Source organism: Trichoplusia ni, chromosome 5 (assembly GCF_003590095.1).
Source record: "Trichoplusia ni isolate ovarian cell line Hi5 chromosome 5, tn1, whole genome shotgun sequence".
Taxonomy (NCBI): domain Eukaryota; kingdom Metazoa; phylum Arthropoda; class Insecta; order Lepidoptera; family Noctuidae; genus Trichoplusia; species Trichoplusia ni.
In genome coordinates this window covers 11,879,823-12,012,371 of record NC_039482.1, presented here as the reverse complement: position 1 = coordinate 12,012,371, position 132,549 = coordinate 11,879,823, and the positions used below count along the sequence as shown (strand labels likewise).

At 35.1% G+C, this 132,549-nt stretch overlaps 6 protein-coding genes, 1 long non-coding RNA gene and 2 pseudogenes across 8 annotated transcripts; 3 read left to right on the top strand and 6 right to left on the bottom strand.

Moving 5' to 3' along the window:
• Positions 1-785: 785 nt before the first annotated feature.
• LOC113493979 (lipase 1-like) lies at positions 786-2,062 on the bottom strand. The gene has a single exon (XM_026872056.1). The coding sequence runs from the start codon at positions 2,060-2,062 to the stop codon at positions 854-856; it is 1,209 nt and encodes a 402-aa protein (XP_026727857.1). The 3' UTR covers positions 786-853.
• Positions 2,063-13,263: 11,201 nt separating this feature from the next.
• LOC113494517 lies at positions 13,264-24,747 on the top strand (annotated as a pseudogene).
• A 43-nt stretch (positions 24,748-24,790) lies between these two features.
• On the bottom strand, positions 24,791-42,257 carry LOC113494518. Its single transcript, XR_003400656.1, has 3 exons — positions 41,243-42,257; positions 31,253-31,257; positions 24,791-24,801 (listed from the first exon to the last, which is right to left on the bottom strand). It is a non-coding gene; the product is annotated as an uncharacterized LOC113494518 (long non-coding RNA).
• Positions 42,258-63,372: 21,115 nt separating this feature from the next.
• Positions 63,373-66,154, top strand: LOC113494516 (transcription initiation factor TFIID subunit 8-like). The gene is made up of 6 exons (XM_026872896.1): positions 63,373-63,603; positions 63,931-64,029; positions 64,421-64,608; positions 64,849-64,999; positions 65,514-65,648; positions 65,964-66,154. Exons 1-6 carry the CDS (start codon positions 63,456-63,458, stop codon positions 66,080-66,082), a joined length of 840 nt encoding a protein of 279 aa, XP_026728697.1. The 5' UTR covers positions 63,373-63,455; the 3' UTR covers positions 66,083-66,154.
• A 977-nt stretch (positions 66,155-67,131) lies between these two features.
• LOC113494515 (histone-lysine N-methyltransferase setd3) lies at positions 67,132-93,616 on the top strand. The gene is made up of 9 exons (XM_026872895.1): positions 67,132-67,606; positions 67,785-68,006; positions 68,208-68,296; positions 68,427-68,566; positions 86,695-86,803; positions 89,345-89,472; positions 90,561-90,760; positions 92,542-92,725; positions 93,003-93,616. The coding sequence occupies exons 1-9, from the start codon at positions 67,303-67,305 to the stop codon at positions 93,109-93,111; spliced, it is 1,485 nt and encodes a 494-aa protein (XP_026728696.1). The 5' UTR covers positions 67,132-67,302; the 3' UTR covers positions 93,112-93,616.
• LOC113494513 lies at positions 68,588-83,073 on the bottom strand. Its single transcript, XM_026872894.1, has 5 exons — positions 81,372-83,073; positions 72,512-73,276; positions 70,403-71,621; positions 69,705-70,268; positions 68,588-69,626 (listed from the first exon to the last, which is right to left on the bottom strand). Exons 1-5 carry the CDS (start codon positions 81,522-81,524, stop codon positions 69,109-69,111), a joined length of 3,219 nt encoding a protein of 1,072 aa, XP_026728695.1. The 5' UTR covers positions 81,525-83,073; the 3' UTR covers positions 68,588-69,108.
• Positions 93,617-94,958: 1,342 nt separating the features above from the next.
• Positions 94,959-117,543, bottom strand: LOC113494512. Of its 2 annotated transcripts, none has more exons than XM_026872892.1 (13): positions 117,172-117,543; positions 111,106-111,139; positions 110,295-110,444; positions 110,031-110,078; positions 104,240-104,381; positions 103,270-103,353; positions 101,031-101,164; positions 99,555-99,691; positions 98,645-98,799; positions 97,850-97,928; positions 96,956-97,118; positions 96,349-96,526; positions 94,959-96,000 (listed from the first exon to the last, which is right to left on the bottom strand). In XM_026872892.1, exons 1-13 carry the CDS (start codon positions 117,186-117,188, stop codon positions 95,822-95,824), a joined length of 1,500 nt encoding a protein of 499 aa, XP_026728693.1. In that variant the 5' UTR covers positions 117,189-117,543; the 3' UTR covers positions 94,959-95,821. The 2 variants fall into 2 exon arrangements, with proteins under 2 accessions (XP_026728693.1, XP_026728694.1); XM_026872893.1 differs by having other exon boundaries at positions 99,555-99,688.
• Positions 117,544-117,621: 78 nt separating this feature from the next.
• Positions 117,622-122,729, bottom strand: LOC113493978 (the record flags this gene model as incomplete). Its single annotated transcript, XM_026872055.1, has 4 exons — positions 117,622-117,970; positions 118,589-118,746; positions 121,962-122,057; positions 122,673-122,729. Coding segments are annotated over 4 exons (411 nt in total), but the record flags the coding sequence as incomplete, so codon positions are not given.
• Positions 122,730-128,948: 6,219 nt separating this feature from the next.
• LOC113493969 overlaps positions 128,949-132,549 on the bottom strand; it is a 5,217-nt pseudogene continuing 1,616 nt past the window's right edge.

Here is a 132,549-nt window from a genome sequence, read left to right as displayed (position 1 = left end):
ACTTAATGCGCTTATTATATTTTTAATTTAATAGTCTTTAGGTACTTATTATATTTGTTCCATTTAAGCTCATATTGAATAAATGAATCATCAAGTTTCATTTTAAATATGAATGAATCGATCATCAAAACTATTTTCAATTTAAATTGAACAGAAATTTAAAATCACTGTTTCTAGTTTCAATGAAAAAAGACAGCTATTATTAATACACTAAAGTCGGTATTCCTAATTTATTAACACAATCATGTGATTGATCACGCTAAAATGATATATCTATGTATAAATTAAATTCAAACGAAACCTTAACCCTCGTCACTTTCAATGTCTTCGATAACTATTAATAATACTATAATAACACAACCAACTTCCGCCTACATTTAAATAATTCCCATTTTTCAAATTACCTCAGCTAAGTACGTTCATAATAATATTTTTTCTACTTCCTTCCTTAAGATATTTTGTGTTTCCTAGTATATCTTGAAGCACAGTTTAAAAATTATGCTTAACAACAATGATTTCCCATGACCTGCGATCAAGTCAGATAGCGAAGAAAATAAATTAACTCTATTTTATTATCATGATTAAAAACATTCTTGAGGCGAATGCATATTTAATTAGATACATAACTTTTTTAAATAATTATCGAGATTGCCCGACTAGTTTCGGACCCAACCGGAGTCCTCAATCATGGTCAAATCATGGGTTCAAAACTACTGGAAAAATAAATATTGTAACTACTTTGATTACAATTGAGAAAAAAGAAACAATAATATTATTACCTATAAATGCACGTGAATAAATTAATGATTCAAAATAAACTTACCTAGTTCAAGAGACCGGGTTCAACTTATATTTAAACATATTTATTAAAGTAGTCTAATATCTTTGGATGTACCAGGTCAGGCGCTGTGATCCCCCATACGTGATTATGATGACTCCAGTAAGGTTTTGGCACAACAAAGTTCTCTACTAAATTAGGCAGCCTTGCTGCTAAAATATCCACATCCTTTACCGTAGATAGAGAATCACTTTGAGCACTAATTAAAACTACTGGTGAGGTTACCAGAGACACGTTGTATTCTGGAGGTTTCCTGGTACCATACCGTTCAATATTCATTTCTGTTCCTTCATCGTATCTCTGGAATCGTCCAGTTATAATCAGCTGAGCGAAATGCGCGAGATTCTTGACAGATGAGCCTCTTACCACATGAGACAAGGCCACAGGCACCGTTTCAATAGAAATTGTTCTTGGCATGTACCCCGTAGCAAAGGAAAGTCCGAACTCACAGAACTCTGGGGAATACCTACACATGAACTCCAAAACAAAATGTATGAGCCGATCTCCAGCAAATATCTCTCTTATACCAGCCCCATCCAAAAAGGCTTTAATAGCAACGTATTGTTTCGCTATGAGCACTAGAGGATGGTTTAGATTTTTCATCCATGCTACCGGACCCAACTGGACAGCTAGCCGAACTTTGTCATTATACTCAGGCTTTAGAGAACACATCACGAAGTATAATGTAGATCCTTGAGAATGTCCAACGAAAAACAGCTTAGATTTGCCAGTGGAGCGGAGAATGTAGTCGATTGAAGCGGGAAGATCGAAGTAGCCATGTTCGTCAAACGTGAAGTTCCAGAACTCTGGATCTTTGTCCGGATCAAGGCTAACATGTTTCCGGGAGTAGTCGTTGCCTCTGCCATTGACTGCCCATACGTCGAAGCAGTTACTTGCCAAAACGTAGCCGAGTCCAATGCGTGTACCCGCCGCTATCCACAAGTCTGCAGCATCAATAAATCCATGCATCAACAACACTGGGTAAGGTTTAACTGTTCCACTGCACTTTGGTAATATTCTGAATATTTTCAAAATGTATCCATCTTCGGTTGTCACTGTGTGTGTCTCTGTGGGATACCCGTACTTGTCGGTTAGTTCTGTAAAGTTTAGGTATGTATCCTCATTGAACCCCAGGGCCTTCTTGAGCGCTCGCAGCTGAGGTATGGAATACGACACGAGTTTAGTCGGCCGAATCGCCGGCCTTGATGTGTCGATGTCAAGCATGCATTGTGTTAGTATCAAAAAATATAACAAACATGTAACTGAACATTTTTCCATTTTGGTTCCGGTATCACGAAATGTTTAACAACGTATGTTTTCATTGTTAACCGGTATCCAGTTTTATAACATTCGATTGACCTTACAGGAAGGTCTCAAAGATTACTACGAAGCCTTATAAAAACTATGTACTCGTATCGTGATGTTTTTATAAAAATAAATTATAATATACTTAAAAATTATTCTATAGAATTAACCTTTCAAATTAAACACTTATAAAAGATTATTCAGTACTTGTCAACAAAAATGGGAATGAGAAGGTCGCTTTGGATCCTGCTGTTCATTCATCAGTTGATTGATACCCTTAAGCATGCCTACACTCTTTGCGGAAAAATATATGTGAGAACTCCACAAAACACAATGCGGTGAGTGACCAATTACTTGATTTTTGACAAGAGTATGCATGATGTGAGCTTCGGGACACTTTAAAGGTAATTTTATAGATGCATACGGAATCCACTTCCTCGAAGATCAGTGGCGTAGCCTTCAAATAAATTTTGGAATTAAAAATAGCTACTTAAAAAATTAAATTTGCTAATAAGCTACCAATGAATGAGAGAACAGTGTTCAACAAGCCTATGTGTACTTGCATCATTAGATGCAAAGTACTTGTCATTGAATGTTAATTACAGTGTAAACTGATTGCTTGTGATACTCACAATAATTATGATACAAATAATTACTGTGAGGACAATACAGAGTGAGGTAAAAATGCATTTGTCTTTATTTCGCGTAATGTACTTTCTCACAAAGGTATCGAAGAGTACGTTTTACTTTAAATATAATTAACAATATACTTTCTTTTACTTTCAGATGAAGCGAGATTGCATCAGGTTAAACAAGCCGAGCCTGTCAGTTTTCCTCAATACTCAACAAGATACAAGTAGGAACGCATTTCCAACGGGAGCAGTCAAATATTCTGATATTTGACTGCGGCCCCGGTACATAAAGGGCAAAAGAAGGAACATGGGTGGGTTTTTAGTCACAAAACACAAGTCAAGTCAAGTCAATTGTCATACTCCCTTCCTCTCGACCCAAAGCCACTGTCATTTTCTCAGTTAGTGTCGTTTGCAAGTTTCCGCTGTACGAACCCTAGTGGGGCTATTTAAGCGAAATCATTTATGAACGAAAGAGCTTCTTAAACACTACCTTGTAGTTAATGCACTGCAAATTATGTTCATATATGTAGATATAGGCCATTCGTCCAAGGTGAATTGGTCCGCAAATCATACCCGCTTCCGACAAGAAATTGTAATTCAGGAGGTCAATTAAGCGCGATCCGATAGGCAGTTGTTTGCTTGGGTCTTACGTCATAAGTGGTTCTGATTATACCTAAGCCCAAGACCATGAGTTCTTTTCCTCTAGTGCTTTTGGTTTCTATTAACACCTATCTTTTAAAGTCAAAGTCGCACTGCAGTATTGGTTTAAATGTTCTACTGTATGGATATGCGGACGTTTTGGACCTAGCAATCACGATAGTCTTATTTTATGCTCTTCTTGATTGGACAAATCGTAAAATTTCTTATTAAAAGAAGTAGCTTCGTAACCCAATAGGTCTAAGTCCTGAAAAAGTTACAAATTGCTTGCGATTTGGCGGCAAAAGTTGTGTTGTGCTAGAAAAGAAGACTCAAGGTTTTAAAATTTTCCGTCTTCATTTACCTCCCAAGTTTGGGAGTTCCTTTGGTTGTATGTGACTACATTTTGAATAGACTGTTTCGCCTCAGTTCACATAAAAACGTGGAACAATACAAAAAGTCGGTAACACGTACTTAGATACGATCTCCATATTAGATACAATTGTTATTAAATTACAAGTGCAAAAAAGATGCTCTCGTGGCTTATTGATAGTTGATACGATAAAGCCAGCAAAATAAATAAAATAAAAGAATATTTAAAAATTGGTCGATATCTTTTAATTTTAAGCTTTTTAAAGAAGAAGATTCATTGGTCATACAGATTTAAAAAACCTGTTCTTTATTGCAGTACTGAATAATCCACACGCAAATGACTTCCTAGTTTCTCCCAGAAGCTCCCTCTTCTGCCTCTTAAGCCAACAATCTAGTATGGAATGATCGATGTCATCCCTCATGGTCTTCTCAGCCTTCCTTTTGCCAGGTTCAGGAACCCACTCGTTGACAATTTTCACCCACCTCATATATGCAGTAATCTCAAACCAGCTCAGCACTACATTTGTTAGTCTATCTAAACTCCTACATATTCAATATTGTTATTACCGATCGATAGCCAAAGAGTAACCCTACAAAGACACTTGTAGGTCAACCTCGCTGCCTTAAGTGATTATATAATACATATTATGTATAATACGAGAATTCCTCACATCAAACCAGTCCGCCAGTGTGACAAACTTGTAAGTCGACTGTTAGTATGGTTTGGTATTGGCGATCGGAGTTGATGGCCCGGCTGACCTCCATCCAAGCAGGGCTGTCATGACCACCTGTAATTTTCCGTCGAAAATTTGAATTATGACTTTGGAAATGTGTCATCTTTGAAAATAATATTGGTTGTAATTTTCCTATTAAAATTAATTAAGGCACAAATCGTATTAGTTTTTCTTGTTCTATTCATGCGCGCGTTTGATATACATACCTACACCCGGGTGAGAGGTGAGGTGGTAAGGGGGTTTATGAACAAAAATTTTCTGATCACATATCAGAAAATATGTTATATGCTAGTTGCTTAAAATTTGAATAAAATAATCTCAAAAGAAAAACATTTAATAAAGGCGTCTTCTATTCCTGTCCCGTGACACTAATCTCAGAACATCATTATTATTTAATTCCAAGAATCAATAGCCTAAATTTATACATTTCAAACTTTATTGTTATTATTAAACTTGTGTAGGAGGATAACTGGGTCTATCAACAATATTATAGCTAAGTATCTATCGATTCCTGTCCATTCTGGTTGTATCGACTTTCTCTTACGGCCAACCCTTTTCCCTATTAGCAGACTAGCAGTAATGTCGATTGAAGTTTACGCTTAAACTTATCCATGCATTTTGCGTTTAGAGGGCCATTCTACCACCATGTACCACGATTCAAAGTGATTTTACTGTAGGTTTGGAAAAGAGATGTCGCTCTACACCGTGTAGTGCTGTCTCGCTCCGACAACTAGAAAATTGTACTATGTGAAAGATGGTGGTAGGTCTTCTGTTCCGTGTATTGAAGTCCAGTCGTTTGTTGAGAAAGGTCAAGGTTATGGATAGTGGAGCGTTTGGCTTTCTATCGTAATGGGACTGGTTTCGAAGTTGACAACAGTACTACGAAAATTTGTTTTGTATTGTATTGAATAAATTCGTTTTACTTTCAGGATTTTATAAAAACAGTGTTAGTGTGATGAGGTTCATTTTATATAAACACTATGTTTACTCTAGAAGTGGAGTCTAATTTCTCTTAAGTTTGAAAATTATGACAAATAAAATGTTCTTTCATATCTTTATATTTAAAATAAAGTCTAACCTTTCATAGCATGAAAAGTCGAATAATTAAAAAAAGCAAAGAAAAAATCATCCTGTATTCAAGAGGAACCTTGTTGCGTAACGTTTCATGTTGAAGTGCAAGCAAAGGACACAATTATTAAATAGGTATATAAAGGGTCTTCCGTACTCTGAGACACTTTAGTTATTGTCTGTCCCTTTTCCTGTTATAACTAGATTGCGAACTTTGTGTAGTCAAAGGCTTGATCGTAAATTCTTACATATTTATTTAAAAGTAAAGATGATCCCATTGACACTTAAAAAGCTCTCTTCTACTTTTTCCCATTTGAAAACGGGGCTATGCTATTAAATAGATTAATTATCTATGCTAAAGTTTGACTCTTGACCTGTACCCGTTTTAATTCTTTACATAAATGATCGAAAGGTATTTTTTTTAAATTAACAGCCCTCTTTTAGCATTTTATTCACGCTATGACAGTGTTCAAACCTCCATTGCGGGTTTTGCACAGTTCAAAAAATAATTATTCCAATTAAAAAAAAATAAGGCTATTTTTGTACGATTAAAAGAATAATAAATCCAATTTCAAAAACAAGCAAGTTCTACTTAAAACAATTGAATATTAAGAAACTATTTAAACACAACCACATAATAATTATACGCAATGATATAAGAGTTATGCGTTTATCGTGTTAATGAATTTCAATGGCCGTGATGTGAACTCTAGCATAGCCACGGTAAGGAAAAGGCTGCTTTACTGCCGTGGGAAGACGACGCTTTTGATTGTGTTGTATTGCCAAATGTGATCCTTAGAGCAAAAATATTAGCTTTTCTTTTAATTTAGAGGGGTCTTAATTAAGAGGGATTTTAAGACACGTTAAGAGCGAGTCGGAGGCTGTGTGGTTTCTGACACTGAGGCATCTGTACAAATAGGCACAGGCAAATAATTAACTAAAAGGGTAAACAAACAAAGTGATGAATGTGCCAACTGTTGTAGCATTTCTTATTATATATAGGTTTCAGAAATAGGTACATATTCATAGGTATCATGAAATACAGGTTAGTGGGAAGTGGTCAGATTAATACCTTGTAGCCAATCAAAAGTGCTTTGAGATATATTGAAAAATGCCTCACGCCTAGGACACTATATATTATTAGGTATATTCAACTGTTCTTTTTTTAGCTTCAGTATCCGTACACGAATTAGTCCTTATTCTGTAGTGATATTTTACGTTGAGAAGTCGAAAGACATCCTTGTCGTATTTATATTAAGTGTGAAAATCAATCTATTACCGTTATTGCGGAAATACTTAGAAAGACAGGATGTCTGTCCTAGGTTAACAAGACTGTTAGATATGATAACTCTATATTACTTATTTAATACTGCGTTCAGTTATGTGTCTCTTATCCAAGTTCAGTGTTTATTTAAAGAAAAAAAATAATCTTTAGTATAGAGTGTATAGTGTATAAGGGCTATATGGTCAATTTTATTTGTTTTTAAACTAAGAAATTGTCCGGTCTATTGGTTAGTGACAATTACTGCAATATCGAAAGACGTGGGTTTGGTGTGTCCCAGAACAAATGTTTGTGCTATAAGCACGATCATTTGTTCTGCTTCTGGGTGTACGTTGTCTATATATTATGTATGTATTTAGAAATATATGAGTATGTTTATCAGTAGTCTAGTACTCATACAATTTTTCCTTAGTTTGAGACTAGATGGCGTTGTACGAAGTTGTGAGTATTAGACAACTGATAAACATAAGTACTTAAGTTTACAACCAGTTCAACACTTCACAGAATAAAACATTATGTCATTGCAATTCTTCTATCGTTTTCTCTTTTATGAGGTAAACAACGTCCTAAGTGTTAGCTACTTGTTGATACACATTGAGCAATGACTTAGACCTAGTGGGTTACGTACTTATATAACGTAATATTGGATTTAGAGTTCGCAATACATCATGACGCATGTGTTTGTGTAGGCTTAGATTTGTATGCACCCACGGTTTTGTAAAAGGCTTAATTGTGACAAATGGTGTTTTGATAGTCTTTTCTTGGGTTTTATGGAACTGCTTTGGAGGTTGTTGTGGTTTTTATTTATGTTTATAGCAGGAAATTACATGGCTATCGATCGAACAAGTTTTGAGTAGACACAGAGTGTTTGACTAGACTTATATAGTACAGTTGAAAAAGAAAATGAGTAAAGAGATAAAACAATAAAGAGTCTCTTCTTACTGCCCCAGTTATAGAGAAAGCTATCCCAGTTCAAACAAAAATCAAAACGAGCAGATAAACGCAGGTGAAACCGCGTACTTAACTTGTTTTGCAAAAAAAAAGATGTATTATATATTTAGCAAAGATCTTTCACCTTCGATTAAAAACATCCTTTAATTTGAACGTACAATAAAACGATTTTCTCATAACGAAATCGGAGTAGGCGGCTTTTTTCATAATATTTGTAAAAGGAAACCTGAAAGGGAGCATAACAAAAGATTCTTAAATAAATAAAACCGACAGGTTAACAATTCGGCATTATTTGTATTGAATCGTTTTTTTCCCAAGAATGTAGAAATATTTCCAGTTGCCAGTCAAAACTAGGACTTGACGACAAAAGCAGAACTGAGATCAGAATTAAATTAAAATTAAAGTAACTAATATTAAACATCTTAAGACTGAGCATATTATTTAATTCAACTTCACAGAATAAAACATTATGTTGTAAAGGCAAATAAAAATAGTATAGGTAATGATTACAAAACGTCAAATAATGAAGAACATTTTTGCTTAGTCAGTGCTGAAATCTTACACATAACGTCATTTAACTCAAGTGACCCTCAAAGTAAAATGCTAAGAGTACCAATATGTGTATATATGTATATAATATGTACTTCCACCTGTGTTTGCTTTCCTTATTCAAAATATATCTTCATCCAAAACATTGACTTAAAGTAAGGATAAAAAAAAACTGACATTAAAACCCGTGGGTCAGTAACCGTTGAGTATGAACCGACGACCTTTTGAAGCTCATCTCCAAATGCCAAACGATTGAGTAATTACAGAGCCGCTAGCCGTGTCAGACGAACTCGTAATAGTTTGTGTTACTTTTCTACTAACACACTTTGATATACACTGATGAGTAAATATGAGTGTAAGTTAATATGTTACAAACAAACACAGCATTGGATGTTGTTTGGTTATCGTAGGTCGTGATGCGTAGGAGCTTACATAGACTATTACGTATGTTGTAGTTGGGTTAAATATGCTTGTATATAATTGAATTTGTATATCTGTATCTACTACACTATTGTACATATTACATGCTTAATTATGTGTATATATTGTTACAAAGAACCGAAGACTGAAAAGAAGACATTCTTCAATTTCTTTATAATGTTTTTTTTTGCTATTATTGGGTGTGTTTCCTCTGTCACGGAGCTGAGCGGAGCAAACTGCCAAATACATTAATTAACCATTTTATTCACCTCATAAGTGGAAAAATAAATTATGGAGGTTATCGGAGGAAGTCCGACATATCCCCGTGCCCTCGACGTGGGTTGAAGTCATTAGTGTTTCACGCCATTTATGTAGCTCTTTAAAGTTCTCCAATTTTCCTAGTATGAGATAATATTATAGTTCAACTTTGCTACGCTTAATAGCGCGTCAGTGAAAACTCACCATTTTAAATTGACCATTTTATTTTAACGTGCTTATTAACTTTTTAAGCATATGGTCATAAGTACACTAATTTAACTTAGTTGCTTACCTTATGATGGTAATTAAAACCAATAATATCATTTTAATCAAGGCTTCTTTAAAGTTACTTCACCTAATCAAAGTTAATGAAGTATTTAAATGAAATGTTTCCACATTGAGCAATTGAGTTGCTTCTAAGTAACTTAATTCAGGATATTACGTTTACGATAATTATATTTTTATGACATTTATGAAACGTTTTTTTTTCTACGTTTAGTGTGTAAAGTCATGTCCAAATATTGAAAGCTAATTCTAACAAAAATTATCGTCGAATACTTTTTTTTTCGAATTTTAATTATCATTATATAGATCTTTACTTGGTTATTAATTTTAACTTCAGTAACCATGATTGAAAGTTTGCGTAAGAGTTATTAATGAGGTAAGATGTTACAGCACAAGTATTTTGAAAATTCATGGTTTATATGGAAACCAAGTAAAAGTTTGTGAATTGACATAATTTTAAGAAGACGATTATCAAAGGTAATATAGACGCACAAGCACACAAGTTACTGGATTAAAACATAAGATAGTTATATTTTTACCCCGATTTTATGTTCCTGTAGAATCATATTCGATTCAAACGAGCAGAACCGCTGACAAAAGCTAGTTCAACACCAAGTTAAAAGGAAGTGCGTCGCGACTCAGCACAATTTCGTGCGCGTGCAGACTTCATGAATATTAAGTATGAGTACCGTTTTATTCCAACTTATTGGGATCGGCCTGAGTTATTGCCATCGACTATGGCTTCTCGGGAAAGGCGACGTATGCAAATGTTTGACGACTTCAAGTATATTCATTTGACATTATCAATGTCGTAAATACGTTTTATTACTTTCATATAGTCTATTGTGTTATGTAAGAGAATAGATAGTTTTTATTATGTATTTTCTTTGATCATCATCGGCCTAGCATTTTCCCAACTATGTTGGGGTCGGCTACCAGTCCAACCGGTTTCAGCTGAGTACCTGTGTTTTACAAGGAGCGACTGCCTATCTGACCTCCTCAACCCAGTTACCTGGGCAACACGACACCCGTTGGTTAGACTGTATTTTCTTTGATATGTTATTTATATTAAGTTTTTAGGTTGAATTTAAAGAGGTTTTAAGGAATGTCTGGAAAATATTTTTATCGTATGTTATATATAATTGTCTTACAAACAAATGAACCAATGGGATCCTATTATAAATATGTTATCAATTGACGAGTAAATAGTTTATAGATACTTAAATCAAACATTTTCTTTTGAAGTTTGGTTACAAAGTCCGGAGATAGAAAAAAATGAGTGAAAAGTCTTTAAAAGGCTGGCTTGAAAATAATGGAATTGCCCCAATCTATTGTTATCACGATTCTCAAAATTCCTTAGTTTTCCATCACGAGAGCTGTATAATTTAAAGGTGATTGCAAGTTTAGGCGTTTATTTCGTCGTCGCCGGCGCTACCTTCCGCATACTGCACATAGCGTCGCATGCGCAATGAGGCAAACATCGCGGTGACAGCGCCACAGACTAAGTTGGCGACTGCAGTTGTATTAAAGAATTGATATAAATAAATAATGTTAGAGTGATTTATAATTAGAATTGGGTGTGGATTTGCAGTGACTGGAGTTATTTCAGAAACACACACAGAACAGATTTTGTATATTTTTGCTTTTATTTATATAATAATGCATTCAACAGAATACCTAAAACTATTCATTTTACTTCTGTGTCATTCGTTCAAGTATGAAATATTTTACAGCATCGATGATTCATCTTGAGACGGATTTGAAAAGATGGATGTTGACGAGAAAATTGTTCTAGGTCGAAAATTATTTCGAAATTATTCTGGAAAAAAAACTATTTTATTACACTATAGTTTTTTTTCGGGATTTTGAAGTATATTGTTTCGCAACAATTGCGAATTAAAATCAATGAACATTTAAAAACTACGAAAGTCCCAGTTATTTATGAACATAAACACACAAGTCATATTTTCACAAACCTACCTACTGCCACCTCTGTACCAACATACTCATTGCCTGCGTACCATGAAACCAGCAGGCCTTCGGGTCGGGCGTGGACGGTCGTCGACTCACTGTACTCGTACTATCCTTGTCCCGAATATGAGACGCGAGTTGTATGAACTTATCAATCATACATCAATATGAATGTATGGATGAGGTGCTAAATAGAGAAGTAATTATTTATAAGGATTTACTAACGTTTATCGGGATGTCCCGGCTGGTTTTGGACCCTACTTGGAGCCTTTAATCATGAGCTGACGTGCAGCGAGCACGCAAGTCAAATTGCCAAAACGTTAAAATGTAAAAAGTCATGAATCCAATTTACGAAAGTTACTTTCATAGTCACATAGTGATGCATGTATGAAATATTAAAATGTGCAAAAAGGCTTTAATTAGTCCTACGATAGAATAAAAAAAATATTTCATATAATATGTAGGTTTGTATTGAGATTTTTATGATTCAAATAGAAAAGATCTGTATAAAACTGTACACTTTAAGCGTTCATTTAACAGACAAAAAAACAAGTAGGTAACGAGGAGAATAATTTAAAAGTCTCTAGTTTAATTTACTAAATGATTACATCATAATATATCAAAAAATATAAGAGCACTAAATACTATTATGCAATAGCTGCAATTATATAATTAATTGCACTTTAAACTGAAAAAGAATGCCTGAACACAAATTAAAAAAATAATATGAAATAAGTTCTTAATACACGAACTTCAACGGATTTATTTCTTAAACACTGGCCGAAAAGTATTATCTCTCAATGTGTTTCACGCTAGATGCATTGTATCAAAGTTCAAATGAATAATAAATAAAGTTTAAACTATAGTTTATATTACACTAGCTATGCCCCATGGTTTTACCCCAGTGAATACGTAAAGGTCCCATTTATCCTACATGTCCTAGAGGTGCCTCTGTATTATTACATCATACAAATCACTGTCGTAACAAAAGTCAGGATTAATTAATATGGGGGTTCTTTCTTAAAAACCTTCTCTTGACCATAGAACAAAAAAGAATTACCGAATTCGGTCCAGCCGTTCACGTGTGATGCCGTGACCAAGGGAAATAGGGATTAATTTTATATATACCTACATAGATTACCTTTTATGAATGCCGTTTTCAAGGTTTCATTTAAATCGATTCAATTAATCGATTCATCTCGTAAAATACTTTCGTTGATCGGCACTTGGCAGGTTATTAGTGAATTGTTGATTACTGTTTTATTTATTACTCGAACGAATTTAAAATTACTTCGCCTTTGTGAATTGGATAGCCGTTTAATTTACTTGATATTTATATGATGTACGTCTTGCTGATGGTGGTCTTAAATAAATTGATTAATTTTACTTTTAATTTAACCAGCTGCGTGTGTATTTAATTATCTTGAATAGTACTGTCCGTCAAATGTTTTGCGTGTTAGGCAGCAAAAGTGTGAATTGAATTTACCAAATGAATAAAACACTCTGAACTTTTAGCTTCGTATTAACTAAAAAGATTTGGCAACATGATTACAGAAATACATAATCGTGTCCTAACACAGAATTAATTTAAAAATAAAACGGACAAGCGATTACCCAACCCATATCAAGATGAATGTAATTCAATTGTAAAAGTTTTAATGTAGGGATGTATAATCTTCTATAAACATTTCCGAGATTTATTGTCGATCATTAATGTTCATTAGAGAGTTTAAATTACTAACTCGCGAGTCATTTCGGCACTGTGAAAACGTGAAAACAAATGCTACTAAGTTTAATGAATTTTCTCAACACCATGAGCGTGGTGAGTGGCGAGGCGCGCGGCCGCGGGGGTGGCTCGCACCCCGCGCCGGCGGGCGCGCGCGGGGCCTGCGCGGGCGCCGGCGTCGCTTTTCACCGTCGCTGCGTCGCGTACGCATACCCGATATAAAAGCCTCAACCGCCCATTCACCCGCTCGCAGTGTGTGCTTGAACGTTACAGTGTCCACTTCACTCGTGCAAGGACTTACAGTTTAATCATGAATTCACGGTGTTTAATAGTGCTAGCAGCCGCCCTCGGCGTGGGTACGTAACATTTGAAATATTTAGGGTGCGCCACGACCTGATCGACGGATACCTGTGTCCAGTGACGGCAGAACAATCTAGACGTGTGGCGAGCCTGCTTTCATGTATCGATAAAAATGTAATTGGCGTTTCAACGCGAAAGCAGTTGTAGTGTTATCGATACAGTTTCCACACTGAGCGTTGCACTGCGCGCGCGCAAGTGTTGGGAGCAGATAGATAGCGGCCGGCGCGAGCGCTGTGGTGTAACATGGCCCAGTGACACTTGGACTGATCATATCACCATCTTCTATATTAAAAAAATCTCACTTCTGGTATCTGGTTTCAGACATACCCAAGTTCAGTTAAAAAAACCACTTGTCCTAGTCTTAAAAATCTAAGTGACAACGAAATATTGCACCAGTATGTCATTATTACATCTCTGTAACAATGGCGCCTATATTACATGGATGTAATGTATCACATAAAGCTAAACAGCTGTGTGAACTAGGTCTTATTGCGTTGTCGATCAACCCCATTCCTACTAGCACTCTTATTTTTTACATGTCAATGACCTCATAACGTCATACAGAAAGCTAGAACAGTTTACTATGAACTAGAGTTGTGATTCGTTATCGATATGAAAACATGCAGCTATCGACTGCACTGAAGTGTGAAAGCGGTTTCTCGAGTTTTCTTAATAATTGTTTATTATGTCAAAACGCCAGTTCTCGGAATGTTATTTGAAACATTAAATGCAGTCGACAATGTTATTGAAAGTTTCGGTTCGAGCTTCGGTTGTTAAGCTTTCACTTTGTCTTCGATAAATAGGGTCCAGCGGGCAGGCGACAGTTTGATGGCAGACATGCAAAATCCCATAAATCTTACATAATCACGAAGAAATTCAGTGACCTTAGAGAAATGTCGTAATCCTTTTAACTGTTTATTTATTCTATACATGGTGTTGTGATGCAATCAGAAATGTCTGATTAGCATTTTTCGCAACGAACGCACCCACCGATGTCAATATATTATGACACAGATATTGTTGAGTTACTCGAACAGTTATTGTATTGCCACCAATAGTTCCCACGTGCTACTACATAATTATTGAAAGCTGTATAAGTTTACATAACTGGGGAATTCCGATGTCTTATTTATTTGCTTGATTTGTAGTTTTTTGGGTGCCTTAAACGTAATATTTTACAGCTGTCATGAGATGATGTCACTATAACATCATTATCGGCTGCTTCCAAAACATTTGAATTCGTCATTATCTTCTCACTCACTAATTTTAGAGTACTCATCAGTTTGCATGCTCGAATGCCCTTTACCAATATAAGAATGTCAATATGTCACCCATTCCTTATAACGAGCCTTCATTACGCATGCAATTATTGTTATTTAATAAAATATTCCGCCAATTACCGGTCACAAGCGTATCTGAACATCCTTCATTTTATGGACTTCCTTATAAACTTCTATAGCACTCACTTCCGCTCAAGGAAGTTGAACGTAATGACATTATCATTTCGCTGCCATTTTTAGAATGACCATTATCTTTCAAACTGACTTAGTTACAGCAATTTATATGAAGAACATTTCGAATAATGATCTCTAATTGTCTTCTACAATTTTATCCGAGACTTGAGTTCTAGAATGAACTTTATACTTCATTTAAATTCATCATTGACTGCGCGCACTTTCGCATTCCTATTCACATGGCTTGACCTTCGATTAATGACAAGAGATCGTGTGTGTCATTGTTGTTCCCACAGAGGACGATGTCTCAACGAATGTTTATAGAAAACTATTCGTTCGTTCGTTCAGTTTCCACCGGTCCGAGCTTCCTTTAGGACCGGCTCTTATTAATATAAAACTCGTGTTCAACCGCAGGATGTTCAGTTTTCACTCGGAGTTTATGAGTCGCTCGGAATTCACTATTGTTAGGATTTCTAACACGTACCCAGTTCTCACGATCAATTGCGCAAGCCCCGATATTTACTGTTGCTTTTTCTTTAATAGAACAATCTTGAATCTATGCATGATTTCTTACATTCAAACATAAAAAGTTTCGAACGCATTAAACTCTTTGGAATGGATTGTTTTTATTTTTAATTGATATGGTCCATGGCTAAATAATTCCAATAGACATTAGCAACATTTAAATGGCCGTTACCTTAACACTGGTTGCTCGAAGTGCCTTTAATGATACTTAGCCACGCTAGCAAATATTCATAGTGTTATTATTGCGAGCGTGAAGGTATTTGATTATCGAGACATGCGGTGCGTGCGCGAATTTCACGAGAGCAATGAAAACATGGAGAAAATGTATCAGTTGCTTGAGCGCGCATACAAGTATATAGATACAAACAATTTATGTAAACGGTGAACGCGCGATATGAACCAAGATTTATATCTGGTTTATAGCCCTAATAAAATTATGACAGTATTAAAAATGATTGTGTGTTTCGCAATGTCACAATATCGTAACTTGTACTTCGTAATTCGCTGTTGTTAACCCAGCATACTTAATCAAATTTTAAGCTAAAATAATGATTTAATAGTGAATTTACATTTATTTGACACCAATAATTAAACGTTACTTTTTGTGAGAAAATGAAGCTACTGTAGTTTTCACTCTTCAATCGTTTAATTACTAGTATTAAATCGATTGATTACAAAATTGACCGTCAATTTGAGCGTGCATCGCGTGTCAAGTAAAATATTCAAATTGTAGATATAATTGGACAAATCGGTTACTCTCTCTGATACAATGCAATAATTAGGGTGTAATTGAGTAATACATTACGTTGCGTTGTCTTTGCATATTAAATTACTCAACGGCAATAATGTAGAAAATGTAGAGCATTTGAATACACATGTCAATTTTTAACATGTATTTACAAAACAGAAGTTCTAGAACTTGAATGATTGTCAGATATGGATCAAAGAGGTTTCATTAAATTATATTACTATTGATGTCTTAGTAGCCAATAGGTGACCAAAACTATATCTTTAAAAAGGTTTTATTCTTAAGTTCTCATTACTTTTACACGTTACTTTGAAAGATAAATCGAAAGGTCACAAAAGTCAAAGTTAATTGAGAGGTCGTCTCACCGGAAATCTGAGAGATAATTAACAGGTTTATTTAACAATGCGCCGGAAATTGTGATCGTAGACAAAAATACGACGTCGACAATGATATCTCACGGCTAGACGATTAATTGGACAATGCCTTGCATCCTGTGTTCTCAAACTAACAATGTGATGCTGGTAACAAAACAAAAAATACTAATTAATAGCATGGGTAGTTAAATATGAATTACTGATATGCAACCTTCTTTTGACAAGCTGCACTTAAAATCATTTCTTTATTTGAATTGGCTGAATACAACAATCTGGCTGTATATAAATCTGCTTAATATTTTCGTCTTCTCAATTCCAAACACAAAACATTTTAAAGCTAGCAACAGCCATCTTAAATTAAAAAATATTTTTTATCGTTCCATTTTTGATAAATCATACCAGCCTGTCAATACCCAACTGCTGGCCATCTTTCTATATAGAAAAGAGTATGAATACTTCGTTTTATTAATTTTTTGTTTTTTGAATGAAGAACTAAAGTCAATAGTGCTAAGTGCAGTTCAATATATAAGTATACGTTAGCTAGTGTAGCAACGAGACGGTGATTGTCTGTCCTTCGAACGGATATAAATAACCTCTCGTTGGCCCTACGTATTGTGTTGTTGTTTTCTTTTTAAATCCATCGACAGGCATGAATGTTTTGTGACCGTTTTTGGTAAGACTTCCAAAATTGTAAAGTTCTACGGGTGACTTAAAAAATCGTATTCTTTATAATATTTGTGTTCAAGTCTTCAGCTTCACGTGATATTTTCTGTTAGAGAGGATTTTGCATTTGACATTATCGTATTAGAACATAAAGTTTAAAGCCGTGAACATGCGCAATAACTTCAGTTATGCCTTCATTTACAAATCATTAAATTCCTACCACTTAGTTAGCTTACTGTACATAATTTTGCAAGTGACACTATAGTGTTGCTTTAATAACTATACCCTTTAGATGCGCAAGAGTGGATGGGAATAGAATTAGTGGTTACGTAACGATTGCGCGACGACACCTGCGCACGCGCAGCCTCTTAGCTATGATGTGAATTTGTATTACTCATTAATTGGTTAAAGGCAACTAGATATATTTTGTAACCTGCCAGTATGTCTAACAGTTTAATTTAAAAGATATTGCGAGCGCAAATACCTGCTACCCGAAAGTCAGTGAAAGGAAAATTTTAATTGTTTTCTAAGAATGTAAAAATGAATTTGTAGATTAAATAGAAATTTATTTCACGCCCAAAACAATAAAAAGACTTGTATAATACTTTTAACAGCAGCCGTAAAGCATTAAATAAACAATAATTTAATTATGACTGCTCATAATTACTTTAAGATGTGAATTTTAAAAATATTATCTCTATTATCTCATGCACAATTGCAGTTGGAACCAAAATGCTCCCATTAGAGCTATTATAGTCGTAGGCGTGGTGTCGAGCTTACGAACTTTCACCATCCGACAATGGCCATTATCTAATCTCGTATTGCGTCAGATTAGGCCACTCATACTTATGTTGGTAATCATTACTTTAAAGCACTTCACATCTATTGTAACAGTGACACACGTGACAAACATTAGCGGCCAACATTGGCTGCAAACATTTGTAGTTTTATAGCTATTGTATTCTGTTGAGGTAGGCTATAAAATATTCTTTATAGACTTCAAAGTTCGCGACAAGTCGGCGAAGCGACAGATTATTTGTGCGCAATGTGTGGTCTTACCTTTAGAGCTGTACGTGACTCTGTACGTCTTTACTTTATCTAGGACATAGTATAGGTTAATGCTCCTATCGATGGCGTGTTCGAGTACTACGGCAACTCGATTACTTGAGTGTAGAGTATCGATAGATAGTCAATTCTTCAAGAGAACGTCAGCCAGTTAATTAAGTTACAGAATAAAAGGATATTATTATTCAACCAATCTATTTATAGAAAACCTCATTAAGAAATGCAAAAATATTTAAAGTTAATGCACATTCATCGGCCCCCATGTTAAAGGTCAGTCGTGAGAGAGATTACTCAACACCGGCGCAGGCACATCGTCTTAACGAAATCGAAAGTTCCGCCCACTGGCGTCGGTAGGTCAATTTTTAAGGCTTTCACTACATTACTTAATGTATTACAACCTTTATCATAATGTTTATGTAATACTCTGTATTATACAATAGACGCAATTAGCAGCTATTAATATCTCGTTTCTTGTTTGTAAATTCTATGTTTGTGTCTGGGTATTGTTTATACCACAATGAATGGTTCGTATACATCGTAAATTGACTACGGGAAGGTTGTCTGTTCATTGTCTGCAGTACATGGTCACACTTATTTCTTCGCCCAAAAATTTCGTCTGAAAGTTGTCTGACTTAATAATTTATCAGTACATTTTATAAATGGTAAAAATGACTGATTACCGAACAAGCGACTAGTTATATAATACGTTATGACGATGGGTGTTGGACAGATCGATAATTATGTCATGCGTATGCGAGGGATTCGGTGTCACCCGGGCATTGCGCAACCTGCCCGGTCCACTGCACACGTGGCCCGCTTCAACCGGTGACATTAATACGTCATCCAAGAATTGTAATCTTGTACACAGTCTATTCAACCGTAAAAAATCGAACGTAAAATGTTCTAGAGCAAATAATCATGGCTAATTATTTTGCGCAGCCACTTTGTACACGACCCATACCACTTAGTTCTACCACAATAATGCCACTAATGTTTGACATGTGTAATCAGAACCTCATTTACACAGCACCCACTTACATAGTCCACAAACTTAATGAGCGATTAAAGCCGAACTCATCTGCCAATTACAAGCTGTAATTGGCGTAAAACAAGCAAACAGCGGCCTGAAGAGCGGTGATCCGAATTTTCAATTATATCGAAACTGCTCTACATTTGTGCCACATTGCTTATTAGCCTGGCCGCCGCGGAATGTTAGGCACGCGACTGTGGTTCACCTCGATGCCAACGTTTGATTTTAATAAGAAAAGTTGTTTGCACTGAACAGTATGCAGATGAGTATAACCTACAGCTTTTTAGTACAAACAGTCGATCTCAAGGTTACGATTACTAAACTCAATGATCAGATCATAAAATCAGATCATCGCGCAATATAAGATTCTTTTACAAATAAAACTATTGCCAATCGATATGAAAAGGTAACTTTTGTAACATCGATGTTTATCGATAACGACTTGATTGCTCCTTATTATCGATAATAGGGAACTAAAGTGTAGAAACCTAGCAAGTCACTAGAGCAGTAACGAAGAAATTGTACGTGTATTGTGATTATGAAAAGTAATAATTGGTTTTTATCACGGCGCCTACTGCAAGAATACAGTACCTATTGATAGCTAACGATCTTGAAATCCTATCATTCTTCATGATTTTGATCTAGTCTAGACATTATTTGTCTTAAGTTAGCTCCGTACGGCTACGGTAACATTTTTTAAATGGAAATTATTTACTTGTCTCAGAAGATTTATTTGGCACAAACACTTGTCGAAAGCCCGAGAGAGCGAATTATTGCAAAACTTCACGGATGAGGGTTTTCTTCTCGCAAATGTCAACCGGTGCAGGTGACACATGTTGTGTCATAATGTGACATAACATTCGTACTGGGAAGCGGCGCGTACGCAAACAACGTGTTAACTTCGTAAATATGTATAACATGTAGGTACCAATGTTTCAAAAAAAATACTCCTGAACAATCAACGCTAAAATCGAATTATGTAAAGGAGCATAAAACTAGGTTCATATATTTACAACAATTAGCTACTTGAACTGTGTTTCCGCGTCCCAAAAACGGTATGTTGTGTAATTCGCTCGAAATAGTTTTATTTGCTAACTGTTGCCACACGTACTTACAAATACCTCATATATGAAATTAAACAAAGAACACGTGTTCATAGAACAATTAACAGTTGAATCGAGCTTTGGTAGTACAGTAGTAAGTTGGTGCGGTTGCCTCATTAGGGCCTATTGCGTTCCTCGGAGAAAGAGCGGCCCTGCCCGAGACCGGTGTATTGCGACACTTCGCGCACCATAATCGTTATTTAGCAAACCCCCTGGCGGTGCGTTTTGTAATAGAAAATTTAAATTCAAGCATTGTGATGCGTCGTTACTTCACAATTGTTGCCAATATTGGCATTATGTCAAACGTTATACATATTTGATTTTGAAACAGTCCATGTTGTTACGAGATTAGGTATTCCTATCTGCTCCAACAATCGAGACTTGGCTATCTGGCCAAAGCTTTTTACAATATCATAATATTTGTTATTCATTTATTTCCTTATAGTCTGGACTTCATAATTTTCTAACTTTATGTTTTGTTTGCAGCGGTCGGACAGGAGTCCTTCAAATGTCCCGATGACTTCGGCTTCTACCCCCACCATGTCTCTTGTGACAAGTACTGGAAGTGTGACAACGGTGTCGCTGAACTCAAGACTTGCGGCAACGGTCTCGCCTTCGATGCCACCGGACTCCAAATACCTGACTGAGAACTGCGACTACCTCCACAACGTTGAGTGCGGCGAGAGGACACAGCTTGGTAAGATCTTAAGAAAAATCCTCGAACATTCAGTAATGATATTCAAACAAAGATTCAATAATAAACCAAAGGATTTAATACCTTTCTTGTCACGAGTTGGCATCAACCAGCTTCATGCATATGAAATGAAATCGAACGCATAGTAACATTCGTTCTCAGTCGAGCCAAGAGTCAAGGCCAAATCTTTAACATAATCATGCGTCATGTCATATAAGGATAATATTATTCGGCATACCTACTTCAACCAGGATGTCGTAAAGGTCACTAGGCCAATTCACACCATACAGACGTACACACATCACCAAACGATAAACTTCTATTTTATGTAAATATTTGTATTTATATCCTGCACAGCCTTGAACTAGAACCACTTCGCAAATTAAATTTAATATCGCCAATTCGAGAAGGCAGATTTTTTGTCGATGTTTTTGATGGCTTTTTTATGGAGATGAAGATTGAAATCTTTTTGCTGTTAGGTGATTGATTGCCAATTATACTTAAAATAGTGTGACATTTCGGGGAAACCTGAATGGTTTTTCGGTTTTATTGGTAGCGGTTTTATGGTTTAGAACATTTATGTTGTGACTGTTTATTTATCTTAGAAGTAATAGGTTATTCGTTTATGTTGAGTGACCGTATCTTCGCTGTATGTTCAAATTTCATGCGTTTCTGGGTCTGGTAAAAATCATCATCTATTTGTTCAACAGAGCCTCCAATCTCCACCCCTCACTGCCAGCGGCTGTACGGTATCTTCGCCGACGAAGCCAAGTGCGACGTCTTCTGGAACTGCTGGAACGGAGAAGCCTCCCGCTACCAGTGCAGCCCCGGACTTGCTTACGACAGGGAATCCCGCGTGTGCATGTGGGCTGACCAGGTCCCCGAGTGCAGAAACGAGGGTACGTAACACAACTAAAACTTGAAGTAATCTCACCTAAATTACACCCTGTTTTATTAAACCTGCCACCTGTTTTGTGGTTTGTCAGTGACAGATACAAACCACAGCCCTTCGAACCTTGAAATTGTAATTCAAGCTCAAGCATACAGTGTTATTGTAATGCTATATCTGATCTAAATTATTCATGCAATCTGATCAGTTTGATCTATTTAATTAACAATGACATGCGACTACTCACACACATACAGTTTCAGTGCACACGCTGTTTCAGTGATCTCCTTCGACTTGCCACTTGCTATCTGCTGCTGCATTTCGGTTTCGCCTTCCACCCCTTTGCTCACGTAACCTTGTTTGGTGTTTCCCAGAAGTAGCGAACGGTTTCTCTTGCCCCGCCCCCGGTGAGGTGTCTAACGCTGGATCCTTCAGCCGTCACGCCCATCCCGAGGACTGCCGTAAATACTACATCTGTCTGGAGGGAGTCGCCCGCGAGTACGGATGCCCCATCGGTACCGTGTTCAAGATCGGTGATGCCGACGGCACCGGCAACTGCGAGGACCCCGAAGATGTTCCCGGATGGTGAGTCACCGTACCAATTTTTGTGTATATATTTTACACGTTCACACATAAAGAACATGCGCATTCGATTATGCTGATAAGTCAATACTCATGATTCAAGTCACGCAGGGATCTCGATTTAGTAACGGCACGATCAAATGCGGATGTTCCATTCACACCGTTCAAGTAAAGCAATTACGACAGCAGCTTGAACGCACTATAGGACTCTTCAATTCACTGGTTGAATACTGGTTCTGTGGTGTTTACCAGCGTCTTGTGTGGTACATTAACATCTGGTACCTACCCTAATAATGCGACACCAAGAAACTTGATCATGAAATCATGGGCATAATAACTAATAATGGGCTCTTAAATTAATATGGTATAACGAAGTTCTTGGTGTCTCAAACCTAAGACCCTGTAACCACTTCCACGAAACCAATGTCGTCCTTGTGACTAACAATTCTTCTTGCACATAAATAATGAAACATAATCAACACAGATCGATTGCACCTCGTGTTGTTTTAGCTTTATATTACACACGATTCACTATTGGACAGATCGTGGCGTAGGTAGACATAGGTGGCCTGTAGTAGGCTCGCCCACTGGAATACTCGCCGCAGTTATGCGGTCCGGAGCCTTGCACGCTTGAAATTTAGGGCACATTCAAATTAGCATGACTGAGAGCAAAATAGTTAGCTCACAGGCGTGTCATACACAGACGACCGTGGTCAATGCCGACCGGTGCATAACGGAGTGTGTATGGTAATGACCGTTGTTAACAGACATATCGTATCGAGCGTAACTGTTCGAACGAGACACAAAGGTTGAATTATCAATGCCTTTCATAAACGAGGAAATGTTTCAAAGAATGCCGGTGACTGGCGCAGACATGCAATTGTGAAATATTTAAGAGATTTTTATATACCTACTCTTAGCTCTGAAGTTGGTACTAATCAATATGAAAGTATCTGTCTTAAGTTGACGCGTTTCAACTATCGTGATGTTTAAAAAAATCAGATAACCTGACAGTTCTTATTGAAACAATAACAGAACTTTCGAAATGTTAAAATCCGGTTCATGGTCTAAGTACTGTAAACAATTGCAAGCAAAATTTATACTGAGATGCGCCTGCGCCGGTCACGAAGTTAAACGCCAGTGAAGGTCACAGACTGGCTATATAGTTTATAGTTTTTGCGAGTGCTCCGGATCACATAATAACAAGAAAAACAACGTTAGATAACGCCAGTTGGAAAAGCGAGCGGATATCATTCTTGTCGCCGTTTCAAGGCAGTTCACTCTTAGCGCCGACTGTGTACAAGTTAACATTACACAATCCTTGCGGCCAGTTGCCACTCGTAGTAAAAGTTGCTAGAAATTTAGATAGCCATTTAAGTTTAACTCACTCAGCGTCGTTAGGCATAAGACATAGAGTTAAGGATAGCTCGGAGACGAGGCCGGTTGTAAGGTTCGCGTCCATTTTCAGCGAGGACTACTACGGTGATCTGGATCTGAAGACGATCCGCAAGAGCGAGCTGTTGGCCGGCCTCCAGCAAGACGGCCAGACCCGCGCCACCCAGCCCAAGCAGCTCAAACCCCGCCCCCAAAAGGAGAACTAATTACAAATCCCCACCCCTTAACCTTTTAATACTCACATAGTTTACTATAAACCTAATCTTCGCGCACTACGAGCAACCTCCACGTGACAGTTCTGGCTGAATAATAACACCCAAGCTTCGTTAAAAAAAGTTGCCCTTGGTGTGCGGAGATCGTGTTGCAGGTTCAAAATATTCGATTGTTTAGTGAGTGAGCTACAGTTGATATGTATCACTTCTAGTTGCCAAATACTTTTCGTTGTAGCTTCTTCGAACAGTTTCATTGAGGCACGTTAGGAAATTACGTTAGTGAACCATACAGCGATAAATATATTTATTTTTTTTACAATATATCTAAGTATTTATAGTCCTTTCAACGTTATTATATCGAAACCAGTTATCCCAGTCTGTATAAAGTTTTGTAAGTACTAACAACTCGCGCGCTCAGGCGGTTGTTTTGCATTTATGACAACGTAGTTCTGTTTTATCCCGTCAGGGCATCGATGTAACAATGTATCCGTTTAAATACCATGACCTTGTAAATATATTATTGTACTGAATTATTTCGCTGCGACTGAGTGTTGTTGTTTGATAGAAACTGTAATACTTAAGTTTTATTTTTAGTGATAAAATAAACAAAAATTTATAAAAATTAACTCCTGTTGTATTAATTACCTTTATGTTTAGTGATGCACTGTAGCACTGTTCTCCTAACATTCTATTTCCTGATCACACTGTTTTCTATTTCAATGCATTCACTTTTTAATAATATTAATATTTTCTTGGTTCTTTTAGTCATTTACTTCTGTCTAATACATATTTTATTACTGACTGTAACAGCCCACCGTCACCCTTGGGATTCCAGGTACGTTCATTATCTTTAAATATTCAAATCAATGCATATGGTGTGCCCTTCTGTAAGTAAAACTTTATGTGTACAACTATACAATAAAATATAAAATTAAACAATATTTCTTGAGTGATGATATAATAGAAGAAATAATTATTGCTTTATATTTCTGAGAATTAAGAAATGATTACGTAAAGTTTTTTATTATTTCATTTTAATTTTAATAGCGCTTACATTTTACAATAGCATAACCTAGATTTTGTGAATGTCGCAAAAGATTTGTTTCACTATTTTCAAAAATTCAAAATTGTTTTCAAGATAAATTCTATTACAAATTGTGACAACATTTTGACGAGAACTTTCAGTTCGTTTGTTAATAATGCAATGAGTTCTTGTATCTTTATTCAATCTTGAAGGAAATAATGATTTAGGTGTTCGTATAAAAACCAATAACTACAGTTGATTCATGTGATCGTCATCTTACAGCGAAGATTACTACGGCGACGTCGACCTCAAAGCGTTGAAGAAGTTGGGATTCTGAATGTCAAGGAGCGACTCCAAGGACAGACTGAAGCTAAACCCGTTCCACTTGTTGTAATAACTCTTCAGAACTATATGATAATGTTAGGGTATGTGCTGCATCACGCGGCGTCATCGCATCGACTGTAAACCAACCAATGGTGGCTCACAGCCGATGCTGTACGAATAATTTCGACCAATCCCTGAAGAGCAAGATGAAGACCTTTCTGTCTGTCATCGTTTAAGTGTTTCTAGTGATTCATAATAGGTTTTGTCTGAAGAGACGCTCGAGTTCTAAGCCATGGACTTTTACGATTCGATTACTTAAATTCTTCGGTCAGTTTTATCTAAAACAATTGTTGCCAAATTTGGAAATCTTCGAAAACCTTGACACAGCACCACACAGTGTGAAGTGTGGCGGTGCTCTGTCGAAATATATGTTTTTCTTAGTCATAAAACTTACGTAAGTTAAGGATAGCGAACGTTTATATATTAATATTAATTTTGTAAATAAATAATATTTTTATACAATTTTTTTCTTTTTATTTAATTACGACACCACATCGACGAAGGGTATAAAACAAACAAAATACTAGATGGAGTTTATTTAGTCATTTCAATAAATTAAAATGCAATTTGTAGATATTGTACTTAATTAAGATATTAATAATACTGGGCGGAACACTCACAACTGAACTAGATTTACGGCCAATTAAATCACTAGTTCACTGATATAAAGTAAATATCGAAACAGATTATTATTACTACATTCTACAGCCAAGCTACAAGTGTACCAAGTCCACGCCCTATTCTGCCTAACTTTAGTAAAGTACGAATAGTTTACACTACATTACTGGGTTAGTTAGCGAGTGGAGGTAGCAGAAGCGTTGCGACGCAGCATTATACATTGAGCTTTGCGATGGTGCGTTGCAGCTGACGGATGGCGTCCTGACGAGACATCGCTACGTGTGTTGAGGTCCAACCTGAAAAACAAAAGAGAAGTGTTACAGAAAGCAAGATAACTTAAACCTTAGGCTTTGGATGAATATTGTATTTGCGAAAAGAAAACTAAGTTGTCTTCGTGACAAGAATTCCTAAAATATAGAAAAGCCTGTTTTTCATTTATCATATCGTCAAAAAGTTAGGAAAATTAAAACCACTTAAAGTCTTCAAAAATATGGCAGTAGGGACTAGTAACGACACTTGCTAGTGAAAAGCGTACTGGTTAGTGACGTCACTCGATATTTTATCACACTGTCCATTCCAACGTTGATAGCTGGTTACTAGCTGCGAAGTTGTTTTACTTCAAGAGCTCTTTATAAAAATGTGAACCTTTGTAATAATATGACAATGGCTTTTGTAATAATAATAAATTAAATTCAATGATTCCAAACATTCTCACACTTATGATTACTCAACGCACTGATTTGTAACCGTAATCAGGTCGAAAAAATAATTAAACCTCAATAAGTATCTCATAAAATATACAGACATTGACAGCACCTAGATATTTCATAAATTTCCCAACGACATTACACGATATTACATTCGAAATACTATTTCAACGTAAGCATAAAAATTGTTAATAATATTTAGTATTATTTTATTATTGTTAATATATAGATTTATTCTGCTTTTCTAAACTCTGACGAACTGACTCTGATATAATATGGTCACCCAGCCATCGACCGACCGTATCAAGCGTAGCTTAACCTGTTATAGATCTACCTATGTAGTTGTAGCTTACCTCCTGAATATATTATAATTATTTATGTCATGACATAAAAATGTGATGCAAAAGTATACAGAGTTTTATAATTGTATAAGCCTGCAATAATATTATTTTGGTACTCCTAACAAATGTTCTAATACTGGGACACAACAAGCTAGCTATATCACAAGATGATAGATAAGATCGATTAATATTAAATATTAAAAATGAATACTTACTCTGAGTATTAACAATAGAATTTTCCGAGAAAATAGTCTTAAGATCACCGTCCTCGTAAACAGGTAAAGGTCTGGTGGATATTTTTTATTATATTTTTTATTTTATTTTATTTTATTTGGGGAGCTTACGGCTATATTTACACATTAGATCAACAACATAATACTAGCATATGCCAATTAACAAGCTTCCACAGATGGTAAGAAAACATTATAGGTGTTGTAAAAATTATACAGGTCACACGAAAAATTACTTACTTATAAAATTATAACAGTATTTTGGGTTCCTTAGATAATAGTCTAGTGACATAGTGGGGTTTACTACAAAACAGGTCTATAGTAGGGTTGCTTTGGTTTAACTTATTAAATATGTGTATAGCTCTTGGAAAGTAACTATTTTTTCTGTAATTGGTGTGGCAGAATGGGGTATGGAGTAAATTATGAGAGCGCAATCTCCTAGAAGGTGTGTTCAAATATAAGTTACTGAGGAAGATCAGAACAATCAAGACCATTTTGAGCGATTTTCAGAAGGAAACGGATATCAGCTATTTGTCTACGAAGATGAAGAGGCAAAAGATGGAGTCTAGTGCATTGTTGGTCGTAATCTAAATATTGTAATTTAAATTTAAAGCTTAGATATCTTAAAAATCTTTTTTGGATTCGTTCAATAATATTGTTATATATATAGTAACCTGGGTTCCAGACTTGACTAGCATACTCAAGGTGGCTACGCACATAAGCACAGTAAATTACTTTAAGTGACTTCATATTTTTGAATGGCGAAGAGGCACGAAGGATGAAACCAAGCCGTTTTGTGTGCTTTATCAACAATGTGATTAACATGGTGATCAAATAGAAGTTTACTGTCGACTAGAACACCAAGATCTCTGACGACATTTACACGCTCAAGACATGCACCTTTCAATGTGTATCTAGAAAGGAAATTATGTCGCTTTCTCGTGAAGCTAGTGACGCTGCATTTAGTGACATTAAGATCCAGTTTTGTTTAGATTGCAGTAAGCCATCTAACCGATTTAAATCTTCTTGAAGACATAAAACATCAGATACCTTATTAACCTCTCGAAAAATTTTCATGTCATCTGCATACAAAAGGAAGTGAGAGTTCAAAAGCACGAGCCAATGTCGTTCATGAATAAAACAAAGAGAAGAGGTCCTAGTAAAGAACCTTGGGGGTACCCCGGAAGTAATGCTTAACCCAATCAGATGTACATCCGTTCATAGCAACGGCCTGTGTCCTGGCTGTAACATAGGAAACAAACCATCTGTAAAGATCACCATGTATACCCAAGGCAGATAGTTTTCTAAGTAGTATATTATGATCTAATCTATCAAATGCCTTACTGTAATCTGTGTACACAGCGTCAATTAGATTGCCTCTGTCCATATTAACAGTTATATAATCCAAGAAAGTCACTAAATTAGTTGATGTTGATCTGGCTCTAACAAAACCATGCTGCTGAGGAATTATTATATTTTTGAAGGATGCATACATTTGATCAAAGACTAGACGCTCAAAAATTTTAGCCAAAAGACAGAGTTTTGAAATAGGCCTATAGTTGGTAACTTCATTTTCTTGCCCCTTTTTTATGGACTGGTGTTATCAAGGCTGATTTCCATAACTTAGGCATCACTCCATCATTCAAGGAACGCCTAAAAAGTATGGTAACCGGATGTGAAAGCTCGCGAGCACATTTAGCCAAAAAAAATGCCGGAAGAGTATCCGGACCAGCAGATTTATTAAGGTCAAGGGCTGAAAGCAATTTGGATACCCGATCCTTACTTACCTCAATGTTAGATAAATCACAAGGAGTATCGAGTATCTTAACAGAGTGAGAACTCGGTGAGAATGTATCAGTAGCAGGTAGGAAAGTAGAACTAAAATAAGCAGAAAAGAGTTGAGTGGTACCGCCACACGAATTGCTAGTACGAGATAAATAGGTCATAGTCGACGGGTAACAGCTACTACCTCGCTTCTTCTTGATGTAAGACCAAAAAAGTTTGGGATTTTTGGAGATCGAGTCTTCAACACTTATAATGTATTCCTTGTAACATTTATTTTCAGCTTTTTTAACCCTATCGCGGAGTAACCGGAAACTATAGTCATCAGATATGTTACCATACGTTTTATATTTCTTTAAAAATTTAAATTTTTCTTTAATTATTTTGACAAGATAAGGCTTATACCAGGGAGGATATCTGTGACTAGGCGTAATACGTGTTGGTACAAATGTGTCCCTTAGTTTGAGTATAAGTTCATAAAAAATCGAGACTGCTTCCTCCATCGACTTAGTGTTTGATAATATTGACCAATCGGTAGTAGATAGGTGGTTGCAGATTAGCTCATAGTCAGCATGACGATACATGAATATTTTACGTCTAGGTATTTCCAATGAGTCTAATTCAATAAAAGTGGGCTTGATAATAAGAGATTTATGATATGCATCTTCAGGCACCAGCGGATCGGGGCATATCGACACCGACACAGTATTACTACATAAAACCAAATCCAAGATACCACCTGAATGATTAGTGTGGTTATTGTATTGCTTTAAGTTACAGTCATAGATGGTATCAACCAGATTATTAGCAGGTAGGCCAATAACATTTATCGGTTGCAGACCTATATCAGAAGGAATCCAGAAGATACTGCTCATATTAAAATCTCCGAATACCAAAAATTCATCATGTTTAAAATTTTCAGTCGCGTATTGAAGTTTGGTTAAAAAGTTAGTCAACTGTATAGAAAAACTATTACCCATGTTTTGATTGCATAAGTATATGGTACAAATATGAAGTTTAATCGGTTTTTTACTACGCGTATTACGTAATGTTAAAGTGATCCAGATATCTTCAGCTGAAGAATTCCAACTAAAGTTTGGAGTGCATGCAAAATTACGGTGTACTGCAATTAAAACCCCACCTCCCCTGGTCTGTTGGGTCATCGCGTAATCTCTGTCGCGACGGAATACTAGGTACTTGTCATTAAAAAGTTCACTATCCGATATATCACTCAACAACCAAGTTTCTGTCAGCGAAATAATATCATAATTGGACATACATAAGTTCCGATAAAAGTCATTGGTCTTAGTCCTGAGTCCTCTGCAATTCTGATAGTAGATACTAGCCATTGGTGTAAAATAAGTTACTGTATCTAAAGTAGGTATGTAAGTATAAAAGGTTGACGGTAAAAGACATAAGTGTAGTCAAACCATAGCAAAACCCCACAAACACATAAATATTGAAAACTTTACAAATAAGTCCAGCCAAAAATTGCATAATTCTTAGAAAATAAAGTATAGTACTAGAATATTTATTAAGATTAACAAGCATATCACATACGCAAATCGAAGTAAGCAATATGACTATCTTAATAATGACGGGTAACCGAAGAAAAAAGGTGTAAACAATAATATAATTTTGTAGTAAACAACAAGTAGCGAGCTCGCCGCAAACAAAAGCATTCCATTGATGAGTACAAAGGATCACTAATGAGCTGTAAGTGATTCTCAAAGTTTTATGATAACAGTCGTGAATATTACAATAGGTAAATAGTAATGACGAACTGTATGCGAAAATTACATTATTTTGCCTAAGTCTAAATCGGTTTTTATTATGAAAGATTTTGTTTGAGTATTTTTGCGAACAAATATTTTGCAGTTTTTTACCCATACATATTCGTAGTCATGTTCTTTCGCCAGGTTTTTTGCCTTGGTGAGAAGAATTTTATTTTGTACCGTTAAATGATCATTGATATAGATGCGCCCCTTATCTTCAAAGCCTATATCAGCCGAGCAAAGAGTTTTGAAGGATTTTGCAGCTGCAACGAAATCTTCTTTGACGTAACGATTCAGAAAGGATACGATTATAGGTTTCGTCCGGTTATCGCGCGCAGGAACTCTAGCAATGAAATTGATATTTTGTTTCACTATGGGATACATTATTTTGGATCCAATTTTAGAGACAATTTCAATCAAGTTTTCGCGATCTTTCATAGGAACACCTTTGATTTCAATGTTGTTTAATCGCGTCCATTGATTCTTTTCATTCAGGTCTTCTTCCAAAGTAGTAACTCGATTCTTCATTAACACAGCATCCTCTTGGGCCTTCTCCACTTTGAGTAATCTTTGGTCAACGACTTGAAATTTCTCAGAAAAGGAAACTAGCGTGGTCTTAATGTCAACTATTTCCTTTTTAATATCTTGGACACCAATGGTTAAGTCTTGAATCGGGGCAATAGTAAGTTTGATATTTTGTAGTTCTTGCATTATCAACTCAAGTGACACAGGCTTCGGTGATTTGCATCCAGGACATTTCCAGTTAGCCTGGCGCTCAGCACCCAACCGGCGATATCCACTCTCAGTGACACCCGAACAGGCATAGTCGTAATATTTTTTACAGCCACTACACAAGACGGCGTTACTTTCGGACACTTCGTCGTTGCATCTACCGCAACTAACCATTTTTAGCAGTAGCTATAAACAGGAAGTGTGACGGAGCAATTAACTTGAGAAACGCTGTTTCTTAGCAGAGCGAGACACGGGATACGTGTGACCGATAAGCGACGCAAACGCGAACTGATGTGCTGGAAATTATGGAAAAAATCCTTGCCCAAAGGGTTGCGAATAACAGCCGATAAAAGAATAATATCTAACACTATATTGCCAATTTTATCCCAAAAAAAATACGGAATAATTAGCTTTTTCTTTAAGGTGTGCATTTCTCCTAAATACCTAAGTCGCGCACTTGACTACCAGGTCAACATAAACACAGACAATTATATCTTGAAAATCAAATCGCTCATATGTAATAACATGTAATGTATCCTAACAAATGAGGTCGACTTCGTGATTGGCCACACCTGTGCGAGAGGTTGAGGACAGCAGTCAACTTTTTATGAATATTACCAATTTATGACTGCTAGTTCAATCCTTTGGTTTTACTTGCGTTCTTTTCATACTTATAAGGTTTTATTGTAATCAAATAGGGTTTTGTTGATTTTTGTGGCATGCATAAATGTTTTCAGCATCACATTGAAATCCTTCTATAGTCAAATGACAGACGCCAGTTGAATGAAGATGCCTATTGAATGAACATTATTTGGACGGATAGACAGACAAATACTTTGTATTACTATAAGATCAGTCATAAAGTACTCTTCAATTACGATGTTTCCGACCTCACACGATTAGAGGCACGCACTTCAAGTTAAAGTGTTAAATCTGAAATATTTTTACACGTCCATGATTGATGTTCGTAGTACCTGTCATTTTATACTAATGATCGTTTATTATAATGGATTTAAACGGTTTGACGTCCATGCGTGAAGATGAGCCTTCTAATAGATGGTTTTAGTTTTTATTTGAAGAAGATTCTTTTTGAAATGACTACGCTTGTCATGGGTCTATCATTCATAAAAGCGAAAAGGATTTTTTTGAACAAGATTTCTTTTAGAGAGTTGTTTCAGTCAATTATGAATAAAAAGATTACTTTACTTCGGTAAATCGTTAGGTATTTGCTAATCTAGTCTAATAAGTAAATCATCAGAATCATATTTGCCTATGATCCGGTCTGGATACCCAAGCAATGAAACAAAACGTCTTTTCAAATCGTATCTCTATCAGGCAAGGTTAACAGGTTCAAACGGTTTCCTCCGACTCGAGTTTAGTTGGAAAACGACGCCGTTATCACTGTCAGAGCCTGGTGGCCAACGAACGCCGACAAATTGTTATTGAGCTGAACCCCGATACGCGATACCGCGACCCTACGGTCAACAGAAGGAGCTTTCTTATCGTCCCAAATGTATCTACCTAATTACCTACTCGTAAACTTTCCAATTAAAAGCTGTTTGACGGTTAAAGTCAACACGAAGCCTAATGGACGCGACCCGATGGAAACAATGGACGCTTTGACGTTGCCTCCACTGACCTACATTCTGCAACGCATAATACACCTACTATTAGTTCACGACATAAAAAGTATCTTATGTTTCGTATACCAGGTTGAACTGGTAAATAACCTCCTCCCTCGTTAATATTATCAAGCAATAAAAACATTTCTGATAACACTTGCAGTAAAAACAACTCTGTTCACGTAATGAAAGAATACAGAATTAACCATAAACACCTCTCTCAGCTCCAGGTGTATGTCATACATTATATTATACGGTACGATATAAGTCTATAATATTCACCTCATTACTGACATTCTTGAAGAGGCTGTACAAATTTGTCGCGGCGACGTCGTCGGCTCGTTTGATGTGCGGACGGCGCGATAATTACAGAATTAATGGCCTGATACAGAGAAGCAGTTTTTATCGCAATTAAGAGTGCGCTATCGATCGACCCAGTTGCGCTCCACGGCACTGCACTAATTCACGAGTTCCCGGCCTTGAAGTGTTCAAGTGTTCTTTGAGGTTTACTCGTGTTTGCTTTTGGCGAATAGCTAAAGTAGAGTTGACGTGTTAAAAAATATATTTAACATGTTCATTTATTTTGAATGATGTTTTTTCTACATAACACAGAATCGCCAGTAGTATCATAACAGGAGCCAACACATTGTGTTTATAACCGACATTAATCACTCTAATTGGACCTTCAGTTCGCCCTAATTTTTATTTACGTTGCAAATATCCACTTAGCAAATAGAGCTTCGTTTTTCATTAGAAACAGTTGGATATAACTGTGGCGAAAATGGAACGCCTAAACAGCACGCAAGGTTAATATGTTGCATTATATTAGAGGCGTCAATAAGAGGCTGACATTCCTAGCGCGACCTGTAACCTGATTACATTGTGCACAGTCTCGGGTCGTGACAGACACTCCTTTCTTTATCTAAGCGGACTCTTTGATGCCGAGATTTTTAATGAAAAAATCTGCTTCTGTTTTAATAACAGTATTAGTTATATAAGATACAAATAAAATGTCTCTACATTTACTGAAATGTAGAGATTAGAGACAATTTGCTACGAACCTTGTTGCTGAGTTCGATCCGATCAATAAATTGAAAAAGATTTCCATACACGCTTAGATGTTCGCTCGATCGAATTAACATAAAATGCAAATAACTTGGATGAGCGAGTCAAATTAACAAATTGAAGAGATTATTATACTATCGGAGAAAACACGTTCGACTGATCACCGCGGAGTTATTACGCATCAGTAGCGGAATTAAAGTGGTATTGTTTGTTTGTGCCAGTCCCATCTGCCGGCGGACCGGAATCTTTCCACGGTAGTAATGTCCGAAATAAACACCAGTTGTAAACTTAAATAATGTTTAAAGTAAGATGGGAACGTGTTTATTTACTACAGGGTAACCAAAAGTTTATTTAAGGGCCTTTTTTAGTTTAGATTTATATGTGACGAAAAATTATATAACTCGGTTTTGTCCTACGACATGTTCACATTATATTTATTAATAAAACTGATATTCATAAGTGTTCACGCCCTCCTGTTATGTAGAGAAAATCATCCCCTTTATCTGTCATAATACCAGTCATCGAGTCGCCTTACGTTCCATATAGTATACATAAATCATGATAAAACTCCTCATTACTATCCCGATAACATCGATTAAACCTTATTATTTTCGAATCTGTTTTTCAATATCTCGGCAAAACATGTAACGCAATATTAAGTACTTAAGTAGGTACACGAAGGCCTTACTCGTACCGTGAATTTATTGGTTGTATTTTAATCACTTAATCATAATTAAGCCCTCCTTGATTATTTTATCTTGGAAAATTTGCACTTGCAAAATGGCCGTCCGACCCGTCTACGCCTGACCCGTTTGTGAGATGTCAAATATTGGCTTCGAACAAACAATCTTATCCGTGAGTCCGTTTACTTGGCTCTACATGTAGGGAAACGTGTGACCATTGGCTAGATGTATACTGTTGCACGTAGACACTGTTGAAATAAGTGTAATGTTTACTGAATAATAAAGATAATGTTGATCGTTTCAGGTACATTTTCTTTTCTTAATAATATTTTAAGAAGCTGAACTTTACTCACCAATAAACTCATTACTTCCAACATTGTTACATTTTTTTCAGAAATTATTCCAATCTGTGCAATACACGATTATCAGGTGTTATTATGTAGGTATTGAGGTATTATCGTAGGGTCAAGGAACACAATTAACTTAAAAAAAACGTTGCGTAACGTATCAAATATAGTAATCTATAAATAACAATCCTTTTAATAATAGACTTCCATAAAAAGTTGAACTGTAGGCAGCCCTTCAAACAGTTTATGTTAATGAAACGGGTTTATTAATCAATTATTTGTATAACTTGACGTTTTCAATGAGCTATCAATAGATTAAATCTATTCGTATATAAATAAATGAAAGATTTAACTAATTTCTTGACTATTTTCTTCGTTCTAAAGCCTTTTTTAAGATTTATAAAGCCACAAAGACGGTCTCTTGGTCTTCTTCTGGCCTGGTCATCTTCTCTACTTTCAAAAAGGAATCTGAAATTAATGCCGCGTGCAAATTATTGAAGCTGCTGTCATTTTGTATAACCTTGCTCAACAAATGACGGCCAAGCAAGCATGGCTACTTTTCTTATTGCGCATAGCATTGTTTCAAGATATTTATGTTCTTCCAATAATAACGAACTTCTAAAGTTTTGTTCCACTTGGTATCGGCAAGTTTCTTGCGTCTAGATTTTGAACGGTCTATAAGTTTTATTATATTTTGCCAGCACCGTTGCAACGTTGATTTTAAGAAACAGTGGAGCTGGCACCTAAGTAATTGTGCCAACTAACCAAAACCTTATAAAAAAAGTATGTGTCAGACATCGTTGAAATAAATTTGGGCTTATACACTAGTTATCTAAATTAAAAAAAAAAACTTCCTAACCACAACAACATCAACATTTATTATGATTGTCTACTCATTATTTCATGATTACTATTATGTATAGACGCTTCCATCAAGATTTTGACGTTGTTGATGTATTAATATGCGTGGGTGCGGACGATCGTCCTTCGTTGCCCACTTCAAGTGATCGACGTCCACTCGAAAATTACCGAATACACAAAACAAAAACAAACAGACTCTTGTCAAGTCTTAATGCGAGTGTCGCAACGATGCGCGGTGTTCCTCCCAAACACCGGAGTTGAATTGACCTTCTGCCAAGGTCGCTACTCACTAAGAAACATCGAAATGAAACACCAAAAGCGTTAATTTATTATTTCTGTAAACGCATGACTTCCGCCCTTTTGTAATGTACATTGTAGGAAGTGATTAAGTACTGTTTCAATTTTTAAAATAACAAATGTTTGAACATGTAATTCTCACGATCTAACTCTAGTGTGAAGGCAAAAACTTTGTAAGCAAAAGGAACATTTTGAGACTACTGGCGTTGAGATTCAGATTTTCTGGTACATTCTACTCATTAGAGATTTTGAGCGAACGCGTTGCAGCTCACGTAGTGCACGAAGTCATAATGTATAATAATTTTAGAAAAATGGAACGTTATCTCGTCTAATTTGTTTACGTATTTTCCAATCAGCAGCAGTTAAATGTAAAGGTTCATTATACATGGTGCGAGTGGCACACGTGCATGTGTGCGCCTTTGAATGTTCAAGTGTTAAAACAAACGTACTAATTAACATCCATTCAGATGTGTGGAGGCCAAGTTGATTCTAGTGTGCTGCTTGAACGTTCTTATCACGGATGTGTGCACTCTTAGCGTTAAGTGCAATATGGTATTCAAGTCACCGTATTGTCGCTTAGAAATAAGTTATAACATCAAATATTCTATTTCGAGACGTTGTTTTGTTATCCTTTGTTACCAAACTGTGTCACAGCATTCTTGTTTTGGGTTATGTTTGTCCGGCTTTCATTAACTTGTCTGTTGCATTGTATATTGGAGTTTGAGATAATAAAGATCTAGTGACCTCTATTGCGACGGGGGCCGCTGTTGAAACGATTATTTTCGATGTACGGATGCTATAAAAAATCATAGGCGGTGTGGGCGGAGGACCATTCATGAGTGACCAGTTTTGTAATAGTACTTAAGCGCCTATATCATGTGTTTATATTATAGCTGCGTTAAAAAGAGATAATGATTACATCGTATTGTTTCAGTGTCTCAAATTATTACATAATGTCTTTGGCGGGTGATATTGTTACACGTTTTTATACAGCAGGAACTGCAACAGAGTACTAATTTCGGATGTTATCTCACTGAAATATATCTATTAATATTATGTTTACCGTTATTATCAAATATTATAGAACATGGTAATGAAAACAAAATCTCGAAGTGCATGATATGAGGTGTCGTAATATTTTAAGACTGGTTTTATAATCGTGATGAGCAGTGAGAAGCAGGCTTAGTCTGGACGCTCTTATCTTCACACTCCTCATATATTTGTTATCTTGAGGACTCTCAACATAATCTTACAACGCGTACAAACGCTTTTATCCTGTAACGAACGGTCGCCGATAACTCCTCTGGCACACATTGCCGTTGTAATTATTAAACAAAACGTCATTATACCCTTATCAGAATATAATTTGATCGTTCCATGCTTCATCATCTGTATAAGGAGAATAGTTAATTCGTGATTTTAATACGTCGATAGATCGTCTTAACATCGAATAGTATTTATCGGCAGCCATATTGGGATGAGCCCAAATTATAAACCTCCTACAGTTAATATCCAATCGTTTTTATTTTTTTATGAGATTTAAACATTGAAATGAATTTCGTGTAAATGCTTTGTAAACGTTATTTCCAGAATAAGCGTTCGATATACGTTTTATTGCATTCATTCATGCGCGTAGCAACCTTCAATGTCAAAAATGTTGTTAAAAGGTTTGTAAGGTTCGCGAATACATAAAATTCTCAAGTTATTGTTTAAAATATAGTGTTTCATTAAAATAACTGGTTGTATAAACTTAACGTAATGAGGTTTTGCTTATGTTCATCTATTATTCATTGCGTTTATTTGTTTTTGATGGCGATGCAATTAAAGCTGGGTGGTTATAGCCGACTTAATATAAACTTAATAATCAGTAAATGCATACTTAATTGTTACATAACAAACTTCAACGACTCATAGGTCCTCAAAACATAACCTTTAGGAACCTACAGAGTATCAAGAAAAAAATAGATCAGGAAAATAAATCGTCAAAAAAAATATAGAGTTAATAGAAATTATAACGCGTTTCGGGCAGCCTATTCTGGCAGAGTAGTTAGTCCATTTATCAAACACCAATGCACGTACTCACTTATATAATTCATCAGTTGGAAATTCGTTAATTCCCTCATTGTTCTGAACGGTATTGTTGTGCGGCAGCCGGCGCCAGTGAGTACGCGACGCAACTTGATATTACTTAGCTTTACTTTACATAACGATCGATAGTAAATACGTTTTGGTATTGTTTACAGAATAAGGACATTTGTTGGAGATATAGTGTGTGATATTTGCTGGTTTTGACTTTAAAGACTATCTTGTGTGGCTAAGGAAACTGAATCTGTAAGTACTTAGATGTTTGGTTAATTTCTTTATTTCGTCATGATATTTGTTTTTTTTTTCACTATATCCTGCGAAAAAGTCTGTTTCAATATTTTATAATAATAAATTGACCTTCCTTGTAATTAAAACTAAATTATTTGGTCTGGTAGAGCAACGGCTTAGAATAAAATTATTTTTTATTAAGCACTGTATCGTTTATTGAATCGCGTATTGTTAGTTTAATTATGAATCTGCTACTTTTAAACACATAAGGTTTAAGGATGTGCTTTGCTTTTCCTGGTTGGTATTAGAATTGCCTTTTACTAATACAATGAATATTGTATTACCTAAATGACGTATATTATAATGAACATTTAACTTATGAAAAACCATTTTTTATAGTTCCAAAAAATTTGGAATATGGATCTTACTCTTCTTTAAACCGTACGGAAGATAAAATTTTCATGTCATGTTGTGTTCGATTTGATAGAGAAAACATACAGTCCCAGAATTCTTATATTAACTGAAAATATAGCGATAAAAAAACTTTCTTAATTGCAGAATATTGTTAACTAATAAATTATTATTAAGGTATTAATAATAAGGAACCGATTTCATATCAAACGTATTTCCAAACTAAATTGCCGACGGGCGACGGCAAACACATATTTACATTGTTTGTTTTAAATTTCAGCCGCGTTAGTTTTTATTAATGTAAGTTATAAAATTAAGATAAAATCCTCAAATCTATAATGAATCTTGTTATTATTTGAATTTGATTTGCCCTGCATTGTTGTTCAGAATGGTAGAGTCCACAGCAGACTCTACCATAATTTGAGTAAAAGAATTATAATATAATCCAACACCTCCTAATGAACACCGTTTGGATTTTTACCATTACTTGACTCGATAGACTATAACCTGCCACTTCTTCTATATTATTATATTCTGAAGTAGATTATTATATTCTGAAGTAGAAGCCTAATATAAAAATGCCATCTACGTACTGAGGAGAAGATGAGCAAGCGAATCCATGATATGAAATATATTTTCAGAAGACTGTGTGACTCCATAAGGAAGGCCTACAATCTAGATGAAATAGATTTTTGCCACTTATGTGTAATATTTTCTTAAGAAATATTTTTTCTTGGAAATAAACAGTTTTTTTCTATAAATTATTGAATACAGATGGTTGGTATTGACCGTATGTTAACTCAATCATAGGTGTTAGTGGGTTTTTAACTATACGGAAGCCATAAAGCGACAATAATCTAATCTCCAAATCATTACGTAAGGATAACATCATATTGATAACTTGCAAAAGAGCCGGTCAACGGTTTTCATGTGACAATGAATCGGCGGTTTTTTTCCTTTCCCTGAAATTAATATGTAAAAAAGAACTGAAAGACAAACTTTTCCAAATTGATTCGGGAAAATGAACGGAAACATTAGCCATATGCTAATATTTTTTTCTTTCCATGCATGATTTTGTTTCACTAAAATCGAGTTTTCATAGCGCTCTAATGACTCAAATTCCCATAATTAGTATCGATAATTAATTTCTTTTCGTAGTTATATGAAAACCTCTGCTTAGACAAAACACGCCATTCACCCTGCATTTTGCAGTTAATACTGATATCAATGTTTAACCATGTGTTCACCAATTTGTTCGGAATGCGACAATTCACTATCTAGTTAGTCTTCATATTTATCTGTCGTTATCAACTGGAGTGGTCAAATGCATTTAACACGAATGTAAACGTTTTGGCGAACTGACTAGAGATTCTCTTCATAGCGGACGAGCCGCCAATTTGATTACGAGGGGCTTGTAACTACTGAAACGAGTACTAATGCTGAAAACTTTCATGTTCGAATATATCAGCATCTGCCTGTAGATATTTTATTATTTAACAAAATTAAATGTATAATAATTTTATAACACAATAAACTCATGCAAGTCATCTGAAGAAAAATGTAGAGTCTTCCAGGAAGAAGCAATTGACGTATATTTCGTACCTGATATAAAGATTTGGTGATAAAGTTTTATAAGTGTGATTATATATTTACATAATAAATAATATATACAACATGTTTCTGGTATAAACACTAACTTGAATACACATTAAAGATAAATTATATGAAAGATTAGCGGCATCGTGCTAAGAAACATGTTCGTGGAGTACCACGACGGTGTTAATTAGAAAAGGATAGCTTTAAGTACTTGGCAGACATAAAACGATGATTATATTGAAGAAGAAAATGCGGTATATTAGCATCCGTTTCATGTACCACTTAGATGTAAAGCGAAGCGAAAAAGCCAAGGTCACGGGTTTTCGGGCCTACCTCAGCACGTGCCAGGCACTGTATGGCGGTCCAACAAGTCCTGGTGCGTGGTCCTGGCGAGCACGTCCTCTGGGCCCAGGACTCGCAGTGAGAACAACTTGCAGCACAGCCTGAGTTTCACTGAGATCAGGATGAGAGCCGCGAGTCGTATCGCGTCTGCACCGCCCGGCACTTCCACAACACGCCGACCGATCAAAACATAGCTCTCACGAACCTTTTCGACACACAGACTCGATTTGCAAAATTTATTCATCGCATCCGCCGAAAACACGAATAATTTTTATGAGCTGCACCAAAAGTACGCTCGGAACTGAGTTTTAACACAAATCCCGAATGTTTTCTTTACGTGTGACATATATTAGCACCAGTTAACTGTGAGGAAAACACCATAAACGATAAAGCAGCTCGAGAGCCGCCGGAAAACTCGATTTCGCACGATACACAGTGTCGAATGCGTGCGCTCGCCGGCCACACCACCGCGCTGTAAACAGAGAGCGCGCCTCAACAACACACGCACACATCGATGCCGCACGTATCGCTCGCACACATGCGCCGTAGCTACAGCGCGCGCATTCTGGCTTGCGACCGAAATAGATATCGCGTCAACTTCGACCAATCAGGAGCCAGCTCTATCACGCCACAACGACTTCTGATCGGTTGAGGCTCCATTGATAGATTGGCCACCACAAGGCATTTTAATTCGCGATTAACTGAAAGTTTTTGATAAAACTTTACTGATATTAAATCTTGACATCAGAGAATATCAGCGAAATCTTAGTGATGTGAATATTCTTTTGGGAAGATCTTCAAATATAGATAGTAGATAGTAATAATCACCTGCTGAAGCACTCCACGCAATAAAATTTGGCGCGAATTTCAATCAAAATTATCGTTGACGAACTTCTTGTTTTGTATTATGAAAATATTAGCTCATAGTATATTTTAGAAAGAGTAGGTATTTGGGTGTAGATATAGACGTAACGTAGCCCTACATTAAAAACAAATATTTTGTATTCTCATGATAAGTTAAATATTTCAGCAATAAATGTGTTGAAATGTAATTATTTCATGAGTATTTAGTTCTTTCATAAATAATAAAATAAAAACGAACGATTCGTTGTAGGTACAAATGATTTGAATTCAAGTTTGGCATTCTTCATGCAATACACACGGAGTAACAGAGTTTTGCTTGTATATTGAAATCAGGGGTCAGGATCACCCGTCATTACTGATCGCATGTAAGATAAAATAATCTCTATGGCGCGCGCATAGAGTTCTTATTTAATAAGCAGGACTGCTTAAAAAACTTATGTAATTGTGTAGCTAATAGATTATTATGACGATTGTGTATGTGTGCGTGTGCGCAACTTTAAAACGTTGAAGGACTTAAGTGTTTAGGTTCCGTGAGCTTTTGAAACTAGTTTAGTCATTGTAATTTGTTTGAACAAAATTATTGAAGTGCTTTTTTCATTAAACGCAACAAAATATGCTGTTAAAAGATGTTAACGGGGTTATGTTTTGTAAATGTAGAGTTAGGATTTCGAGGTTTTGTAGTTAAATTTCGTAATTCATAGTAATACCTGAAAATGCTAGATGATAAATGGCATATTTCTCATTATAATGCAATACTTTACTTAAATAAAATAAATCACCAATTCATAAGAGTATTGGGAACCCAATTAGAATCTAGTAGGCATCGAGACCATACATTTGAGTTATTAAAAGAATAGATTTTCTTAATTCTGTTAAGATTGTACTTTAGTTTGCCGTTACTTCTGAAAATTGTTAAAATGTAGAGTCGAAACAACTTTACAATACAAAAAAGAATTCTTGAAATTATTGTAATAATTAATAGTAAAAAAAATCTGATGGCTTTAGATCCCATTTGGCGCTTTGGGGTATATTATTCATATTGTTTATTTTTTAAGCCTACTGTGAATTAAAGGTGTAAACACCTGTAGTACTACAGGAGTCTGTCTGCACGTCGTGATTAGAACCCAAATATCTAAGTTATAAATGTATGAGGGAATCCTAAAAAAGTTACCGCTTTAAAGGGTTTCTAAATAGATATGTGTTCCTGATAAAGTGATTAAATTAATTATTCTCTGGATCATCAATATAATAAAAAAAATGGACATGACAATTAGAGTAAAGTACAATAATGAACTAGCAGAGATTCGAGGTATCACCTGCCTGCAAGATAAATAAATATAATATCTATAATTTTAAATTAAAGGTAAGAAATGACTTACTACTAAGACTTCCTTAGGATTTAATTCAACTAATGAAATAATATTATGTTCCTAATAAATTTGCTATTATTTAATTTATTTTTAGACATTTTAAATACTAAAATAAAATTACTTTTGAATATTCAGCACTTTCAATAAGATAGAGGATAAAAGGTTTTTACAGAAAGACGAAAATTTAAGAAAACCAGCGTGATGATCATGACGCCTTCGCGACATGTCACCAATATGTTTGTTTCTTAGAATTTAAAACAATACCAACAAAATTTTATGAACACTAAGGAAAAGCTCAATGGACAGACAGACCTCCTGATTCATAATATTAGTATGGATAAGGCTTAGGAAATTCTCCTAGATAGTTTGGAATAAGTACAAAGAGATATGTAATCTATACCTATATCATTTTATCAATCTCATATATAGTGGCTTATTATAATCGGGAATCTATATACCTACCTATCCTCCTAATCTCGTGAAATCGTTCAACGTGATAATCGACCAATCAAATTATAGCTCCGCTTTTTAGTATTTAAATGTTTTTGTTGAAAATCGTCACAATTGATAAAAACAAATACGCAGTTTAATAATTATATCGTTTTTAAATAGGACACGCATGGAATGAGACGTAACAGATTCGTAGTTAGTAATTTCCTTTACATTTTAGGTAGGTGAGGCTTCGGTCTACAATTTCGTTACCTCCTTTTTTTGTCCTGGTAAAAATTCCTGCACGCTTCTCGAATTTAGATGCATTGGTAAAATGTAGAGGTTTTCCGGACGTGTTTTTCGAGATCTTTTTCTTCAAGTCGAAGGTAGACGCTATTTAAGCTCAAAAACGTGGCCTGGTCTACCGACCATTTTGCACTATGGCCAAAACCACCAAGAGTTCGCTTGTTGTTGAAGGTATGCGAACAAAAGGAACGGCTTTATCAGAACCTAGTTTATTAATGTCTTAACGTACAAATTTTACTGAAGATTATGCTCAAGAATTTGACCTGCAATCATACGAAAAATACTGATTCAAACACTTTAATTTTGATATTACCTACAAACTAAATTAGTATAATGTTTATTATATATCTATATTATTCTTAAGTTCCGTAATGGGTTAACAGCATATCATTATCTTCAATACAGTAACTGGCAAACAAGTTTTTTGAAGTAATTGTGATGCAATGCTTAACCAATGATATCAATATTAGTGCTAAAATTACTATTTTTTACATTCATCTGTCGTTTACAGATGTAATTATTTGGTGCTTGAGGCAACTCCCTGTTTTACTTCTGATTAAATTACCTTGTGAAACTGGCTTTCAGTTTATGAAGTTTTTGTAGCAAGGCTGCAAGGTATCAAAAGAGCTTTTAGCGGTAAAAAATAAATACAAACTAGTCAGAAGCCAGAGAGTATGAAAACCAAGGCTCTTCATACTCCGCCTGGGTGACTGGGTCGTAAAGGTCAGGATGTCCACTGCTCAATGTAAAACACTGATAAATAGCTACATCCGGTTAGACTCAAAACTACCAGACATTAGTTGGAAAAAGACTAAGCAGATGATGAATCATGGACTCAGAAATAAATCTTGACTGAGCTTTTTTGTTTAAAAACTGCCTTAAGAAAAAATATCATAAATTGAAACTTGGACAGCCCAATGAATTAAGGCTATATAAAAGTTTACTTGAGACCAAAATTATTAGAACTTGAAAAGAGTTTGTCATTCGAAATTATGGAATCTCAGACGATATTAATTGGAGGAACCAAAGAACGAACGTGGCTGAAAGTAAAACTATTAACAAATAAGGTACTATTTTTGTGGGCGCGGCAGGTATTCGTCTAATTCTATTATACGTACCAGTGCATTAATCAAACGAACCTTATGAATAATACGGATATAACAAATACCTATATCCGAAGGTCTAAGTACCTACACAATTAAACTAATAAAATACTTACCTCTTTGCCTTCACATGTAATTGCTTCTGAGAACTATGGATCAGTAATTATTACTATTCTCATGATGATGTTTTCCTGTTTAATAAATACTTTGTTTTAGGTAATTTCTGACCGAATAGGTCAAAAGGTTTTCGGCAGAAATATTAAAAACGAATGTCAATTCCAAGTCGCCTTTGCCTTTGCCTTTGCCAGAAAATTGAAATACCAATGAAATAACCATCTATCAGTCGCTGCCTTACCACAGAGACATCAAATAGCGAGAACCCTCAAGTAGTTTTTATTAGCTTTAAATGTCGTCCTTTCTTTATTTTTCTTAATTTCCTTCTTTATCCCCAATGACATTTTTTCAAAAAGCAGCCACTATCATAGAGTTTTTCTAAATTTTATGTATCCATGTTAAACTATTATGCATAGCCTAATGCAAGCTGATTCATTCAGCTTGTTTGATCTTGTCTAACCTTCATTCTAGTGTAGTGCTTTAGTTAGCAAACTTTTTGTGTCCAACGACGGAAGTGTCACATCTCGTCTTAAGATAACGTCTCGAAATAATCTGCATAAGGTTTTAAACTGGTATTTTGTAAAGGATGTGTTTATATTACAATTAACGATGATTTTAGCTGAGATTAACTTATTTTTTATCAACTTAATATAGCTTCTGTTTACAAATTACATCCTGTAGACTTAAGTCCAGTAATTTAAAGGTTACATAAAATTGGTCAAGTATTTAGAGAACAGAAACGTTTTTGAACTTATAATGTAGAGCCCGAGTTGTAAAATTTGTAGGTAGAGTCAGCTATCAGTCTTCTTATGTAGAACACCTTGCTGAACCTAGTATATTAACAGCACAAAATAACTTCTGAAAATAAATAGTGGAAGATCATTATAGAGCTCTAGAGAATCTTTGCATGAAACTTTCAGGAAATAAAATCATTCTTGCTCACAGAAAGCTTTTTGACTCACCTAAAGAATATATAACTACCAACGTATTACATTTCATTTATTTTCCTATTTATTGATTTAGTATTTCATTCGGTAGAGCCCCCATTGTATTCCACTGTTTGTTCGTTTTAAGTTTTTTTTATCCTTTTCCTAACACAACACAACATATTTACCTTAGAACTCCAACAACACAGTTAACATTTTTGTGTCGGTAATTGAAGCTTACTAAAAGGTATTATTACGTCGGCACCAGGGAAGTGAGGAGGCCCGCACTTGACATATTGACGGGACAAAGAGATGGCGCATGCTTGCCCATAATTTATCTACCGCAACGAGACATGACAATAGTGTTGCTATTCCGTTTGAAACATATGTGAGACACGTGGGTGGACTGATATTCAATTGTTTGTTTGATGTGCGGGCTAGATTCACCTTAATTATGTAATCGAAGGCTTCAATAAATAAATACCTTCTTCGTATTCCAACTTGGTGCTGACTTTAACCTTAAAATTATTATTATTTTTTGCATAAGAGCATCTATGCTATCATATATGTCGATTAAATCCATTTTGAGCAGGGCTTTAAGAAAAGTTACAACAAAAATTTTATACGATTTCCGCCGATGACGCGACGTCACTTAATGTGAGTATGTTTTTCTATCGAAGAGGCAATTAAAAATGCACTCAATAAGAAACCAAAAAATCACTTCATAGGCCAAAAATACGACGCAGCTACGTCACTTTACAATGAATGGAATAATTTCGCCGTCTCATTCTGTTGCCAACCCTTTATCTATGAAATAAAACGTAACAAAGCAAGATATACTAGTTATCTCTACTTATTCGTTCGTTACTTCGTTATTCTGAACAGGTGCTATCTTCGTACCGATTGCAGTTTAATCTACTAATATTAGAAATATCAAATGATGTCATATATTATTAAATCATAAATGATAAAGAACAATTATTTTTGTAGAGTCATTCTTCAATACTTGTCATACCATAGCCTTAAAAATGAATGGGTTTTTCTATATGTACATGGCTTATCTCTGTTTAATCTTTTGCAAGTTTTTATTTTCCTTCTTGTTTGGAGAAGTAGTCTGAAAGTAGAGCCAACTTCTTTGTTGTCAACTCTTTGACTACTTAAATGTTGTTTATACCTATGGACCTTATACCTACTGTTATATGTTGAAGGCAAACAATTGAAGTTTGTATTAATAGCATTTTTTCTTGTTCAATTTCAAATTGTCAATTCATGAAGGTTCGCTCTAACGGTTCGAAATTCGAGATTGGATTCATTAGTATCTTCTTCAAGGCGGAATAATTTAATGAATACTAGGATTACTTGTAAATACAATACTGTTTATAATTAATCATTTCAGGTCTTTCCAGACGATAAGGAAGTATTAAACATAATATTTGTTCAAGCTTATAATTTTATATAAAATATGTGTCAGCTGAGGTAAATAGGTTAGCGACTAAATTGTTTGTCTTAAATGAGAAGCAATTGGATAAACTGACCTTGCATCTTACGTAAACATCACAATTTTCCCTAAAGGAATGTTTGGCTACTCCGTTTTGGTAGACGTATCGTCGTTTTTGTGCTGCCAATTTCATTAAGCCAACCATATGATTAAAAATATTAATTCTTTTTTTTCAGTCAGTCAGCCATTAACTTACTAAACTTATATTTAAACTATTGTACTGTTTAAAAATAAAAACTACATAATATAAAATTACCAACCAAAAAGCAAAATATTTATTACTAGAAGCTGACCCCCTTTTAGAAAAAGGCTTTCCTATTAGAAAAAGGCTAGGATGATAATTTAAATATTATAAAATATTTTTATATTATCCTATCATTGTAGATGTAAAATTATTATGAATTTAATCTTACATTCGCCTGTAATATAGGTAAAATTCCGGAGTAACCTACTTAAATTTGTTTTTATAAGTAAGTAATTTGGTAGTATGCTTAATACTACCAATTACTTTCCTCACATAAATTACAACATTTTCAACTATTTTGGAATAAAATAAATACCCACACGTAATGTTCACACTATTCCATCGCACCGCTCCGCGTCGTCGTCTCCACAAAGAATCACATCACTCGTGCCCCATAGTTCACATGTCACTATTAAAATTGATGTCCTTTGTTCTGTAGTTGTAAATCTGGCGCAGACAGAGGGTTGACTATCGTTAATAACACTCGAGAATTTCTCACTGGAACCACACGTGCTGCACCATTGATAATGGGGAGACATTAAGATTATTTGGTGTTTGAAAATATTAATGAGTAGCTGCCATCTTGGAGTTACGATGGCAACAAAACTATGAGAGTTACAAATGATTTTTATAATGAAGTTTTCAGAGACTTGTGATGTTCTATTTGTTTCACAACGAGACGGATTGTGTTATTGGAGTTATGTCGTTTCGGTTTTGTTATCGGCTCTTCTTATGAATATGAAATGTATGTTCACATTTCTTGTATTTCGTTTTAAACATCAAAATTCAGCCCAAACAGCTCGATGTGACTGTTGGAACTAATCTAAATATAGTAGATGGCATTATCAAATCACTTCCATACATAGTGTACCTACCGAATTTTGTACGTAAAAGAGACAAAGCAACCAGTGGCTTACGTAATACAGCCGTCACCTGTAATTTCCTCGTCGGCAACATTATCAATGATCTAGAAAGGAAACAGGTGTCTAACGAAATATTTTTTGATACTAATACTTTATAAGACTTCGATTCACCTGCCAGCAAACATCTGCTAATGCTAAACTTTCAAAACGAATGTAGGACGAAGAACAAAAAAAAGGAAACCTTTTGGTATTATTAGATTTTTAATATATCAAATTTTGAATATGGAATATCCAATAGAAGTATATATTTATAAAAAAATCTAGTGAACACGTGACGGTAACATATCAATCAATCTAACACTATACAATTTTCGAGCAAATTATTGACAGCCCCAGGTTAACCAAACAATGGATAGACAACACCTACAGTTTGATAAAAAACACGACGTGTAACTGATATGAAAATCGGATGTTTTCAATATTTGTCCAATAAGACAAGACTTGTAAGCTTATTATATCATACCTATTTTTAAACATTGAACTTTTCTTCGAACAAGTGAAAATGGGCAATATCGATGCCGCTTGTATCGCTTTGCGTCAAAATTCAGTCAAATTATGAATATCTCATCCATGCATGGGAATTAAAATCTTTTTCATAGTAATCATAGTTGATTCTCAACAACACCAGCTGATCAAAACTTTTCACGAATTAAAAATAAGTAATCGTCAAGGTATTTATGAACAAGAAATTCAACACTGTTTAGTAACTAAAGTTACCAAGATTTCAATATTCGATAAATCAAGAAAATATTGATATGCCTAAGCGAATAACTAATTATAACATTGCTCTCACCGACCATACAGCTTAATCAACCTAACACATAATTATAAATAAAAACTTGTTTTGACAAACAAATCTTTTTCACATCTTCCCAGCCTTGCAAGGTGTTAATTCTTTACGTCTATTTACCAAGGCCTGTTGTCTATTTGATTAATGGTAGATCTAGCTGTAATAATATATTTGGTAATCGGAAACGAATTAATGGTATTGATTTAAAATTAACATTGCGACATTAGGGCCGACATTGGCCTTTTGCGGTTTTTACTATACTCTACGTAATTTTGTAACCATTCAAGTTTGGATTCCACATACCCTCAAAGAACGTAGAAAATCATCAGGGTCTCTACATCGTAAATAATATTACTTTAGTTGCGGAAAAGTGATCGCGCGCTACCCTGCCTAGAACGGTAGCGCGCGCTCACTATTGCCTGAAAGTAAGAAAACCGCATTGTATTACCTGAAGGTGGTAGAGCCTCTAGTATATTTATAAGACGCCAGAGGAAGGACATCGTCACCGTGGTCGTCCGCGGTGAAGGTGGGGTGATCATCTAGTCTAATACGTGGGGCACACAAGGCCAGAAATCGCAAAAGATAGAGAGGTCTAAAAAAAGGGGGAGGCCTCTACCCAGTGCCCAAAATAAATTAATTATGAAATACGAAACTTATCACAATAGTGTATCCGAAATGTCGCACGCAGTAGATACAAATTTAAATATTTTTTTCTTTTGCGTCGTACTGACCTTAAATTCGACTATCTAAGTAATTTTTGTTATTATTACGGTTTATATTTACATATCTGGCGGATTCAATAATGCATAATTATTTATATATTCGTTAGCCAACGTATGTTTATACAAAAAACATAATATTTCACATTCAACCACACTTCAAACTGTAACAATCACTCAGCATCTTAAAAATAGATACGCGTACAAGGTTTAGGGCACAGGATAATTGCTTTGTTTTCAGAACAATCTTGGTTGGTCCTCAGGACAAAAATTCAATGTTAGCTCGTATAATACTACCGTTACTAATAGACGGCAGAAGAATTAATACATTTAAGCACTGTAGTTATATTAAGTACTTTAACAACTGCAAAAGTAATTAACACTTGTTAAAGTTCGCTGTAGTGATTAAGTGGACATTTCCACGAGTACTTAAGGTTTGAAAATTAAACACTGAAACCTCAATCTTTGAAAACAAGGCTCATTTACTCGTTGGAAAAAACCGACCCCAGGAAGTTCGTAATTGAAAGTTGCTTAACAAAGTAACACTACTAACACCCTAAGTTATAGATACTTAAAACCGGTTTAAGATATGAAGCCGAGAGATATAAAAATATTTTCATGAGCTTACATGTGTTATTCCAAACGGCTATCTTTTGCAATCATTTGATTTAAATTATCCGATAACATAATTTCGTAATGACAATTTTTTTACATTCGAATCACATGTCTAAAGTCCGTTTATGCTAAATCATTCTGATTTTATTCCATCAAGGCTTTCTGGACACATCATAGTTCTTATCACTTAAGTAACGTCGTCCTCGCTACACATCTAAGTTGAAATCTAGATAGCCTTATCTAAAGCATGATAACTAAGTACCTAAGCCCTCCAGACTTTTGAATATGTTTATCTTCGTTATAAGTAAATTAAGGTAGGTATATTCGTATTAGATGATTTAATTGAAATTCGAATTAATTAAATCCTTTGTGATACTTGTATGTTGACCTATTTAAAAGTGGTTACTCTTGTAACAACATAATAACAAGAAAAATGTCATGAAAGACAAATTTTCAGCTAGAGTCGAGCCCAAAAGACATGTTGTAATGGTTGTAAGTTTTTCAAAAGTCCTAGTTTCCATTGTCATTATTTAATGAACTTAAATAAAAGTAGCTACTCCAGTGGTTAATAGGGTTAGGGTTCAGATTGTTTCACATGAAAGACATTTATAAATGCAAAAAGAGGTTGCCGTGTTATGTTCAAATATATACTCTCAGGATAATACATAATATAATTGTTTTTGTGTTTATTACCACAATCGTAGTAATACGAATAAATTAAAAAAAATTATACACACATTGTGAACTGCAAATAAATTATTTAGTACGTACATTACCCATCATTGCAGACTAGTAGGTACACAGAACTGTCTCCATACATCATAAACATGCCATAAACTTGGAACCTAATATAACCAGCAAATCAATTAGTTTCGGTACTAAAATACTTCATAGTCCATTATTATAATTAAATCTATGCACTTAGACCATAATAAAGCTGAGATAACTACATAATTGTAAACATGTAGAGTTGTAGAGCCTTGGTTTTCTCGCTTTATTTACTGATCAAAGCGGCCGCCCCTGAAGAACTTCGTGATATATGTAAGTAAATACTAAGTGGTATTAATGGAATAATTATGGATTGTCTGTCTGTCTGTTTGGCTTTAGTTTGTCTGGATCTTCACAAAGCCATGGATACCGTAACAAGGCTACACATCAAAACGTGTGTTAATAGGTCCCTTTTTAAATGTTGTTGCCTGGTCAATGAATTTTTAAAGTATTTTAATGAGGAGGAATTATAGATATAATATTTTATTGGTACTCCATTGCCGATTCTTTACCGGTAAATAATTCTTTTAGGTATTAAAATAATGAGATGATATAAGTATCCAATCACGGAGATCACTTTCGTATTACTTACTAGAACGAATATATTCATAAATAATATAGAGTGAATCTTACAGTATTAAAACTTGTTGCATGTTCTAGAAAACATTTGAATACAAGCAGACAATGTAGCAAGTGCCTAGTTCACTAGAATGTAGGTTTAAAAAATAAATGATGCTTCTTACAACTTAGAAACGATTTATTGATATAAGTACATTAATCACGGAATCTTGTATGTTGTTAGATTTCTATAGTTGTTTTTCTCAAGGAGGTTTTGCTCCTTTTACGTAAATTATAATTACTGAGGTTATTACTAGGACGTGCATAAAATATCCTTCTGTAGTATATTCACGTTTGCAGACTTTATTATACCTTTATTCGTTTTTTTATTCATAATACATTCTTCATCAGATTGTCTTTTAATGATTGAACTATCACATAAAACAAACAACACCATCAGTCTTTTTTTAATCCGATCACTAATAATTGTTCAATTTAAAATTAAAAGCTTGGCAATTTATAAATACACGATAAAAAGTTTGAAATAAAATAGCTGTTTATATATAATCATTTGCTTTTAGCCTTACGCGGAAGTTTGCAATACTAATTGCTACGAACAAAAATACAAATTTATAAATCGAGTTCTACGAAAACACTTATCTCTACTTTGAACAACTCGAGTGATCAATAAATGATTTGTACGAGTAAGGAACTTGGCTTTTACTTTCAGTTGACCTGACCTTGTAAATAATTTTTCAATATGTTAGGCCTTGGCATTTATAAACCAATGAAAATATACATTAGGCTCATAGTAGGTACTACTAAACAGGCTTAAAGTGTTTACTGTTTATAGTAATCATAAGTAATTCAATAAGCAGTTTACAAATTACGAAACGATAATAAAATCATGGATAAATGTTAAAGGGCTACGTGTGCAATAAGATGCGAGCTACGGCTAAGTGCGTCGAAGCAATTTAGTTTTTTATTGTTGCGTAAATTGTGAAGATCGATAATATATTTGATTACCAATTGATTCAACATATAATTTTCTTGGATTAGGTATGTTTGTATCTACCATACAGAATTATAAAAATATTGTTATATATTAGCTTAAGATTGTAGATATCAATAATAACGATATGTGATATGGTATATTTTGTGTGCTTAGTCTTCATGGACGAGTCTCTGCCATCTTTACATCTAATATTGATTGGAAAAAACCTTTTGGTTGAACTAACACTCTGGCACTATACAAGCGTGATCTTAACTAAGACGCTTTAAACCGGATCTATGTAGATATATTAATTTGGTAGCAAAGAAAAAGATAAATGACTTAACTAATCATTTTAAACGTCAACCAAAGTGTTCTCTAGAAACTAATTTAATTAATTACGTTGTTAAGAACTTGTTCAAAGGCGTAGTGTTTGATAAAACCTATTTGATGATCCTACAACTGACATTAGTTAACTTCCTAACTTTGTCACTCGGTTCATTTCGTTCGGTTCATTACTTTATGATTAGTTTGCGAGTATCTATAAAACTCATTTTTATATCCTTTTTAATTTTGCCAGTAGCAATATGATAGTACCTGGAGTATAGCATTTTGCTACGCGACTTTCTTCATGACGTTATTGTACAATCCCCTGTAGGATTACAGATCATTATACACCAATCGCTCACTCTGAGCTGACTGCGCACGTTTGACTCACGACCCCGCCGTTGCGTTAGCTCATGATTAGCGACAGTTTGAGCTGAAACTAGTCGGACGATCCCAACAATACTTAAGTAAACCGTTCTTTAAAAATTATGAATCCGATTCACGAATCTTATTATAATATAAAGCACCTGTGTGCACGATTGTGCAGTTGTTCCAAATATAAGTTGATTGATTCTGCGAATAATATGTGAATAGTGGCCAACACTATCGCTGCTTAGGTCACATTATCTTTTATCTTACATGAATACGTAACACTCTATTCGCGAATAGTGTTTCGATTATTAGGATAAAAGGGATCGTGAGGTTTTGTTGTTTGTTATTTTATTTAACCTCACTTGTCTTATCGTGGTAATATGTTGTTGAGGTTTCAAAAAGAGCATATCACAACCAGCACTGGCCAGCAAGACTATTTACTTAATCAAACACAGGTCCCCTGTAAATTATAATATACTACGCAAAAAACATTTTGTGTCATATAAGACATCATAAATACTGATTTACAACTGACGAAATATCAACGGAATTTAAAACTCGGATAATTGACATAGGTCATTTTTTTGGAATAATTAAGAAAATTGACCTCTATACCTAATAAAGATGATATCATGAATACTGCCAATCATTTGATAGATTACTTATAATAAAATCTGCAGAGTACATAAACACGAGAATATAATGAAGTAATATTTATTAATAGATCCTTAAGAGATCAACAATTTAACATGTGAAACATAATTTAATATGGTAATATTGTACAACGTGGTTGACTAATGTACTAGAGTATTATTTTTATGGTGACTGAGTAAGCTGATTACTTTAGTCTGGTTACGCAATAACTAATGCATCGGCAATGTAAAAGAAGACTTCTTTACGTAAAACTGTTGCAATTGTGGAAGACAGACGGTGCTCTCATGAAGAGTGCTGTCTCGTTTGTACAACAGCAGAAGTCGTAAAGGTAGCAAAATACCTTCTGGAACAGGAGAACTATCGACAGGCTTTTGTTTTACATCTTCATAGCCATCCATATTGCCCACTTGTAGACCCTATAAAATCTATAAATAAATTGAAATACAATTTCTACAATGTCTATTTTTTGCCTTCCGTATGGTCGTGTACAGTGAAAGCTTGTCAAAGTTGTTATTCGTACGTGACAAAAGTAAGGCTCACGGAATCTTGCGATAAAAACGTTGAAGTTTTAGAATCCTCGTATTTAAAGGGAAAAGTGGGTTGCTAGACACTTTTGGCATGGTGTTCAGATGGTTATCGCACGTCGGAGAAATAGTCCTATCACCAAATTTGATTATAAATGTTGCCACTATCTTGAAGGTAGCTTCTGCCCGGTGAACTTGAAATCTAATATATAGATAATTAAAAAAAAAATATCCTTTGAAGTTTCCTCTTCTTCGAAATAGTTTCGACAAGCTCAAATTATTTTATTCAGAGACCTGCAGAAAATTATCTCAACCAACATTGATTTGAACATTGACATGCATTACCATATGATAGGTTTTGTATGCGAGCAACCAACATTAACATTTAAAGGAGGCAAATATGTATGAACAAGGATAACATCACGTAGCCAACATAAAACTGCACAAACATAATATCATTGAAAGCTAAAATTAGTTTAACACTACTCCAGTTCGTGGACGACGCATTATCCCCTAGAATTGCGTCGGTTGACAATATTAAGCCGGCATAGTATGAATGCAGTTCAACTTTACAATTGCCTATAATACCGTCGTGGACGTCAGAGCAGGCTAACAAAATGATTGTTTACAACATTGCGGTCAGTAGTGAGTTGGATATAGTCACGTGATGACTAAGGACCCAACCCACGGACAAAAGGACCTGGCTCAGAACAGGTCGTGACCATGACTCAATCCTTCGATGATGTAATTCATCGTAATTGATTCGATGATTCGTATGTTTAGTGCTTGGAAATTATTCTAACACTTATCGATAGTTTATGACTCCTCGTGAGTAGATGTGTCGACATATTTCAAGTCACACGGGCATTTTAATATTTTGGTCTTATTAGTTCTGCCGATGTGTAACCCAAATCATCTTTACGATGTTTATCGATTATATTATATCGCCTAGGCAAAATATATATACATATTTTGCTCATATGTTTGATACATTACCAAGTCAATCATAAAATTACCTATCCCTATCCAAAAATTTTCATACTTCCACCGTCTTCTACAATATATGGATTTCGACAATGTGAACTGCAGAAATGTCAATGTCTAACATTCGCGTAAACCTAAGAAACCACTGTGCAGTCTTATGTAGCCGGTTGTGTAATGTGTAACTCATATGTGAGTTTGATTGTCCATGAGATTCGCCACATACTATGCTGACAAGGTTAGATTTTATCACAAACTTGATGTAACTTCGGTTCTCCTAGTCACAGAACTAGGTCAAGACGTGCCAATTACGTCCTTCACTTTCTTCTTTCTGCACTTATAAAAGAAAATTGCACTGCCCTAAAGTAATTGTACTTACGCTTCTTTAATCTTCATAAGTTCAGCTTGCCTAGCTCTAAGATATAAATTTAGATATCTGATAAATCGACTCACCTGAAACCCGAGACCAGTCGTTACGAAGACTAGACGGGATTGGTACAAATGATTGCTACACCAATTACTTAGATTGCTACAGCTTTGACTCACATGTATGACAGTGTGACTACTGCGCATAAACGGAAAATTCTCGATATCGACAAACAATAAATTGTTCGGACATCACTTATCGCTAACCGCAGTTATCACGTCAGATGTAATGAGTTCGTCACTAGTGACATCACAACTGTTACCGAATGGAGATGACATGGAAAGTGAGTTATATTAAATACGTGCAGCGTTTTTGCGTAAGCTCGGTCGGCAGAATCTCTATGACGCGCTACACGGAATATTGTTAGAAATGTATGCTAATTGTTTTTATCACCAAATGAAAAATAGCTTTTATATAATACTTTGTTTTTCCTATCATAAAATTAAAACACGTCAAAATGGCATTAGCTATTGAGGTCAGTTGAAAATATGAAGCGGCATAAAACACCATTAAAATTCACAATAAACACACAATGTCATACATTATTATGCGGTACATACATCATGTGTTTACTCTAGCGTATAAGTAGAATTTATTATTGCTTGGTAAACTTGAAAACCATAATTGAATAGATGAGAAGAATCCTATTTTAGAACATCTGTAACTAATTTAATATGTGAATATAAACTTGCATTGCGTCCTTTATCGCCAAGTGATTGCTACAAATTATAGGTCCGATACGAAATGACTTCAGCGGACAGTTTGTCTTTGATCTTAGTTAAAATTATCAAATAAATACACCCTATAATTTAGTACATTTTATTGACGTCTGTAAACTCAGTTATATGGTCAACTGTTAAGTAATTTTATAGATGGTGCCTAATAAATAATTATACGATATTATTTGTTGAAGTATTTATAAATGCGAGGCTAATAGCTACGTATTCATAAAAGCTATGCGGCTATAAAGCGCATCTTAATCATACTAAACAGAACTATCGATTTATATTGTCATAATTAATAGCTTAAACATAATGTTCAATTAATAAATGAGTTATTGCTTCCTTGCTTGTACCACGCATATGCAAAGCTAAACATAATGATGTGGCCATCTTGTTAAGAAGACGCAATATTATACTTTAAGAAGTTCCGTATTATGTCGTATTAATATGCAAGGGTCATTCGCAAAATGCCAAGGCACGCTAATTAAGTGTCGGTTTTCAAATATGGAAGCAAAATGCCGCCAATGCACTGACTTATTTTAGGCACTCGTAATAATTATAAATTGATTTTGGTCCTTTTTGAATTCGATAAAAGAACATAATGGATTTATTTTATATTCGTTCATAATTATTTCGAATGGGTACCTAAATATTTGCAACTGCAGAGTTAAGTTTCAAGGAAAATACTTTTAGTTCTTTTCGCATCCGTGTTTGCTTAGGTACTACTTACTACTACTACCTGCTGCACGAGTGTGTATAGGCATCAATAAACATTTTTGTAACAGTTTTCTCTAGCCATTTGTATAATCCACTTGCCTACTTCTTCCAATCCAGGAAACCCGTATTCAGGCAACTTGATCAATATTTAACATGCTAGCCGTCTGACATCATTGCTAAATATACTTATGTTGGTTTCTTAAGCATGTCTAAAGCAGCGCCCCGAGCAATCTAGTCACTCTACAAAATTCAATTTGCTTAGATAATGTGGACATGATAAGGTGCACATTAAGCTTAATTGAAAATCAGGATAGCTATTATAAATTAAATAGTTGGAGCCGTTACTGCGTTAAACGGTACGCACCGAGCTTTGCATAAAGTTCACGCTCCGCTAATGTATTCCACGATCGCTGAGCTCATAGCCTTTATTAGAATTCTCAATCAACATAAATGTTTCGAGCGTATTATACACATTAGACCACAGCGAGAAACTTTCGAACAGTACCTAGGGCCAGCGCTGACTTCGTAATGAAAGGTGTGTCGCTCAGGAATTCCACTTCAAACCACAATTATATTACGCGTCAATCTATGCAAATTGTATATTACGCGTAAAATATGAATTGAATATTAAGTTTTAACCGCTTTTAGTGTTAAGATAACTAGCGGTATTATTATAAGAGACAGGAATTCTACTATCGTTGTCTATTTTGTGCCTTTTCAAGAGATACAGAAAACGATTTAAGAAGTATTGTACGTATACTGAATGTCAAGCAGCTTTCTGAATGGCTGATATCACGTTCAAGTTTCGTGTCTATATGTAACAGCAACTCCAGAGTTACAATCTTTGGCAGGACACCTAGTGCAAACCAGTGACACTTGTTTTAAAGTATAGATGTTAGTACCAGATTTTCAAACGCCTATGCACATTTAGGTGTGGCCAACCGGGTTTAGATCGAAATGGGTGTTGGTGTCTGACGAAGTGACCGTAAAAACGCTGTCGTAGCCTGATATTCGTATTCTTTATAAATTTAAAGAAAATAAACTTGTCAAGAGTGCTGTTCCGTTATACTAGGATTGGCTACAGCTGAGCCCCTTATGTTGCAAAGATTATTGCCAATAATGCAGTTTATTAAGCTTATTGTGTATGGATTCAACCAATAGTTACAGTCACTTTAAAGCGATTTTATAGATACTGGCTGGCTGCGTTTAGAACAAAAAGTTTGTTTCAAGACAGATTGCCTTCCACCACGTAAAGTAAGGCTGATTTACTGTTGCATTTGTTAGAGTGGTATAACCCACTAGTCGGCGTAGACAAAGGTCTCTCCTGGACACCTTTTTTAATTACGATTCTAGCATAATGGTACGTTTGTGTGTCGCGGGCGGTTTCAGTCACCTGCACATGGACACAGATTCAGGACAAGCATTCGTGGATCACATAAAAGCTTGACCTACGCGGGGATCGCGACACGTCGCGTTTAGTAGGTTGGGCGTAGTGACCACAAACACTCGACTACCTATGCAGAGGTGGTGAAAAGCCCTCCAGTTATACCTGTTAGGTAAAAAATACCTTTTTCTTCAGAACAGTAAAATTTGCCCAAAAAAGAGTGTCTGAAGTAGTACTAATATACAAAACAGTGCCCAATATGTACACATTTTTTTACGTTCAAATTACTTTACATACCATTATAATAATAATCCCTGTAGATGATCTCAAGTTCGTGTTTCTTATTTTTTTGCTCGCTAACAAGGATATACGGCGTGACTAATAAGTTCATATTTTTAAAATTCTTTTTAAGTTTTTAAACCTATATTTTTTTGTGGGAGACACCATAGAAAATGTGTGCATGTGCATGTTTGCAGTTTAAGTTTGGACAGTTTCCAAGACAATTAAAAACTCATTCACTTAATTTGTGAAACTGAAGATCTATCTCTACCTACCCCCTAAATAATGCATGACGTCATTCTTTCATCTGCTCTACCACTTCGCAGTGTTGTGTTAAGGCGTCTGACGCTTTGTTTAGGATATTGGGGAATAGGCCCAAACTTTAAAACTAGTGTCCTCTTAATAGACACCACAGGATACGTCATTGATAGATCTTCAGTAACCTACGCAAAGAAATACTTAAGTATGTCTTACTCAACTCAATAAAATAAGATAACACAGTAAGAAATAATTGAATCAAATTGAACAAGAAATTGAATTAAATTGATTGTGTGAATTAATTGTTCAGTGTTTTCTATGGGTATAATAAGAGACGTTTTTATCGTATTCAGTGCGTAGGCCTTACTTGTGTTCGTGACATTTACTATGTTAATTATTGCAATTACGAGTACATTTATAATACTTAATACTATGCTTCCAGGTATTCAGAAGCTATTTTAGCTTCTTATGTTGACAATTGATCTTTTAGATCATGATTGAATAGATTTAAATAACTTTGTATCGTTCTGAGAATTATTTGTAGGTCATTAATAATTCTATTGTATTTATCTTATAATATTTTATAGCATATAAACTATTGTCGGACAGTGTAAGAGGGAGGCACATCTCTCCACATCCAACAAAATTGTATTTACAAAATTGAAAATATGAGTGGGATATATTATAGTCTACGTGTAGATATAGGTATTTGGAACAAACTTGTAGTTAGCACTAGTTGTTTCACTTTACCTCAAATAAGTTACTAAGCAGTACTAAATAAATATACTATACGTACTTACAGCGAAGCCCCTAAAAAATTTTAACATTGCATTGAAGTGAACTTTGCCTCATACAATATGGATAATACCTAAGACAGAAACTTCTAAAAAGTATTTTCAAGGAGTTCGAGGTGCCTCGAAATCAATACTGCGCTTGTTCTTTTAAACCATGACGGGGTGACAAGACCTAGACCTATTTGGGCACAGTGGAGTTTTGGTGTGATGATTTGCTATGAACGCACCGACCAAATTCAGGAGATATTGCAAGGCAGTATCTGTGAAGCGGGTAGTGTCAGTAAAGATTAACACTACCTGCTTACTCTCCTGATGATTGATTGATTTTGAGTTTGACCGGTAACCAAATTCATATCACTGACAAATTCAATAAAAAATACACCATGAGATCCCTACTTCATGAGCTGTTAATCGCCTCTGGATTTTTTCTGGTTTCTTTATCATTGTGCATAATTGATTTAAAACAGATCCTAACACGGATGCTAAGTAATATTTTTTATAGTAATTTTAGCGCACAGTCTGCAAATAATAATCACTACAACATACATTAAACATTCAAAGGCCAATCTCATTGTCTAGCAGATCGCGAGATATCCACACATCTCATAAACATGACTATGATTGATTGCTAGACAAGTTATCCCGCGTTTATTGAGCGAACAATAGGTAGAATAGCGAAGAGTTTGTACAGTAGCTTAAACAAGACATGTCGTCCTTTATGTGGCGCAACTAAAAGTATTAGAAAGTTTAGGATTTTTGGGCAAACTTGTGTTTCCGGACCCGAGATAATATTATTGCAGGAAAAGAAATATGCTGACAGACAAGGACGACCCAGTAAAAGTTCTACCTACTTATTTACCTACCCACGAAACAAAAAAAAAACTTTTAACACGAATGTTATGCAGATATGAAATTTACCCGGACATCTAGTTAAAATAATCATGACTTTTATTCATCATAATTATATCATAAATTTGTGGCAACCATACTGCCTAAGTCAACCTACTTAGGCAGTATGGTTGCCTCAAGCAGGCTTATTCTATGTGATCCTTTCCTGAAACCGTTTTTAAATCAGTAGGTATGTGACCACAAGCGGGTGCCAGTAAGTATTACTGAGAATTTTCAAACGAGACTGACAGCTTGAGCTATGAATTTAATAATTTACTGCAAGTATGCCACATTCTGCATCGCAATTAATGTAGAGAACAATTCTTTCTCTGGCCCAAAATCTGGGGCGGTTTCAAATAACTTTTCGGGGAACTGACCGCTTCGGTGCCAAGTGCTCGCTGCACCACTGTCATTGCCAGGCAGAGTTTAGTTATCAATGCCTAATGGGCCGTGACAATTCATAAAAAAATATTTGAAATGCCTACAAAATTAATTGGCGGCAATAAATCAAGAAAAAATGAGAAGGGTTTTAATAATAGGAAGATAACTAATTTATTATTAGGTATTCTAGTAGGTCAATGATTATTCTGAAAGATGTTTTTCCATGAAACTTGTTTTTGATTTGTGCCAAGACTTGCTCTTGTAAAATATCGGCTATCAAAATCTACAGATGATACAATCGTTTAGCGTGTAGGAATGTTTAAAGAATAGTAGTTACTTACAGTAAATTGTTGTAAGTATCAGTTATCAAAATTAGATGAAATGTCATGCCTAGCGTTTACTATTGCATGACGCAAAGATGTTTCTGATTAGGTGACAAATATCTGGAGATCGTACAATTTTGATATCTACAAAGACAAATATCATATCCGTATTGTGCAAAATGCCAAGTGCTTCAACGCCAATTATAATTACCTTAACGCCCTTTACAATGCGACAAATATTATTTGAAACGTCTGCTTTTTTTATTAAGTTTTGCATTGTTTACTAATATGTACAGTGGTATGCTAAAGTTAGTGAGTTAAGTTAACTGCGAGACGTTTTGCGTGATCAATTTCCTCGTAGGATAAATATATAGACGATAGGCATTGTGTATTTTCCAAATGTTTGAGATAAAGTCAATCGTTCGCATTAGTGACAAAAACTATTTTTTTAAGCAAATAAAACAAGTATGTATAAGTGAAGAATTGCTTTACTTAAGGCTCTTTAAATGTCGGAAAAAGCATTAATCGGCATCTCACTTTTTATCTTTTAATGCAGCAATAAGTAATTTTCTTCGGTTATGTAGTAGTAGTACCTACTTATTTACTTTGTATTAAAATAGACTATTCCACAAAAGTCGCATTATGAAAATTGTTATGCTATGTTGATCTACGCTTTAGGAATTGTAACTGACACACGGCGTTTGCTTTAAATTATTATTTCTCAATTTTTTGTTCTTTACAATAATATATGAACCTAAAATTCAAAAAAGTCATCACGCTGACAAAATAAAAGATGGTTCTATCTGTGATTTACTCCCGTAAAGTCTATAGCTGTTTGTCTATCGTGTTTATGTCAAATATCAAAAGTGATACTGTCATTAGTGTCATTCTATCAAAGCTTGAGACTATCGTTGTGTTTGTTGATTATATTTCAAATTCTTCAAAATTTATAATTATGACGGAAACTACAGAAAAAGTAGAGAATTGTTCGGAAGCAAGAAGACGAATACTCAACATTGCTGTGTCCACAGTGCTACTAGAAACAGGATTTGATGCTGCTGACAAAATGTCTTTAGAAACTCTCACAGAAATCATGCAATGCTGTAAGTAAATAATTAATGATTGTCTTTGAACCTGAATTAAAGCATACATGAAACACTAAAGATTACTTCAAGAGTCTCATGTTAAGTTTAAAGTGAACTTAGTGGCTCATTATTTCATAAAATTTACTACGCGTTCACATTGTATATCATCGTCAAAATAAGTTAAAGCACTCTGTACTCTTATGTGAAATGAAAACAATTATTAAGGCGTACTGACAGAGTGACCCTCTAACCAGACAAATTTAATAATCACTTTATTAAACAAATACTTACAACACAAATTATACTTAGGAATTTATTAGTAATCTTACTGTTATATTATTTCAGTTCTATCAGAAGTTGGTAACTCTGCTAAAGGCTACTGTGAGTTATCAGGAAGAGTTGAACCGGTTCTTGGAGATGTGGTCATGGCTCTCATCAATATGGGTATGTATTAAACTCATTGTTGTATCCAAAATGCTACAACTAAGTTACAGACGCAACTCAAACCTGCGACTCCTAGTTTAGTGTAGAAATTACTTACTAATTAAAAGGCTATCTAGGTAATTTTAACACTGATAGAAAAAAAATATATATATATAAGTATTTTGTATTAAATTGCAACCTGCTTTGTAGCTCTTTCTGTCAGGATCAGGTATCTTCCCTTAAAGTTATTATTGAAAAGATTACTGAAAAAAAACAGATCAAATAAAGAACCATAATTGGCTGCACTAAGGCACTAAGCCACTACCAGCAGTCATTAGACAATTTTTACCTTCAAATGTGTTTTGTATATGCATACAATACCCCTCTAATATCAAACTAAACTAAATTACAGGTATAGGTCTGCAAGGCTTGGAACAATATGCTGTCAGACCAAATAGACATGTGATTCAACCACTGCAGCAGGCTCCAGCCCCTCGCACACCAGCTATGCTTTCAGCAGGGTCTAAGGCTAAACCGGCCCCACATATACCATTTCACCTGCCACCGCTACCTGATCCACATGCATATATAAGAACACCTGTAAGTTGTTGCCTTCTTATTAACTCATTGGCATATAAATATTGTCAGCCCAGAAATAACTGACGGGCTATGATTGCACAAACACAACATCCAGTAAAGAGGAACAGTGGAATTTCCCTTTTTCAATTCTTTTAAATCTTAAGTGGAAAAACTCGAACTATGCGCCATTCACTCACCAAAGCTAGCATCTGAATTTAATGTGCATCAAGAAATATTTAAGTGTCCTATCTTTTATTTCAGACCCACAAGCAGCCAGTAACTGAGTATGAAGCTATTAGAGAAAAGGCTGCTTCACAGAAGAGAGATATTGAAAGAGCCTTAACAAAATTCTTGGCGAAAACTAGTGAAACACATAATCTCTTCAACACAGATGATAATCAAGTGTTTCCATGTAAGCTTGGAATAATTCTATTTCTTCTTTTCTTCCACTTCTATTTCTCAAAATCTATCATAAAGGCCACTGCATAAGTGACGGGTAAATACTTCGGACGGGACGTGAACGGGACGGGCACGTGATTGCCTCGTTGAAAACGGGAACGGGATAGGTACTTGGATTGGATCAAGACGTCACTACTTATCTCTTTGGCACGAACGGAGCGACTGTGCATACGTAGCGAAATCACGGACGGGACTGGGACGTGTTAAACATCGTCGCCGACGATATTTTTCCCGTCCACGTCCAAAACCTTTTTCGTCAATCTGTATCTAGCCACAAGCTGTCTCTTGTTAGATTGATAAAGAGGGGTTTTTGCGTTTTGTATTTAATAACAATTTAAAGATGCAATTACTATCTAAATACAGCTGTTCTTACTTAAAAATTAATGGCCTCAAATTATTATTGCTCAAAAAAAACATGATTGATCATACAATTTAAACAATAGTTCATTATTTTATTAAATTTTCAGTAATAGCCTGCAAACCTACATTCCCTGCATATCTGCCGTGCCTGCTACCGACTGACCAAGTATTTGATTTTGATGAACTAGAATATCACTTTCAAGTTGCAAATAGAACTGAAGATATGCCAGCAGACAAAAAAGGTAAGTTTTAAATTATCCTAAAATGGAGATCAACACAAAAAACTATTAAATCCTGTTTTACTCATATAGGTAGATTGGCTGTTAGTCTTTTGGTCAACCAGTTATAATTATTTCAATAGATAGCAGAAAAATCTCATCAGAAACCACTAATACTACGAAAAACCCAGTAGGTAGAACATTAAAATCAAACATCCCAAATCCAAGTATATAACGGTGATGTGAAATAAATGCATAATTACTATTCTAGATGCAGAATTTTTCTACTTTTCCCTCAATAAGATGATAATGTGTGTGATTATTGATTTTTCCTCGCAGATCAATCGGACAATGAAGGCGATAATGGTGGCGACAATGACAACCCAAATAGTTCACAAATGGATAATCAGGATACGAGTATGGCATCTAGTCCCGACAGAAGTAAATCTGGTGGATAAAATAATAATTTTGCAGAGAGTGAATATTATAAGACTACTGAAAACAATAATAATATTTAATTATTTAAGTAACGGTTGTTTCATTACTCTTTTTACATCCCCACTATTGCCGTCACTGCAAACCATGAATGGAACCTTTATTCTTCTAGGTGAAAATGTTAACAAACCTACAAAACACAACATCGATTTTTTGTGTTGTATACTATGGTTGAATCGCATGCCATAAAATTAGTCTGCAAATCTGAAAGGTTTTTTAGCTTGTTAGTGTTTTATTAAGCGATAAGTAGTAGTTAGGTCAGACAACATTTATGAAAATAAAATAGCTATTCCAGCTTTTCCATTTTATAAAACGTATAAAGTAAACACGACAATCAACACAAAAGTGTGTAATAATCTATTTCTTCTCAATTTCTAATCAAATTCCTTGATATTATTTTCTACCGTTTCTATCGTCATGCTTGAAATATAAGGTTTTCGTTCTTCCGCCTATGGAACGCACTTATAAAGGCCGGTACACACAATGACAGGTCATAGTCAGAAACATTGTCTAAAAAGTTTCAAATTGGATACTTAATAAATCAAATAAATATTATTATAATAAATCATTTTGGTTCATTCAAAGTTTTATTATGTTGAAATAACTTAAAAGCTCCTTTTTTCATTTTCAATAAGGTTCATAAGTAAAAACTATAATATATGTAAAACTATGAGTAGGACAGCATTAGAAAAATGTACCTACTTTTGGTCAAACTTTATTTCACTAAATTGAAATGTATTTCTTCAAGAATTACCTCACTAATTTTATAAAAACAATTTAGTGAAGACAGTGTCATTCATGATTAGATGCAATATTTTACTAAAGGTATAATGCTAATTAATGCACATTGTAATTATCAAGGTTGCTTTTAATTGTTATTCTTTGTATTATTAGCATGACAAACTTGACAAAGTAATAGCTAATCAAAAAGTTTTTAATTAACTAGTACTTAAGATTTTGCGTTGTTACCCTACCTTTACCACTTCGAGTTTCAACCTATTTATTGTGAGATGGTTTTGTGAACGTGTATAAATGACTTAATGTCACATCTTTCACTTTGAAAGGAAAACATTTCAAAATTTGTTGACCTATTTTTAGCTATATATTATTCCCACGTTTTAGATTAAGTTACGTTTACATTTTTAGTTACAAATACTTTGGAAGTACTTCTGTATAAGCCAAGATGGGCCGCAAATCGCAATCAAAGCAAAGTTCTAAGAAGAACTCAGGAAAGGAAAATAACAAGTTTATACAGCAAAGAAGAAAAGAACTGACTATTCTTGTGGATAAGGTGTTGAGATTGACGAGTATATTCCAGGCTTCAAATTATGTGTTGAAAAGCTGGGAGCATCAGTTAGAAATCAATGCTTTGATAAAGGAAATCACGAATCTAGAATGCCCACAGCATAAGAGTGCCCAGCACAATAGGCAGGCGAATATAGACAAATATATCAAGTGGTTAAGTGAGAATGGAGCTCAATTTGATGGTAAGGTCTTATACAAATAGTTTTCTTATCAGTGACACTTTAAAACAAATAATTAGGTGTATTCTAAACCTTCCATCCTCACACTATATTATTATGAAGCTGACATTCATATCTTTATAGTAATAATAATAAGATTTATTATAGTAAGGATGTAACAACAATAAGTCTATCCTTACAGGTGTGGAGATTTCTGAATTTGAGGGCTATGAACTTGGTCTGAAGGCAAAAAAAGATTTTAAAGAAGGTTCCTTAATTCTGACAATTCCATCAAAAGTAATGTTAACAGAGAAGAGTGCTAAGGAATCGGAGCTGGCAACATTCATTAGTGTTGACCCGCTGCTTCAGAACATGCCAAATATAACTTTAGCCTTATTCCTGTTGCTTGAAAAAAATAATCCAGGTAAGAACTTATGTGATACTCATATAAACATACTGTTTATCTAATATTGTAAGAATTGTCAAAAAAGCATTATGTCCTCAAAAGTTTGACTAAATCTTGTTATGAACCAGTAGAAATAATAATGTAACGACCAAGTTATTATAAATAAAGAAAGAAGTTAATCAATATTGTATTGCATTTGATATTGTTCTATGTTCACAGAATCATTTTGGAAGCCGTATATTGATATACTGCCGGAGAAATATTCTACAATATTGTATTTCACTTTGGAAGAGCTTGCTGAACTAAAGGTATAAGAAATAAAGCAAACTGGCTCAAACTAGCTTTTGTTTCTGACTTTATATAATTTTGATGAAAATCAAATTAGCCAAATCATAGAAAAAAAAATTAAGCAAGCAAATATTTTGTTTATGTTAACAGCCATCACCAGTGTTTGAGTCCGCACTAAAACTGTACAGAAGTATTGCAAGACAATACGCCTACTTCTATAACAAAATCCACACCATGGATTTACCAGTTCTCAAGAAACTACAGGATATATTCACTTTTGACAACTACAGGTAAGATAAATAAAAATAAAATTACAATTCTTATTTTATTTTAAAGACAACACTATAAAAATAAGAAACACAAAAATGTCTTTGATATGTCACATTGCACTTATAGAATAATACTGAAAACCAATAAATTATCATAGGCCGAATGAAAGTAATACTGCAGTCTAGACCAATGTTTATTATACATCAGTGTAACAGTTCACTCTTAGATGTAAAGAGAGTAAGATGAAACAGTTTCTCTAACATAGCATGAACCTCACAAACTTAGCTATTGTTAGAAATATAGGTATGCGTTTGTGCTTTAAATTAATATTGATCTATTTTATAAAAATCTTAATCAATATCAGGTCACTAGTTTAAATTACAAGGTGATATTCACAATAGCTTCATAAAAAATGACAGACATTTCCAGACTATCTGCTCTTAAATGTCATGCATTTTTATCATTGTAGAAAACACCCATTTAACTATCTTAAAATTTCATAATTAATCTAAATTTACCAATTTCCTCTGTCAATCAGTCTAACTTAAAACTTAAGAGCCTCTTATTGGAATGGTTTTCTTAAAGTATCCCACATGTAATCTGGTGAATCTTTACCATTTTGTGAGTCTAATGTATTCAATGTATAAATATTCGATGTTTGCAACATTGGACTAATACTGCGTGTACTACTGTTATTCTTGTGACCTTTTCTATTCTCAAAAACAGGTGTCGGAATCCGTTCGTCACCGAAACTGCGTTTTTTTCTAATCACTGATCTTTGTTGTTTCCATTTAAATGCTGCATACGTTAGTAAAAATAATATCATAGCTAAACCTGCGATACTTGCTGTTGCCACTGTCACAGATCTAGTTTGGCTGGGTATTTTATCTAGAATACCTGATCCATGTGGCGATGACTCTTTGTTTTCGTAAGCATTAACTTCTACTTTCTCATCCGAACCGGAAGCTATGTTGCTGTCTATATCTTTAAGGTGCTGAAGATCTTCCAATACTATTAAGCCATCGCCATCAATGTCTTCGTCTAACCGAATTTTCTTGAACGGTTTTATTGGCGAGAGTTCTGAAATGCCAAAAAATACAATTATTGTGCATTGCGATGGATTTTATACAATTCAATATACATAAATCTCATTTATACCTTCTGAATCATTGTTATGATTTCTTCCCATTAAAGAAAATATTTCATTCCAGCTGACGACATCATCTTGACTTTCACTCAATACTCGACTCTCCCTCACTGTTTCAGTTTCGTTATTATTTGTAGCAATAACAACATCTACAGGCGTTGTTGTAACCTTTACTTCGGCGTCTGGGTTGTTGTGTATGGTTTTATTCATGTGTTTAGTAAAGTTAGTAAATAATGACATTATTCCCATATTCTCTGCGTTTTCGTTGACATTGTTGCGGAAGTCCATTACAACAGGAATATTTACGTTGCTTATCATACTCGAATCTAGCGTAGTTGTTCTTGAATTTGGATCATGCGAGTTGGCATCTAAAAGAGCCCTCAATGGGTAAGTCTCTTTCGATATAGGCTCTAAAAGAGACTTAGATAAGAACGGTTCTGGTGGGTTAGGTTCTCGCGACGCATTGTGGAATATATCAGCCAAATGCACATGGCTGGATCCACGTTCTCTATGTTCCACTAATTCACTTAGTGTCATATTTCGTTCCATCAGTATCTTTGATAGTTTTGCACTCGCTGAAATAAATAAAAATACATTAATATAATATGATACATATTCTTAATTCACTGATAAATTCTTTAAACAAACGTCATTTATACAAAATGACGTGAACTTGTCTTTTATACGGATAAGGAATATGTTTACTTACTTTGAGTATCATTTAATATTTCTTCAATTTCGATTTTAGCTGTTTCTTCCGTTGTAGTCGGCGCTGGTGTTGAAGATATTGTAGTTTTAACTGTATACGTCTTGGTCTGTGCAGGAACACTCTCTGTTCGCCGACTACTTTCCGTCGTCATAAAATCGTCTAATGTAGTGAAGTCTCCGTTGTTATCTTCTACTGTTGTCTTTGGTTCTTGGGTTCTGGCAATAAATTCAGAAGAAGAAACTAAACTACCTAAACCAAACAACTGTTTGATAATATCGTCTTGTGGAGGCTCCGTTGTAGCGTTTTTATGCTTAAGACGTTTACGCTTCAGTCTGTTATTAAAAGCTTGACGTCTTAGACCCAAAGAATTCTGCGTTGGTCTAGCAATGGAAAGCACGCTTGGTTTTTCTGTTTTTATAATCTCAGTGGTAGTTTCTTTCGTAGGAATGATTGTAGTTTCCGTCATTTCCATGCTTATGTCATCCAGTTTAATGACAAGATCGTCATCTGGTTTATTTTCTTCTGATGAACTATTATTGTTGCTAACGTCAATCGTAATAGTTGCTTCTTCGGCAGGAATAAAAACTGTGGTCGTTTCATAGTCAGTAGTCCAGTTGTTTTCGACTTCTGTTTTATTTTGCGTCATAGATGGAACAACGTCTTTCCATTCCTTAGATTTAGTTACGTTTCGTCTATGTTGCGAATATTTTCTAGCAGTCATTGATATCATATCCCTACTCAACTGACCCTTGTAAGTGTTGTTTAACATTGGTCGCATACGCAATTTCTTACGCAATCCTACTGGGTAACGACGTCTATATATTTTAGGAGTTTTTTCATCTAAATTCTTTGCAGTTGTTAATTCATCATTAACTTTTATAGTAGCTTCAGTTTGAACTTCTTGTACTAGACGTTCTGAGGCGGGTTCCGAAGCGTATTTTGTTTCAGAATTCACTAAAATTTGCTCTTCGGACTCGTCTTTACCTGTTAAGTCTTGTTTTAATTCATTTGCGTCATTAACTGGCTCAGGAAGATCAGGAGGATTCCTATTAGGCAGTTCTAGAGACTCACGAGTTTTAAATATTGAAACTGCATGATGTTTTCCACGAAGCAAATCTGTCAGTGACAGATTGTGTTGCTGGAGAATTTCACTCAAACTTGTTCCGTTCGATCTTTTTAATATATCCTTTAAGGTTAATGGATCCATTAAATAGTTATCCTAGAAACAAACAAAAACATTATATAATTCGCCTTTAATTAAAATAAACAGTAGGTATTAGTTTTCAGACTCGTTAATTGTGTTTAGACAATTCTGTTTGTTATTGTTATGACGATCGTATTATACTTAGGCATTAATACAAAATTATCGATCAGTAAGTTAAACACAAGTAAAATTAACAACACTTTGTTATAATAACTACAACTGCGATAAGCGCAATTAAAACACCTACAAAAATGGCATTCTGAGGGCTTACCAAGTCTCTTATAGCAGTAATGTTGCAGTCGTGAAAGAGTCCTTCAAAGCTAAGTAGTTAATTTGCTTCCACAGTTACAACAGTACTGCTTATTAAGAGCTGGTGGTAAGCTCCCTGAAATGCCCGTCTTTTGTACCACTCGATATGGATCCATCCACAAATCGTGCTGAGTCTCTTGTAGAGTTGACTTTTTAAATCGATGGATTTTATCTTTACATTTAGATATTATCCGTTTCGATCTTTCCTTATTTTTCTCTAGAACTTTTTCATCAATATGTACTTTAATTTTATAGTTAGCCTTTTCTTGCTCTGAAGTCTCTAATACAGGCACGTATTTACTGTCTATATCATATTTATCGTGTAGTAGAATAAATGATAACAAGTTCCCTATGCCTTGTTTACTGCAATAGTTTAATAAACATTTGTCCTATAAAATAATAATTCGTCATTAACTCGAAAGTGTAATAATATCAAAATATCTCTTGGTTTTGAAAGGCTGTTGAACCGAAACTTTGCCTAAATTCAATGTCAAAAAAATATTACATGACCAAACACTAGTAGATAGATCTATCTATTAACTGAAATTTTCTTCAGCCTTCGGCCTTTCATAAACCGAGGCTTACTACATACATACCTGAGCTTTGTCGAACTCCGTTAAAATTGTAGTTTTGTTGCTTTGATTTTGATAACGATGAGCATTTATTCTGCCATGGTTAGTAGGTCTGGGTTTACCAACCATGAGTTCCGATGAAAACTCCGATAAAGATTTGTCTTCTATATTTTTGACTGTAGGTCCCACAGGTTCTTCTACATCAGCTTCAGGTAAAGCGAATTCATCGTTATTCTCGCGTTGATTTAGATCTAGTTTTAAGTTGGGCAATTGTTGATCCATCAAGTTGGTTTCGTCTCTATACTGCACATCGTGTTGGTCTTCCTGCAGAAACTCATCTATCGTGACTTGATCGGTCGGGTCTGTTTTGGTTTCTACCTCGTCATGGACAATCGCTGCAGAATGCCTGAATTCGCTCAATTCTGGCCATGTGTCTAGAGAGGGTCGTTTTCTTCTTTGCCCTCTTCTTCTCAGTGGTCGTTCTAACTCTACTACATCGTCTGTCCATCGGATGGGTCTAGTTTCAGGTTTCTTTTGCCTCCTTTTGGGCATTTCTGTAGTTTGACGAGTGTTTTCGAAATCAACGTCGAAGTAGGGTCGTGGGGGTTCATTTAGGTATACGTTTCTGTCTTGTGGCGCCTGATCATCTCCAGCTGGGGTTTGTGGACGACGTTTTCGTTTCCGTCCTGACCTGCGCCGCTTTGGGAGTTCATCTGGTGATTCGTTACCCCAATTTTCCGTATGTCGTGGTTGTTGTATAGGAGGGTCGGCTTCCATTGCTCTCCAAGTCTGAAATATATAAACGTGTTTCTAAGTGTATGAAGGCAAGTAATTGGTACCTTACCGAGATTATAAATTCAAATGATACTAATCAGACAAATTACAATAGATTTCATTCGGTTAAGTGATCCGTTACAAGTGGAAAAAATTATGCTGTTTAAATTACCAATGCTATTAGTGTTCCATATCGTAACCATTATCCTCAGTAAATTAACGTAATAAAGTTGCTAAATGATGAAGAAGGATAACGTATTCTTACATTTGTTAACAACTCCCAACAGTTTTAACTCCCAACAGTATTTGTACGAAGTATGTGCAAAAAAAAATTTGGCGGATCTTTTACGTTGTTTATATATATGCTTTGTTATTAATTAAATATACAGGATTCAGAACTAACTAATCACTAAACAAAAGACCAACAGGTCAGTTGTTCATTATAAAAAAAAGTATTTTTTTTAAGTTTTAACAAAGGCTTCGCACAGACATTTTTTTATAAATGTGAGCTAACAAATTGAATTTCATATTTTCGGTGGGAACTTCAATTTATTTATTATTTATTTCTCAATTCAACCCCATATAATATTCAAACCAAGCTGATAACTGATTCATTCAAACTCACATAAAATATCAACTCATCATCATATCAATTTCATCTCCACAAGTCGCATTCACGACCATATTGCATTTTTAATAAAGAATATATTTTCATAATTACGCAGAGAAAGTGTGAGAATAGGTAACATAATTTAAAAAAGTATATTAAAATGAATTTATACGGAACGATATTGCGAGTCGTCTTCACCCGTTTTATATCATGATTCTTGTTTATTCATAATGCTTATGTAGATATTCTATTAACAATCACTGTAATTCCGTTACTAATGCGCTTGTTTTTGTTTTATAATTAACATTGTTAGCAACCAGTTTCATTGGTTGCGTCTACGATTGGAAAATGAAGTGCTAGTGAAAGGTCACCGGTAGGTGAATGACTGAGTAATCTTCATTCAACTGTCTTTTACGAAGATGTTCTTTCTTTTACTTTTTTAACTTGGTTGGAGTGGATTTAGATGATGCTATGCAGTTCTAAACTCTGCCAGTTTGTCAGATTACTTCATCAGTTATTGTTTATCTACTCAAATCAAAATTCGTAACATATATTGTTTACCAAAGGAGCGTAGATTCACGATACATTTGAATATATGTTTTTACATTTCATTTCTTTATTTTTAAGACGATTACATCAGGCTCTAGCTAGACTGACGGACTGCATTTCAACTGCAAATTGCAGTTTGAATGCAGTTGATTCGACTGCAAACTAAACGTGCGGTCCGATTGTACACAGACTGTAACAATAATGATACTGATAATACAATTATGGATTATTCTTTTTCTTTAAGTGCCAGGTATAAGTCAACTACTAGTTACTATATATATATACTTCAACAATTAATCTTCCGCTAAGAAATGTTATCCTCGGAGAGTTTCGCGTGGCGACCATTGCAACAAAATGTCTAATTTTGAAGTTGATTCAAGCATTTTACTTCAAAACTAACTGACTAATTCGATTAATAGTCCCTAATTATACCGTTTCTAATGATATTGCTGTTCCAATGATACATGCGAATCGACGCTACAAACGGAAGTTTAAGCTTTTTTGTTGTAAATCCGCTTATTACATCATACAAACAAGTACAAAGTGAGTAATCATGATAATAACCCACATTAAACCTATCTAATTAAGTTAGCAGCATAATCTCTACACATCCAACTATTTTTAATGCAATGTGATTTCGTAATACTAATTACAGAGCTACCTTACTCTGTGAAATTAATCTGATAAGTACGTACTTTATAAAGTGTACGACATCACATAAGAAGAGCGTGAAGTTTGCTAATGTTTAAGTATTTTTACGGCTTGACATATTACGTAAAAAGACGATGCGACTTTTTACGCTCTATATACGATATTGTTTGATAATCGCAAAAAATACAGCGAATTCTCGATGAGTCTCGTGTGAAAATAAAGAACAATACTGGAATATTTCGTAAAACACACGTTACGTTGTCATTAACATTTTTTTAATAATTAATGTCTGTTTAAGATAATATGCAGTGTTTTGTCTTTTACATACGTTTTTGTGTCATCTTTCCGCTGATCTTATCATAAACATAAGACTTTATTATTAAACTTAAACGTTTATAAACGTTTATATGTTTCACAAAACGTTTCTTCGATTCGCTGATATTTCTCAATGGGATTACGTCATGCAGCAGCTCTAAAATAGTAAAATATATGGAATATCAAATTGTATACATCGTATCACAACCAAAACACAAAACGATGTTCTACCAAATCCAACCATTAAATAAAATAAGTATATTTTAAATTTAATGTATTTTACAAAACTACAGATTCTTTTAAAATACATTAGAAGCAACTTACGTATTATTATGTTCATAGTGACAAACTTGTCGAGTTCATGAAGCTCAAAATGCCACACTCTGAGGTATAACGAATACCACTTATTCTAAGTTTCTAACATCAAACAATGCAAAAAACAGGAAACGATACACGCAGATGAAACATGTGTAAATAACTGTAATTTCTTAAATTCCTAATTGCAGAAGATTGATTGATTGATAGGTTGCGTGCAGTCGGTACGAGCGTAGAAAGTGTCCGATTACCAGCTAATCGTAGTGTCGACTATCGATTACCTGATACGACAGTTTACCAAACGTATATTTTTTCGCTGCAGTGAGAATGTACGTAATATTTAACTTGAAGACTTGAACTGTTTGCGTTTCGTGTTTACATAATACACGTCTTCCGCGTTAGTCCGACTTGAGAATAATGCTAAACTGTTAAGTGCTTGTCATCTCTTCAACGCTTTAAGTAGAGTTAGGGAAATTAGTTCTAATGTGTTGACTTAAAAGACTGTAATTTAAGCCTGTTCACATTAAGATGTGGTGCTTAAAAAGTAGGTGAGTACATAATGTTATGCAATTTTCATGAATACGAATTACTCGTTACAGTAACTGGACATGTATGGTTTGCTTAAAGAAACACTAGAACGTTGTTATGTAAAATGTCATTAGAGTAATGGTCTACTTTTTAACTAATCCTTACAAGTTAAACTGTATAATGATGAATATTTCATAACTAGACACTTGTTTACCTAAAATAGAAATCGTGTTGTCAGTTTGGTGCCACTCCCCCTTGTTATGTTTTCGTAAGTGGTGAAACGAAATGTTTTAACAAAATACCGGGTAAGCGTGATTTGGACTTCAACAAAAAAGGGTCTTGAAAGAGACGGACAACAAAATGCACTAATAAACGAATAATCGTATATTTATTAATTTTAATTAAAATATACTAAAGTCGGTTTTCTTGAAATTTAATTTCTTTTCGCGGAATGTTTTACGTAATGTTTTGAGTGCTTAACAAATTAATATACAACTTTGCGATCAAACATTGAGCCGGAACAAATATTTTTAGCAACATCAGTTTTATTGGGCTATATAGAGATCATTAATAAGAAAGAAACATCGCTGTACGTAAATGACAAAATCATGTTATGGAAAGTTACGTAGACTTTAAAACTACCGAGAATAGAACCTTAAGAAAAACGGCTAAGCCTGCCATCAGTGTAAGAAAGTTTACTGTTCCGGTAACTAGCGAAAACCACAACCTCTTGTTAACAACCTCGAACGAAACCTCTCTACATTACATCTACATTTTACACTAAAAGCTTTTCTAGAAAATCTACTTGATTCATAGTATTCTTTACTTTAAATCGAATATGTGTTTTGTTTGATTTTCGTCACGCAATCTATGTTGCGAAACTTGTAACTGTTTTTTAATAGTTCAGTGATCTTTAACCAATTACGTTAATGGATGACCCGTTTTTCCTCGTTCGTTTACCTTTTCATCATTATTTATTGCCGAATCATTAAAGGTTCCTCAATGTTAAGTGGCGGATGAGTCTCTTGCTGTCTCTATTACTTAAAGGTGCAGAGTAGCAGCAGGTTTTACAAATTTTTCAAAGAAAAAATTCTGTTCCACTGTCAGGGTTAGACGGATGTTATGTTTGTAATATTGCAGCTGATCTCTAAAATAATAATGCATGCAGCATTAGAATTTCTAAACATAATTTGTTTGAAATTCTTTAGTCGCTGCGTAATTTGTATTTTCAAGAAAGGGAAAATCCGGATATTCTTAAGATATCTCGATGGAAAACTCGTAACAAAATTGCACACATTGGAGAAAAGCGCGTGTGCTTTAACGTCTCCCGCTAACTAGCTTTTGATAAAAGGAGGTTCTTAATTCGGAGGGCATTTTTGTACACTGACGTGCTTCGAGATTCAAAGCGAAATCAAATTTAGTTTCAAAGACTTAAAGACTTGACTACAAATTTGTTTAAAGTAATTCCTATAAAAAAGTCGTGATCAACCTGTTTGTTTTATGAATTATAATTAATAGGTGCTAGTTATGTTGCTAAGATACTCAAGGTGCATGTGAGTAAGTCAGAATAGCGCGTCATCGATCTAGTTACGGTGGGTGAGTTTTCTAACCGGTTTGGACATGTGTTGTGCTGTGGGTACAGCCAGGTGTTCCACAGATAAAATAATACTATGTTTATTTATATTTTGGCATTAGTAATAACCTCAAGCAAAAAGGACACACAGGTTACCCAGTTTCACTCTTTCGTCTTGATTATCCGGCATTTTGTATTTAATAGTGCTCTTCCTACATGAAATATATTTCTAAAAATACTTTTCAAATCAGCAAGCTCGTTACTGTATATTACCGGTCATTTTAAATAAATAACGGACGTCCAAATCCAGCTCACGAGACGCTAATGAGACATCTCTTTAGCGAAAAGTCGCGAATCATCGCGAAACAAATCTGTTCAAATATAATTTAGTTATCTCATCTTTGAATAAAGAAAGCTGTTACAAAACCGATGTTATAACCGTTCGGAGGAAAGTTGAAAGCGAGATACCGGTCCGCGAACTTGAAATGAAGCGGCCTGAGCAATATGGCTTATGCTAATACTGGTATTTTATACGTAATCGACGATTTTTAATATTATATGTTTTTTTTAATATGTGAATTGTGACGTAAAGGATTAATGAGTTAGAAAGTTGCTGCCATGTTTTTTTTGGGAAACATTCGATTTTTATTTTGGTTTTTCTTCTGTGAATCTTTGACTGTTATGAATGCATTGTAGGTTTATTTTTTTTAACGACTCCCTCACTAAGGAATTTAATCCTTGTGTCGCGGGGTGTTTGACAAACATACAACTCACAAGCACAAGTGTATGTGCTTATTATGCATTTTGTTTGTTGGGTTTTACATTTTCTTTAATTAGTATTAATTTATAATAAAATAAAATTATTAGCGTCATCAGCACGAATTGTCCGCATAAGTTTATTTATTTATTTTATTTTATATTTTATGTATACACAAAAAAGGTAAAAAAAAACAGCGTAACAAATTCTGATGTACAAGGGTGCTCCTTATTCCCTAAGAAATCTCTGCCAACGGTAATAGAAGTGATTGTTATTGAGAGTAAACAACTTTAATAAAGTTATTAATAAATAAAATTTACTGTTCTGAGCATATTGTTTAACTGGTAGTTCTGGTCAGTTAACACCTACGGTGATAACTACATAAAAGTTCAAGATTAAATTATGACCTCTAATAACATTCAGCTGGCTTCTGGTTTTATAATTTGTTTCGTGCTTCAACTATTAAGGTTAATTACTACGTTTTAGTTTCATTCGAATACCATATACTACAAAAAATATATATCTAGGTAAAAAAAGTATACTTGGTCATTGGCGTCTGGTAATTGAATTAATTGCTTTATAAGACTCGCTTTAAACTTTTGATATTTATGTGACGGGCGATAATTGATTCTTATTAGTCTTAGCTAGAAATTCAGTGACGTTTATCAAATTCTAAATTTAATTTAAATTGCCTGTTGCAATTATACTTCTAAGACGCCTTTAACCATCTTAATTCATCTGCATTGCAAGTGGCTTGGCTTGTTTTTTATATATCTATAATATTCTCTTGGATTTCCTTCGACTGGAAAACTTATAGGCCTTTTACTCCTGTCATACTCCAACCAATTAAAATCTACAGTGTTTCGTTCGCTTTTGCTGGTTTGTAATATAGTAATCCCCTAAAAGCAGCTAGGTAGCAAACCGTACAATAAACTAAGATACGAAAAAAACGTCCTTTTTAAAATTGCAATGCCTGACTTCGAGTCGCTTCACCTTTTTAACTAAGGGGTTAATGACGTAGCTCGCGAAAAAACACAGAATTAAATTTATGATCGCATAATATCACGGCCCAGTGCGTGCCGAAATCACTGGACCAATTTACAAGAGCACAAAATGTGCAGAATAAAAATTCTGCTTTTATAAAATGATTACATGGCTTCTTATTAGACTAGATATTTAATGATTTTTCCATTATTAATAAGGTTTATAGGGCAAATTGCCTTTTTTTAAAAAAAATAGGTGTTATTCCATTTTAGGACATTCATACATATTCATAGCAAATAATACAGATCAATAAAATAAAAATGTTTGGTAACTAACCTCAAAACAACCATTATTATTAGGGTTTTGCAAGAATAAAAACAAATTCCTACAGCTATCAAACATTCCATTTTTTCATCTTATCTTCATTTTATTTATTGCATGAATTTGAGAAGCTCTTACAGGAGACGTCAAATGTTACCCATCATGAGCGACTTTATCCCAGTTTCAATGTATAAGTTCTTACTTCCTTACATCACGCTATGAAACGATGTCCGCGTTTAAGGTTTACACCTTTACCTGAATGTAAGTTACACCGCACACGTCAATTGTCTAATTAATGTGTTGGCAATGGAACACGCTCCACTTACCGGAGTACCTCCCCCAGATTTCTAGACCAGTTTCTAGACTTGTATTCTGTAGATCTAAGCTCGCATTTCGCTTATTCCCTTGTTTCTGTTATGGTGTATGAAGCCATTGAGACATACAGGATAAATACAAATTCGGTTTTGATAATTGTAACAATGAAATGTGTCCACATTTACGTATATTCTCTTTGAGATGATGATTGCTATCTTATATGTTTAAGCTGGCTAGTATCAATTGATTTTGCCGAAACATTAGAAGATTAGCTAACATATAATACAAACAGATATTTTGAAATGCTCTCAGATTAGAGACTAAGTAATTTAAACATCCGAATGATGATGATCACATTAAGAAATGCATAATATTTTATTATATGTGTTTGCAACATTTAGGTATAATTAAACTTCATACAGAACCTCTGAAACTACAACATTCTCAACTAACCCTAAACAAAAATCCATTATTTGGTGTAAAATTTCCTAGACGACGTTTTTTTACACAAATTTTCCACAATCAAGTGAAAATAGTAAAAATAGAAACGGCTTGCAAAGCCATTGTTATGAAACAACTGCAAAAAGAATGCGCAGTTTGTAAACTAATCAGTTCCTGATATACGCTGCGTAGTCTAATGTACATATGTGATGCTGTTAAACATTTTATATCTGACTTCTATAACATTACCACAAATTATGGTTGTTAAATTGTATTATTGGCTCTTACATCTAAATGGGACTTTCTTTTAAAAGTCGTAAATTACCTTATCTTATTGGCTTAAAGGAATAAGTTGATTTTGTTGTTAACTATACTTTTCGTGTTAGTTGTGAATGTTTAGTTTTCTTAATTTTTTTTTAATATTTGAAAATTTATATCATCTTCCGCAGCATAAGATAACCTAAATACACCTAAGTCTTCTTTGCAAATTAAAAATAATTATTTTACTGTAGTCCAGACATCCAAACATCATCTATATCCCTTATCGTTTTCCATTTATAATACTCAAATATGAATAAAATAGGTATTTACCACAATTAAAAATAAATATCCTTACAATATGAAGCGGCGACAATGTGCTAATTTAATGATTGCCCTTATTCAATTTCCCTCATCTAGTATTTTTCGTGAAAGCCGCTTTAGAAATTATGATTATTCGATTTTTTTTATCATTATAAACAAAGTATCTCACCTGGTCATGGCTGGGCGTCCCCGTGTCCAACATCCTCGGCCTCAGGTCATGCCGGTACTCCGCCTCAATGTCCTCCTCCGCAGAATTTACAATAATCACCAAAGCAGCCAACGTAGTCAATAAAGGCATGGCGGATTTCCAAATTATACCCATATTATATCAACGAGACAATTCCAAGTTTCGAACGCACTCTCTCAGTACGTCCACACGTATTGATGCACAATTCTAACACTGCACTGCCAACAAGTTCCAAAGTTGGTATTAACTCACGCAACTGTCGCGACTCAGTCGGTAACCGAAAAAAAAGTCTTAGGAAGCAATAGGCGAAGGAATCAAAGATAAGGAAAGAGAAATAGTAGAAAAAGAAGGTCCGCAAAGTCACGTGCGGTACTCGTCGATTTTCTTAAAACTCGTACACTCGGCTCGATAAATAGTTGCTTTTATTTATTTTCACATCATGATTGTCTATTTGTAAACAATCCGATACTGCGGTATTTGAATCTCGAGTAATTATAATACTGGTTGTTGTTATTTGAGTAAGTGCAAGATCTCTCGCGCAAGTTCCCGCGCTTTTTTTATTTGTAAACGTGAAAGTGTTGATGGCGTTTGGTGGCACACGTTTGCCCGCGGCGGCTCGGCGCGTTCGAGTGGTAACTCTGTTAAATGGCAAATGTTCAGCGCTCCTGCTATGCGCTTCTATAATTTTTACTTTTCTTTTGTACTTCAATAACAACTCTACTCGGTGTTTTTTCAACATTGTTCAGTCGCGTTTGAAATTTTCGTTCAAACAATGATAAAACCCATTGATGCATGTCGCCGTTATTTTTACCATGAAGCGGTGTTCTCAAATATGCATACATATGCATATTGCATAAGATTGATATCCGCTGGTCTCGACACAATGATATAGAACAAGGAATGGACTACACGGTTAGGTCGGTTCTCGATTGACTTCTTTTAAATTATAATATTAATATAAACCCAGGTTCAAATTTTGCATTTGCCCTGATCGCTAAGGCGATGTAAGGTGTCGACTGGAAAATCATAAAAGCAGCTGAATTCGGCTATTTCCTTTTCAATAGGTAAACTAAACTTGATTTTTTATTTCTCTATTACTCACCCAAAGCCTTTTAAGGCGAATTTCAAACTTCAGCCGATAGGTGAAACAAGGTTAGACCCTACACTAAAACTTAACACAAACTGGACATGTATTATACAAATACCAGTAACCAGTATCTAATAGATTCTAAGCTCCCTTAATTTCCATGCGGCGGAGATGGCGAATCAGTATTATGTGAAACGGAATGTGCGCACGCGCCGCGCCGCCTCCCCGGCGGAATGCGCCACCGCCCGTGACGATCACATGCGCGAATTAGCGTCGTTTGTTAATCAATTACTTGCATCTCATAATATGCATGTATATAAAAAATTGTCTTCTATTTTCTCTTTTTTTTGTATTTATCTTTAATGAAAACAATCCCTATTTTTCACACTTTTCCTATTACGCACGACGTAGCCTGTGAATTTGAACGGCGTTAAGTCATTACACCGTTAAGTTTAAAGCAGCATGCCTAATGAAGAAACATTATTTTCCCTCGCGAACTTGAATTAATTAATTGCATTAACCGGTCGTAATTTTATGCGGTTATTATATAACTTCAAAAGTTTTATGTACTAATGAGCTAGGAATCATTTGATAGGAAATAAAATTGATGTTTGTTAAAGTTTGTGCGACTTAAGTGATTTGAAAACATTTATAAAAATATACTTATATCAAAACAAGAACATATAAATCATATTCACTGTTTGTTTACTTAAATAAATAATAAAAAGCCTTAAAACAGTTACGAGAATTGATGCGTAACGTTTGATTGCGTCTAAATTTTAATTTGTTGTACGCGTTAAACGTTAAAGACAAATTTATTTTAGAAAATGCCCAACGGTAGTTTGAAGCGATTACCGCGAGCGTTAAATCAGCCGTTCGACTTCCGTGTCGTATGAAAACAGTTTTTCTGTTTTAACGTTGTTTCCTTCAACGATAGACAGTACCAACTTACAAGTTCCGCATAAACTAGGCGACATCGTGACAAATGAGAAATAAAATATTCACGCCCACTTACAGGCTTGTTGTTCTCTCGGTATTTCTAGCAATAATCTGCTAATCTTTGGATTGTGTAATTGCAAATAGAGAAATGACACCGTTTACGTCATGTCGTGATGAACTGATGCAGGCATTTACACCTGTATAAGAACGTTTACCACATAATCGTCCACCTGGGTAGCGTCACGCTTTTCCCTTGATTGAAAAGCGGTGTCAATATTGTCTGTTTCATCATTTAATTCATATACCACAAGCAATGTAGATTCTATTTCGAGAAATAAGTATGCTATTAAGTTATTACGTTGTTTTATTGCAGATTTCATTCATTTAACTTTCATTGTGCAATTTGTGCAAATCAATATTTGCAGTATTTTAATGCTACCGACAGATATAAACGTACAGTTCTTTAGAATTCAGTAGAAATGAATATGTTCTGATACTTTTGTAGAGTTTCGCTCTTCAAGATTATTTTCGAGATAATTTTACATAATACTTTCTTTCCTTATTACTACAGTTACGACATGGATGAGATTAAAACACTTTTGACTCATTATATTAACACCAAATCCCATACTTTCATAGATAGCACAAAGTAATACATATAATCTCATCTCTGTATGGGACATTGTTACCAACATATGATTTCTCACGCGTCGCTCTTACTTTCGTCTCGTATAAGTTCGTTGATTTAGTGAGATCGCTGTGACAGCGCAAGAACCTCGTTATATCAAACAACTAGACCAATCTATACGGATCATCGCAACTTTGCTTTGTCACATACCTTCATCAACATTGTCTGCATTACGATCAACTAATTAAAGAAGAGAAGTCGTATTTACGATGCTTATACCATAAATACAAACTTTTATTACCATTTGCAATGGTTCATATTAATCCGCGAAGACTGTTTACGGCATGTTTATATGCTTAGGTAATAAATTAAACTTTCGAAATGAATAAATATAAAGCGCTCACTCACGTAAAAATAACATCGGGGGTGACATGTAATAAGCAATGTATGTCATTTGATTAAGCAATAAGAAACCATTTTTGTCATATTTACGAATCTTGCGATTACTTCGAAACATAAAGTCATTGATTTTCATTGTTATTTAGTAATAACATTAGTGTAATTTTAGCTGCAATGGCTAAGTTATGAATGCCAGATTAAAATAAACATGTTCCATAACTTTGAATCAAATCTAAAAACAAATCTGATTGACATATTTAAGCTTAGGACTTTGATATCGCTACTAAACTACAACTAATTCTATTCAACGGTTCCGTAAAAATAACTAACCGACTAAAAAATGTAAAGGGGAGAGATTAAAAATTTGTCAACCAAAAAAATTATGACCCTTATGAACATAATCCTTATTTTGAACTTAATCGCGATCTTCATTTTGAGTACTAGTTGTTATAGTGGCAACAGATATAAATCTACTGTGAACATTTAAGTCATCTAGCAATTGCGTTATCGAGAGTTCTCGGAGTGCTATCTAATACATATCTAACGTGGTACATAATTCGATTATAATTCTACTCTTTCTGCTAAACACCTATAATTTCCAGGGAGTCTGAGCCAAGTGAGTAACCGATTACTTGGCAATTTGCTCGCTCTCATTTATCTCGCTGTTTGATTTCTACAGACATTTCTGTTACGCAACGAATTAAATTCATACTTAGATCGGGTGAATGATGACACTTTCATTCTATATTTTCCTACTATTAGATAGCCGCAAATCATTAAGGTAATATCTTTACCCATTATAAAGTTTATCTAAATAGGAATTTACTAGGATTTTGTCATCCGTCGGTATTTTTGTTATTTAATACGGACGTTATTTAATGCAATATTTTACGACGGATCCCTTTGTTTTTTACAGTGCAATTAATTAATAGAAACATTTTTTTTGTGTAATTTCAAAAGAGATTTATATATAAAAGTCAACAAGTCAAGGGCTTAACGATGGTAACTGAACCTCACGTTCCCTAAATAAGTGGATGTTTTATCTACGACTTCCACATAATTGAGCGAGCGAGCAATTTGCCGGTATTTGTAAATACAACCACTTCTAACAATGTTGTGTTGTGAAAGTAACGAGCGTCTATCCGTCCGTTAATAAACCCATAATAAAATTATTACGATGAGAAAATAAGACAGCCCCAAGACTAAGAGGTATTAGATAACCCGAAAGTATTTCTCATAGAGTACCCAGACACAATACATAAACAGGTGTTAAGAGAGTGAAAATTGTAATTGCACAAAAGTAAGAGTTTCAATCGCCCTATTGTTTGAAGTTACGCCGGCACTTGCATATGCAAATAATTGTTACGTATATGTTAATAAGAACTTGCTGTAGGGAAACGCTATGGAAAATTAATTTCGTTTTCTTTAGCTTCGTTTTTTGCGTTTGCAATTGGCGTTGATCGGTAATAGATAGATAGATAGATAGAATACTCTTTATTGTACACCATAAGGAAAAACAATTTAGGTCAATACAAATAATATTGAATGATGAAGTACAATTTTCTATTGACGTCGTGACAATTTTAGCAGGCAACTTCTAGACTAATTTCATTAATCAGTTTTCTCTACATTGGAACATCTAAGCTAAACTCTCCAAAATTAAAATTGTCACGTAAATATTTATTAATTATCTGTGTACCTACATATATCTATAATATAAAGAATGAACATCTAAGTAGAGTGGTGAAATGCGTGTCACTGAGCAACGCCAACAATGTTGCGTGATCTGTACCAATGCTATCGCAAATAATATCTTACTATCCAGCTAAAGAGCTATACCTCAATTACTCAGGAATTCCTCACTTTTTCCTCAGACGCTTGTCTAAAACATGGACTTACTTATACTGGTCGAAACGAATCCTAATGAAAATTTACTGGTACATTGAACCAGCTGTTTGTTCCTTGTTCTCAGACTTATGTAATGTTACACGGTACTGTATATGTCTTTTGCGATGTCTTTTGTGTGTTATAAATTGTTTGGTTAATGTCTTTTTTGTTAAACTTAAATTGGTGAGGAGAGTCGTATTAAGATTTTTAAAAAGTCTTGCTCAGGCAGATCCAAAATCATGTTAATAAAGCATTGAAATAAAAATATGCTACGTTATAATTATAATATTGTGAAGCGGCTTAACTGTGCCCAAGGAAATAAAGCGATTCGTAACATATCTCTATGAATTATTACTTCTTTACAGATGGGCAGTGTCCACGGTGATGACGAGGCAAAACAATATTCAGCTGGCTGATGCTGACGTCACAGCCTTCATCCCACTCTGGGATATGTGTAACCATGAACATGGCAAGGTATGTTTGTGTTCTAGGTTATTGAATTATTTTGATTGTTTACCTAATTCCTAAATGGTAGATAACAACATATTTCATGATAATGCTTAGGTATAATCGTCTTGCATACAAACAAAATTGTCCAAAAGCCATTTGAAAATAATCCGTTAATTTCTGTTTTTTTTTTTTATCTGGTGTCATGACTACTGACGAAAGAGCCTCTAATGAAATGTGACACACTTTGGCCATGCTCCACGCATTACTTACTTAACCTTATCACCTTTACATTATTTTGTCGACTCATATCTTATTATACAGTACTTAATCATATAAAAGCTTACAACATAATAATCACTAGTCAAGCATATCTTACACATATGTTACTCGTTTATCAAATAACTGGCCGTCAGGTAACCTATCATTATATTATCACGACAAGAAAATTACTACGTTTTACTATAAATAATTAATTGAAAGTGCACAATTTATAGACTTTCTATCTACTTGTGTAAGACTGTATACAAATAAAATGAAATTAACACTTTTTGTATTTTTGCTTGAATTATTTATTTTATTGGGTAATGACTTGGTTTACCTATTTCTGTTTATATGAAAAAAAAACAATATAATGCTCTATTTTCCTGTTTAAACCCGATAGCAGATTTTGATTTTAAAGTTTGTTATTGTAGTGAAACTTGTCTGAATAAAAACATACCTGCAACAAACCACTTGTTCACTTATAGTGGACATGATTCCGCATTTGTGGTACGGGGTAGCATTTATTATAATTGTCATAGTACTTAAACAATATTGTAAAATAGTAACTTCAAGGGATGAAACCTGTCTTTTAAGCCTTTAATTTTTAAGTGCCGTTAGTATTCCACAGTATGGCAAGTCCTTAATTTTTTACACCTGTCTGCAACTTTTCGACCACCTCTCTCGGAGAATTCAAGATCGTCCTGCAATCTCTTAGGTCACTCGCTATAATTTACTCATAGCAAGCAGGGACCGGACAACCCCACTTTAGAGTTAAGCCGTTTGACAGGGTAACCCGTACACGGGGTAACTCATATCGCAGTGTTACCTTTTGTTCGAGTTACATCCTCGAAACCCAGCGAAATGGTTAACACCTTCATTATGGTAACCACGTGAAGGGGTTACCCCTTCAATAACTTAACCCTTTGAAGTGGTTACCTTCACGAAAGGCTTTTATTCGTGTTACCCTGAATTACCCACTAAACTTGAGCTGCATACTTGCACCCTATCGGCCCCTCATTGCTTTACTAAGACTACAGCTGATTTTCTTCTATCGCCGACGCGTCGCGCCTCTCGGACAAACTACCTACGCGCGAAACGTCATATAGGTAACTAGCTGTTGCCCGCGACTTCGTCCGCGTGGTTAGAAGATAAGTTAAGATAAGTTAGGAATTTTTGAACGAAAGCCCTCGAAGATTAATATTTTTCCCCGTATTTGCCACATTTTCCATTAAGTCTTCGCTCCTATTAGTTGCAGCGTAATTTTATATACCTAGCCTAAAACCTTCCTCGATTATTGGTCTATTGAACACAAAATGAGATCAAATTTTTTAGATGAAATTATTTATAATAATTTAAAAAAAAATCGAATACAAGTTTTTTTTCATTTTTTGCATTTTCTGAGAAGATTTGACGGGTGAATTTTCGATTTGAAAATTAGAGTGTTTTTTTATATTAATTCAAAATAAGGTGAAAAAATAAATATTTTTAATCAAATAAATTACAGCGTATTTGGGACACAAAAAAGTAAGTTTTCACCAAATTTCGTTACAAAAATAAATTTTTGTAAAAGATAAAAATAAAAAACCACAATCTTGGTTTTTTAGATTTTTCAAATAAATTTTGAGGTTATGTGAAAAAAATGTAAACACAAAAGTTTTAGATCTTTTTCTTTTAGAACTTTGCCATTTGACTTTTTTCGATACGAATTTTAATTTTGCAGGAAATTGATAAAAACCGTTTTTTACTCTTCAAACGTCACTCCCACCCCCTTCCCGACCTCAGATCACCCGTAAATTATTTTTCCTTTCATTTTTATAATATTCCCCTCCTTTTCTAATGGGTTTCATCCTACTATTTTTTAATTTGGTTTTAAAAATTATCGACCCTGGTCTACAAGTATAGACACGAAAAATATATATCACAACGTTTGAAAAGTGCGACAAGCAAAATTAAACTGTAAGATCATATCTACAATGATTTTTATTCCATGTTTACAAGTCGCTCGGTAAATGCAACAATGGCGCCGCTGGGCGGTAAGATGTCACGTGCGCTCGTGGTTATACTATTTTCAAACTAATGTCTATGATAAAGAGTGCATATTGCATTGTCTTAGGTTGGAGTGGGTTACCCTGTTACAGTGTTACAGGGTAGTAAAGGGTAACCTGTTCAGAACAGGGTTCCAGTAATCCGTTCGAAGGTGTAACATATGTCATAGGGTTTTTTCTTGAAGCGCTTAAAAAAACCCCTTCAAAAACCCTTTCAATGAGTATCCGGCCGGTCCCTGATAGCAAGTCACATTTCTAGATCACAACGGACTTCAACAAGGAGTTGGACCGCGGAGAGTGCTTCGCTCTCCGTGACTTCAAGCCCAACGAACAGATCTTCATATTCTACGGCGCTCGTCCCAACGCCGACCTCTTCCTGCATAATGGGTAAATTGGTAAACGTTTATGTGTGTTGTGTTAATATTAATTAAATATTATTTTATTATTACTAAAAAGTTATTCACTAACAGGCTATTAACTTTTGATTAAACAAAAAATATAAGCGCATCTTAAAATAGACACCATTATTAAAACTTTCTGAACAAAAAATGGTTACTAATCCTATTTATGGATTGTTCGGATTTTTTCATATTTAATAACAATTTAAAAGCAAAGAAATCTGGTCCTTATTGTCAAAGCCTAAAATCGACAAGATTTTTTCGTTTCTTATTTTCAGGTCAAATTTTGACCTTTACCTATTTTACTGGCGTTGTTGATTTTATATTTGTTCTGCTAACTCTTGGGTTGGTATTATTTTCTACCATTTAATAATACAACCAACAGAATCACTTCATCATTCCCTTGCCCTTATCCCACTTATTATACTTGGGTTTCGGCGCAACATGTCTTCTCCTTCCATACCTTTCTATCTGACGTCTTCTCGCAAGAAACACTATTTGCAGCCATTCGGTACGTTACAGAATCCATCCATTGATCACAAACATATATTACACAATCACTTAAATGTCTCAAATACAGAAACTGGCAAAATACTCATTACATATGAAACGTAATCACGAAGGTAATGTGAATACATGCGTTTGCGCTATTTAGAAACGAATCTGCATGCAATACTCGTAGCATCTGATGTTCCTGATTCATAACATCTTACGCAATTGGTTGCGGAGTGTTATTGGTTATATCATACGCATCGGGTCGGCTAACACTATAACACCTCAATGATATTTGATATTACAAATGTTTGTAATTCAGTGATATTTTGACACAGTTTCTGGAACTTGTCATTGATCAATTTGATTGATTGGATAGTTCTAATAGACTCATTCATAAAATAATTCACTTTACAATAGTTTTTTTATTGGTTCTTAAGTTATTCGTTTAATGCACGACAAAGTCTCGCATTATTTTAATTTTATAATAATATATAGGTATATTAAATTAAAAGTATAAATCGAAAAATTTCGAAAATAACACACCTTATTCCCGACCAATAAGAGCTATAAACTGAATTTCAGGTTCGTTTACCCCCAGAACAAGCACGACAGTCTCTCCCTATCCTTGGGCGTGAGTTCCAGCGACCCGCTGCGTGAGACCAAACTATCTCTACTGACGAAGTTGGGGCTGGCCGGCGTCACCCATTACAGCCTCTACCAAGGAGACTTGCCGATTAGTGCCGAACTACTGGCGTTTATAAGGATATTCAATATGAATCAAGGTGGGTTTATTTTATAAATAGTAGTAAAACTACCTAATCTACCTATATTAAGTATTAAAGGCGTACCACCTGTATGCATGCGACTAGAATAACAACGATTAAATTCCTTAAAGTGAGAGTCTTTTTTTGATAATAAATATCTATACTTCTATATAAAGCTGAAGAGTTTGTTTGTTTGAACGCGCTAATCTCAGGAACTGCTGGTTCGAATTGAAAAAAATCTTTTTGTGTTGAATAGACCATTCATCGAGGAAGGTTTCAGGCTAATTACCATCACGCTGCGACTAATGGGAGCGAAGATACAATGGGAAATGTGGAAAAAAACAGGGCGGGTATCTTATATCTCTAATCACGCGGACGAAGTAGCGGGCAACAGCTAGTATATACATATATATGCAGTTTGAGTGTAGAACGTTAAATTTAGAGATATGTGTCAAATCGTACAGGAATATGATTGACTTATTCCAGCTGTGCAGTTGTAATGACGATGCCTGAAATATGATAGACGAAAAAAAACAAGCTATTATTGCAGTCTGGATATGAAAAATAATTTCATTCATAAATTAACGTTTTTCTTTTGGTATGATTTCGTTAAGCACTTAGTGTTTGTTACGTTAAGTACAATAACTCATTAATCAGCTGAACGAAAGTTGATTTCGAAACATAAATTTCAGAATTTCACCGGTACTGTTAAAACTTTTACTAACATTATTTCGATAAATGTGGTAAAGAAATATAACAGAAATCGAACAGTTTCTCTACGAATTATTTGCTTTTAACAAAACCTGATTAAGAGCGAGTCTAAGTTCTGACACTTAGGGTTTCGTACAGGCAGGCTAAAGACAAACAAATCTGCTGGGCGACAAATAAATTTGTGGACCCACTCCCAACTCTTTTTATCATCCACAAACAAATTGATGGCTGTACAAACATAACTTAACCTCGATCTATATTTTTAGTATTATTTGTTATATGAGCAACAGTAATACATCAACTGCTATCCCACCTATCATGGTCCATGACATACAGCCTCGACTCCCGCGGATTCCGTTTTACCCTTTGAGTCCAGAACCCGAAGAACCGGGTAATAGTCGCTTGAGTACTGATGGGCAAAAAGGGACGTTATTCTTATTTAATTTTTCATTTTTACTCGTATATTTCATCTCCTCATTAGTGCTGTTTACTGCACACGACGAAATTTAGATAACGATGAACTCCGTGATTTGAATGCCTTTTTTTGAAATAAATGACTTGAGAAAACACTTTTTCTGTTTGCTCATGCAAAGTTAAGCTTGTTTGATATGAGCACAATGCTGATGGGTATCTTAAAAAGTTCTCGCTCCTTTAGAAACTATGTCAGTAACTGATTGTGTCAACTTGGATATGAAAGTGAATAGCAAGGTATTTATAATTCTAAAAATATAAGCAAAAATGTAATGTTAGTAGTAGTAGAATCATTTTTTGCAATTCTACAGATGTTTAAAGATTAGAAGTCGTAGAAAAATAATTGAGCAAGATGCGTTACTGTCGACGTCAAAGGGTTAAATTATGAAAAAGATTACGAAGAAGAAAATTTTCTGCTATCAAATTAGTTATGTTACTAAATTTACTAATACACATTACTCTATAAGTTTCATTTTTCACAAAGGACTTGCAGGTCAATTATGATTTTCTCTAAATTAAAGACGTAAAATCAGTAGTTGTTTACAAAGGACAATAAAACCTTTAGCATATTTTACTAATTAAAGTCCTAATAGTCTAATTAAAGAAAATGTTTTCAGAGGAACTAACGAAATGGTCAGAGCAAGGCTTGCCGTCTGACCTGGTGTCCTCCGAGGCGTCGAGTGCCGCGGCGGTAGGCGTCGACATCGACCGGCGCGCCTACACCTACCTGCTGACGCGCTGCAAGCTGCTCGCCACGTCCTACAGGAGGAGCGAAGAGGGAGTAGAGGAAACACTTCACAGGTTAATGTGATGGCTTGATACTTGATAGCTGTTTGAAGTTATGATAATATATGGTCCAATAGTCGTATTAGAGGACTTAGTTTTGAATTTGGGGTTGTAACAAAAAAAGTTGCTGCGTTAAGCTTGGGGGGGCGGCTGCTTGTGATTTTTTAGGGATTCAGAATCAATTATATGTAAGGGGAAAAGCGCGTTATTAGTTTTACCTTTTACGTGTTAAAATGTGCGATAGGTTCACGAGTTAAATACATGTTGTCATGAAATGAAATTTTCTTTTCAGGAAAAATATAAAGCTACTCAAACAATGCGAAGTACAAATACTAGAGGGTGCCATGAAGTATCTAGAGGAAACTTTAAGTAAACTACCCGCCGCGGATAAACCTAAATAAATCACGTCAAATCTATGAAAATATCTGTAGACTTGGACCGTGTATGTATATAAAGAAAACGAATTTTTCTAAAGCATTTTTGCATTTCCTGCATTTGTTAACGGAAAAAATTTCATCAATTGTATACCCAAAGGAGTCCGCATAAAAAAACATGATATTTCGACCCTTCAAAGTTCCTAATTTGAGATAAGAACAGACTTCACATTATTAATTTTTTTCAAAAGAAAAAGATATCTTACCTTTTATACTATGACCTCAGTCTACAGATATTTTCGTCCAAGTAACAAATAAGAATAAGTGATCAAATACAAACAAATCATGACAGTATTTACATCATAACAATTTATTTTACCCGATTTACTTAAATATTATTACGATGCAACGAATTTCAATCACTGGGATTTTTTGTTATATTTTTGTGTGTTTATTATTATTGTTTTTTAGTTGTAATGTACTTACGTTTTGTGTGCAATTATTATTTAATATACTTTAGTGCTTTATGGTATGATTTTGTTTCATTTGAGGCTAAGGTACAACTGCACAAGTTGATCGAGCATAGGTTAATTTACGTTTGACGCGGACGATCCGTAGATTGGTGACCATTGATGTCAAAACGAGTTCTAACGCTTCGAAAAGCTCGTTTAATTGTGGGCTGCAATTCGTGTATCTTTGACAGTAGTTACGGGTAGACAAAAGCTAACTGAGGGTTATCGTGTTGCCCAGGTAAATAGGGTTGAGGAGGTCAGATAGGCATTCACTCCTTGTAAAACACTGGCACACAGCTGCGTTCGGTTAGATTGGAAGCCGAACTCAACATAGTTGGGAAAAGGCTATGCTACTAAAATGTTATATTATTTTAATGTTTGCAAGACTCGTAGGGTCTAGTAAGAAATTTGAAATACATTGGGTGAGCGCCTTCAGCTAAGCACAAGCAATTATTGCTCATGCATATAAATTGCAAACACTTGCTTTTATCCACAATCTGAACGTATAATAAATAAGGGATATAACATATTTTGTATTAAATTATATATTTTCCGTTTATAGCGTGTTTACACTCTAAGGAAACACTTACATTTCTTACGCTGCATAAATTGTAGAAAATAGAACCGTTTTACTATATATTTTTATTGCTAATTCATTAAACTAATATTTACAAGTTACATATCTATGTATTATAATGGAAATAAATTATAAAAAAAATGCTTTTACTGATAACATAAACTTCTTATTGCCTGTATTGGTAAAAATGAGTAATAAAAAAGGTAAGTTTTTATTAAGTCAAAGAGTGATCAACCTTGGCACGGTAAACTGTTAATTGCTCTTAGATTGCATTACAATGTACATTATTATAAACTTCTAGGTAAGTTTTAAGTAAAAAAAACTAAGTTCAAAATGTAAAAAAGGTAGGCAACATCACAACAATCGCTCCAACTAGTAGATAAATGACATTTCTACAAAAAAACAGTCAAATGTATGAAAGTATCCATTCTTTACGATAAGTCACATGACACAGGTCACAGATCTGTCACATGTACACATTGACTGGCCGGGTCGAGTGATCCCGACTACCTACTAGGACAGGACAAATATTTGTGTGAGCGAGAACCTTTGCTTTGAGTTAGGGTATAATTTATCTGTAACATGTATGTTTTTAGCTTGATAGTGTATACATATGAGTATGTTCATATATATATTAGTTGTTTAGTACTCACATACATTATTTTGCTTTGTTTGACGCTAGATGGCGTTGTACGCGAGTCAATAAAAACAGAGATTCGGCCAGTTTTCAGGATTGTCGAAATGTCACTTGTCTAAAGGTTCTCATAAAATATAAAATTACAGTTCGTTGTTACACTACGTATTTAATTCTATTTAATACTTATTTTATCACAACTTTGAGAACTGCATACATAAATAGTGCGAGACAAATGGAGGAGGTATATTTTTTATAAAATACAGATCCTCGCAATTTGTCTGAGTATTACAACGAGTATAAATTAACTTAGAAACAAACTTACATCTTAATGTTACTAACACTATGCTTAAATTTATTTTATTTTAAGTCATTCGACTTTTTTTGTAAAGGCACCATATACAGATTGCGTATCATTAACTTTGTAAATTAAATAGAAGCATATATTTATTTAAAACAAAAGTAGATTGTCTTTTGTTTGAAGCCACGTCGCTGACTTCGAATCTAGTTTTATTCTATGATTTTAATACATCTATCTGTATATTAAACTTATTTCTATTAGCAGTCTAGCACTTATAAACCACGCTTAGATACTAAACTTCAACAAATCAACTGGTATTTGCAATGAGTTTTTTATGTAAACGCGTTCAATGATAATCTAGCAGTCACAATTATCATTTGTAGTCTGTGAACGGAAATCGTTTGAGATATTCAATACTTTTACCCCATTAGGCAATATTAAATTCATGAAGCCGAAAAAAAGAAATCAATCTCTTAAATTTAATACTGAGTTTCATTCAATACAGTTTGATTTTATGTGTGGTACGTAGTCACATTTGCTTAATCTGGCAGTAGGCTGTATTATCAACTGTTTAGCCTCAAGACAGGTTCGCTCTCAAACAACGACTTTTTAAAACATAATTATTCGAGACAAAGATGCAGCTTTACAACACTGGTATATATCTCTTTCCCCATATCATTTTAAAGTATTTATAGTTTAAGAAAGGAGTCTATTTATTTGATTCTGCCTTTGTGTGGGACATACGCGTGATGCGGCGTCCGTCCCTCGCCGCGCCTGAAGCCGCGCGCGGCCGCCAGCACGCCGCCGCACAGCGCCGCGATCAGCAGTCCACACGAGACCATTATGGCTGACAGAGCTGATGTCTTCATACAAGTCTGACCTTCTGGTGTACCTAGTGATAGTACATAAGAATGTTATTTATTGGGATCATATCAAAAAATCCAATCACTCAACAACTTAGAAAAGTCAGTCACTAACTCGTTATAAAATAACCTAAACGAGTACGCATTTTAATAATATAAATTTAATGTTAGTCATCAAACATCAGACCTATAGGTACCTACATTATATTGAGTATGACCTAATTATAGGTAGAAGGTCACATGGCAGATATTGGCCCTAGTTAAAAACTTATATTTGTGTGTCGAGGAATTGAGGTTGACTCTATGACTTAGGATCTGCGACTTTTCGGTAATGGTAATATATAAGTTACAAAAATAGCCTTGGTTTTGGTTCATACCTGTGCTAGCAGCTAACTCGGGGTCCTCCTCGCCCTCCTGCAGTACCCTGAGCGACTGGAACAGCGAGATGTTCTCGGAGAGGCGCGGGGCCACACTGGTCGCCGGGTCCAAGCCCGCCTTGCTGTCTATCGACCGACGCTTCACGCTCTTCATGTTGCGCCAGTGACATGGTTGAGACTGGAAATGGAACTGTTATTTAGTATAAGAAAGTAGGAAGAGGGAGGCCTTTGCCCAGCAGTGGGATCTAAAACAGGCTATATAAAAGTAAATAAGAAAGTATACGTACTGTTGAACTTCGTTATCTCAGTGTTTTACAAAAGCTTTTTTGTCAAGCATGGGCTAGGATTTGCATGAAATCAGTATGTACCCAATTTAAAAGTAAGCTCTCCTATACTGTACATATATTATAGTTATTTTTTTAACCTGCCAGTGTAGCTATCCCACCAAATATTGAACATTTCTGTCGTTACCATTGCAGTGAGTATAATAACTAAGAAAAGGAATTGGTCACACATGTAAATGTGCTTGAAAACTTCAACAAAGACGAAATTAACTGGTCGTACATAGTACATAGATACTTTACTAAAATATTTCTTAAGCTCTCACCGGACATCTTCCGTGACACATCCTGACGTCGCATTCTATATAGAGTGCAGGAGATCCAGTGAACCGAAAGGTCTTCATGTACGCGTACACTTGAGTCTCGAACACTCCGGACTCCGACCATGAGCCGCGGAAACGAGAGATCAGCTTGTCATCTACAGGACATCTGGAATAAATCACAGGTACTTTATTTTATTATTTATTGCCGGGGCAGCTGGGTTGTACGAAAGGGTGACCGTGGTACACGAAGGACAAAGGAATATGGGTGGGTTTTACCCGTTTTACTCAGTAAATATCTGATACTCCCTTCCGTTCAACCCAAAACGGAAGGAGTTATTTGATGACCAAAACAGACATAACTGACCGCCTAAGCGCACCATGACATAAGCACCCATAGTAACAGCACTTGATGCAATGTAGAATAATAGTCTTAACGGCATTCTGTCTAGACGAAACGTGGCCAATGAACATTTGTAATTTTCATGGTGATTTGTAATGTGTTACTCAACATAAGCTAATGCTTGATGACGTTCAACTACCTGCTTTGATAAAGCGCGCATGATTATTTACTGCAGAACAAAAACTAGGAATAGTATAGTAGAAGCTTAGTGACATGAAATGATTAATTTAGGTGTTCCTTTTATCTTGCTTCTGATATTCGTGAAATTAAATCATGGGCGACGCAAAATTTTAGCTAATTTATGCACATGTTTTCCAAATAATCGAATCAAAGTATACCTAATTGTAATGTTTGGAAATTTTAAAGAGCTACTTTAGACACGGCTATGTACACGCATTTGTGTTACGGATAGGCTTTTGACGACCAGCAAGTATTAAATTTATAGTTTCACACATGTTTTTTTGCTGATAATCAAGGATTGGACACACATAACTTACCCATATTCGTCTATAAGTTGTATTCGCTTGGTCGCTCCGTTGTGAGCGAAACAGTCGTTGACCACAATATCAAAGCCATCTGAAATAAAAAAAGGTCTATATTTTATAAGCAAAAAAGACGATGTCAAAATTCATAAGTTACGCATCCTTTTTTGTTAATGATTTATTACATTCGAACACGTTACGATGCCAGCCAGATAAATGATCTCAACGTTATTTCATACACAGAACTACTAACACACCTTAACTAACGTCATTGCTCCCATGCCGTTCCATATAATAAAATTTACCAAAAAACGCAAGAAGATCTCGCGTTTAAAATTGATCAAAATGTTTCTGGGTCCACATTGCGCGAAGTCATGCGATCTTTATATTGTAACCGTTAAGATTTTCGCCCTTAGAGTTACGGTATTTAATTGATATTGGGATATTTAGTTCACTCGGGCTATACGGTAAAAATAACTGGCAATTAAATTGCTTTGTGACAAGTACCATTTAATTGCATTATCTTAAATGACCATTCAGTGTTCCAGTTACGAATCGTTGGACCTTTACTTCTATGCGTGCATGAAAATATTGCTACCAATTGAATTCGTTCCGTGATTATTTTGGTAGGGATGGGTACTAAAATTACCGATATTTTTATGGCCTAGCAACCACCGTGCAAAAGCTCTTACATAAAGTACCTATATTTTTTTAAATCTACTTTGTGAATTATTCACATATACATACTTTTCAGGACTTCATTCAAACTTACATTGTTTAAGACTACTATAATTTGAGAGCCACACTAACCGTAAGCGCTTCTCATGTAGATGAGCAGAGTGAGAGGGTCCCCGACGCGCACTGGCCCAGACACCCGCGCCCCATTCGCTCCGTACCCCGAGCGGATCTCCATGTAGCACTCAGGTGGCTGCAGAGTGAACACCACTGGGTTTCCAGTCGCCACCCTGATAAACAAAGAAATTATTGTAAAGAAACAATGGAACATCGAAATCAAAATAACAGGTTTTGGAGGTCGAGTATTATTTTACATGGCCTGCCCTTCACCGCTTTCTAAGTGCTCTGGCTGTGAAGAAGAAACAGCGCAACGATGTCCACAGCATAGCACGCTTACACTTTTTACAATTGTGTACAATAGGAGACATCGATTCGGTGTCAAATGCTTCTGCACTCGTTTTTTGATCAGGAATAAGTCAAGATTCGTTGTTAAGCGAAGATTTTTGTCAGCTCGCAAATGTAATGTAATTGTAAATGTAAATAAACTAATATAACATTGGGAAACTCGATCGTAGGTTATTAACATAAAAACATATTTCATTTTGTTCAAGATGTAAGACACTGGTATCCATAACGCAAACTTTAGGGCAATTTGTGTGGTTCGCGACCAAAAATAGAATAAACATCGAAAGTTCCACTTTTTCTATTTTAAACAAAACTGAAACCAACATTCCACGCCTGAGTAACTCACGCATTTTATCGATTTAAAGTGGAACGTAGTCAACCAAACACTTATTTTTCCCATTTTCGAAAGAGGTTGTTGGGCCGCATTATATGTAGGCTTCGTATGCAATTGCAACATTAATCAAAGAAGCCTTTATTTTTGAGAAACTATAATTATCCGTTATAGGAGTGCATCATCATTGCCATTTTCCGAAAAAGTTGCCTACATGAAAAAAACAAGAAAAAATGGGAATAAACTCACTCGACGTCCAGAAAAGGGAATGTAACAGTCTTCCAGAAGTCGTATCCATACTCGCAGGTGACCTTGAAGTGTTCGTCCAGTTCCTCCTCGATGAGAGAGTTGTACTGCACCGTTATAGTGTTCCACATCAGATTCTTCTGTCAGATAAATAAAAAAAAATGTTTCCATTAACTTAGTCCCATTAAAAGCAATAATACCCATCAGGCTTGTAATGAACAACTACCGTATTGAGGAAATGCTTAGACGCTTTTATCAATAGTCACAGTTTCCAACATCTATTGTGAACCCAATAAAATACTCCAATTAGACCACATTCGTGAACAGCAGAATATAAAAGAAGCGAAAAATGCAGATGAAGATCGTAAATGCCTAGGTAATCATATTATGTTGTACATTCCCCTACAATACACATAATAAGGTACGAAACATTTTGAAACAAAACCACAAATGTCATAGTACTTTATTTATACACGAATGTTATCACAAGGCGAGAAAAGCTGGTTTGCAAACATGTTACAAAAAAGAAAAACTCATAATTAAATACTTATCTTGTGAAATAATAACATATCCTTATTACTTTAACCGTAAAGATCACCTACATCCTCTTGACAAACTTGACGATAAGACAATATCGTATTAACATAGCTCTTTGTACATAAAAGGCTAAATGATTGCAATCTAATAGGACATAATAAGTCGTGCAATGTACTTGAAATGCCTAGTTACATTTGAAAATAGAGGCTTTCAACAAAGTACCTATTTTGACAACACATTTGTATGATAAGTACTACTTAAGTATTTAGGCTAATTTTGCACTTTACGAATACTTTACATCTATATACCAACAATCAAATAGTTTTGAATCCAAGTGAATTATTTTGAGCCACTTTCGAAATGCTTAAGTTATTCTGCTTCAAAATAGCACACCGCATACCAATGTATAAAAACAACGAGAAAACTACATGTTACGTAATACGTGCACTAATGGTCTTAAAGGAGTAGTTTCATATAATAATCTTTGCACCTATGTAGTAAATGTATCATGAACTCACTTATCGTGTAAGTATGACACTTAGTGCGAGCCATCGACACTTAGGAAAAAGCTCATAAAACTCACTAGCCTGTAAATACTAGGATAGAAAATCATTTTATAATCACCCAACAACTCGATCTAATCTCATATAAATTACTCTGTAACGTAATACACGAGTCCTAGGAGTAATTGTGATATAAAAGCTCTAAGGTGTTATCTAAGCTTCGTGTTAAACCTTTACCGAGTAGAAGGACAATTACCTACACAAGGTCTTCTGCCACATGTTCCAGAAACATTATAGCAGTTCTGGAAACGTGAGAGCATACTTCACGGTGTAGAGCGATATCTCTCTCCCACACCTGATTGAATATAACTTTAAGCGGTTTTAAAAGGTCCATAATACGAAGTTTTGTATGTTCGATGTATTCTTAATATGAACTCACAGTTGGATGTTTTCTGCTGTCGTCGTGTTGCCCATTCCTGCCAAGAGTTCCGCATCTGTTCAACTGGATGTAAAACTCGTAGTAGTCTCGTCCTGTGCCGTTTATGTACATACAATCCGGATCGTAGGAGTAGCCTGGAAATAAAGAATGATGTAAGTTGGATATTTGATTTTGCGTCGATAAATGGGATAATTCGAATTGCGAAATAGTATGCTTAATATATCACCTAATATAACATCTATTACTCCTAATATAACTACGGAAAGAGACATACAATTTAATGACAACGTAAATTGTATTTTTTGAAAATTTCTGAAAGCAAATACTAATTGATGATTTAAAAATTTATTTAATGGTTTATCTGACCCACAAAGATTTCTAAAGTGTCAAAAACCATACCGCACAGACATTGACCTAACCCCAAAACAAAAGTAAAAGAAAGTGTTCAGAAACTGAAACCGCATAATATACCTAAGTGTAGGTTATGTAGGTGACATAGTTCACCGAAACTCGCGAGCACGTTTCTTAGTAAGTTGTTCTTTTACTTAATTACCTTTAAAAGTCATTAGCTGCGTGTTTATTTATAGTGACAGCAATCTAACGGTTATGCGAATTAAGACTGTCCCACGAATCACCAAACAATGCATCTAATCTCACACTAAGAAGGAAAATTATAGACTCTTAGTGTACAGTACATTTTAATATCTAGTAATCTTCTAATAGAGCGTGGTCGGGGTCTATGGTAAACGTTTTCCCGGTTCCCGTGGTTCTCAATATACTTAGGTTTTGCGACAGCTATTTATAGGCAGACTATATAGGTTTGTGAAGTATGGTCAGTCGATGAACCTACTTTGGTAATGACTCAGATGATAAATGGAATATCTTAATGATTGATGGTAAGGGATGGTACAATTCTAAATGATAGTCTGACAAATTAGGCGGCAGGATGATTAGTACCTTTTGTTTGGTTAATGATTGGTCATTTGCTAGTCAAAAAAAAGTAAAATGCATCTTCGCAGTATAGTAGTTAAAGAAATAATCTGCTGTTACCAGCAGCTTTACTCGCTACAAATCGAAAATGATGCCACAAAAACATAAAATCGGGATAAAAGCTATCCTATGTGTTAATCTTGGTTATAAAGTATCCGTGTACCAAGTTTCGTCTAAATCTGTAAAACTTTCGTGTTTCTAATAATAGTGGGATAGTAGGATTTTCTTTACACAGTAAATATTTTCCAAGTGAGCATATTATTTTAAGTAAATACTTATGTACATACAGAGATGATATCTATAATGTTTGTATGAGACATACAATATATGAGAACTTCACGAGTATGATACGGTATGTTCTCATGTACTTGATCGATGATAAGCACGTCGCGAATTTATCAAACCTCGCATCCGACGCTCACGCCCTTTGTGAACTACTGCGGGAGGCTGGTAACGTCGACCAAACCTTTGTGGTCGCTAATACCTACGAGAATCTTACTGAAAGTACTAGATTGAGTTGTGGCTTAGCTGTGACAAAGTTTGGGCAGACGAAATTTTTCAAAGTACTTACTTAATGATTGTCCAAAAATTCAAAAAAGTAGGTAAACCATATCGTTTTTCAATAAAAATAATGACCCTAAAAATCGTTTTGAATTAATTCTAGTCGATGTAATTTAGTCTGAGATATAATACTTCGTAGAGACCAAAGCCTGAGGTAATGAGAAAAACTCTACAAGGAGAGGTCCATATATATTTTTTCTTCTTATTAGATCGAGTGACTGTCAAAATTTAGCCAAATTTTAGGCGACGTCGGCTACACTCGTATGGCTAAACTTTGCTTGGCGACCGACTGTACAACGCCGCGGACATCACACAATGTAAGTTGCAAATATTGCGGTACTTGCTAAGTGATGAATGTAACAATAACGCGGTAATGACACTCGTCTAGTTTACACACTTAATTGTTCCACTTGTCTGCACTGAGGGCTAATGTGATGACTGATTACGTTAAGTTACCTACGTCGCCGTTATAATATGAGAATTTAAGATATGAAAATGATTCCAGTGGGAATTTTACAGTAGTATCCGTTACGGCATTAGTTACATATAAAGGATCCATTTTAGCAAGTAGATAGTGTTAGAGTTAATTGATAAAATAAGCAACCTTTTTAAAAATATCTCTATTACGTTTAAGTATGGACGATTTTTGGATGATGAAAAATGTATGCTGTGTAAATTTCGCTATTACCTGCTGAATAAACAAGTCCGGCGAATGATCCATTGAAACCGACTCTGATCTTCATGAAGTCATCTTGACACTCCGCTTCAATATCTGTTGGAAACAAATTATGCTTGAGAATTATATTAAGATTAAGCTGAAAATACGAAATCGGAGAATATTTTTTCTAAACTGATGGGAAAACATTGTTTTGTTTGTCCATAATACGTCGTCCTGTTCATTCCCCAATCGAACAAAAGTAAGTGACGCAGGCCTTCAAAATATTTTACCTGTGCTAACAAATGTGATACCTACCTAAAACTTACTGTCTTGGATACAAAATGATCCAGCTATTATGTTAACCCCAACCATCTATTAGACACAAAGTTCATATTTCCGCGACACGTCACCTTTTGACTATAATTCCTGTATCCTGTGTATGAATAGTTCAGTAAAAACTAATAAACAGCGAACAAAGGGTTGCGCAAGCGCGGCGCCACGCGCTCCTGCAGATAACATCTCAATTTGTCCGGTTTCACAACCAAGTAGACAACGTTCGCTACCATGTATGGCTATAATTAATTTAAAACCAACTACCACTGTTGACTTTCAGGTCCAAGTCTGTATATAAAAGTGGAATAATATTTACTTGTCAAATATTATTTAAAGAATGTTTGAGACATCTCTTCTCATATCATAAGAAGTTAAGTTAAGAATTATGGGAAAATCATTTTAATTTGTATTATACTCGTAGGTGGGTAACTTCGTAGCGCGTAGCTACAAGGAAATTCTGATGTTTTATAGTGTCTATCAACATAGTTGAATGTACAAACTGATGGATAAGCTACATCAAACTGAATACAGAAACCAGAAAATTGTTGCAAAACCTAAAAATAGCACCACTGTATTCAGTAGCCAGGATAAATCGGTGCAGAGACGACAGTGATTCAAGGAGAAGTAAGGAGGTTTCATTAAGAGACGAATAAATACTACAACTCACACTGCACTCTACTGCCATTGGTCCTGTGCCTGCGGTACTCGCGCTCCCAGGCGGGCGGCTCCCGCCACGCTGTGTCCACCGCCGGCGAGCGCGGCTTGATGCTCACCGGAATGTAGCTGTTCTTCTCTGATAGGAACACCACCTGGCAACAACCGTATTCAAATTCATATTACGCTAAATCGAATAAATTTAATTCGTCAGGAAGCGTTGTTAGACCATCACACAATAGGAGCCCTATAATACTAGATATATTTTTTTGTGTTGACTCCCCAACGTGTTCCATAGTCTAAGAGCCCGTGAACCCCAGACCTTCGTTATTTTATAAAAGCTGAAAGATTGTCAGCGCATACTCCCAACCCAGGTAAGAACGATGGACCATTATGAAGTTTGGGTTATAGTGGCTTAGGCAGGTAAACGGTACTAAAGGTGTGTAAATTACCGATCTAAATTCGTCAAATAATAAAGTGCGATTTTTTGATATTATCTTCAGAATATTATTAAAAATCACGTTATTCATTGCCAGACACTTAACATCGTGGCAACCCCTTGCCAGACACCCTTAATGTTCATGAAATTATAGTTTAACTTACGTTATAGTATAAAAGCTGATTTTTATATATAATACTTGGGTAATAAGTAGATGATGTTTCCTCATTAGCCAGACATTTTTTATAGTTCCAACCCCTTGCCAGACAAGCATGTAGGGTAGCTGTAGGAGCGAGCGCGAGGCAGTATGTATATAAGTGGGTGCGAGTGAGATGCGTTTGTATTGTTTAGTATTTAATACATGCTTACATCAACTAAAACAATAATATGTGCTATCTTCAATTATTATTAATTAAATATTCGTTATAAATGATAAGAATAACATTAATTATATCATTACTTACGTTAAAGTGTAATAGCTGATTTTTATATATAATATTTGGGTAATAATTAGATGATATTTCCTTATTAGCCAGACATTTTTTATAGTTCTAACCCCTTGCCAGACAAACATTGTATGTCTTAAGAAGAGATTTGTGATTAGAATGACTCATGCAAATAAACTTTTTGGCGCAGATTTATTTAACTAATAATCTATGTAAATTTTAAAAACATCTTAAGGAAAGACATTCGATGCTACAATTACCTTAAATTGTTAAAAAATTTAATTTATTTTATCAAAAACAGGTTTAAAAAAAAAGCCAAAAAATAAAATATTTTTCAAAAATTTAATTAAAAATAGGTTAATGATGCTACAAGTATTAACGTTGATGTATTAACGTCTTTAAATGTTTCTTTTTCTTGCTCTCTTTCAACAATCTTTTGAGAATTTTTTGGTTCTGAGGTAAAATATTTTTTCATTAGCCCTGTGAATGATTTGTAACATTCCCTGTGATAGCCACCCTCTGTGTATTCACGTGGAAAAATGATGTCATTGTACTTAAGGTTATGTTTTTTTCGCAATTTTAAAATTAATTCACATTTTTTCAATGTCTCGTCAGAAAATAATGTTATTTTGAGACTACTTTTGTTGCAAATAACACAAATTAATGTATCACCCATGACTTATTTTTAATACAAAATCACTTTTATTTAAAAAGTCACATAAACAAATTGTAAACTTATAATCTACGTATCATACTATAAAATATTATTTATCACTACTTTTTTTTGCAAATAACACAAATTAATGTATCACCTATGATTTGTTTTTATAATACAAAATCACTTTAATTTAAAAAGTCACATAAACAAATTGTAAACATATAATCTACGTATCATGCTATATTATATTATTTTAGCTGATGTAAACATGTACTGAGTACTAAACAATACATGCGCAGTAGAAATAACAACTGCGCAGTGAGGGATCGCGGTAGACTTAACTCGCCATCTCACTCGCACTCACTCATATACATACTGCCTCGCGCTCGCTCCTACAGCTACCCTACATGCTTGTCTGGCAAGGGGTTGGAACTATAAAAAATGTCTGGCTAATGAGGAAACATCATCTACTTATTACCCAAGTATTATATATAAAAATCAGCTTTTATACTATAACGTAAGTTAAACTATAATTTCATGAACATTAAGGGTGTCTGGCAAGGGGTTGCCACGATGTTAAGTGTCTGGCAATGAATAACGTGATTTTTAATAATATTCTGAAGATAATATCAAAAAATCGCACTTTATTATTTGACGAATTTAGATCGGTATTTTACACACCTTTAGTACCGTTTACCTGCCTAAGCCACTATAACCCAAACTTCATAATGGTCCATCGTTCTTACCTGGGTTGGGAGTATGCGCTGACAAACTTTCAGCTTTTATAAAATAACGAAGGTCTGGGGTTCACGGGCTCTTGCTCTAAAAGTAAGTATCAATTGAATTTCTTCGATAAAATCTATTCAATCATAATGTAATTCATAAGTGTCGTATCGGAGCCTTAAATTAAAAATTGAGCATCAGATATGCGGCAAAATACATTGTTTGTATACCTTATCTAAATGACTCATTTTGTATAATGCATTCCTACATGAAGAGCGCGTACGAGGAGGTAGCACTTGGAGGTTTCGCAACACGATAGCCCTGAGATAACACGAACTAACTACCACCTTCCGGAACACGCGACTTTTGACTGCCTTCAAAGCATTTTACAACCTCCGCTAATTAGCCACTTAAACCTCTAAAACAAATGCAACAAAAATATGAGCAGAAGTAAAACCGTTAACGACTTAGCGGTGAGCATTGCAACTCCACTGCATCCATTAACGACTGAGTACTGAACAAAAAATCAAAACAAACTATTGAATTATGGCGCCGGTAATTCACCATTTCACAGTTCGACCCCTTGAACGTTTAGCACAAAAAAGTCACAAATGACAGTAAGTGTGCCAGGGCAGTTCGCACGCCGGCTGCTAGTGCTTACGCATTATAAAATTGGGCCAGTGGAGTGATGGTAAGCGGCGCCACATCACTTTGACAAATTGATTTCTATATAAAAAAAACAAATAGCGATATTGAGGCCACATCACGGTGCGTCATACCATAACTTATCTGGATTGGGAACACTTTCATAACTATTGAAATAAGATAATAACGAGCACTTTCCTCTTAGTTTAAATAAGTTGAAAATATTTTGGACAATTCGGCTTTCTCATAACATTCGAACACAATGTAACAATGAATTCAATCAATTCCTGTAACTGTTATCCAATTTTAATTACTTCGGCTGAACCGTGACAGCTTTGTATTTCACGGCATAATTACAATTAAACACAAATATTTGACAATCGGACCTTTAACGTCTTCATCACGTTCACAGCGCGGTGAGGCTCGTAAATGGGCTATTTGTACTCAAAATTGAAGCGACGCGTATTTTAGTTCTTGTTTTATTTCCCTTAAAAAGCTTTACCTACATTCGTGTCTTTCCTATTTTGTTTTGGTTGCCCATAAGCTAACTGTTGTTTGGATTGGTAAAAACAAAATATAAAGATCTTCCTGTGAAAAAAGCAGTGCCTTAAAGATTATTCTCTGCCTACTAGATGTTGCTCGCGGTTTCGCCTGCTACAAATCGAAAAAATCCCTCGGTTGTTATATCGGGATAGAAACTATTCTATGTTAATCCTGGTTATAAACTGTCTGTGTACCAAATTTCATCTTATTCCGTTCAATGGTTTTTGCATGACAGAGGAACATTTTCTATAGGATGAAAAAGCGATTGCACTCTACTCAAACTAGTATCATTACTTTCAGAAAACATGGAAGAACTTTTCGAACGGCTAATTAAATACAACTCTTAATTGTTTACTCTATATTGTTAAAGGAAAGCAGTCGTTTGTAGGGCACGCGGCTTGTGACCGACGTTCATGGTTTAGATGCAATGTGAGTCAAAGAACAGCTATCCCGCTAGTCACTGCAGGTCAGAGATGGCTATCTCTGTTCTAACAAACATGCGTCTCGGCGTCGACAATACGCGTAACACTGGATGCAGTTCTCACGATGTAATTCGATTATGATAATTAATTGTATGCTTTTATGTGTCTGTTTGATGCGATAAACTTTAATGAACTAAAGAACTAGTGAGCTATTTCTTCGGTCTACTGTTTTCCCAAGCTATGAGGTTGGCTTCTAGTCTCAAGCGCTCATTGCTGAAGCTGAACTAAGACTTGCAATCAGATAGGAAGATAATAGACTTGATTTAAAAATAATTCGTTTTAAAAAACGTTCGTCAAAGCTTTTATTGAAAATATTTCACAAAATCGTAATCTAATACTGTTCACACGATTCCATTTCATTCAAACGATGCATTCTCAAGAACATTATAACCGACAATTTAATTAAACAAGCAACATAGATAAATCATTTTTATACGTTCGCGAAACGCCATAAATCTACACCGGAACTACAGATGATAACCTAATCAGATTAGAAGAGCCCTTCGCAAGAATATTGTATTGCACAAGCTGAGTCCGCGGCGTGGCCTCCCCATTCAGCGAGGACCGCAGTACTAGAGTTAGGCAACGAGCTGACTGTACTGTGCTACTGTACGGCAGAACGCGGCTGCTCACGCGTATAACACATATAATAGATTTTATTCTCCATGTATTCGATTTTTCAATTGGTTGCATTGAGCTGAAAATATGACGGTCACTCTTGCTTAAGTAAAATCTATTTTGTGTGTTAAAAAATATAGCTAGGAAGACATTATCAATTTGATATTGAATTTCGACTTATGAATAATTTATTCCCGCTCTATTTACTAAAGAAATAGCATCATCAATTATATTGCTTTTCTACTATATAAATATCCATATTGTTTGTCATAGGAGGTGTAATGACAAACATATCAAGTGAACTTCATACCTCATACCAAGCACAAAATGACCGTAAAACCAATGTCACAAATAAGTGCAGCAATTCTGCAAAACGAAAGGAAAAGATAGACTGTATCAAATCATGTATTCTTAGAAGAATTCTTTCAATCAATCCATCAATGCTCGTACAAATGGGTGTAAATTGGTCGCTATTATGGCGTACCTTTCACCCATTTCTATGTTTAGGCCTGCGGTAATTGTGCGCGACTGTGACGATTATTTCGACCGACACTTATTTATTTTGCGCCCTCAAATGTGCACTGTCTACACTTTTTGTCGTTGGGCAATTAGTTTAAAAGTGAAAATGCGTTACGTTTCATTTATGTTGCATGTTTAATTCTGAACTTAATTTGTATTGAGTTAAGGATTTGTTTCTTCGATTTCCGTGAAAGTGAACTGATTGGAGCCGCTTGTATTGTTAACCTTTCTATACTATTTAGATTACCTATCAATTTGAACTAGTATTGACAAACCTAGACGTCTTCTGTGTTGTATTGTGAGAAACAACAATAGTTTTCGATTGTCTTCATTTCAATTCATACTGCCTCAACAAAAAGATTCAGCAATCTAAAAATTTTGCGAATAATTGAGTTATAAATCCTAGTTAACGAATCTGGCTATTTTCAGAGCCATTAAACACGATGAAAGGGACAGGGCTGACCGGTGGTGTATTCTTTTATATCGAGAAATAGCTCATTGTTCTAAGTTACATTACTCGCATACACACGTGCGTACTACTAAAAACGTTAGCACTTCAAGGCTGAATCGGGATCGGGTAAGAGTGAAACTTGTTGCATAAATTACTACTAAAAATTAGCATTTTAACTGGTATTCGCCTAACAGTAATTGCTTTTGATTATTTTGAGTAACTGTCGATATTTTAGATTCAGCTAAGGCTTTAAAATATGAAATTGTTTTTGGTGACTTACCGGATCCTGCTCACTTCCGTCACTTTTTAAGGCCTCTCTCGTTTCATTCTGAAAAAGAAGTTACATTCGTAAAATTTCGTTAAAATCTTAAAATTAGATTCTAAAATCGTAAAAGAGCATTTTTGAGGGGACTGTGGTCTTAGAATATTTATTTAAAGAAAAGAAAAATAAATTTACCAATAGCTTTATCGGAGGGTGACCAAAATAAACCTTTTGCTTGGTTCCGGAGCAGTTACGATAAAAAAAACCTACGTCAAGCCTTACCTTATTGTTATTCAAAGGTATTGGATCAGGCGGGTCGTCCCCAGAGCCCTCGTGCAGCTCGGACGACGCGGACGACGACACCGACACCACCGACACCTCCGTCGACTCCGAGTACTCCGCCGAGTCCAAGTGCTGAGACGCCGAGTACACCTGAATGGAGTTGACATGTTTCGTACACAACTGAAGGGATTTAAAAAGTCGTAATCGTACTGTTTTTATTTGTCTCGTATAGGTTAGGTCTTTTTTCAAATCGGACAAGTAGCTCCTGAGATTCACTTCAAACAAAGAGGCTCTTCAAATTTATAATATTAATAAAGATAAAGTATCCTCTGCAGTATAAATTAAAAGTATTACCACCAAAATCATGTGAAAGTTTAATTTTTATAAGCTGATCTTAAAAAGAAACTTGATTTAGAAATTCACAGGCTATAAACATCTTATAAATTCTATAATTAGATGCATATACAATAGTTGTAAGATAAAAACTTAAAATTTGAGATGAAACGAGTAATTATGTAACAAAGACAAACTTGAATGGATCTAGTGCAAACGCTTCACATAATAGGATCTATCGTAGCAAATCATATAAAACAAAAATAAGACCTAGTTTCTGCCTTTGTATTTAACAATGAGCATTATTTTCCAGTAGCTAAGACGAACGAAAATCAATTTAGATTTAACTTGATAGCAAATATCAGGTTGAATTGCCAAAGCATTGAATTTCTAAGAAAACTAATAAGGTCAGAGATTATTCAAATCCATTATCTACGAACATTAAAGTATACAAAGAAATAATACAGCCAGTACTTACTCTGGAGATAATAAAACTGCAAACAATGAGGAATCTGAAACAAAATTAAATTTTATACGTCTGACTTGTAAATAAAAATAAAAACAAAATTATACATGCAAATAAATAAAGAAATTCAATAACATGTTCCGAGCAAACCGAATTGAATCGTGATACATTCTAATGATTACTTATATCGACAAACAAATGTAACTAAATGTGGGTAAACTTGGTTCAGCGTATACGAGACATAGAGTAAGAGCGTCACAGAGGCTAAGCCGTTTCAGCCCTAACCGAGCACTTACTACGTGCATTACACATATCATTGTCCGTAGGAAAACTTTCAATTGAATGTACAAAATGAATATCGCAATTAACTTACGTCTACAATATTTAATCATTTTCTGACATTTTATTGATCAGCTGTTGCCCGCGACTTCGTTCCCGTGGGCAGAAGATATAAGTTATGATTTATACCTGGCCTGTTTTTTTTTACATTTTCCATTGTACCTATCTTCGCTCCTATTAGTCGCAGCGTGATGGTTTATAGCCTAAAGCCTTCCTCGATGAATGGTCTATTCAACACAAAAATTTTCAATTTGGATCAGTAGTTCCTGAGATTAGTGCGTTCAAACAAACAAACTCTTCAGCTTTATATATTAGTAAAGATGAAGCTTTTTGTAACAAGCGACGAAAAACTTATCTCCGATAAGTTGGTATGAACAGCAGAAGTATGTATAACCTATACTACTGTAACAACACTACCTTTAGCTTATTTACAGGCCAGATCAATTCGAAACAACGACAGTACCTATCAGATGTATTCGTAGGTGGCCTGCCGATTGCTACGCATTTGTATAGACTTCTGCCTCTGTAGGGTATGTATTCTTTGGCCCCAGCTTCGGTGCATTGTTCCCAAGTAATGCTACCACCTAATGATGGGTCAAAAGACACGGCAGAGTAATGACAGGGTTCGAGATTGGATTGATCCCAGAGAATCAATATCAATTACTTGTCCGCCAACAAAATTGTTGTATCACGTACAGTTTGCGATGTAAATATTATACATTACGCAATTTCAATTTAAACTTCACGTTATGTTTGTAATGTGAATGGTTTCTGTAAAAGGTAAAGGTGAATGAATCTTGTTGTTTAGTCATGTTTACGGTTAGAGTTTTTGTGAATATTTTTTTTCTATTAAGGAAACTGGATCTATGAAATTTTAATACAATTTTCCAAGGTATACAACCTTTTAGTGTAACGATTATAAATGTTGAACAACACAACTAAGTTTGTAAATAAGAATTTAATAAAAGAATACCTTAGAAATTATTCTCATACTTTTTATTACCTGAGCGACACGAATTATTTATTATTTTGTTAAAATTAGTAAAAACAATTAGTCAGTGTTGGGTATTTTAATACCTACATTGTACATGAAAAATACCTAAAATTATGTCTGAATATAACAAAAAAAAATACCTAAGCAATAAGAATCGTCTCAAGATTTACATTATTTTCTACTAATGTAAGGAGTAATGTGCCTCGGTCAGTGACCCCCGGCCACCGAGCCGTGACCTCTAGTATCCTTCAGATTCGATAAACTAATCAAAATCGATGAATCATTGGAGTACTATCCCGTGTCGTATGACCGTCGGCGAAAATGAAGTTAATCTTTCACCGATTTGTATGAAGAAAAAGATGGTAATAGTCGCAGATAACTATGGTTTTAGCTTTTATTCGATTGGCAAAAATAGTAAATACGATTCATGTATATCAAATATCCGGAAAGTTTCCTATGTTTCAGAACGATAATGTGCATCCTGCGACATATTGTTCCATCTTTAGAACCAGAACAGTACATTTGGAAAAGTGTCCTAAAGTTATTAATTATACGTGTCCTAACTGGCTATGTTGAATATTGTCCTCATTAAAATTCACTTAGTACCTACCTACTTTTAAATACGTATATTTTCCTACGTCGTGAAAATATAACAGAACATCGCACTTCGAGGCGAACAATAACAACTAGCATTACATAACAACCAAACATGATTCCGCATTCGAATTCCAGCGTTTCGTGATTGTGTTCGCGATTAATCGATGACCGAACGATCTGATCATCGTTAAACTTATAATCGTTTTGATTTCGTGATCGAGAATCGGGTCCGTTATTCGTGCACATCCAGAGGGCGACATGGCGTAATGCCCCGTTTTGTAGGAGAGCCCGCTTTGTAGGATCGCCCTCGGGGGATTTGAGTTGACTGAAGTGCACGAACTAAACTCAGACCTTAGGTTACCTAGCGGTGAGTTTTGTCATTTTTGCTTTTATTCATCAAAATTCTAACGGATTTTCGTTAAGATTTTCATTTAGTAAATCAATATAGTCTCTACATGCTTCACCAAAAGTATTACAATCTTGCTTGTAAAATATTATGTAATTTTGAAATGTCAAGAATATTTTATTAACGCTCTCTGAAATAAAACAAAAAAATCGAGTACAGTACCACGTTTTAAAAAACCAACGTTAGAAAACCATTTTGTTATTATAAGCAAGCAAACTCTACAATTACAGTATATCAGAATGTACTCTGTGCTCTACAAGTTAGCATTTCCAATTAAATCTCGTAGAGAGTTCGTAGCACTTTGACGCGAGTCGTTGATGTCTTTTGTTCACGCGTCACATGTTCCGATTGGTTACGACCGTGTAAGGCTGTAGTCGCAGTATTTTTAGTATTTAGCCGCCAGAGGTTGAATTATATTGAATTTGGGGTTAAATGCATATTTGAAAAATAGCATTTCTTTTTACATATTCTTTTTAACGTACTTGCTACGCAATCTACTGTAGTCTTCAAACACATCAATTTCATTATTCAATCGATTGATTTATAAAATTGAAGTGCTATAGATGTAAATTGTTATAAATTAGCATACTTGAATAAAATAAATAACTCTTGAAAATAGTTAACACAGTAAATCATAAACAAAAAAAATATAATTCTGTCCATCTAAGATTTATAACAAAATATAACTATGATTGTTATCAGCAAAAAAGTAAAACCAAGATTAAGAAACTCGTAGAATAGGTTAACCGTACTTTACGCACAAATAGATCGATCAGTGAGATTACTTTGTTGCAGTATTATTTTAATCTTAAGGGTGGATTTAGGCGGATGATAATATATAATACGTGTGACGCAAACATGTGGATATTGTTTCCACTTACAAATGTTTCATAGTCTTCAAGGGCTCTTCAATGATCAGAGAAGCTTGAATTTCTTTAAAGTAGTTGTTACTTTTTGAAATCTTATTATCACATCGAAGTGTAAACCCACTTAAGTTTTACAACTTTTCCTTTTTACCAGTTCCCGTTGCATGAGCGCGTTTGCTAGGTGCAAACGCGCTCATGCAACGGGAACTATTGAAGAGCCCTTGAAGACTATGAAACATTTGTAAGTGGAAACAATATCCACATGTTTGCGTCACACGTATTATATATTATCATCCGCCTAAATCCACCCTTAAGATTAAAATAACACCCTTAAAATAACATTTACTTATACTTATCGTTATAATCACGAATCATGTTTGTAATATCTAAACCCTTTTTTTTGTATCTATCAATCTGCACTACACTCTCATTTAAATTATTACAGCTCTACACCGGTTACGTAAATAATTCACATTCGCTACACTACGCAGTTCAGTATTCAAATGCTAAATAAATAAATCATTTTTACGAGCAACACATAAATTTCACTACAAAGGTAAGGGTTACTAAACGGATGCTTATATCACAGTTCCTGTTTCAAATTAATTCGGTTGCATAACCAGTGAGTCTTCGGCTTGGTTCGGCGGCGCTCGGAACTGCTCGGCCTCGCTCGGCTTCCTACATCTCCTACCGTAATGGCCTCATTTCCACTTCCTCGCTTGCATTCTACGTGCATGCGCTTAGTAAGTAGGTCGTTATATGTGTTCAAGGACGTTGGTAGGGAAATTGATACATTTTCGAGACAAGTTTAAGATTGATGCATTTCATCGGTCGATTTTTTTTTTAAAGCTGATGTTGATGAGTATCCTAGCTGGCTTGCCTTTCTTTTGGATCTAAAGTAATAGGTTAACTAAATTGGCTAGATATGAAAATAAAAAAGACATGCATAAGCATTGGACTTTTAAAAACCCAAGATGACTTTTAAATATTAAGTATAAATCAATCAGAAATAATTATCTTGATCTCAGGTCAGTAAATTCAAATCAGTAACGATATCATAAATATCAATTATAAAGAATCACGGATGAAGAAGAATCCACAGGCTCCAGAAGCAAAAGCGTTTCATCTTGACCAAGTTGCATAGCAAGTGATGATAAGATGTGAAACGAAGGGTGGTCGTTTAGCACGTGCGAGGCAGGGCGCGGCGCGGAACGCACCGTTACTGCACGGCTGGCGTGACATGCGGCTCACACCTCGACACTCCGTCACCCGCGCCGTGACCTGTGCAACTGTCACACATTACCTCCACGACACAAATGTCCGACACATATTTTATTGAAACACTGTTTTCGTCTGTGTCCCATCCTCATAAGCTAAGTTTACTCTCAGATTTATTTCGAGATGTACCTACATCAATCAATTAACTCAATCTATCGATGTCATTGCTGAACGTAAGCTCCTAAAATGTGACAAAGAACCTGGTCTACCAATTTCTGCGTCCATGCAAATGTCGGATATAAATTGTCATTTTTGATTGAGTATCTTATTATCTCGAATACTGTCAATGTAGGTATGGCAATGAATGACTTTTATTCACAAACATAAGCCCGGGATTTTTCGTGGTATACTGGGGTAAATCTACATTTAGTAATTGGATGGGTCTACTAAAGCTAACTTGACAATGTCATCAAATCATTAAGGCTACAACTGATTGTTTAGTTAAAATTGATTGTCAAATCTGGCGTACCCGGGGTACCCAGTTAAAAACCGTTCTCCTATTTCTCTGCCATTTGTTTAAAGCCATCCATCAAACTTTGCGTAAGTTTATATATTTCCATAAACTAGAATGAAAGAAGTGACGCATCATTTGAAAAGCGAAGTTATCATTCTTAAGTTAAACCTCATAGCAAATTCCTCGAAGATGTGATCTGAGCAAAATGCTTTTATAAACATCACGACCAATGCCCACTTGATTGTATCGCTTTAAACGACAAGTTTACGACTATATAAGAACTAGATACTTTATAAGAAGCAAAAACGTCTACAGTTAAGATCTTATGAAAATATTTGACATACCAACTATAACATATTGTCTACCGAAACGAATTCAGAATAAAAAAAAACTTCAAAAGTAATTTATGCGAATTGTGTGAGCTTTAGTGAGAATGAATCTTAAATAGGCTTAAGTAGTTCGTTAATTGAAGCTCTGAGACAGGCAGTAAAAATCAGTTGGATGTTAACTCAAATATATTTTCTCCGGAAGGCAACCACTTAGATAGGTAGGTTAGCATTTATATGAATCATGGAAAGCTTTACTTTTTGACCAATATCATTTCGTTATTCTAAAAACGACAAAGGCCCTGAATGAATGCAGTCTAGCTAGAAATGAGAACAATAGTACAATAAATTATCTTGCGGTAAACTGCCGAATCTGTAGGTAAGACGGCCTTAAACCTGCGGCAGCTGCTCAAATTGATGCTTTTGAAGCTCCGATGCAAATAAGCCATGCCTTTTATTCCGTTCAAGCGTAGCGGGGTCACAGAACTAGTACAAATATAATTTAGTAGTTGCGTCGCGGATTTATTTCTACGGATTTATTTGTACATTCATAACCCTGAAATCGTTTTCTGACAGGTCGTCACAAATGGAGTGCATAACTGAAATTGATATTCATTTTATCCGGTAACGACAGTTTTATGACACACACCAACGTTTAATCGCATTTTCATAACTTTACACTATACCGAATTTATGTAATAAACATATAATACGACGTGAATTGTCTTATTGAAATTTAAGTTTTACCCATTTGTAGATATATTTATCAAATGTAATCAATAAACAAAAATTCATCTTAAAATCATTCCCAAATTTACCTGACACTCGGCACCATTTTGCACTAAGCGATACACGCTTCACACTGGTTCATTCGATATTCACTGCCACTACAATTCGAGCTTCAATAGATCACTTGCCGCGGATGCGTGCGTGAGTTCGCGGTAACAATCGGTAGCGACAACGAACAATGGAGCGCGGCCGACTCTCGCGGCGTCTGACCATCAAGTGTTGGTGTGAGGTGAGGCAGCGGCCAGCCTCCAGCGAGCCTCCTCATCCGCGTCGTTCCGAGTGCTTCCCGCTGCGGCCCGCGCGGCAACCGCGAGGGGGGCCCTAATCACTTCCAAAACCATTCCAACAAACAATGTCCAGGTGCAAAACTGTCACGCTTAATCTAACCCGACTAATGACGAGTTCAAAGGCAATTAGCCTGTATGTACCTACTTAAACTACGGACGACTACCGAAATCTATCATTAAAGCAACACTCGATCTGACTTACATGGTTTATTGACAACACAATGTTTGTAATAAATTAGTGAAGTAACAATGACTTGACCACTTTGGTACAAATGCAACAAAACGTTTTTTCCTATTTTCATGTCGGCTATGAATATTAACCTAAAAAGTAATTTTATTTTATTACCAACTTACATTACTTTGTTTTGTTACTTTTGCGTAATAATTTGTCATTCTTTATTTTACATTTTTGTTGAAGTAATTGCTATATACAATAGAAATTTAGTAAAGTATTCCGAGGATCCTCTCCATCCGTAGCATCAGGTTGAAGCCGACAACAAGTGACGTCACCGTGACTACTCCAATCGTTATTTTCATGGGTCTGTAACATGCGTGACAAAAAACGTTCATTACTTATCATCAAAATGACAGCCTGCGAATAAACTTAGGAAATCCGAAACAAACGCTACTACTACTACTACAAATTTATGCTTCTTAAGCATAATTAGGAAATATTTGAACAATGATTTTTAGATAAAAAGTAGAAATGATGTTAAGATGCTTTAACCGTTTATTTAATTTATAAGTATACACAGAAAGTAGTGCTCTTTTCAGACGCAAAAAAAGAATTAACAGAGAATGAATGTTGATAAAAATCAAATTCACTGATTCACTTAATATTAATATTCAATTATAATAGGTACATTTATCTAAATGTAAGTATAGGTCTAATAAATAAAATTTCTTAAAAAAGAACTCTGCATTACACAAAAGCTTTTGAAATAAAGTTAGGGTATGTGTAAATTATTGCAATTTAAAATTTGTATTGCCATGCACAGACACCAAAAACGCAGATGACGTAGCATAGCGGTGTAGGTGTAGTCAGTAAAAGTCTGGCACCAGCGGCTTCTTTACCGAGTAATTGGGCGTCCATAAGGACTCTACCGCAAACCTAAAAATATGGGAATGTATATTAAAATTCTTTGTAAAGAGAACCCACCCATCAGCGTTGTGGAAGTAAAGAGCGCTCCTGAGCGTGTAGTAGACCAGCTGCATGTAACAATAGATGAGGTAGTACAGAGCCAGCGCCGTCGCCGTCACCGACAGTTGCACGAGCTGGACCAGCTCGCCAACCACTTGCCACGATTTGCTGTTACACTGGGAACAATACGATAGCTTACAATACCTTTTCTGTAGCCTTTGGTGAGGTGAGCTACAAGAAGATAAACTCAGTACTAGTCGCTGACGCTTTTCCAGTGTCCCACCCTTAGTACTTACATGGTATTTGAGTACTGGTGGTATTTTTCTATTCTTTATACTTCATTGTAAATTAATCAAGCTTAGCGACTCCACACTTGGAGGGTAAGTGAACTTACTACCTACAAATCTATAATCTGGACGATACGCATAAATTACCTACATTACCATGAAGCTTATCATTAAAAACTGCTAATGTCTATCAAAAATGTAAACTTATATAAGACATTTCCAATCGCTAAAAATCAAATGGACCAAGAACAGGCGAAATAACAATTGTATTACAATAGAAAGCAACCGAATATCCTAATGCTTATCGAAACTGAACATTCACACTACAAAATGATTTGAGTTGTAACGAATATTAGACCGGAAAATTGACAACAGCGTCAATGTAAAATGTTTGATCTCAGCCCAATAATTTAGACTTGGGTCAACGTGAATACTTATTGAAATACTTGGTAAGTCGCCTACTTACCGATATTCAACCTTAAATTACATGACTACAGTAAAACAAGACCTATGTATTTTATAGATATTCACTATAGGTACAAATATTACGTATCTATTTTTTTTTATATACAACTATATTTATTTGGTATTCGATGTTTCAGGCATTTTCATAATTTTATACAATAAACTGTTAGAAATTAGTGTAAATGCGGGGAATACATGAGAAAAAATTAAGTAATTAATTATCCTAACGACTACAACCAAAATAACATGCTTTTGTTCTAGCGCTAAACAGTTATTTATTGTTTTAGATGAAAGATATTACACTTGTATAACATGCTTTATAATTATAACAGCGAATATTGAAATTCTCATAATACTAGAATTGAAGACCACAGGTCACCATTTTTAAAGTGAGATAGATAAGAAGAGCTACCACTCTGTTACACAACTGAATACTCTTACATTATCGACTGTTGGTCTCTCTCTCTCTCACTCTCTTACTCACTATGAGACTTAATAGGGTTTACTTAATAGGCTAGACATAAAAAGCGTACTTTTTATTTTCAGTTTCAACACATCTTATGTGTATGTGCACGTATTTAAAAAAACAAAAATCTGCCCAAAACCAAGTAGATCGTATTCCCAATGTAAAAACCTCATATTTCTTACAATATTGATATAACAGCTACAACCTAATCCATCAGCGATATGAATGGCCGGACAGAACAATTTAGCGGTCGACAGACGAACACTACTGTACTTGGTCTTAACCTAGAGAGATCGTTATCTGACGGTTTAATTAAACATTAACAAACATAACGCGCCGGCAACCTCAATTGGGTTCATCAAACAAGGCTTCATTAAGAGAATTAAGTAAATAAAACACTTTTAATAACACCGCGTTTCCTTTTTCCCTGTAAACGAATTAAGTATGAATTGTAAATTATGTTTTTGTAGTTTGTTTTTATTTTAGTGAATTATTTAATACATCCTTAGACTATTTGTTTGGCCACTGCTAATTGGTGAACTGCATGATCTTTAAAATGATTCCGTATTTTACTTGTTACGTTAATTCAATCAGTGGAACGGTTGGAGTTCAAACTCACGACCTTACGATACGGCCGCATCCCCGATGGTCAACACACGTTTATTTAATTTGAATCTTACACAACCTTTAGTTTATATATTTATATATATTTAGATTTTGTCTTCTTTTTTATTATCACTTAGCTTGCTAGTTATGTATTCAATGTAATATCAATGAACTGTCCTCGTCGATTTGAGTGGCATCGTACGTAGGTGCAACAGTGCGTTTAGGTTACAATATCGGTGAGAATAAACACAAAAAAAAAAAACGAAAATTACTACATTGCAATCCCTTACGAAATTGTACACCGGATTAAAGTTCTAATAAAATTCAAATGATGTTTGCTATACGGACCCGGAAGGAAAGAAACATTTAGATGTTTACATACATCTAATTAGAATATAATATGTTATATCATTTTCCCGAATTAACGTAAACTTAATGGTAGAGATAAGAGATAATTGAATACACAGTACATAATGTAAGCGTCGGAGCCTTCGCCGTGTCCGGTCCGTCATCCGGTAAATGTTTATCAATATTACGCTCATTGTTTTTTATAATAAACTTGTAAAATATTTTAGTAATTTATTTAATCGTATATTTAACATTATTTCCATATCCAATAAATTAGATTACTTAGATTAGAAGAGTGTATATTTTTATACAACCATTCCTTCATGATTTATCATTTGAAGTTTGGTAATAGGAAGACTCGCTGATCAGTCAGTTAAGAGGGAAAAATTACTATTTTTCATTCAAATAAGCAAGAAATTTAGAACATCGTTCAAGGTCCTTGAAAGTTAAGGAACAGTTACGCCACTATTAAAAAGCCACAAAAAGTGACCATTTCACCTTGTAGTGGGAAGCGGCGGTGTCGCAGGGCGCGACGCGTCACGATCCTAGTCTCGATGCTATCTCTGTGCACGAGCATCCATTACCAGTGTATCTACACTCCTACGCCGCCCGCCGCCGCCGCACCGACTCAATCGCCACGTTTGTGTATATCGGTCTGATCATAATTTTACGATACCTCATATAATGAGATCCGGACCTAAGATAGGCTAATGTCTTCAGTTTTTTTTATGGGAAATGAGCTTGATTGCAATGATAGTTTATTCGTCAAAAAATATGTTGTGAGTGAATTCGGACTATGCTTGTCTTTTAAGGAAGAGGTTTTCATGTAGAGATACTGAAAACTCAAGTCCAATTTAGTGAGTTCCTGGTTCCTAGGGCAGTCAAAGGGCAGGTCGCAGCGTGTCCGTGTTGTAACAGGACAAGGGCAAGACATTCCTGAGTAACGACAGGCAATGCATCGAGCAGGAGCGATGTCCGATAGAGGGCGCACGAAGCACCCACCTCGCTCACGACGTCCGACGCCCAACGCCGCGCCGCCAACTAATGCTTATGATGATGCTATCGTAATTCTAATTAGGCATACCGTCACTTTAAAGATGTGAATCATGCCATAAATCGTGGTTGTAACAACAGGGTTAACATTTATCCTTCGAGGAAAAAGGTTGCTACCGGAAAATTGGATCCCATTGATGAATGTTCAGAAGTTGCAAATTCTTACCTTTTTTCCTGACGCGCAATCAAATTTGTCCGTCGACTGTATGTACGTTTTATCGACGAGTGCCGATGAGTAGCAGTAACCGCATGTCTTATCAATCTGAAAGAAGTATTTGTATCCTTGAAAATGTCTACGTTACTTATTAGTAAGTGAGTGGGTTTAAACACAAGGCAGTGTGTCTTAGCCACAACTGCAATTGACTAACTTAGAGGTGTTTCTAGGCTCTCAGTAGCAATAAATGAGATAAGAATCGGCAGTTTGTCCTAGCACGTGAGACTTAAAACGTGTAATTTGTCGCTTCATTACACGTTGCGTCGCAGTGCCCAACTAGGTTTCAGGGCAAGAACAATAAAATAATAAGCTTCTATCAAACTTCTTTTTCTTTTCGAAACAGTTTTCTCGAACTATGTAAGTAGGCGAGGGCCCAGGCTACCGCTGCTGTTCTAAAAGCCAGGGTATATTTGACAATTTAGATTTTTTTTAAATTTCGTCAAACAACACTGGAACACTGACTGTAAAACAACTTTACTATCCCATTGTAAGTCATAAAAGCTGCATGCAAGAGCAATACTTAAGTGAAGTTCAAAATGTGGGCTTATGACAACATAATAGCTGAGTATGACATTTTCTTACGCTTCTGGTGTGTCAGTTTTGCATACGGATGTATGAAACTTTAACACAGAATTTATAAACAGGATACGGGATAAAAATTACCGCGTTCTGTGCGACTGTACAAAGAGGCGCGGGCGAGGGCGGCGGCGGCGCCGGAATGAGTTCAGAATGTGTCTGAGCTTGTCACTGGTCTTGATGCAGCCGCACTGCCGCCTCCAAGTGCTGTTGTCCTTGTTCTCTTGACCCCGGGCTTTGAAAGCGTGTCGATCCCAGCCGGTAACGGATGACTCTTAGGATTATTCTTGCAAATATCGCAATGTACCTCGCTAGTCATTACAGCACTCTATAAATTGTCCAAGAAAATAAGTTGATACATTAATGCTTTTGACGTACATCCCTATTCGAAAATGTATAGACAGCATTTTTCTTAAACCAATCAATAACAAAATGTTATTCAGCGATCCCTGTAGAGCAAAGAAAAAAAAATGAGACCTATTTTTAGTACTCGCTGGAGGACAAAGTGAAGGATATCTATTAATTATTTAAAAAATTCTTATCCATACAAATAACTTACGTGTTCTTCGACTAATGTCACTTGAATTCTGTTTGTTTGTGTCGGGCAGAGAAAGGTGCTGTAAAATGTACTCAATATTATGTAATTATGAAACTGTTAGCATATGCAAAGGATTGGTGTTGTTAAATTGAATATACAATTAGTTCACATAGCACTGAAGATTTTGAAGGTTACACAAATTAAAATAACATATAACAACAAATATGACGTAACACTTGTCACGGCTGCTTAATCAATTTCATAAATGAGGTTTTCTTTTTTCTTTAAATTACTTACGATTTTGTGCAAGAGGATGCCTTATGTATGTGTATCGTATTAATTTATGACAAAAATGTTTTAAACAATGTTGCTTAATGTTGTTAATGCTTAGTCTAAAAGTAGTGTCAAAGATGACAAATTTAAATCCTCATTTGAATTTAGTTGTAGCTACTACAGCACTACTGGTTATCGTCTGAAACGTATTGTTATTATTGTACTACGAAATTCAATTTACAGTATTTACGTTGTGATCCGAAACTGGGTTAATTCCGCGGAATCCAGCGAGTCAGGCGCTAACGGCCCAGTAACCGACGCGACAGGGCACGTACTGCGGCCCACCGTGCGAAACACAACAGGTAATATTTCACACTAAATTATGACCTAATTTACCTCATTATTGTCGTTGCAGTTCATAGTTTATTAGTAATATTTGTTAATTATGACGTGACTTTTGGATGACTGATTAGAACGGGCGCGGCGCGGAGGCGTGGCAGTGGAAAATGCAGGTATTTTCCATGGAAATAAAACGTTGCTTTTTATGTTTCTTAAGTACAACCTTAAGTTAGGTATCGTAGTTTTATTCCATATACTTAGCTTTCTAGTTAAGTCTCATATTCCCTTCATAATTCTTGATTTTTGCAGACGTTTACGGGATATTAGATGACTCAAAGGACAAATATATACCGTTTGATATTTTACATAGCTTTTAATGACTTGCTTGCTGTTCCATATTTAATGCTAGTGACCTCTACGGCGGTCATTCTTCAATATCTGGTACATTCCAAATATTTCCAAATTCTTAATGTATTTAAGTTATGGTTTAATTCGTTTCGCCGCGTCGCCAGTGTCAAACGGCCCTAATTTCCCGCGCTGTGCCATACCGTTCCGCTATTGTTAGTTCACATTCTTATGGATCTTAAGTTATGTAGTTCCTTGCTTCTTTGTTTTGTACACGTTTTCGTTGCGCTCCGACATTTCTGAATATCTTTAAAAAAACTTGGTTCTAGCGTCGAAATGAAAATCTATTATCATCATAGACGTAGCGTTCTCATTTAAAACAGTCAATAGTTATTTTATTTATTGCATTGTACCTACAATGTGAGATGTTAGGTGGATGTTTTCGTTTTTAAACTTTCACATAGGTAATATCCCGCGGGTGGGTAAGGCTTAGTAAGAATCAACTGTGAACACTGTCGTGCAAAGCAAAATGGGATATAAGGTTATTAACGTGAATTAATTGAACTGTTTCCCATATGTTAATAAAAAATAGACATTTATTTACGTAATATAAACTTAAGTCTATAACTTTCCACATTCAATTAAACTCCATTGCCCAGAAATCGTATCGCAAGTTACCGTGGACCAAAACTTTCGTAGTCGATTAAATCGTTTGCGCTGTGTGCGTGTTTTTCGTCACTCTGAACCCGACTAATTCATATTACCACAGCAGACAGTTAGGCATATGTGGCATAACGGTGAACCATTATTGTATAGTCCCTCATTGTCACTGCCAACGCATTACCCGACCGTGAGAAGGCCGAAAAGTCCTTACTCCGTTACAAGAAGAAATTACGTGCAAATCTTACCGAAATCATTGTTGCTTTACGTACTTGTAACATAACAATGACGTGCGGTTATGTTAAGCTAAATGTAACTGTTGAATTTCTGACAATTATTACTCTTTTGTTGTATTTTTCCACAACCAATAGTTTCAATCTTCTTAATTTTTTGGTGTGGACGAAAATATAGGCTGTTTTTGAATTTAATAATTATATTTAGTAACACAACTAGGGTTGGAATGTTTTTACTGTTAAGATAGATATTATAACATAATTGAGTGGAATACGTGTTCGTGTAACAGTGTATAAGAGTTAACCCGTGTCTAATGAAGATTTCGACTGTTTCACTTAATTGCGATATAGTGCCAGCTAAGGTTTAACACGCTCTACCATTTCGGTTGTACACTAATATCTATTATCGGGCTCAATGTGCATCTATTATATAAGTTAGATACCTAATGTTAACATGTGGTCAGGTTTTTCTTAAATCATGCCGTTATTTGTTTAACTTAGATTAGATCTAATGAAGTCTGTCCACCGTTTTCATAATAAAGATGAAAGCTTTAACTTTTTAGTAGTAGATACAAATACATATTTGATAATTAAACTTGATTTTAAGTCTATTTTTTATTTTTAAAAAGAGTTTAGAAAACAAATATTTTTTTACCACAAGTGCGTACCAGATGGTTTACATTTTTTAAGTACTTACCTTAAATAGAATATACTAGGCCTATTTCTAGCATTTTTGATTACTTTTTATAAAAGTATATTCGTAAATTAACAAAAATCTTACTGCTAATTGAAAACGTTTCCAAAATCATTTGAGCCCGTGAAATTTCTAGCTCATTGATTGTGAAAGTCTTCAGCCGTAGACGCTCAAGTTGTTTCAAACAAAAGCGAGTATTCACTGATTTGTGCGGCCATTCGTTCCGAGCTTTTGTTTCAGACAGATTGCTTTCATCTATACTTGAGTTGCATTCAAACTTTCCTCATCTATCCTAGTCAATTATATCAACGAATCGATTTAGTGTGGTTCCGGCTTAAAATTAAAACGACAAAATTGTTCAGAATTCTTAGGAACATTACAATTTACTCTATCAGGCTACCGCTTTATTCAAACTATGCTTTAAGACTGCAACCAAGCATGGTCATTAGTGTTCACATGCAATTTACCTTCTTTTCTAATTTATTTACGTGAAAGGACAATTTATGGTAGACATTAATAGTGATATCAATCAATGCTTTCAGGAAGAGTGTCACGCTTCTGGGGCTCTCGGTGTCCTTTGTGATCGGTATGGACATTAGGGCCTACCACCCGGAGCGTGGCGCGAATCGCACGGTCATTCACTCTCGCACCTGCCGACTGGGGGCCTACCAACACCACTCAACATAACACTGTTGTTGGTTGTAGAAACGAGATACCAGGCTACTTTGTATAGTGCGCTATCTCACTTCTTCTGCGCTATAGTATCTCTTTTGGAAGTAGTAGTAAACCCTCTGATCGCCGACTGGCGTTATGATCGACATTACGTCGCTAACACAGCAAATCGTGCGAATAGCATTCAACCTTTTTGTACTTACGAGAAATAGACAAACATCTTAACGTTTTTTGTAGCAAGGGCTTAGATATCTATATAGGTATTTAATGGCGACACCTAGATAGTTTTCTCGGTCTTTGTTTGATCTGTCTATAAGTATTTTCTCCTAAACTTATTAGCTAGTAGGGAGAACTTGTTTTGATGTTTAGATGAATTCTTTGTATCGTAATAAAACGTTCCCTTTTTTCTCTTAAGTTACCATTTACCACTAATCACTGGCTAATGGAGTCTAAGCTGTGATATTTTTTTTATTCGAGCTGTATTCAATAATCTTCTATTGAACGTTACAGACGGTAAAGTATTTTGAATAAAACGATTGTCGTATTTTTATCGAACTCACGAAGTCACGAGCCAAAAATATTACGGGCATTAGCACAATGCAACTGGGTCACTACTGGCATATGTACTCTTAGGTAGACACGGCAAAAAACAAACATCTCAAGATAAAAACACACAATTACGCCTGTTAATCATCCAAGGTGAAATTGTATGTTAAAGCGAAAATTGAAGACGGTATGAACAATGGGCCGCACTCTACAAGGTCGTTCATACAATAGAGGTACACCAAGTATTTTGGAAATGCGAAGGTCAACTGTGTCGAGATCGGCGATAAGCCCTTCCTCCTTGTTAGCAACGAAAACCTATTTCACGCTAACGTGGACACGACAACCCTATGTTTACATTGTCAAGATAAACTGTAGGATGCTCGGTGTGCTGTCACATTTAGCTGTCTTTAATTTAGTGCTAGCTTTAACATGTACCTACTGATGATTTTAATTTACGTCATACAGAAACCCGGCACCCAGATGCCAGCGAAAATGGCGAAATTTATTGTTGGCGACAACAGCTATCTCTTAGTTCCTAAGCATCTCTGATCAGTGAGATAAGTTGTAATACCCATAATATATAAAAGGATCACGCTTAGTATTTTATCTGTAAAATTTTCTTTAGGTATGTTAAAATAAAAAACAGTCATTGTTCACCATAATGTTTAATAAATAAACACATATTACATTTACGTTGCAGAAGCTACTTGTCAGTGGGAGTAGCCGTAGCACTCGTGGGAATATTTCTTCGAAAGCATAACCACAGTATCACGTGAGTGCAGTAGACCAATACCTGGCTATACTGTAAACTTTACGCATATAGTATCTATTATTTTGTCATGAGTTGCTATTTAGCTTTGGGCATTAAACCTCAAAGATATTGCACGAGGCTTACCAGATGATTGGTCTACTGCATTTTATTAGACTGTGGCATAACTAATCTATCTTATCTACTAGGGTCAGCAACAAGCTTCGTGATAAATGGTGTGTAACCAAAATAATAAGACCCATACAATAAGAGATCTGAACAGAGGTGATAACATATAACTTGTACGGTACTTCACAGTAAGTTATCCTAATAATAAAATGTGTTATTAATAAAATATAAGTCTATATTACTAATCTATATATTAATATGATAAGCGTCACATATCGGCAAGGAGGAAAAAATAATATAAATGTTAAAAAATAAAATAATATCACCCCTGATCATTAAATCATCGCAAATAATCACAGATCCACATTTCCAAACATTCTCCTACACAGCTGTTACACAAAATATAAAACAAATATAAATGAATACATCATTGTAAATATGGACTGACACAAGGAATGTGTTTGCAAGTAGTTGGGACGTTTACAATCACTAACACGAAACGAGACAACACTAAATTGTGCTCTATACAATAATTCGCGTTTACTGAAGGACTTTTCAACATAAACGGAGGTCAAACGTACGGTCATCAACAACATTCAGGTAACACAGAGAGATACTCAAAAATAAGGTATCATCATAGGTAAAAAAATAATTTCGACAACTGTGGTTTTATTCATATCAATGAAAACTACTAGTAGTTTGCAAATCTGAATCTAACTGTACAACGAACTTGTGATGGTTGAAGAAAACTCAGTTCACTCATTTTTAAGTTGAAATGCCTTTCAGAAACCCGAATTAACATTATCCGTTATCACGCATGCCATACTCGTAACATACCCCCAGGTACGCTCTACAATCTAACATTTCATTTCCTAACTACTGTATACAGATCGATCGATAACTAATATTTAAAAAATATATTCCATCGATGTAGGAAAATATTAAACACACCCATTTAGATAATTATAACATACTTTATATAAAAACTTGTACATGTCGTGTAAGCGGAGGCATGATAATACATTGTGTAGCTATAATATAAGTATTAAGGATTACATCTTCAATATTAGTACAATAAATACTGACGATGGTTCCCTTATATTGGAAAAAAAACTTACATAAATATGTTAAGGAAAATATTGTAAATTAAAAGGAAATAAAAAAATGTTATAATAAATCATACGCTATATAGACAAAGAAAATTAACACAAAAGTACTGAAAATAAACGAGTTTTGATTTTAAATATTCATCACAAAAATACATCGCCCTTATTACGACCAGATTTTTTTGGAATCGACTTAAGTCTATAAATATACAACGCAATAAAAGAAAAAGGAATAACACCCCGCACTATTTTGGTTACATCAATATTTGAGAGTTAAGAAAATAATTTCTGATTCAGTAAACTTTAGATATACATAGATAAATTCACTGATAGAATATTTTGTACGTCAGGCGAATTTCATCACTATCATATACTTTGCATTTATCACATTTATTCACAAGCTTACAATTATGATAGTAACTCGAGAGGAAAATAAAAATGCGACATTACTACGTCGGCACTAACACAGAAGTGACTCAATAAAATGGCCGTGTATGTGCGCATGCTAAAGTGATGCGACATTTACAAATAGCTCTTATTACTTGACTTTATAATAATATTGGCGATGCTTTATATTCTAGGCTATTCTAGCAAATGACAGCCTTTGTTTTCAATTAATATCGACATTCCAACACTAACACTGAATCTCAACTACCGTAAACGAACAAATCGAAAGCTCTAAACTTTATTTACTTAAAATTTGTGCCTGTCTGTATATTCTCATACGTCATCCTCGTTCTCAGCCAAACTCTTTTCATAAAAACTCTTTACATTCTTCTCAGTTTAATTCAATAAAATAAATGTATTACAAAATCTTGAAACTAGACAATACAAATCCTATATTAAAATCTCTTAAGCGAAATAATTTAAAGACACGTATTACGACTAGTTTGAATAAATCCGATAAATAAGCGGTAAACAATCTTTGATGTAGTAGAATCAAATATCTACAATTAGGAACATATTGAAAAAAAACTACTTTTTTACGATTAAGCAAGACAATCAAAGTTAACTATTACAGAAGCTGCAAATAATAATAGACGGAGCAAGACTGCCATACCGCTTTTTGACCTATGCATTGAAGTGGAATGCAAGTTTTCTCATTACCGTAGCTACCTACTGTGGAATTATACATCAGTCTCAGTTTTACTGCTTGTGCGTCGACTCCTGCCCACGGAACCAGGGTTCACCCAGTGCGGCCCACTCAACAGAAATTTCTTCACGTTGTATTCCATACGCGCCAAGTCTTCAGGCGTTATCTCCTTGTTACCCTTAGCTCTGAGTCCCTCAGCGACTAGATCGGCGACCGTTTCCCTGTTCTTTGTGGTGTTACTTATTTCAGTAACAGTGGCGTCTCCACATTCAACGGGGAATATAGTTTCCTTGGCAACGTGACCAGACAGTTTTGAAAGTGGTAGTGATAATTTCGCCGCCTTTTCCTGGTTAAGACCCGGAATGTTGTTGTGCACCCATGCATTGTGACCGTCTCTAGCGTAAGATTTGGAGTACTTGCTGACGGGATGAGGCATGTTGAGCGCCAGTTTCGTTTAAAGTTTCTGTCAGCCTTGAGAGCTTACTGTCGCGCCGCGTTCTATTTGTAAAATTAACGTCTTCTTCCAGAGGATCGTTAAAATTGTTTTGTTGTTCCAAATTCTTCTCGACCCATTCTGCCACTCTAAGTAATTGTTGTTTTTGAAGTACGGCAGCACTGTCGTCACTTGATAACGAGCTTGTACTTTGCTCGTTTGTAAAAACTTTATTGTCGTTAACTTTTAAATGAGTCTGAGTGAGATTTGGATACACATTAACAATAGAAGGCAATGGAGCCTTAGCTATTTCAGGCTTTTTCTCCGGTTTGGGTTCATCGCCTTGAGGTGGGAGATCCTTTGAAATCCTTGTATTTTCAAGAGAATGTAGTTGAGACATGTCGATTTTCCTTAATGGTTTATTAAATTGATTAGTTAATTTCTTTTGTTCATAACGATCAAAATTAAATATTTTTACATCATTTTCATCGGTGGGAGTGAATACTTCAAGTTTTTTTGAGTCTTCGTTGCTCTGAACATTATTGTTCTGAGTATTATTAATGTCGGCGTTGAAATCGTTAAGTAAATTATCGATTTCTGTGGTGTTTTGCTGACTAGCAATGCTTTGGGATTTGTTGTTATTGTTTTCCGAGCTGTTTGAAAAGGTGTGCGTCTTCAACGGTTGCAATGGTGAAGACGAAACATTAAGTAACACGGGGTTTATTGCAGTATTCTTATCAGCGACATTTACATCTTTGTTGCTGTTGTCAACGTGGACATCAATAAGAGTGCTCTCAACTACAATATTATCGTTTTTTATATCTTCCTGAATAATAATATCCTCGTCTGTTTTTTCTAAATCAATAAAGTTATCTACCTCATCAGTGAGATCTTTGAAAATAGAGTTTTCATTACACTTACTCTGCCGTCGTACAGTACGGGTGGTACGTCGGGCTCAGCGTTATCGAGAAGTATATTTTTAGAACCGGCCTGCATACGTAAGTGACAGAACCGAGGCCCCGGCCCAACGGCCGTGTTAGACTTATGTGTACTTACTGTAGACTTAGCAATCGACGATGTTCTACTTACAGCACCCATTGAACTATGAGAATTCTTCCTGACACTAATGTTGTCTTCGACTTTCTCAATAATTGGTTTGACTTCCTTATTATTGAGCATATCCTTATTTACATCTTTAGGAAGTAGCGGTTCTTCATTGGCAGCACTCTGAATGCTACTTTTCTTACTCGAAATGGAGCTTTTTGTGCGATCACAGAGTTTATGATGAACTGCAGGCTCCATATTGACACTACTAGTCTTTCTATATTGCTTCAAATCTTCAGCCTGTTGCTTGGGAACTGTGTCTTTTTGTGCTATTTGTTCCAAAACATTTTTTGTCATTCATTTTAATTTTATCATTAACTATTCCATTATTTTTTGGCTTCTCCGGAACAGGTGGCACCGGTGGTGCAATCTCTTTATGAGGTTCAGTATTTTGTGGCAATATGTACAAAGGGGTGATCATTCCCAGGTTTACAACTTTATCATTAATGAGTTTGACAGGATGTGGCGACATACTTCTAATACTGAGGTTGGAATGTACGGATTTTACATCGGAATTGCAATTGAGGCAAAGGGAGTTTTTCATTTCTCCGCTTGAAAGTGTTTGTGTCGCTACTGAGTAGTAGCTTTCATTGTAACAGAATGGCTTGTTTTGAGATTTATTGCAAGTGCATGTATCACAGTGTTTGGTGACGGTATCTTGAATACTGTCTTCAAGTATTTTGGACATTAAGGAAGCAGAAATGTTGAATTCGTATTCACTAGCGTCAAATGTATCTATGTCATTACCGTTTTTAGATTGAGTTGAGCTTGACGGTTTCGATGTCTTGGACATGACATACTGAGATACCCGAGCTTGAGTGTCTACAGGAAGCTGAGAACAAAAAGCAATTAATGAACATTTTGTAAACTACAACAGTAATTACGTTTGTCAATGATGTTTACTCACATTGTCCAACTTCTGAGACACAAAATTGTCTGGCTTGCATTGTAAAAGCTGGATTGCTAAATTCATATCATTCTTGTACCTTTCCTGTAAATACAATATTACCTATGTTATTTTATGTAAAACAAAAACATTTAAAAAATGGTA

Excerpts from the sequence above, each read along its gene's own strand:
- LOC113494516 (XM_026872896.1), top strand. The coding sequence starts at position 63,456 with ATGACGGAAACTACAGAAAAAGTAGAGAATTGTTCGGAAGCAAGAAGA. Across the intron at positions 64,030-64,420 it reads CATGGCTCTCATCAATATGG|GTATAGGTCTGCAAGGCTTG; the intron begins GTATGTATTAAA and ends ACTAAATTACAG. Across the intron at positions 65,000-65,513 it reads TGATAATCAAGTGTTTCCAT|TAATAGCCTGCAAACCTACA; the intron begins GTAAGCTTGGAA and ends TTAAATTTTCAG.
- LOC113493979 (XM_026872056.1), bottom strand. The coding sequence starts at position 2,062 with ATGCTTGACATCGACACATCAAGGCCGGCGATTCGGCCGACTAAACTC.
- LOC113494512 (XM_026872892.1), bottom strand. Across the intron at positions 99,692-101,030 it reads ACAGCAGAAAACATCCAACT|AAGAATCTGATGTGGAACAC; the intron begins GTGAGTTCATAT and ends TTTATCTGACAG. Across the intron at positions 98,800-99,554 it reads TTCCCTTTTCTGGACGTCGA|GGTGGCGACTGGAAACCCAG; the intron begins GTGAGTTTATTC and ends TTTGTTTATCAG.
- LOC113494513 (XM_026872894.1), bottom strand. The coding sequence starts at position 81,524 with ATGGGTATAATTTGGAAATCCGCCATGCCTTTATTGACTACGTTGGCT. Across the intron at positions 70,269-70,402 it reads AATATTAAATGATACTCAAA|CGAGTGCAAAACTATCAAAG; the intron begins GTAAGTAAACAT and ends TATTTATTTCAG. Across the intron at positions 69,627-69,704 it reads TCATAACAATGATTCAGAAG|AACTCTCGCCAATAAAACCG; the intron begins GTATAAATGAGA and ends TTGGCATTTCAG.
- LOC113494515 (XM_026872895.1), top strand. The coding sequence starts at position 67,303 with ATGGGCCGCAAATCGCAATCAAAGCAAAGTTCTAAGAAGAACTCAGGA. Across the intron at positions 68,567-86,694 it reads TTCACTTTTGACAACTACAG|ATGGGCAGTGTCCACGGTGA; the intron begins GTAAGATAAATA and ends ACTTCTTTACAG. Across the intron at positions 86,804-89,344 it reads GTAACCATGAACATGGCAAG|ATCACAACGGACTTCAACAA; the intron begins GTATGTTTGTGT and ends TCACATTTCTAG.